Here is a 144,179-nt window from a genome sequence, read left to right on the forward strand (position 1 = left end):
TATTGATTATTTGCTGCATTTAGTATTAAGCATTTGCATAAAGTAATTAAGGGCAAAACCCATTAAAAAGATAAGGTCGGAAAGTCATTACCTGTCCTTAGCCCAAAAATCACCACCTTGCATACATATCCTAAGCCAAATTAAATTAAAATCAAATTAGACGTTGGCCTTAGGGTTTTCGAGCTCAATTAGGCTCTTGGAAAGAAGCGGCTGAAAGCCACTCCAGTGAGAATTTAGTAATTGGTGATGTCTAGGAAAGTTTTACAACAGTGAGAACTGTTACGGGTATTGTGGTATCGGTGTATCCCTTCTGGCACCACCACACACCCCGGGACTTTTCTGGTCACTGGTTACTGGATTGCTTAACTGGTAAGCTCAAGCTTAATCTGAAAGGGAGATTAGGAGCTGTCTAATCTAGAGAGAATTTCAGGAACTTTTTAACCTGATAAATCTCTAGGCAACTAGATTTAAGAAGCTACTAAACCTCACTTAGTTCTAAGACTAATAGGGTCAAATTGTTGTGTGGTGTTGGTTGTGGTCATCTGTGTCTAGCCCTTCTCTCCTCTTTTAGGATTTCGTTTAGGAGTCGAGTCTAATTAAGTTATTGATAATGTATGCATGGTAGAAGATCATTAAGGGATAAATTAACCCCATTTGATCCTGAGATTGACAGAACTTTTCATCATAACCTGCGAACTGTAAACCAACCGTCGATCTCTACAATGGGTGAACATATTAGAACCCTGAATGAATTGTTTGCACCCGCATCCGCTAGTCCCCCTACTTGCATAGTATTACCAATTAATAATGCAGCCCAATTCGAGATTCGGGCTGCAACAATAAACATGTTACCCAAATTTCATGGGTTCGAGAGTGAACAACCCTACATTCATCTAAACAAATTTTTGACAATCTGTCAAACGTTTAGAAATCAAAATTTAGATGAAGAGGGTATTAAATTAAGGTTATTTCCCATGACTTTAGAGGATCGTGCTGCTGCATGGCTGTATTCCCTAGCTTCAAATTCCATCACATCATGGGAACAACTATCTAGGAAGTTCATGGCTAAGTTCTATCCCATGGTGAAGACTGAAAAAATTAAGGATGCCATCAGAACTTTTAGAGGAAAATCTGAGGAGGAATTTTCTCAACTTTGGAAAAGATTCCATGATCTTTTGGTCAAGTGCCCGCACCATGGGCTTGACAAGGCTGATCTAGTACATTTCTTTTACAAAGGACTACCTCCAGCATATAGAAACATGATCGAGTCCATGCACAAGGGTAGGTTTATGAACCAAACCCCGGATCAAGCCTATGAATTTCTTGTTGACTTAGCCGAGAACGCCCAAAATTGGAGTAGCTATGGTGAGGAAATAAATAGAGATGAGTTCGGGTCTAGAAAACCAGGTAATTATGAAATGAAGGCAGACCCAGAACTCAAAAATGTCATGTCCAATCTGGTGACTGGAATGAACAACTTAAGCAAAAAGTTTGATGCTTTCATTGTTTCTACAAGCTCGAGTTCATACAAAGAGTTAAATCCCATCATGAAAGTGGATCACGAGCCACATAGTTTATGTATCTTGTGTAATAGTTCTGAGCATCTAGTGGAGTGCTGTCCTAGTTTACCCAACATTAAGGCTGAGCAGGCAAATGCTCTAAACTCATATAGTGCCTTCAAGAAGCCCACTCCCAATTCATTCAGCCCAGTTTACCACCCTGATAATAGGTTCCATCCAAATTTCTCATACAAGCAAAATGAACCTATTCAGCATCAAGGTGGTCCACCAGGTTTTCAGAAGAATTTTTCCAGGATAGGTCCATCACAAATAAACCAATCATTGGCTCCACCTATCCCTACTTATAGTGCCCCTATCCCTCAGCAAACTACATCATTGGAAGCCATGATGGCTAACATGATGAAGCAGCAACAAGACTTCATCCACCAACAACAACAGACCAACATGGCTCAAACCCAGACTAACCAATTCCATGCGCAAGCGATTGCAAAACTTGAGGTTAGTCTGAGCCAAATAGCCAACTCTCTAGGGGATAGGAAGAAAGGTGAATTGCCCAGTCAGCCAGTGCCTAACCCTAGTAGGCAACAGAATCAAGGGCCGAGAGGCCAGTTTCATATTGATTCTAATGGAAACCCTACCCATGAAGTCCAGGCAATTACCACTTTACGGTCTGGCAAGCAAGTGGACAACAAGGTCCAACTTTCTGTGCAAGAAAAAGAAGAAAAGCATGAAACTAACCCCACCCAGAAAAAGACACAAGAACAGGGAACACAAGGAATAGAGGAGAAACCAATAGAAACTTACACACCTAAGGCTCCCTTTCCTAGTAGACTACAAGACTCAAAGAAAAAATCTCAGTACGATGAAATCATGGAAGTCTTTAAAAATGTCCAAATAAATTTACCCTTCCTAGATGCCATCAGACAGATCCCCTCCTACACAAAATTCTTAAAAGACTTAACCACGGTGAAAAGAAAAACCAGTATTCCTAGGCAAGCTGTGATGGCTGCACAAGCCTCATCTCTTATTCAACAACAGATTGCCCCAAAATACAAGGACCCTGGTTGCCCCACTGTTGAAATTAAAATAGGAGAAACCATCATTCGGAGAGCCCTATTAGACTTAGGAGCAAGTGTGAACCTATTACCCTATTCTGTCTACACCGAACTAGGTTTGGGGGAATTAAAGTCCACAAATATTACCTTGTCATTAGCAGATAGGACTGTGAAGTATCCCAAAGGAATTGTGGAGGATGTGATTGTAAAAGTTAATGAATTCTACTACCCTGTGGATTTTGTAGTCCTTGAAACTGAACCAGTAAAAAATTCAGAAAGTCACATCCCGGTGATCCTAGGTAGACCATTTTTGGCCACTTCAAATGCTGTGATTAGTTGCCGAAATGGAATAATGACTCTAGCCTTTGGGAACATGACTGTCCAGCTCAATGTTTTTCATAGTAGTAGTCAGTCAACTGAGATGGACGATTTGGAAGAAATTCACATGATTGAGAATATAATTAGCAGTTCTTTTGAAGAGTTGAGTTATTCTGACCCATTAGAAAGATGTTTGGCTAATTTTGGTCAAGATTGTGAGTCAAGTCAAGAGGTTAATGCATTGTTAGATTCCATTCCTGTGATGGATACTAGCAGATGGGCCACCAAGTTTGAATCATTGCCTATTTCGGAATCTCAGCTAGTGTCATCCAATGTCAAACCTCCACAACTAGAACTCAAAGACCTTCCCGAAAACTTGAAGTATGCATTTCTTGGGGAAAACAAGACCTTACCTGTTATAATTGTTAAGTATCCTTCGGAAGAATCAGGAAGCTATCGGTTGGTCTATAGCTGATATTAAGGGGATTAGTCCTTCTGTGGTCCAACATAAAATCCATCTAGAAGAAGATGCAAAAATTTCTAGAGAACCACAAAGGCGACTTAATCCAATCATGAAGGACGTAGTTCGAGCCGAGGTCATCAAGCTTTTAGATGCAGGGATTATATATCCTATTTCTGATAGTCAGTGGGTAAGCCCAGTTCAAGTCGTACCTAAAAAGTCTGGCATCACTGTGGTAAAAAATGATCACAATGAGTTAGTCCCTACTCGAGTCCAAACGGGATGGCGAGTATGCATCGACTATAGGAAGCTTAATGCCATGACTAGGAAAGACCACTTTCCTCTACCCTTCATCGATCAAATGCTAGAACGGCTAGCTGGCCACTCCCATTACTGTTTCCTCGATGGTTATTCTGGATATAACCAAGTCCCTATCGCACGTGAGGATCAAGAAAAAACCACATTCACCTGTCCTTATGGCACTTTTGCTTATCGTCGCATGCCTTTTGGGCTATGCAATGCACCAGCTACATTCCAACGGTGTATGATGAGTATTTTCTCCGACATGGTAGAGAAATTTTTAGAAGTTTTCATGGATGATTTTTCTGTATTTGGAACCAATTTTGAGGAATGTCTACACCACTTGATACTTGTGGTAGAACGCTGCAAACAGAAAAACTTAGTTCTTAACTGGGAGAAGTGTCATTTCATGGTAGAATCAGGTATTGTTTTAGGACACATTGTGTCACAAAGGGGAATTGAGGTGGATAAGGCCAAAGTAGAATTAATTGCTAAATTGCCACCTCCCAAAACTGTTAGGGAAGTCAGATCCTTTTTAGGGCATGCGGATTTTTACCGCCGCTTTATCAAGGATTTCAGTAAATTGTCGAAACCCTTATGCGATTTGTTGGCGAAAGATGCTACTTTTAATTTTTCGCCAATTTGTATAACTGCTTTCGAAAGACTAAAGTCTGAACTAACTTCAGCACCCATCATAAGGAGTCCTGATTGGAGTCGTCCTTTTGAAATCATGTGTGATGCATCTGATTATGCCATAGGTGCTGTCTTAGGTCAGCGAGTAGAGAAGCTTCCCCATGTTATTCATTATGCAAGCAAAACTCTAAATGACGCCCAACTCAACTATTCCACCACTGAAAAAGAATTGTTGGCAGTTGTTTTTGCTCTAGATAAATTTCGCCTCTACCTGATAGGATATAAGGTTCTTATTTATTCTGATCATGCCGCCCTTAAGTACCTTCTCACAAAGAAGGATGCTAAGGCAAGGCTCATTCGTTGGATCCTATTGCTCCAGGAATTTGATCTCGAAATTCGAGACAAAAAGGGATCTGAAAATGTAGTAGCTGACCACTTGTCCAGACTAATTGTTGAGTCATCTGCAGAATCATTACCTGTGTCCGAGACCTTCCCTGATGAACAATTAATGATGATTTCCCATACCAATGTTCCATGGTATGCTGATGTAGTCAACTATCTAGTTACTGAACGAATGCCCCGTTCATGGACCAAACAAGAGAAATTCCGCTTCCTAGCTCGTGTAAAATGGTATTTTGGGATGAACCATACTTGTTCAAATACTGTCCTGATCAAATCATCAGACGATGCATCCCTGAACACGATCAAAGGAATGTCCTTTTCTTTTGTCATGACCATGCTTGTGGTGGTCATTTTAGTGGGAAGAAAACTGCTGCAAAAGTTTTGCAGTGCGGATTTTATTGGCCCACACTTTTTCGAGATGCGCATGACTATTGTAAATCTTGCGATCGATGTCAACGATTAGGAAAACTCTCGAGAAAGAATGAGATGCCCCTGAACCCTATCTTAATTATAGAAATTTTTGATGTTTGGGGTATTGATTTTATGGGTCCTTTTCCTATGTCGTTTGGGCATCAGTACATTCTTGTGGCAGTTGACTATGTATCAAAATGGATTGAGGCTATCGCGTGTAAGACCAATGATCACAAAGTGGTGATCAAGTTCCTTAAAGAATCTATCTTTGCTCGTTTTGGCACCCCTCGTGCTATCATTAGTGATGGGGGGAAACATTTTTGTAATAAAATCTTTAAAGCCCTTATGAGAAAGTACAACATTAATCACAAGGTCAGTACACCATATCATCCACAAACAAGTGGACAAGTCGAAATTTCCAATCGGGAGATCAAGACCATCCTTGAAAAAACTATTCATACATCTCGGAAGGATTGGTCTCTTAGGCTAACAGATGCACTGTGGGCATATCGGACGGCTTACAAAACACCAATTGGAATGTCTCCATATAGAACTGTCTATGGCAAGGCCTGCCATTTACCTGTTGAGTTAGAGCACAAGGCCTATTGGGCTATTAAACATTTAAATTTCGATCTTGACAAAGCAGGAGAACATAGGAAGCTTCAACTCGATGAGCTTGAAGAAATTAGAAACGATGCTTACGAGTGTGCCAAAAAGTACAAAGATCGCATGAAGATCATGCATGATAAAATGATCATTCGTAAGGAATTTCACCAAGGACAAAAAGTCCTTCTATATGATTCTCGATTACATCTATTCCCTGGAAAACTTAATTCTCGCTGGACTGGCCCATACACAGTAGAGAAAGTGCACCCGCATGGTGCAGTAGTAATATGCAATACCAAGGATGGTAGGTCCTTTCAAGTCAATGGACATCGTTTAAAACCATACCTTGAGTATCTGAGTCCAGAAGTTGAGGAGACACTTCTGACCGACCCTGTTTATCATGAATGAATTAGAATTGTCTGGCTGAAGACATAAAACTTAGCGCTCTTGGGAGGCAACCCAACATATAAATATCTTCTATAAAAAAAAATACTAACATGCAGGTTTGGGAGATTTTGTCCCAATTTTCAATTTACTCACCCATATCAGGTAACCTCTCCTCTGTCCTCTTACTGCTTTAAATTTTCTTTAACATTGAGGACAATGTTAGATTTAGGTTTGGGGGTATTTTTACGCATTTTATAAAAAAAAAAGTTTTTAGTTAAAATTTTTGAAAAAAATATATATATATACAACACACAAGGTATATAAAATCTAAGAGCCCAATGACTAGTTGGAAGTAGTGCAAAGTGAGTTCTTTTTATTAAGTTCTTTTTAGTGAGTTGTAAGCTAATTAGTGCTTTGAATTTCACAACACATCTGGCCTGTATTTTCTAAGGTATAGGTTCGACATTGTGTTGAGAATATGGTAGCAACCTCGAATCCTGATGAACCATCTTTTTCTGATCCAAAAAAAAAATGGTGGATTTAGTCAGGTACATCGAAAAGGGCTACCTATTGTCAAAGGTCAGCGGGCTTGTGATGAGGAACATGAGCATAGGTCCGTAGGGGAGTCTTGATGCCCGACACCTCATGCCAACTGGTGTGAGAATTGTCGACTAATTGCTCGCTACATGGAGGAATCATCACAGGAGTAAAAGTGCATAATATATACATTATCATTTCTCTTTAACGCAAAAAAAAAAACACAAAAAAAAAATGAAAAAAAAAATGTATACTGACCTTAAGAAAGACAATAGTGTGAAAGCCGTCATTGTAAAAATTCGAGTAAACTGGAATATTACAGATAAAGCCCATGAGGTATTAAAGTAAACATCCACAGCTCTCGAAATCCTGCAGAAAAGATGATTTTGAATCAGCAAATAGGTCTTGTCCGACCAATTCTTGGAAACTACTAATATTAGCGATATTTTGGAGATCCAAAATCTTAGCTTGTGCATGGTCCAAACTTCACTGAGCACTCAAGTATAAATAAGTCTTACAACTCCCTAACAGAAAACTTAATGACTTCAACTTAAATTGCATACTAACCTAGAATTTGGGCTACTTAGTAATTAAAACCTTGTGTGCTTTTGAAATTCTTATCAGTTATGTACTTGAAAATTAGACTTTCATTTCATAAAACAAATTTTATTTTGGGATTGAAGTTTGTGGGTAACTTCACTGCAAACCCTCACGAGACAACACTCGTCCACTAGGGTAACCTAGGGGTTTAACGGCTTGTTGCACGTGCTAAGTGCAATCGTAATGCTCTACGAAAATGAATATTTATCTTAGTATATTTATATAATAAATTACACTTTTGCACTTTTATTTTATCATTTTCACACTAAATTGCTAGAGACTAGCAATAAGCTAGTTGGGGGGTGTGATGAGAGCACAAAAGTGCGACCCACATGTCACCTAAATTAGTATTATTGCTAACCGATAATGATAAATTCACTGGATTAATATTATATTTGGGTTTGGCACATATTTTCATAAATTAGAAATAAAATGCACATTGAGTTCAAATTTGACTAAAGAAGGATCCCTTCCCAGATCTGACCCGGTTGAAGATCGAGTCGGGTCCGAGTCAGATTCGGGTCCGAATCGGGTCCATTTTATTTGTGCTTTTGGAAAAGAATTTTTGGGCAAATCTAATTTGGTCATATCATAACTATGGGGTCGGGTGACCCATGACTTGAAACTTGCAATTGACCTCCAGTCAGAACAGGTGACCCGTGATCCAAATCCCAGCAGCCCAAGAGTCCACTGGCGTCCATTTTTAGCATCCCATCTCCCGTCCGTATCCATCTTCCACGGCGCATCCAAGCCATGAATGCCCCTCATCCGTGCCAGCCACCTACCAGCAAGTCACTCCGTGCGATCCCAGGAGACTCCAGCGAATCCCATTTGCAATCCGTCCCAACCAGTGTTGCAACCTTCCATTCCAAGCCGAAGCGACATCCCAGCCATTCGTGGTCCCCGTTCCTTTTCCATTTGAGCTTTCCGAGCAAGATCCAGCATCAAATCCCCCCTCCCAGCAAAATAGATTCCTTGTATCCGTGCCTTCCTTCCTTGCCTACATGATCAGCCCGTCCGCATTCTTCTTCCTCCCGTAGCCGCATCCGAGCTCCAACAATCATCGACGCCTTCCTTCCGTGATCCCGAAATCCCAGCACCCGAAGAAGGAAGTCCCAGCCTCCACGGCGTCCTCCCATCGATCTCGGATCGCCTTCCAAATCCTCCAAGCCATCTCCGCGATTCCTCCCAGCTCCAGCCGGGATGCAAGCCGAGATCGCGTGCCAGCAGCCGTCCACGAAGCTTCCGCCCGTGATCAGCGATCCAGCCTGCTCCCAGCGCCCGAATTGCGTCCGTGATCGACTCCTCCCCGCGTCCTCACCGCGTCTGCCATTTCCCTTCCGCATCAGGCGTCCGTCCGCGGCTATAAAAGGAGAAGGAGGAAGAGAAGAGGGGTGTGCTCGGTTGGGGTGGGAACCAAAGGAGGTGGGAGCTCGGCTGGTTCAAAGAAGAAGAAATAGAGCAATGCTTTGTTCTTGGGAAGAAGAAAGAAAAAAAAAAAGGTGTTTTATGTTGAAAGTTCACCGTGGGAGAGAAAGGGAGAGGAAATAAGATTTCTTGTGTTGCCCAGTGGATACAACCCAAGAGGGGGGGTGAATTGGGTCTTTTAAAACTTTTAGGCTACTTCTAACACTTTTCAATTAATTATGCTAAGTTGTATAGATGCACAGTGGAATTTAAACTTAGCAACAGTTTGATTTATTGAGTGAGACTTGATTAAGTAAATTGAATATGCTTGCAACTAAAGGATGCGCGGATAAGAGTTAAGCAAGCAATTTATCTAAGTAAGTAAGTGAGCAAGTTAGACAATGACAAAAAGCATCACAAACACAACAAACATATAGTGGTTCAGTGCACCCCAGCACCTACATCCACTCCCCAAGACCTCTTGGGAATTTCACTATAATCGTCCAGATTACAGTCCGGTAGTTTTGCGAGTGCACTACCCAACTCGTTGTTTTACACCGGGCTAACAACGAACCCTACAATCCGGTAGTTTTTCGAGTGAACTACCCAACTCGTTGTTTTACCCCGGGCTAACAACGAACCCTACAATCCGGTAGTTTTTCGAGTGAACTACCCAACTCGTTGTTTTACCCCGGGCTAACAACGAACCCTACAATCCGCCAATTTTAACTTAGGCTTGGGACGCCTATCCCTTGTTCCAAGTCCCTTGACTGAAACAAGCTCAATATTCAAACGTTTTACAAAAGATTTGAAAGCTCTTAAGAAGCAAATATAACAATGAGAAACAATAAAATCGGAAGAACCCTTTTTGCCGTTGGAAGCGTGGATGATGGTGGTTCTTCTGATGTGGATCACGTTGGCTTGAATGCGAGCTTTGATTGCCAAGTGGGAGTGAGTAGATGAGCTCGAAATCAGATGGGAAAGCTTGAATGCACTTGATTTCTCCTCTTGAAAGCTCTAACTCCCTTGAACCTCTTTTTCTTTCTTCTCTCTTGAATGATCTTGTGTTGGGTTGGTGAGAAGTTGTTGAGAAGCACTTAAGAGGTCCCTTTTATAGCCCAAAAAGCAAATATAGCCGTTAGACACAAAGATATGACCGTTTGAAATTCAAATCTACCTGAAAAAGTTGTCAGTCGCGTCCCAGGCGCTCCGGGGACGTCTCCGCGCTTTACGGGGACGTCTCCGCTTGTTTGCGCTTTTTGCATGGGGATGACTCCGCTGCTTCGGGGATGACTCCGCGCTCCGGGGACGTCTCCGCGCTTTACGGGGACGTCTCCGCTTGTTTGCGCTTTTTGCATGGGGATGACTCCGCTTTTTCAGGGGACGTCTCCGCTGCCTTATCTCCGAAAAAATCATTCTCTGGAAAACCCTGAGAGAGCCGTCTCCGCTATCTAGGGGACGACTCCGCTGGTCTGCTTTTTACTTGCGGGGACGACTCCGCAGGTACCGGGGACGTCTCCAGACGTGCCAGTTCTTCCTGTTTGTGCCAGAGACGTCTCTGAGACAACCCGGAGACGTCTCGGCTGTCCCTGATCTGTTTTCTTCAACTCAAAAATTCTTCAATAAATTCATAAAAATTATGGAAACTTGCCTAGACATTTCTTAACAATATTCTTAATTAAACACATGAAATCCTCAATTAAATTATTAAGATAAATGAAATTATACTCTCGTGTTTTGTATTCATCAAAATCCATTAGGTGGTCAACAATCTCCCCCTTTTTGATGATGACAAAACACTGAGTATATGCAAAATTTAAGATTTAAACATATACACAGTATTTGAGTATGTGCAATATAAAATATATTGTGTTCTAGAACTAATGCATAGCTAAGTTGCATGAAGTAGAAAGCATATATATTTAAAACATACTTCATGATAATGCTTTAGATTTAATCAGCTTAACACATTTCAATTTCAGCTGATTTGTATTCAATTCAAAAACACAAAGCATTATGAGCATAGACTTAAATATTTCTCCCCCTTTTTGACAACATCAAAAAGATAGTGAAACATTAAGCACAAAGATAAGAATACTCAAATATTTCTTATTGTACTCTGATTTGCATGTCAAATTATTGCAAGGATATGAATCATATATCTCAAGGCAATAATATTAGAATCAGATTAATGAGCATAGATCAGAGCCAATTAAGATAATTTCAGAGCAGAACAAAGATAGTTTTCTAATCAAGTGTAGGTGGAATCTTCCTTAGGTTAATTCAAGAAGTACCACAAATGATATTCAAGAAAAAAAAATATGAGTGGAAATCTAACCTCTCATCAATAAGTATGAAAGCTTGTTCATTTAAGACCTTTTGCCCAATCTATTGAGTATTTTATCAACATGAGAGCAATTTAATTGATTTTCAGAGTAAAGGATCAAAACTTATATATTTGAAGGACATATCATCATGTTGGATCATTATTTCAAAGTTCTTTTTATGATAATAAGAGCATTGGGGCACAAATACCAAAATATGAATTCATGCAATTTTTGATACATCTTAGAGCTCTTTTAAAGACTTTCTTTTATTTCTTTAGAAAATAAGCACAATTTGTTAAAGAGAAATATGAATTGGCACAAAATTGAAGTTCTAAAGATCAACCCAATTAGGACTCATTAGTGAATTTCAAAATAGATTTTCTATGAGATACTCAAGAAAATTCAACATATTATTCTCCCCCTTTTTCATTAAGTTAGAGGCTCTTAAGATCAACTATTTGAATTGCAATTTGGTTCATGAGTGATGCATAAGATATACTAACCAAATAACAAGCCTCAAGGTGTATCATAAAGATTTTCAGATTTAAATTTCAGATGATACATATTGGAGAGTATTAGGATCACTTTTCTTTTAGTATTCTTTCCCTCTCCTTTAGTTATAGATTTATGCGATTAAGTTCCATAAGATCTCTCCTTCTGAAATTTTCTTTCTCCCCCTTAATTGATCATTCCATTTAAGAGTTTAGAATTTGAAGATAATGTTCAATAAAATTATCAATCTCAAAAATATATTTTCTATAATTATCAGCTTATTTTCATAAGACTCAAGGTTTGAGATAAGACAACCTCTATAGAACTCATCTCAAGGTATAAACTTATGATTAAAGCAAGTATTGCAATATAAGGAGGTTCATCAAAATCAATCCATAAAAATCAAGGTATGCATCAAATTAAAGTAACTTTAGGATAGGATACTGAATATCTAAAGCTCCCCCTCAAGAGATGCATTCTTCTTTAATCATTCTTTTCTATTGTTGAATTTCAGATTTTAATGATAAACGTGAATAAAACTGAAATTCTATGATATCGAGAATGTAGAGTAATCTAGCATTATTCAAAATTTGTAGCAATTACTCTTTCTAATCCTTCAAGAACAAGTTATGCTTTCTCTTAATCTTAGAGAAAATGTATAGAAATATTAATCAGAAAATGATTCATTTGAAGCTCAGTTTCTTTCAAAAGCATTTACATTTTCTTTCTTTTAAGAATCATTTGAGTGAGCTGAAATATTTCTAGCTTTAAGATCATTCACTCTATATATAAATTCTGATGGAAGTCTTTAAGAATGTAGGAGAGAAAAACATATAGATGATCATTGAGGTATATATATTTATAGAACTCCATTTCTTGATCATAGTTTTTCAGCAATGTATACATGAAACACAATAAATCTTTTTAATATCTAAATAAAATCATATATTTAGAAACATTTGTTCGCAATCAAGATCGTTGAAAAATACATCACTTAAACCAATTTTAGTACATTTTAAAGATAAGAAATGATATGTTTCGGATGCGTATCGGAGCAATCAACCAAGGCATCAAAATTAATTTTGTTTTTCTTATGTTAAAGTTTTCATTTAGAAGTCATATTGAGTTATTCTCCTAAATGACACGATCATTGAAGCATATGACTAAGGTTGCAAGAATGTAACGATATAAGCATTTTTAAGTTAAGTTTAAGCTTTTATACAAAATCAGATTCTGAATTTTCATAAGAATTTCCAAGAAGGATCTCAAAATTATAATTTGAGACATGTATCTTCTACATTGTAGCTCATCTTAAATTACCAAGATTGAAAACACATATTTCAATAACATTAGATCACTTTCAGAATCTTTGTATTTAATATTGAGTTTCGATACAAAATGGAGGATATTTTAACAAGTATTAGGATATTATATATCAAAGTTAGGCAAGTTGAGAGATAGATCAAGATCAATTCATTTTGCCTAAATAGAGATATCTTTCTCTTCTTCTTTTTACAGATTTATTCAACTTTCAGATTTTAAAGATGATTGTGACCGACAAATCTGAAATTTCTTTTCAATAATACCAAAAAAAAATTTATGCAGTATTTCAAACATTCAATCAAATTATCCAACCATGAAGCATTACAAAATATTGAGAACCCATAATTCAAAACATCATGCCACATGCATAATATATTATGTGTTAAGTCATGCATTAAAATATTAAGAAAAAGAATGTCAAGGATCAAAATCAATTCTTTTCAAATAAACTCCCCCTATTTAAATATAATTTTGCACTGATTTCATCCTTAAAGTGTGTTTTCAAGTGATTAAAAATTTGACTTGATTCTTCTTATATACTTTCATTTACTTTGTCTTTCATTTTTAACTTTCTTATGCTCTATACTCTATTTGCTCCCTATCCGGTGGAGTTGGGAAGGGGCACGAGGTACTACCACTAGCCTCCCTCTTGTGCCGTCCCTAATATGCCCTACACCGAATAGTTGGGTCAAATAGTGCCGGGTACTACCACTAGCCTCCCCATTGGCACCATCCCTATGATGAGCAATATAGAAAGGTTAAAATGTTTACTTCAAACTCTCCCTGTTTAAGTGTAATTAATTATGGATTTTATCCCTTCCAAAAGAATGCTCACAAATGTCCCAAATATATTATGCTTGTTTTGCTTTTCCTTAAGATTGAAGTATTTGTCTTTACTTAGATTTTACTTCTCTTGAACAATGTCCATTTTCTTTTCTTTATCTCTCTCTCTTTTTGTTATTCTCAAGTAATCTACATGAAAGAGCAGAATAAAGAAATAATGAAATATATCGTATAGAGGTATATCATGCAAACACTATTTTCATTATGCCCAAGAATTCGTAGCTTCTCACAAGTCATTCTAAATCAGAGTTTTAATCATATACTTGTGTATTTCATGGTTATGATACAGCCATAGAAATATTTTAGATTGAGCAAACCATGAAACAATTTCTAAAAGTATAAGTCAGTCAATACACATATAGACATGATATCAAAAATTAATAATTAAAGAATTTAATCATGCCATAATAGGATTTAAGTAATTGACTTTGCTCAATTAATTTGTGAGAAAGGTATCTAAAGTTACCTATTCATTATATGTTCTTCAAGCCAAACTAGATTTCTTATGTGTGAACTTTTGGCTGAAGAAGATCCTCTCTCTTGTTTGCATGTGAATGTTTAGTGTATCTTACATGAAGATATCCTTCAAGTTGAAATTTCTCATTTTTCTTTCTTGAAGGAAGGTCATTAGTTTCTTTAAGATACAAAGCATTCATCCAACATATATATATATTTTTTAATTAGATGACTCAATATGAGATATGACAATAGTTGCATGTTGAGTCACTTTACTCAAGAGATTGCCTAAATATAAGCAAGCACATATCACTTGAACTAAAGAGATAGATTCATTAACCAAGATAGTTCAAGGACAAGCATGTGAGGCAATAGACAGATTTATCAAGGTCAAATCAATTTAGTTTAGATTCTATTTGCTTAAGATAATTATCAATAAGATGTGTTAACTAAGTTTTAATCAACTTATCTTAAACGTTTGTTTCTATCAAAATTCAGATTATGACGTATTTGTTATCAATAAAATATGATTAATTAAAGTTAGATTGAAGTCTTGCACAAGGTCACATAATGAGCATACAATCTGGTCTACTAGCTGTATGATAAAATAATTATTCTATCATGCTTCAATACAGCTTTAAACAATAGATCTACTTTGCTCATCCTTTACAATTTCTACAAGATGGGGTCATAGATATACCTTCTTCACGCCAATCTTCTATAAGAGTTTTCTTGTGGACTAATGTTGGTCAATGAAGATCCCCTTTCCTGTTTGTCTTAATTTGGAGTTTGAGAGAAGATGTTAATTCATTCATCATATTTCAAACTCACCTTGCAATATAACTATTCATATAAATTTTCATTGGTAGAACAAAAATGATGCCATCAATGTGTGCTATGAGCAAGCAAGATATCATAGATTCTTCTTTTTGATGCATAGATTTATCACTATTACTTTCTATCAACAAGGTTACCTAAGCTTTTATATATCAAGCTTTTGATGCTTATTTTAAATCACATATTGCTTTATCATATATGTAATGTGTAATTTTTAAATATGGTGGTTATTTAACATAGATCTACTTTTTAATGAAATAACCACATAGGAGTGAATTCTACACATTCATTTGACAGAATATAAAGCTCATGAGTCAAGCAAATGATAGTGGTGATCTTTACTTTTAATCATACAAGAATCAAGATCTATTCCATCTTTTCTTGATTCAGTCTTTTAGTAGTTATCAATTTTTCTTCATTAAGTGCATTTCTGAGAAACTCAATTTTGTTATAATTATTAACAAGTTTTCAGATTGTTATATGTAAAAGATTAACCATATATAATTTGATCTTAGTATCTTAACAATAAATCATTAGTCTCATAGAGAATAAGACGACTTGATATTTTTGCAACTAAAATCTTTTCATTGAATATTCTATATGCATTGCTTGATGAATGATATCCAAGGATAGACATATCTCTATCAGATTTGGCATTATTTTTCATAAGAACATATCAAGCATAACATGTACGACTGAAAAATATGAAAGATATGCAATGGTTCATTTTCCATTTTTCAGAAGATCAAAAGGAGTTTTCATCAAAAATAGATCTAATAGAAATCATATGTATGACAAGCAGTGATGATAGCTTTTAAAAAATTATTTAAGTAGATGACTATCATACACAATTGTCTTTTTCATTTCTTCAAGAATTCTATTAATCCTATTTTACTTAAGGTGTCCTTGGTGCTGAAAATATTATTTTTCTGTGCACAACTTAACACAAAATTGGTTTTCAATCACTATGCCATGATTTCATAGTTTGCAAACCTTTATCATTTGATCGCTTTTTGTGAGTTTGTGCCAATACAGAAAATATTTTAATTTGAGTGCCAAGAACAAGGCTAATGTAAGCTTTTGAAAAATTAGTGTTGGAAACAACATCTCTAGATTTAGAAATTATTTTTGTTTGTTTCCTTATTTAGCATGCATAGTAAAACTTTGACCTTTAAGAGGATAATCTAAGTAAGCCTATGGCAAGGTCTTTTGAGATTAAGTACATACTAGCATGAGCTGCCAAATATGGTTTCTTTAATCTTGGTATTCATAGTGCATATATTCAAAAGCATACCAAGTACACATTATCATATCTATGATCAATAAACAATAATGCCATAGATAAAAACTCTCAATCAAGCATATAGAGAATTCATAGAGTTATTCTTAATAAGTTGATTAATCATTTAGCACCTTATCCACTAGTGAGTAAAATAAAATGATTTGATTATATTTCCAAAAGTATTTTCTATATCACAAAATTGATCACTACTAGCAAATCATATCAAATACTAAAGCACAAATAATGATGAGATGCAAGAATTACTGATTTCATTATTATTTTTTTGTTAATAACTTTTTAAGTTTCTTTATGTTCCATGGGTACCTTGGTACACCTATGTGTACATCCTCATTTTCTCATTTTGGGTACCCAAGCTTGCTTGAGTCCTTGAGAGTTAGGACATATGGTTCCTTTTGGAACCCATATCTGTTTAATAGTAATAACTTTACCATTTGATTTAATTATACTAGAACGATAGGTAAAGTTGTTATTCCCATCCTTTTCATTTTTGAAATAAGTTATCTTATTTAATGGTTTGCTTGGTAAATTGATAACCTTTTTCTCTAGAGATTTATAGCTAAGTGAAGGAGTCAAGCTAAATTTTGATTTATCAAAATCAGCATGTTGGCTTTCAAACATCATTTTTAATCTTTCTGAGCTTACGGTGAATTTGTTAATGCAAGATTTTAATTGATTAATTTCTTCGCTTAAGTTTTGATTTTCTTTAATTAAGCTATGATTTTTCTGAATCAATTCTTCTGAAAATGACCTTAAGCATTCATTTTCAGAATTTAGTTTCTTAAGATTTTTATTTTTTACAGCTAATTTTCTACATTCACCATACAAATCATGAAAAGCATTTAATAATTCATCATAAGAAAATTCTTCTTGAAAATTATTTGATGTAAGAGTAGATTCAGTTTTTACCTTGTCTTCTTGTGCCATAAAGCACAAGTCAGTTACCTCTTGTAGTTTCTTGGAGCTAATATCATCATTGTCGCTCCTAACTTTTATTTTCTGGCTTGACTCTTTCTTGGTCAAGGCTTTCTTCCTTTTTACCTCTTTCTTCCTTTCTTCTTGCTTCCTTTTCTTCTTTGTCTTTAGGAAGCTGATTTGCCTCGGAGTCGACTCGGACCTTATTGGAGTCGACTCGGTGAACTTGAGAGTCGACTCTGAGATACTTGGAGTCGACTCGACTGAGGGAGATTCAACACCCTTTTCTGCAGTCTCATTGTTAGTATATATTTGAAGCACATGTGAGCTAGTCTGAGATTTATCATAAATATTTTCTAAAGTATCCCAGATCTCCTTAGCAGATAAGCATGCAGAAATTTCATTAAACTTTGTTTCTTGAATAGCACAATATAACATGTTCATAGCATTAGCGTTCAATTGTGCTAAGTCCTTTTCATTAATAGTTTGTGAGAGTGTGTGAAGGTTATTTGTTATGATTTTCCATAAATAATAGTTTTGTGATTGAATAAAAATGCGCATGCGTATTTTCCAATGTGTATAGTTTATGCCATTAAATAGTGGAGGTGTATCAATTGATTGTCCTTCTCCTAGAAAACTATCTATTTGAGTTGTCATGATCTTTGGCTCTAGTCGGTTAAGACTACAAATAATATTTGAGCACCCGCTCTGATACCACTTGTTGCCCAGTGGATACAACCCAAGAGGGGGGGTGAATTGGGTCTTTTAAAACTTTTAGGCTACTTCTAACACTTTTCAATTAATTATGCTAAGTTGTATAGATGCACAGTGGAATTTAAACTTAGCAACAGTTTGATTTATTGAGTGAGACTTGATTAAGTAAATTGAATATGCTTGCAACTAAAGGATGCGCGGATAAGAGTTAAGCAAGCAATTTATCTAAGTAAGTAAGTGAGCAAGTTAGACAATGACAAAAAGCATCACAAACACAACAAACATATAGTGGTTCAGTGCACCCCAGCACCTACATCCACTCCCCAAGACCTCTTGGGAATTTCACTATAATCGTCCAGATTACAGTCCGGTAGTTTTGCGAGTGCACTACCCAACTCGTTGTTTTACACCGGGCTAACAACGAACCCTACAATCCGGTAGTTTTTCGAGTGAACTACCCAACTCGTTGTTTTACCCCGGGCTAACAACGAACCCTACAATCCGGTAGTTTTTCGAGTGAACTACCCAACTCGTTGTTTTACCCTGGGCTAACAACGAACCCTACAATCCGCCAATTTTAACTTAGGCTTGGGACGCCTATCCCTTGTTCCAAGTCCCTTGACTGAAACAAGCTCAATATTCAAACGTTTTACAAAAGATTTGAAAGCTCTTAAGAAGCAAATATAACAATGAGAAACAATAAAATCGGAAGAACCCTTTTTGCCGTTGGAAGCGTAGATGATGGTGGTTCTTCTGATGTGGATCACGTTGGCTTGAATGCGAGCTTTGATTGCCAAGTGGGAGTGAGTAGATGAGCTCGAAATCAGATGGGAAAGCTTGAATGCACTTGATTTCTCCTCTTGAAAGCTCTAACTCCCTTGAACCTCTTTTTCTTTCTTCTCTCTTGAATGATCTTGTGTTGGGTTGGTGAGAAGTTGTTGAGAAGCACTTAAGAGGTCCCTTTTATAGCCCAAAAAGCAAATATAGCCGTTAGACACAAAGATATGACCGTTTGAAATTCAAATCTACCTGAAAAAGTTGTCAGTCGCGTCCCAGGCGCTCCGGGGACGTCTCCGCGCTTTACGGGGACGTCTCCGCTTGTTTGCGCTTTTTGCATGGGGATGACTCCGCTGCTTCGGGGATGACTCCGCGCTCCGGGGACGTCTCCGCGCTTTACGGGGACGTCTCCGCTTGTTTGCGCTTTTTGCATGGGGATGACTCCGCTTTTTCAGGGGACGTCTCCGCTGCCTTATCTCCGAAAAAATCATTCTCTGGAAAACCCTGAGAGAGCCGTCTCCGCTATCTAGGGGACGACTCCGCTGGTCTGCTTTTTACTTGCGGGGACGACTCCGCAGGTACCGGGGACGTCTCCAGACGTGCCAGTTCTTCCTGTTTGTGCCAGAGACGTCTCTGAGACAACCCGGAGACGTCTCGGCTGTCCCTGATCTGTTTTCTTCAACTCAAAAATTCTTCAATAAATTCATAAAAATTATGGGAACTTGCCTAGACATTTCTTAACAATATTCTTAATTAAACACATGAAATCCTCAATTAAATTGTTAAGATAAATGAAATTATACTCTCGTGTTTTGTATTCATCAAAATCCATTAGGTGGTCAACATCTTGTTTTTATTTTATTTGCAAAATAGGAGAGTATTAGGCCTTCTAATCTCCACTTTGATTTGTAATCAGTTTTCTTTTTATGAAATCTATCAATTTTCTTTTATGCAATCTATGTTCTAAGTTTCAGTTTAATTCCTGCAATTTATTTTATTTGTACTGAAAATCTTATTTAAATATTTTTCTTTGCTGTTTGACCGCTACTCTGCATTACATTCTCAATTACAAAGTTTTCTTTCTTTCTTTTATTTATTCTTCAAGTAGAAAACATTCTCTAGTAGACCAGAGAATCATTCAAACATCCCCGACGTAATGTTTTCCTTTTATCATTCAAAAATCAATTTCAAATCCGAGTGAACGTTCTAATTTTTATGCAACTCCAACCGCCTCCCTGTGGATCGACCTCTTACAACCGCTATTCTTCGAGTAGGAAAGGTAAGAGTAAAATTAATTTAAACTTTGTTTGTCGATTCTAACAACGATCTGTTTAGCATATTTTTAGATAAACAGGAAAGGACGAACAGTACTCTAAAGAATCTAGCATAAACTTAATAGGGTACACAGATTCAGACTTTGCTGGTTGTAAACTTGATAGAAAAAGCACCAGCGGGTCATGTCAATTCTTAAGAGAAAATTTAATCTCTTGGTTTAACAAGAAACAAAACTCGGTTGCACTATCTACGGCGGAAGCCGAATATGTTGCTGCCGGAAATTGTTGTGCTCAAATCTTGTGGATTAAACAACAACTTGAAGATTATGGCATTAAACAAGATAAAATTCCCATAAACTATGATAATACAAGTGCCATTAATCTAATTAAAAATCCAATTCAGCATTCAAGAACTAAACACATTGAGATAAGATATCACTTCATAAGAGATCATGTACTGAATGGTGATGTGACACTTCAATTTGTTTGTACTGATGATCAACTTGCTGATATCTTCACAAAACCTTTGAGTGAAGATCGATTTTGCATACTAAGAAGAGGGTTAGGAGTGATTGATCCATTCTAGTGATACTCTCCTCTAGTTCATTGATTTTGAGGATTAGTTTATGTTGGACATAAGATTTCTTATCTATGATCATCAAATCAGTTCTTAAATCCTAGATAAGTCCATAACTCTCTCTTTTGGCATGAAAATAACAAGATTCTTGGTTGTGTGCCAGAGTTCGAGTCGACTCGGATACATTTTAGAGTCGGCTCATGGGGGAGTCGACTCGCGCATATTTGGGAGTCGACTCGAGTTCGAGTCGACTCGCGACATACCGGAGTCGACTCGAGGTCGGGAATCCGACTTTTAACCCTAAGCGGAATGTTTTTCTCTTCACTTCTATTTTCAGCCGCCACTGTTCAAAAGCCCTAGAGTCGTCTCCGACCCATTTTAGGTCATCTCCGTCGAGTTTTCTTCCATTTTTCTTGTCCTTCCCCCGTGTTTAGGTCAAAAATGCCTAGGAAAGTCGTTGTCCCAAGCCGAAAGAGACCCCTCGCCGCGAGCGGCGCCGGCGGCGGTCAAAGGCTCGGAACGAACCCGCGAGGCCACCACCTCCGGTTCCTTCCCCGCCTAGGCCAGTTCCCTCGCGTCCGTGCGCCGGGAGGGCAGTCTCCACCGGAAGGAAAGTCGACTTTGACTTCCTCTCCCGGGAAGGGTTCACCCTAGGGCATCGCCTCAGAGCTCAAGGGTTAGAGTTATTCTATTCATTAGACCTCCCTACTTACCCGGGGTTAGTTAGGGAATTCTATGGGACTGTAGCCCGAGGTAGTGGTAGTATCCAGGGAACCGTAGCGGATGTCCCTGTATTCATCTCGGAGGACTTCATTGCTCGAGTCCTCCATCTCTCGAGTGAGGAGATTGTTCCCACACACCCCTCCAATAGGACAGAGGCCCTTACGGCCATCTTAGGGAGTCCACCTCAGTCCCCCATAGAGGAGGTGTTCGCAAATCAGCTTTCGGCTGAAATGCGGCTTCTCCTAAGTGTCATCTCTAGGACTCTCTTCCCCAAAACGGGTAGGTTTGATTTTATTTCAGAGAGAGACCTAGCACTGATGTTCCACATACTCCAGGACACTCCTATCAACTTCCCTAAACTCATCTACAAATATATCTGTGAACCCCTAGATAAGCCTAGGTTGAGTCTCCCTTACGGTATGCTATTCACTCTCATCTTTAGGGAGTTAGAGGTTCCTATTCTTGAGGGGGAACCCTCTCGCTCACTGCGTCATACAGATCGCATGGGTGAGGGGACTCTTCATCGTATGGGCTTTCATAGAGTTGAGGGAGTCTGGGTACGGAGACCATCCACTACCACACCATCTGACCCTACCACTCACCACTCCCCTAGCCCTGACCATGACATAGCTCCTCCCACCTTTCCTTCCACCTCTGCTCCTACCTATATTGAGCCCTCCACCTCCACTGCCCCACCTTCTCAGCAGCAGCCCCTGGAGGTTCGGATATCTTCTGAGCAGCTCCGAGAGTTGAGGCAAGAGATAGTGAGGGAGCTGAGGGATGATCTCCTGAGAGAGCTACGAGGTTCCCAGACTGCTTCCTCCACAGATTTAGTTCCCTCCTTAGCAGCCGTGACAGAGATGGTTGCAAATCTGAAGGAGGAAATATTCAATGTACGAAGCCTAGTTCAAGCTCATTACTAGAACATGAGTGACGTCCAGGACGACACAAGGGAGATGCGAGACAGTATCAGACATGAGCTAGGCAACCAGAGTCAGGGTGCAGAGCGGCTAGCCAATGCGCTGATCTTCAAGCTTGACACCCTCCAGGAGAGTGTGAACAACATTTCCTCGACTCAGTCTAGAACCACCTCGGAGATTCTCGAACAACTAGGGAACATCAATGAGGGGTTAAGCATGGTCATCCAACACACTAGACTAAGTAAGGGAGCCACATCCTCCACTACAAAGAAGAATTAGTGTATTTGTATCTGTTTTTGTGATGTACAGTCTCTTGAGGATTTCTTTTGATATGTGATCACACTTGTACTCAAATTTGAATTTAATACAATAAGTAGAAATTTTCTTTTAAAATTGTGCATTCTTGAGTACTTGTACTTTTCTGTGCTTTTCTGCCTTTTTGCTATGATGACAAAAAGGGGGAGAAAATATATTGAGTTGAAATATAAAGGGAATCACTAAAAAGAAAATTCTTAAAGCAAAAAGTAATTTGTTCTAAGTGGATTCGATACCTCGAGACTCATTATCTCTCTGTTGGGGCTCCTAAAGGAGTAATCTCCAGCATCTATTCAAGGAATATTCGGAGATTAGTTGAATCATACTCAAGAACAAATTGTCAGATTTTTTCTCTAAAACAAAAAATTTAAGCTCAAAAGCTTCAAGACATTAAAAGAAAATTCAGAGAATCTAAACAAAATTGAATGCAGATGTTGAGGGGGAGAATCTGAAATCTTAAGAAAGCAAATTCATTAAACACATATAAGCCAAACAATTGATTGCATGACATGAAGGCTTATATAATTCCAAATGAAAGGGGGAGTTTTAACTTCAGGATTTACTGTTTCACACCTTTCAATTTTGGATAAATTAAATGACTAGACACTTGAATTCATTTCAAAACTTTATTATAAATCTCCTTTTGGTTGAGCAATTCACTTTACAAATACTCAAGTCATCATCAAAAAGGGGGAGATTGTGGAGTGATTGATTATAACCCTATTTGATTTTGATGAGCTCAAAGCATTTGAGTATATCTTATACAAATGAATTCAATCTAGTGTTTCAGCCAAATGTTTATGAATTTATGTTTAAGTGTCTCTAGCTTTGGTTCAATATATTTTGGCTAAGTATGGAACTCAGTTTGAACCAAAGTTTGAAGCTTGAGTCGACTCCGGAAGATTACGAGTCGACTCCAAGTGTTTCAGAAGCTCTGGCACATGCTCGAGTCGACTCTGGTACACTACGAGTCGACTCCGACTGAGAACTGATAGAAAGACAGAAAGTTGATTTTCAGACTCTGTCAGCGAGTCGACTCCAGAAGGGTTCGAGTCGACTCCCGACGTTTCCGAGTCGACTCCTAACGTTTCTGAGTCGACTCCAAAGGGTAACAGAAGAAAGACAGAACAATGTATTTCAGACCCTGCAACCGAGTCGACTCCAGAAGGTTACAAGTCGACTCCGAAGTTTGCCGAGTCGACTCCAACAAAGTGCGAGTCGACTCCGAGGCAGTTCAACTCAAAACACAGAGAAATAGTTTTCGGATCCGGAGAGCCGAGTCGACTCCAACAAAGTGCGAGTCGACTCCGAGGCAGTTCAACTCAAAATACAGAAAAACAATTTTTGGATCCTGAGAGCCGAGCCGACTCCAAGTGCTCCCGAGTCGACTCCCAAGTCAGCCGAGTCGACCCCAACAAAATTCGAGTCGACTCCGAGGCAGTTCAACTCCAAACACAGAGGATCAGTTTTCGAGCTCTGAGAGCCGAGTCGACTCCAAGATGATCCGAGTCGACTCGAGAAAGAAATGTAGAAAAACAGATCTCTGGAATCCTGAGAACGAGTCGTCTCCGGAGGGCCAAGTCATCTCCAGACATTGGCGAGTCGACTCCAGGGTTGACCGAGTCGACTCCAGAACGGGACAGCACTTTAATTCAAATCCTGAACAGTGGGCGAGTCGTCTCCAGTAAAGTATGAGTCGACTCCAGCAACAGCCGAGTCGACTCCGACCCCAACGGATACACTATCAGGAGTTGCAGATTGTGCAGAATGGCCACAAAATGGTGTCTAACGGCTAATTTTCAAAGTGGACTGCTTAAATAGCCAGAGTGAACAATAGTAGACATTAAGAGAGCTATTCCATTCAAACAAAAAGGGGTTTCCACCTACCAAAGGCTCTCAAGAGTAAATACAAGAGAAAGAAGGAAAAAGCGCATTGAACTCCATCCAACAAATGTTTCCTTCGCATTCAAGGCTCTCCTCTAACATCAGATCATCAGTGCATTCAAAGAGGAGACTCAGAGTTCGAGAAGCCCCTTCTTCCTCTTCCAAAATCTGTTTGATGGCTTCTAACTCTACATTATTTATATTGTTCATATTTGCTTTTTAAGAAGCTTTTTCTGTACTCTTTACAAATTGTTTTTTTGTTACTTGATTCAATCAGGGGATTGAATCAAGGTTGTTGAGGTTTGTTGGTGAGCCGAAGTTAAAACCAACGGTATAAGGGTTCGATTGTGATCCCGGAAAAACAATCGGGTGGTTCTAGTCGGTGAGCCTGTGAAAACCGACCGAGTTCATTGTGATCTCGTGAAAACAACAAGTTGGGTTGTGAACTTGTAAAACAACTGGCTGTAATCCTAGGGATTATAGTGAACTCCCAAGTGAAGCTTGGAGAGTGGACGTAGGAGCAAGGGTTAGCTCCGAACCACTATAAAACCTCTTGTGTTTGTAATTGGTTCATTGTCTCTTCCATCCTCTCCACTCACTACAACTAGTAATCTAATTAATCAGCCTGCAATAATATTAATTAGTTACTCATTAAGTTTTAATTTACAATTATTACTTAAAACCCAATTCACCCCCCCTCTTAGGTTGTCTTCTTGGGCAACACTTCTTTCTTACAAGCCTTTGTCTTTTTCTAGTATTGCTTCTAGAATGTCCTAAGCCAAGACAAGGAGGTCTTCTTTAGGACAAAAAGATTAGAAGTGATTTAGAAAGGTGAAAGAAAAATAAAAGAGGAGAGAAAGCAAGCCAATTTAAATCTTTTGGAAGAATTCAGCATTAAGGATCAAAAATCTTTGGGGCTAAAGTTTTGATCGAGTTTTCGTGTGGATCACCGTTGGAGGGCGGACACTTAGACGTGTAATGTCCGGGCCCAAAACCAACTGTGCCCAATACTTTTGAGGCCCAGTTAGGGGTGTTGGGCCAAAAAATTTTTAGTGGGCCATACTGGACCCATGGGTGGCAGCTGGGGAGGGCTGCCACCTCATGCTGAGGGTGAGTTGATAGGGCCCCAACTGGCCGGCAGAGGGAGGGCCCGCTCTTAGGGACCCTTGATCATGCAAAACAGGAGCCTGCCACCTCTCAGCCTTGCTGGCAGGCCAAGCCGGCTCGCCTGAAGACAAGGGGGCAGCTGGAGGCTCCTGGAGCAAGGGGGAGGAGTGGATGGGACCTCTCCATAGAGGTCTCATTTCCTAAGCACGGCCATCTAAACCCTCAGCTTGAACTCAAAATTTCTGTACCCTCTCACCCTCTAAGCCCCTCTGGAACACTATACCAGAGAAGCCGAACCCCTGGAGCTGGAGGTGGAGGAGCTCTGCAGCCCCAGGAGCGGAAGGAGGGTTCTCTTAAGGAGGTACTGCTCGGCGCAGCTAACCCAGAGCCAGGTAAGGTCCGGTCTCCTTAAATAAATAGATTAAACAAGACAGGAAGAAGGAGGAGTTCCTCCGTAGGGTGTTCTTTCCCCAGTTTCTCTATCGAAACAGAGAGAAAGAAAGCCACAGGGAGGAAAGGAAGGGGAGATGGCCAATGGATACCACCCCGGGCCAGACCCACGCTCTCGGGCAGGCCATGGACCGGCCTGAGTATAACTCAGGCCCGGCCCAGGCCCAGTAACTGAGCTGGGCAGAGCCCACTGAGCTCGGCCCAGGCCTAGTGCCACTGGGCCGAGCCCAACAGGACTCGTCCTGCGGGGCAGCCCGAGCCACGGTTGCCCTAGGTCATCCGGTGCGGCCACAGGGCTGCCAGCCCGGAGAAGAGGCCGAGGTGCCACCGTGAAAGAAAAGCCAGAGAAGGAAGAAAAGAAAGAGAGAAAAATAAAATAAAATAAAACGTAAAAGATCACCGGACCCTTGAGGCTTCATCCTCTTCGGCCATACCTCGTCGTGGATGGAGCGGGTGGAGACTCTTAGGTATAATCCGGATCTCGACCCATCTCCGAACCCCTTTCCCCTCTCCGGCATCACTTCGGAGAAGAGGAAGGGTCGGCCTTCCGCTGCTATTGCTCCGAGGTGGGAACCCCGACTCGGCCGAAGGGCTGGGAAAGTTCCACCCTGATTGCCAACAAGAGGAAGGGGAGAAGACGACTAGGGTTCCGGTGGAGAAGGAAAGAGAGAGAGGGCGGAGGGTGGCTTCGGCCGGAGGCGGAGAAGAGGGCCGAAGGACCGGCCGGAGCAACCGAGGTTTTCGATAGAAACAAAGGGGAGAAGAGAGAGAGAGAGAGAGTGACCGAAGGAGAGAGAGGAGAGCGGGAGATGAAGAGGCGGAAGCCTCTGGAAGGTCGGAGAAAAACTCCTTAATGGGTCCGGCCTAACGGGTCGGCTTCCGGTCCGAATCCGAAACCTGTTAGGCCCAAAAGAAAACGAAAAAGAAAAAAAAAAGAAAAAGAAAATGGGTTTAGCCAAATCTGACTAAACCCGAGCCCAATCGGATTAGGCTAAAGTCTGGACGAGCCCAAACTATAAATTGGGTTAAATCCGAACCAAATTAAATTAAATTGAAATAGGTCCGAACTCAATTAAGCTGAGTTAATCTCAGCAGACCTAGTTGATTATGAATCATGCCCAATTCAAGCCCAATTCAACGGACAGAAGGTCAAATTGACCTAGGGCTAATCCTGACTCTGGCACAAATGAGCCACATTGATCCTAAACCCAAAATTTAACTTGGGATTAAGCCTATTGACCAAATTAGAAGGCTCCAACGTGGGTAAATTGGACTTGGGCCAAATCCTTGAATGGGATCCAAACAAGTAAACTCATAATTTAACTGAGAAGTTATGTATTAAACAAACGGAGAATAATGTGATCCCTATGATGTTGTGCAAGGTGATTAAGGATCCGTCATCTGGACTAGTCAAACGTGGGAAAGCGAATTACTGTAAGTAACTTGTCTTAATTTTATTATAGATCATGAATACGCTTCATTACCAAAATTATAAGTGTAAGTAACCCGTCTTAACCTTATTGTAAATCATGTGTTATCTATAAGATTCGTGAAAAATGAAAGCATTCTGTTCTAATCCTATGAATTATGGATCATGCATACAAGTAGCATGTGTTAGTCATAGAAATTAGGGTTATGCATACATCATGCTTATACAGATTTTAAAATATTACGCATATAAGATGATTGGGATTTCGTTACCATAATTGCACTTAATATTAGTAATTATGGTGTAAGATGATGAATTGCCTCTAGCTAAGTGTACCACTTGCAAGAAGTACTATGTATGGACTCTTAGATGCTACGGGCTGAATGTAACTGAGCTCGCCCCGCCAGTGGCCGTAGAATAACTAAGTTCGCCCCGCCAGTGGCCGTATAATAACTGAGCTCGCCCTGCCAGTGGCCGATAATGACTCCGTCGTAACATCGGAGGTTGTAAACCACGGCATGCCGGTATACGATCTTACAGGGTATATTTACATAAAGATTTGCAATAACATACATAACATGATTATTGATTCAGTATGAATATTTTATCATGATGAATTGTTAGACAACATACATATCAGCTTCTCAAACCCTGTTTAAACATGTTCAACATATTAATTGATCTGTTAAGATTATGCAGGATTACTTACTAAGCCATGTAGCTCATACCATTTTATTGGTATTTTCTTTCAGATCCTCACCATTGATAGCTGCCAAAGACTTTTTCTTTTGTATCAGGGCTTCTTCCTTTTGGGGTAAAACAAATATACGTTTGTATACATAAAATATGTAGAAGCCTGTATTTTGTACCACTGAGCATGTGTACTAAAAATGCTTTAATATATGAAAGTTTGACTGGTTTGACTACCCTGTTACCCATGTATGAGGCTGCGTACTATTGTGGGTGGTAGTCGGCAATAGCACGGCCGTGTCACGGATCCGGATCCGGAGCATGACAGGATGCCTCGTGGAGATTCTACAAACTTGGATTTAGCGTTATAGGTATTTTTCTATTTCATTATTTATATTTATATTGTTTGATTGTTACCATTAAGGTGATCTAGGCTTATAAGGGTTTCATGTTAAGAAACTTTATTAAGAAATTTTTTTAAAATCCCTAGCTTCCGCTGCCCATTACACATGATCGGAACCCTACATCTCCTACATCTCCCACGATCCAAATTCCTACACTTTTCATTGAAAATCCACATTCGGATCGAATTCCTCGAGTTCAGCCCGTCCGCGAGTTCCAGAATTTTCAGAAAGAGTCGACCTTCCCGATCTTGAGTCGACTCCATGTCGCCTCAAGTCGACTCCTCCCCCTTCGAGTCGACTCCAAAGTCCATCCGAGTTGACCCCAGAGCTTCACAGGTCGAAACCGACTGAGACGACAGAGAGCTCCTTCCCCTGATACGCCCAGCGAGTTGACCCCACTTGGGAAAACAGAACAAGTCGTTCTCTAGCTTCTCTGAGAGAGTCGACCCCAGCCCATCTCGAATCGACCCCTCTTTACTTCGAGTCGACCCCTGCGCCACTAATCCAATTAGGTCAAACCCTAATTAAACCCAAAATTGAATTCAATTCAATTTGGCTCATCCTTAGTCCATTTACTCAATCAAATTGAGTTTATTAGTAATCTAATTACTAATTAATCCTCCAATAATTACTTTAATTATTTTATAGGATAATTTGCCAATCGAATTGACCAAATTATTCTTAAATGATTCTCAATCATCCATCAGCCATCTTGATCAAACAGGAAACTTTTATGCGTGTGACCTCATAGGTTCGAACCTAAGCCGGTAGTATAGGAACGATTTCCAGCACTAATCGATGTGACCATCTAGCAATGGTACCCAACGTCCGGATAGGCCGAATATATGCGAAGCAAATATTCTAAAATCTTGGACTATGGTTACTGTATAATTTATCCCTTTGACTCCTAATGCTAGGATAACCTCAGAGTTCTGTCAACTCTCTAATCAGTACATCCATTATGTGATCAACTTTAGAAATCCTGTGACTCATCACAAAGATTATCCTGGCGAAGGTTTTGCTAAATTGAACACAAAGCATTATCTCCTGTTTCCAGGAGAGGTCAATTTCATCTTGACTCATGCACTGATTTCGCAAGTACTTGACTTCACCTAGTAACCTTCCGTTCCAGAATTAGAAATTTTGCTAGTCCGATACCAAAGTACAGTGAGTTGCTTGCTAATCACTGTGGTGATCTCAGGTCTGAGGGATACTTATATCCATATCCACTCGGAACATCTCTTGACAGTAGAGCATTCCGGAATTGGTCACATTCAGTGAAATGTACTCCTACACTTCACCTGTGTGACATATCAGTGTCTCCACACTTCTTGGTTAAGAGGACAACCAACATATATGTCACACAACGACCTAATCTCAATAATACTGTCATCCTAGTAATAGCATATCATTTGATCGCGAACAGATTTAAAGACTTAAAGATAAATCCTCCTTTATCATAAAATAAGTCCTAAGGAGAGGGAGAGGAGAGGGAGAAGAGAGAGGCTCGGAGGTGAACCTAGGGGAAGGAAAGATGGGGGTTTTATCGCCTCATCGTAACGGCCCTCCGCTGCAAAAATCGCGGCGGTCGAGCGAGATCCGAGGCCGCGAATTGGCCGCGGATTGACTGGGGGGGCGCCGCGGGTATTTCGCGGCGGTCGAGCGAGATCCACGGCCGCGAATTGGCCGCGGATTGACTGATCCCGCGGCACCTTTGCCCCGTTTGTCCCCGGAGGAGCTGGAGAGGATCGCAATCGCGATCCTCTGTTCCGGTTCCTCCCAAATTGAATCGGGGCTGAAGTCGGCAGCCCCCCCCCCAAACAGAAACACTTAAGATAACACTTTCTACACAACACCTTACTATGAGATTCAGCACTGTTGATGTCTTTCTAAGTAACGCAAAACCTCTTCAAACATAGTTACATCTCAACTGCAGAAATCCTAGCAGCATTTGGATGTATCAAGAAAGGAGGCTAATGTTAATTTTGCATGGTGTTCTAAGAAAGAACTTATTATTTCTGTAGCACCAATCAAGCCATGTTTGAGAACCTCTTTTTAAAGTAAAAAAAACTCCAATATTGTAACTAATATTGTAAGAAACTAACGCAATAGGCAGCTTCATGCTATGACTAGACTTATAATATTACATAACCTCATTTTATTTTCTCCAAGGAGGAGCCCACATGCAGAGTTAAACTAACTGCGACTGATCTTTTGGAAAAGCCAGACCAGCAGGCACCTACTACAGGTCAATCAGATTTTACAGGAGAAATTTAGACATAGTAAGTTTGTTGGAATCCAGAACCTCTCAGATGATCTTGTAGGGTTCCCTGTGACATGTATTCATAGACAAGTGCCAGGTAATTTCCATCCCTGCAGTAGCCAATCAAAGAAACCAGGTTCCTGTGATGAACTCTCGTCAAGTGCTGGGCCTGCAACAGAATCCAGCACATTGTCAGATTTGAAGATGCCCTGTCAAGCTGCCCAATGATACCACATATAAGGGTTAAAAATAGAGTTTCAAGCCTTCAATCTAGTCGGTGACTGAAGATGAAAAAGGGAGACGCAGGAATGTCTGAAGAGACCACTTATCCCACACCCAAAAAATTTTGGCATTACAATAAATCAACTTTATTTGGGATTGTAGCACTTCTTACATGGGTTTTCTTGGTAAGCTTAAATTCATATCCATGGACACATTGCATCCAACATACCATTCCAAGTGTATCTCCTATTAACAATCAGATATCACATAGATGCAAATCAAACGTCTAGAGACCCCTTAAAGGGCTCTGCCTCCATGCATACTCTGATATGGTATACGAGCAAAATAATGCAGGATGCAACTTTTGAAGCACAAAGGGGAAGTTCTGATATGACAGAACTTCTTAGCAAGAATTTTGTATTGACAAGCACAATATAACAGAGTAACAGACCCTTTAAGAAAAAAGTACCATAAGGGAGAGTTGGCATTGAGGATCCCCTAGACGACAGGATAACCACTATGGTCGAGCATCTTACAACTGCAAATTTGGAGCTAAATAGGGTATCCTTGCATAGCATATTCAAGCATACAAAAACACCTTAACGTAATACCATAACACCATACTTCAATTCCAGTTTTAGTTGTACCTTGATGTTGTTATTTTAAATATCAAAGATCTGAGTGGATTTGAATAAATTACCTCAGCCAGAAACTCCTTTGTCCCTTGTGATGATGATTGAGAGCGCAACTTGACTGCAATTTGGGTACCATTATCTAAGTACCCATGGTAGACAGTTCCAAATCCTCCTCTGCCGATAACCCTTTGAAAGTTGTTAGTTATGTCCTCCAACTCTTGATACGTGAATTGCCTATTCGCAAGTTGCAATGGACCATCATCATGATCCTTTACCTGTGGCCTCACAGAGGTCTCTGAGACCAAGCCTTCCAAAGAAAACAGATTTACAGGTTATGGATTAAGGTATTAAGTACATAACCATCCTAGTACTTTCTCATTTTAACTAAGCTGAAATTGAGTAGGGCACGTTCACAAGCTAAGATATGCTGTAAGAAAATTTTACCTGGCTTCCTTATCATTTTGTACACAATGAATACCACCACTAACAGTATCACCATAGAAGCTATTGAGAGAGACACAATGAGAGGTGTGTTAAGCTTCTTCTCCAGCTCACATGAATTCCCATCGGAACAAGTACTTCGATCAATTCTAGCATTAGATAAATTTTATAGCTTATGAGCAGGAATCAAAGCTAGAGAAGTAAAATATGGGGCCTAAAATAAGAAGTGAGAGTCCAACAGAAATTTAATCAATGGAATTCATGCAATTCCTTTCCATATTACACGTGCAATAGAATATAAGAAAGCATCACATAAGTCAATACGCTGCTCATGAAATGTTTGCATCAAGAAGAATTGAATACACTTAGGGTGTGAGGATCACCAATGCCTATCACAACAGTCGCGACTTAGCTTTGGGTCCCAGGACCCAGCTCAGAAGTAGCTCAACTGTGACTTACCTTCATGGTGATGGGGTATAAAATAAGGAAAGAAAATCTCAAGTTACGAAGATGATTTTCATTGGAAGGCTTTATTGGTCAATAGTCGAGTTTACAGTTCGCCGAAGATTCAAAGAACTGTCTCAGATCTTAATGTGATTCAATTGATACAATTCATTGAAATAATGAAACTTTCCAACTCTACAGGTGGTTATAGCTTCCAATTTTTATCAGCAGCACTAACTTTTAACCAATTGGTTGACATGCGATTCATGATTTAGAAACTCGCTCAAGACACAGGACACCTTGTTATCTAATTCCTAAGTATGTGTCATACCAAGATTCTTACTTTGACTCAGGAACAGCTAACACAGGACTGGGAGGCCTTGTGCAAACTTAAGCACTTACAGAGAGTGTTTTTAAAACTGTCAGCCAGCCAGAAGATTGTTACAATTATCTTTTTTAAGATAATTGGATTTTTCAAGTGGAATCAAGGCTCACTAGAAAGGCAACAAAATATATAAAAGATTTAGCATAGCTGATTTAAAAAGGTTAGGTTTCAAGTTGACTGAATAATAGAACTGATTAGATATGACACTTCATGAAGATCTGAATTTTGTCGCAATGATGCTACTTTGAGATAGGATTAAATTAAACAATTCCTTCCATTGTTCGCTCTTTAAGGAGTAAATTGGCTCCTTTTTTTTTATTTCTTAAGTATGTTGGGAGCTCTATTAGGAACAAGAATGCAACACAGAAAAATTTATGTGTGGCAAGTCTTTGCTAGTTCCTAAATAATTGCCAACACCTCCGAACTCACCTCCCCCCTCCCCAACAAAAAAAAAAAACAAAAAACACAAGAAAAGAAAAGTTTTGAGGAGTTTTTGGCTTCTTTATTCCATGTCCATACTCAAGGAGAAAACTCAATTAAACTAGGCAGGCTTTACTTATGCTGCCAGATCTACCAAAGTTATCCTTTTCCTAATCTCTTCTCTGACTATTTCTATTTTTATTTGTTCACATAAGCCATATAAAAGCTTATAGGTAAGCCTCATATCCCTTTTCCATAAACTTAATGAAAACATTCTTCATTCATTACTATTCACACTTTGATAAGCAGCTATATTAACTCACTTGTCTTCAGAAGTTTCATAATTTGATGATTTCTCTGCAAAGTTTCATTAAAATCCCAACAAAATACTACTCTCAATCCCTAGTTTTCACTCTTCATCTCCACATATTTTCAATCAAAATAGACGCATCTAGAGTTCGAGCTTATTAAAATCTTGCATTTAACAACAATTCAAGTGGGCCTACTGCTGACAGCCCTTATGAATTCAATCGATAACTTACATGTTTTCTGACAACAGCTAATAACCTACGCTGGCCCATAGGAATTCCAATGCTACAAGAGTCATATTCATAATACATTAATCTAATAACAAATCTGTTTGAATTCCCTTTCCGTGCATCAAATCATAATTTATAAAACATTGTGGGAAGGACTTGATAGTTTTGGAGAGTAAAACAGACCTTAACATGAGGGAACCATTCTTTGATCTTCTAAGGAGACCAGGAGGAATTGGTCCAGTGAGTTGGTTACCTGTCAAATCTCTGCACAAAAGAAGCACGATGATGATGAGGCATCAAACTTTTTTATCATTAATCATCTAAATCACAAGGACATGAATACTTACAATAGTTTAAGGGATGATAGTGCTGCCAGAAGATCAGGTATTGTCCCTGTTAAGTTGTTGTACGACAAATCCCTAACATGACAAGTCATTAATGAAACATTAGTGTACTAAAAAATTCAAAAATGTTTATGCCATTGCAATGCTACTTCATGTAAGACAATATCTATTATTCTGACCATATCATAACACCAACTAAAGCAGCAGAACAAAGAGGGAAAAAACTTCCATATGTTATAGCAGGAAGAATTCACACTCAGATGCAAACAGATAAGTATAACTGGGAAGTTTTCTTTATTGCTAATTCACATATAGGACAGATACTGTGTACCCAATGTGGACAGTCCACTGCTCCTGTATGGTCCTAGAATTCTAGCCATGGGTGTTGATTTCATTCAAGGTATTCATTTGTTGGAGGAAAGTCCACCAGTAGTATTCAACGTGATTATATCACCTGCTATATTGTAAAAGGTTTTTTTATACCACAAATTGGAATATGGAGTAGCATTTGCAGCTGTAAAATTCATTAAGTTTTATGAACACCATTTTACAATATTAAATGAACAATATTATGAATACCAACCTCATTCAGTAAAGAACATCACATGCTTGGCCACCACACCCACCAAAGTCTGACATTGGGGAAAGCAGTTACAGTTTATGGTGTTTATTGTCATAACATTATTCATGCTACATGGTCAACATGATTGGGTTATCTCAGGTGCAAATCAAACATCATGTCAAAAGCATATGGAATTACAACGTGTCAGGTAGGCAAGGTCAGATAAACATCCTTTGGGCATTTTGAAGTAAAAGACAGGAGAACTAACCTTGGCTTTGCTTGCTACATACATGCTACTTGCTGAAACTTATGCTTAGTTTAGAAAAGGAATAGGGATTTCTCAAGACAATTCCATCTATTCTCAGAAAAGGATAAAACAGGATAAAGCTTAATACGTGCTTTCACAAAATGTGGTTATACCATGTAATGGTTATTACATTGTACATATAGACAAATCACCGGTATAGCAATTACTTTTTGGCTAAAAACACAAAAATGCTATTGCTTCGTCCCTCCTTAAGTGATAAATGGAGTCTTTTGGTCATTTCAAAAGTGAAATCGGGATAGGAAGGTCTGATAGCCATGGCCTAAGCTAATGGCCACCAAACTTAGAACTAGGTACTGTGTGAGATAACCAAAACAGCCAAGAATAGATAATTCCAATGCAAAAGATGGTTTGTTTAGTTAGAATAGGCCCTTGTCACCCATTATCCACCTTTTATCTCATTTTCAAACTGAGCATTTGTTGTGGCAGGTCACTTCCAGCAAAACAGTTTGTCTAAGACTCCATATTACTACCCTTATCTGGCATTGCATTTCCAAACAACCAGCTTAATGGTTGTGGTGTCAGACCTTTTCTTTTTTGAGTGCTGCTTCCCAGCACCATTCCATTCCCTGGTGAGAGCACCAATCACCCATGGCACAGTCAGGGATTGGTGCGATACATAAGGTCATGTAACAGAGACCCCGTGTGGTGAAGCATTTTCTTTCATTCTTCCTATTTTGGGAATGACAGATCACTTCCAATCATTTTAATCCCCAAGGTTTGAAGCTAGAGCTTCCTCCAAATGGAAAAGGCATACAGCCTATACATCTGATCGAATATCTTTTGCAGAAATGCATTGAAGGATATGGATTCTTATCTCAGACAGCAACCAGTGTTCTGCGCTGGCTGGTTAGATTCTGATTTGGAGATAAGTTAGGACATTTATCCAGGACAGGAAACTGATGGCTGCCTTTTTACGGCATGGAGACATTTTTGCTGCAATCAAGGCCCAAAAAAACAGCAGGAATGGCTGGCTGTTGTTAAAGATGAGACATCTGAGTTGCCCCCATGAAAACCAACCTCATTTGTTACAATGTTTTCTCATTCTTTTCTTGTCATATTTAAGTCTGTATTCATATGATATCCATAATAGTTCTCCTCTTCAGGGTAGAACAATTGACCATTAGAGCAAGAGAAAATAAATTCCCTTTGTTTAGTTCATCAGCCCTACCAAATTTTACTAGCAGTGTTATCTGAAGAGAGAATTACACTTGTGAAATCAATAACACTTACAAGTACTAAATCGCCTCGAGATTGGCAAGAGAAGTGGTTATTTCACCATTCAATCCGCTGGATGACAAGTTTCTGCAAACCAATAGTGTTTGAGTTAGTTTCCTTTGGTGTTTTCTGAAAAAATGGACTATCACATAAGAGACATGCAATTTGCTTTCTTTAGAAACTCACAGACTAGAAATCCTTGGAGGACCGGAGATACTATAGCTGCAGTTCAAGCCATCCCAAATAAGATCTCTTGGAGCACATGGATCACCCATCCAATTTCTCTTCACCCCATACTGCAGCTTGACTGCCATGATGGCATAAACTGACATTTCCAGGAGGTAGAATAAAGCAAGCATATCAGAATATGAGCTCTCTGTTGAAAAAACATTCAAAATAAAGTAACAAAAAAGAAAAATCTATGCAAGTCATGCCAAAAAATAAGGATCAGAATCAGACTAGTAGGATTTTCTGGGGAAAGAGCGCGCAGTTCGTACAGATGAACCCTTCAAAGCATGCAAACAGTGGATAGTCTTAAGAATTAGCAAACTGTTATAGCCATGCATAGAACTGCAGTCTGTAGGGTGAGATGATTGCAATATCTTTATTCAATATGGATCGAGAAAAGAAAAGAAACTGAGCAGTCCAAACAAGGCAATGAGGCCAATATCCCCAGTATCGATGTTCGTCTTGAATAAGAGGGTTAGAACATTGAGCCATTCACAGGTCAGATATCATAATCCTTGTATATATTCTTTATATACACAAGCAAAAGGAAAAGGGAGGGAAATACAGCATACCATCTTTTTTATCGGTAGCCACTTCCGAGAGGCGCGTGACAGAATAAACCTCCAGCCCATTAATGATTGGAGGAAGCGCAGAAGAATTCGTCGCGGCGAGAGAGAAGTTATAGTAATCCCGAACTTCAGGGTTGGTGTTGTATACGGTATCCGAGAGGAGGTAAGGGGGTTTGAACGCGCCATACCACAATTCCCCATTCAGTTTGATGTCGAACGTTCTGGAGACGTTGGCCGGGAGGGATTGGAGCTCGGCGAAGTGCATGAAGATGAAGTAGGGGAGATGGACATCGCCGCTCGGCAAGGTCAAGTAGAATTGTATCTCGGAGGAGTTCACCGGCACGGCGGCGGTCTGCGAGACGATCGAGGGCACTTGGACGAAGTCGTTGGAATGGCTTCTGACCTTGGACGCGGTGGATAGCTCGGCTCGGTAGGGCTCGTTGCTGCAGGGCTCCCAGAAGCGATCGAAGGGGTCGACGGGATACCTGGACAAATTAATACAGCGTGGGACAGTGAAAGCGGGCGGGACGTCCTGCTCAAACGGGCAACCGGCTGGATGGAACAATGCTATTCGGACTAACGTAAGCGGATGGGGATTGGCTATACCACTTAAAATAATTATTTTGTTTTTTGTTGTGCTGAAATTCCTTATTCCTAGATGGAAAAGTGCATGTTTGAAGGCGTTCTAATTCAAAAATAAAATAGAGTTTTTTTGGAATAAATATTCTTCTAAAAATTTAAATTTGTGTGAATATCTTCTTAAAATTTATATTTTTTTGTGCACCCTCATAAAATACTGTTTTTTCAAAAATACCCCTAATATAACGATTCTTCTAACCCATTAATAAAAACTATATTTATTTTAATTAAAAATAAAATAAAATTTTGAAATTACTTTTTTGTCCTCCACCGTGATCGCCTTATAAATATTTTTTTTACGCATCTACCCATTAAAGATATTTTAGTCATTTTAATTTGAAACCATTAATTTTTTAATGGCGTTAGATAGCATGGGTACATACACAAAAATAAGGATAAAAAAAAAATAAAATAGCAAAACAAATATTTTGCGAGGGTATGCATCTAAATATTAATTTTGGAAGGATATTCATGCAAAAAAAATTCAATAAAATAAAAGAGGAACTCATTTTAAGAATAATGTTATTCTATCCCATTTTAGCATAGTTATTACAAGAATAAGCAGCTTCTATCAAAAATAATTCTCTCATGTTTCCGAGCCCTATTTCTATTTCGTTTCAAATCAGATGTAGCTCAATTAAGATCGGGAAAGTGAGTGGGGAGATTCACAGAAATAGGCTGGATACCGTTCGTAATTAATGATTATTATCTACTTGGCGTGATCTTAAAACTTGTTTTGAATAGCTGAACCTTGCTCAAGGTTTAAACATCATAAAATAATGTTTCATTGAGAATGAGAATTTAAACAAACTCCAAAAAGATTAAAAGAGTAAGAACTACAATGCCCTGTTACATTGCTAGGGCTTCATCCAGCCCTAGACTAGACGTTTAGCCGCGCATGGTGGCCGGATGTCCTTCCATCTTCAAATGAAAGCCTTCACCTCCCATTCTTCCCAATATATCACAAACTATTCTCTCTCCTCCCCTCTCTCTTCTTTTTTTTATTTCTTTCTCTCGGCTTTCTCCTTCTTCTTCTTCACCGAAACAGGGGTTCCCCTGTTTTCTTTCGAACCGAGCTCTCCCCCGAATTATTTTTATTATATTCCTTATTTCCCCTTTTTTTTGTTTTAAATTTATAAATTTTATATGAAGGTAGGTAAGGAATTGGTTGAGAATTGACTTTGGGTTTGAGGTGGGTCATGATGGTTGACTTGTCCTTGAGCCCATTGTCATTTAAATTTAATTCTTGCTAAGCTGCTTCAGATCGAACTCGACTAGACAAGACTAAAAACAGGACCGTGACCTAATAAAAAGGGTTAATCAAACCTCTGCCCCATACAAAATAAATTATAACTTTCGATCGAATCAGGACCAAAACCCATTTAATTATAACCTTAGCTTGACTACAATTCTATCAGGTTACCAAACCGGGTCAACACAATCTCCTCCTTATATGTTTTCCTGTAATTTTCATGAAAGATTGCAAACAAGAGAGAGACAAGTTCAGAGTCTAATTTAAGAAAAGAATTATTTGCTTTTTACCATATTTTAAATTTATTTCAATGATCATTCAATTTTATGGTAAAATACGTATTTATCAGTTTAAGAACATTGATAAGTGCTATGGAAAGATAACTAAATTATAGATTATCAAGCACTTATCACACCCCCAAACTTATGTTTTGCTAGTCCTCGAGCAAAATAAAACTAGAAAAGAACAACTCTAACTCACTTTTGCAGGCATCGCGATTACATTTACCATATGTAACAAGGCTTTAAACCCCTAGGTTATCCTAGTGGACGAGTTGTAGTCTCGTGAGGATTTTCAGCGAAGATACCCACAAACTTCAGTAAATCATTTATTATTATTGTTATTCTTATTTTTTTTTTTTGATTGATTGATCTATGAAGTGAAAATCAAATTCCAAATGCATACTAGTAAAGAATTTCAAAAACTCTCTCTCTTTTTTTTATTAAAATCTAATTTAAGATACATAAATGATGAAAATTTCAAAGCACACACGGTTTTATTTACTAAATCAGCCCAAATCCTAGGTCAAGATGCAATTCAAGTTGAAGTCATTAAGTTTCCGTTAGGGAGTTGTAAGACTTATTTATACTGGAGTGCTCAGTGAAATCTGGACCGTACCCAAGCTAAGAGTTCGGATCTCCAAAATATTGCTAATACCAGTAGTTTCCAAGGATTGGTCGAAGAAACCTACTCACTGATTCAAAATCATCTTATCTGCAGGATTTCGAGAGTTGTGGATGTTTACTTTAGTACCTCACGGGCTTTATCTGTAATATTCCAGTTTACTCGAATTTTTACAACGACGGCTTTCACACTATTGTCTTTTCGGTCAATACAGCATTTTTTTTCTTTTTTTTTCTTTTTTTTTTAAGAAAGATATATAAATTGTACACTTTTACTCTTGTGGTGATTTCTCCGTGTAACGAGCAATCAGTCGACAACTCTCACACCAGTTGGCATAAGGTGTCGGGCATCAAGACTCCCCTACGGACTTATGCTCGGAGTCCTCATCACAAGCCCACTTGACCTTTGACAATAGGTAGCCCTTTTCGATGTTCCTGACTAAATCCATTTTTATTGATTTTTTTTTTTTTATTGGATTAGATAAGTATGATTCATCAGGGTCCAAGGTTGCTACTATACTATCAACATAATGTCGAGCCTAGACCTTAGAAGGGTCGGCCAGTGTGTAGTGAAATTCCAAAGTATTAATTAGCTTACAACTCCCTAAGAGAGACTTAATAAAAAGAACTTAAATTTGTATTACTTCCCACTAGTCATTGGGCTGTTAGATTTTATATACCTTGTGTGTTTATCATTCTCGCATAAATGTATATAAATTAGGTTTTTTTTTTCTTTTTTTTTTCTTTTTTTAACAAATTTTTTTTTATTATTATTTTATGAAAATAAACACATTTTTTTTAAAAAAATTATTTTTAATTTTTTTTTTAAAGATGATTTTTTTTATTATTTTTTTTTAACTTTTTTTTTTTGATGAAAATCAAGATGAATACCCCCAAACCTAAACCTAACATTGTCCTCAATGTTAAGAAATAATCTAAGAGAATTGGGTTGCCTCCCAACAAGCGCTAAGTTTATTGTCTTCAGCCAGACATGGTGCATCCTTAATTATTTTGATAAATAGGGTTCGTCAAATTAAGGGATTCGATCGATTGCCCATCGGTAACACAGTCCACATAAGGTTTTAACCTTTGACCATTGACTTTTAAAATATGTTCACCATTGAGGTGTTGGATCTCTACTGCACCATAAGAAAAAACCTTTTTCACTACGAATGGTCCATCCCACCTAGAGCGAAGTTTACCCGGGAAGAGTCGCAACTTTGAATTGAACAGCCAAACCTTTTGACCAGGTTCGAAGGACTTACGGTTAATATTTTTATCATGAAAAGCCTTAGTCCTTGCTTTATAAATTTTAGCATTTTCATAAGCCTCATTGCGCAATTCTTCAAGTTCACTTAGTTGGAGTTTTCGGTGAGGACCAGCTACTGTCATATCTAAGTTAAACTTTTTAATAGCCCAGAAAGCTCTGTGTTCAAGTTCTACCGGTAAGTGACAAGCTTTACCAAAAACTAATCGGTAGGGGGACATGCCAATAGGAGTTTTGTAGGCGGTACGGTAAGCCCAGAGTGCATCATTTATCCTTTGAGACCAATCTTTCCTATCGGGACGTACCGTTTTCTCTAAGATGTGTTTTAACTCTCTATTGGACACCTCGACTTGTCCACTCGTTTGGGGATGGTATGGGGTAGCAACTTTGTGAGTGATGTTATATTTGCGAACCAAAGCCTCGAAAGATCGGTTGCAAAAATGAGATCCCCCATCACTGATAATGGCTCGGGGTGTACCAAAACGACAAAAGATGTTTTCATGTAAAAATTTAATCACAACCTTGTGGTCATTAGTTTTAGTGGCGACAGCTTCTACCCATTTTGAAACATAATCAACCCCTACCAGAATATATTCGAAACCAAAGGATGGTGGGAAAGGGCCCATGAAGTCAATACCCCAGACATCAAAGATTTCTACAATTAAAATAGGATTGAAAGGCATCATATCTCTACGAGAGATGGTACCCATCCGTTGGCACCGTTCACAAGTTTGGCAAAAGTTATGGGCATCTTTGAAAAGTGTGGGCCAATAAAATCCACTTTGTAAAACTTTTGCTGCAGTTTTTCTACCCCCAAAATGTCCCCCACAAGCTTGTGAATGGCAGAATGAAAGAATACTTTGAAATTCGCATTCGGGGACACATCGACGGATTACTTGATCGGGACAATACTTGAATAGATCGGGATCATCCCAATAATAGAACTTTACTTGTGAAAAGAATCGGTTCTTGTCTTGAGTTGACCAATCATCAGGAATTCGTCCTATGGCAAGGTAATTTACTATGTTTGCAAACCATGGCGTTTTCATTCCTTGTACCCCAAATAATTGTTCATCTGGAAAAGCATCATGTAAGGGTGAGGTATTCTTAGAGGGCTCAAGAAGAATCCTAGATAAGTGGTCTGCTACGACATTTGCAGTTCCTTTCTTGTCACGAATTTCTAGGTCGAATTCTTGTAGTAAAAGAATCCATCGAATCAGACGGGGTTTGGTGTCCTTCTTTGCAAGAAGGTGTCGAAGGGCAGCATGATCAGTGAATACGGTAACTTTGGATCCTAATAGGTAAGATCGAAACTTGTCTAGTGCGAATACTACCGCTAGCAATTCTTTCTCAGTGGTGGTGTAGTTTAATTGTGCATCTGAGAGTGCTTTACTAGCATAGTAAATGACATGAGGTACTTTATCTAGCCGTTGCCCTAAGACTGCCCCAATAGCATAGTCGGATGCATCACACATTAGTTCAAATGGAAGGGTCCAATTAGGGGGCCGTATGATAGGTGCAGTGGTCAATTTCGAGCGAAGATTTTCAAATGCTTCCTCGCATGTTTTATCAAAGACAAAGGGAGTGTCCTTGGCAAGAAGATTGCACAAGGGTTTGGAAATCTTACTGAAATCCTGAATAAAGCGACGGTAGAAACCAGCATGGCCAGGGAATGATCGGATTTGTTTCACAGTTTTTGGTGGAGGAAGATTGGAAATAAGATCGACTTTGGCTTTATCTACTTCAATGCCCCTCTTGGACACGACGTGTCCTAAAACTATGCCTTCTTGAACCATAAAATGGCTCTTTTCCCAACTTAGTACTAGGTTGGTCTCCTTACATCTTTTCAAAACTAAGGTCAAATTGTCTAGACAATCATCAAAAGATAGGCCAAAAACTGAGAAATCATCAATGAACACTTCTAGAAAGTTTTCCACCATATCTGAAAAGATGGCCATCATGCATCGTTGAAAAGTTGCGGGTGCATTACATAGTCCAAAAGGCATCCTCCTATATGCAAATGTCCCAAATGGGCAAGTAAAGGTGGTCTTCTCTTGATCGTCCGGGTAGACAGGTACTTGGTTATATCCAGAATAACCATCTAAGAAGCAGTAGAAACCTTGACCAGCCAACCGTTCCAAAATTTGATCTATGAAAGGTAGAGGGAAATGGTCCTTCCTAGTCATTGAATTAAGTTTTCTGTAGTCAATGCACACGCGCCAACCCGTGGTTGTCCGTGTTTGTATCAATTCTCCTTCCGTATTTTCAACCACAGTGATACCTGATTTCTTGGGTACCACTTGTGTCGGACTCACCCACTTACTATCAGAAATTGGATAAATGATTCCGGCATCTAATAACTTCACCACTTCTTTCTTGACTACCTCCTTCATGTTAGGATTGAGTCTTCTTTGCATTTCTCGGGTGGGCTTTGCATCATCTTCGAGATGAATTCGATGCATGCAAACAGAGGGGTCAACCCCTTTCAAATCGGCTACAGACCATCCTATGGCATGTTTATTCTCTTCTAGCACCCTCAAAAGTTTACCCTCCTGTTCAGTAGATAAGTTGGCTGCGATAATTACAGGGAGGCTATCTTCTGGTCCTAGAAAGGCATACTTAAGATTTGTTGGAAGTGGCTTTAACTCAAGTTTAGGTGGTGAATCAATGGAAGGACAAAGTGGCGCGCTAGCAATGGGAGGAAGAGGTTCAGGTCGGCTCTTCCAAGGAAGGGAACTCACAGGAAATTGATGGTCAAGTAAGATGTTAACTTCTTCTATGGCCTTGTCTATATCAAAGTTGTCAATGTCAAAATGGGCCAGACATGCCTCTAAGGGGTCATCTGCTAAGATATAGGGAAGGGCTTCCTCTACAAGATCATCCATTTCGTCAATTAGGCAACACTCGTCTTCCCTCACATGTTGGTCAGCGGCATGAAACACATTCAATTTAATTTTCATGTTCCCAAATGATATATCCATTGCCCCAGTTCTACAGTTAATGCATGCATTGGCTGTCGCTAAAAAGGGACGACCAAGAATCACAGGGATTTGTTTTTTTAGGTTGGGCACATGTTCCATGTCAAGGACGATAAAATCTACTGGAAAATAGAATTTGTCTACCTTGACAAGAACATCTTCAATCATCCCCTGTGGTATCTTCACAGATCGATCGGCCAATTGTAAGGACACCGAGGTAGGTTTTAATTCACCTAACCCAAATTTCTCATAGACTGAATAGGGTAGAAGATTCACACTTGCCCCTAGATCTAAGAGCGCTCGGTCAATGGAGTTATCTCCTATGACACAGGAAATAGTGGGAGCGCCAGGATCTTTGAATTTTAGAGGGGTGTTGTATTGGAGAATGGAACTTACCTGTTCAGTAAGTAAGACCTTTTTAGGCACATGTGTCCTAGATTTTCGCTTTTGGGTGCAAAGGTCTTTGAGAAATTTGGCATAGGAGGGAACTTGTTTGATGGCATCAAGAAGTGGAAGGTTGATTTTAACTTGTTTGAACACCTCCATCATCTCTTCTAGTGAAGTTCCCTTCTTGCCAAAGGGAGTGGGTGCATTAAGTGCTTCAGGAAATGGAGCCTTTGGAGTATGGGTTGTGACAGATGGTGGACTAGCTGAAGAAGGTTTTGGGTTTTCATGTGAAACATTCCTCTCCTCTTCTTCATCTTCCTTATTGTTACTCTCCCCAACCTTATTATCTATTATACGACCACTCCTTAGGGTAGTCAAAGCATTGGCTTGCTCATGATTTAGTCGGGTTTCTTGAGCCACGTATTGTCCCCTTGGATTACTCATTGGTTGACTTGGAAGCTTACCTTCCTCTCGTTTATTTAATGCATTGGCTAGTTGACCCATTTGGGATTCTAGCTTAGCAATTGATTGTGTGTGAGAGTGCAATAGTTGTGTATTTGCCTCCAAACCTTGAAGGGCAGTCAACACCTTCTCCTCAAAGGCTGTATTTCTTTGGGTTGGAGGGGGAGGGTATTAAAATTGAGTTGAGGGACGGTAGAGATGAAAATTCTGAGGATTTTGAAAATTTTGAGAGTGGGGTTGGGCAGAGTTCGAAGCTTGCTGTCTCCAAGAGAAATTTGGATGATTCCGCCATCCCGGATTATATGTATTGGAAAATGGATCATTATCCGGTCTGGGCTGTGTTTGGGCAGCATTGATGTGTTCTTGCACGAGTTCGGAAAATTGGGGTGCTGAGGGGCACTCATGAATAGAATGTGATGGGCTAGAACAGATAGCACACACTTGTGCTTGGGAAGAGCTAACGACATGTCCTCCTATCATTAGTTGGTCAATCTTATGGGACAATGCATCTACCTTGCTAGACAGGTCCATAGAATGACTTATTTCACAAATGGCCCCTTTTCTTTGAAAATTCGGGGGTGCTTGACGAGAACATGAAGCATGGTGGAGGGAGTTTTCATTAAGATTTTCAAATAATTGCCATGCTTCATGCTCATTTCGAAGCATGAAAGTCCCCCCGCATGCAGCATCAATCATATGACGGTTTCGTTCAGTCAATCCATCATAGAAGCATTGCACTAGCTGCCACTTAGGTATTTGATGATGTGGGCATTTACGGATTAGGTCACGAAATCTCTCCCAAGTTTCATGAAATTCTTCTCCCTCGGTTTGGGAGAAGCTTGTAATGGCACGTCTAAACTGGTTCGTTCTTCCTATGGGAAAGTATTTTTTAAGAAATTCCTGTTGCATTTGACCCCAGGAATGAATCGAATTGGTCTCTAAAGAATTCAGCCATTGCTTAGCTCTATCTTTAAGGGAGAAGGGGAATAATCTAAGTTTTAAAGCATCATCAGTGAAATTTTGAATCTTGACAGTGGTGCAAATCTCAAGGAATTCATCTAGGTGTTTATATGGGTCTTCATTGGTGAGCCCATAAAAAGATGGAAGCATTTGGATCACACTAGACTTTATTTCATATTGTACCGCTGCTACTTCAGGTAATCGAATGCAAGATGGGGAAGTGTAAATGGTGGGAGTAAAGTACTCCCTCAGGAGTTTGGGTTGTTCTTCAGCCATCTTAAGAGGTGGGGATGATCCTAATATTTTGATCTTAGCTCGAATGTTCCTAAGGGTTCGTTCTATTTCAGGGTCAAAAGGTAATAGGTTTTGTACTCTAGAACGACTACCGTGCATACACTAGTACTCGATCAATCAAGCATGCAATAAAAGAAAAACACATCAGTCCTTGATTTGTCCTAAAATCACTAGACAGCTCCTAACTGGTTTGAAGAGGGCACCTAAGCCTCCAATCCGGTCTAATGAACCGAGTTGACCAGGTAAGCTCCCAGGTAAGTGGAGGGGTCACGATGCGTTCGCAAAGGTCCCACTTAAAACCCACTTGCCTCGAACAGATGAACTGTCTCCCTTATAGGGACAAAGCTTGCCTAGACATCAACTAAGCCACAGAGCGAAATTGGTGCAACCTTCGGTGATCTTCGTCCTATTGAGCTCGAATGTCCCTAGGGGCCAACGTCTAATTGATTTTAATTAAAGATGACACTATGTGAGATTGAGTTCACCTAAGTTGGGCAAGAGTCCGGTGATGAAATCCGGCTCTTATCTTGTTGGGGTGATTGCCCTTACTATGTGCAAATTGATTTGTGTATGTGTATCAAGCATGCATTCACAATTTTGCTATAATTAAAATCAAACAATCACCACAAAATTTCAAACCAATAATTAATAAGAAAAGTTTAGAGGTTACCAAAGGGAATTTCCCCAGCAATTTAATTTTTTTTTTTTTTTTGCAAACCTCTACAGCATTTCTTTTCCGGCAGTTCTCCTTTTGATCATCCCAGATTTTTTTTTCTCGATTCCTGATCAAATAATATATAAAAAAAATAAAAATAAAAATAAAAATTAGTAAGGGAGAAAAAGAAGATAAGAAAAGTAACAATAATAGAAAATTTTTTAAAGAATTTTTTTTTTTAATTTTTAAATAATTTTTTTTAATAAGGAAAATAACTATGTTAGCAATCCCCGGCAACGGCGCCAAAAATTGATCGGTTCTTTCAATTTTGAAAATAAACCACGCAATAGCACGTATCCCGTAGGATAGTGATTACGGGTGTCGGTCCACAGGGATTGGAGACAAGTTATTTTTCTTTTAAAAATAAATCAAAAAGAAGGATTTGCTAACTTGATTTAACTAAATTAATCTATGAGTACGAATTGAAATTTTATCAAAGTAAATAGATCTAGGGTTTGGAATCCACCACATAGCATTGCATCAAGGATTGTGTTCTTAGTTTTTATCTTTTGGAGAGGCATGCAATTTTGGCTACAAGCCTTTTAAAATAAAAACATAAAGAGTTTTAGGAAGATCCATCTTCGGTATAGCATGAAGTGTCTACCTAAGTATGCTAATCTAGGGTATAGCACATCTCATCTTCCTAGGCATGGATCATCTTAGACTACTTTAGCAAACATGAATAGTAAATGGCATGCTCAAGGTTTAAACATCATAAAATAATGTTTCATTGAGAATGAGAATTTAAACAAACTCCAAAAAGATTAAGAGAGTAAGAACTACAATGCCCTGTTACATTGCTAGGGCTTCATCCAGCCCTAGACTAGACGTTTAGCCGCGCATGGTGGCCGGATGTCCTTCCATCTTCAAATGAAAGCCTTCACCTCCCATTCTTCCCAATATATCACAAACTATTCTCTCTCCTCCCCTCTCTCTTCTTTTTTTTATTTCTTTCTCTCGGCTTTCTCCTTCTTCTTCTTCACCGAAACAGGGGTTCCCCTGTTTTCTTTCGAACCGAGCTCTCCCCCGAATTATTTTTATTATATTCCTTATTTCCCCTTTTTTTTGTTTTAAATTTATAAATTTTATATGAAGGTAGGTAAGGAATTGGTTGAGAATTGACTTTGGGTTTGAGGTGGGTCATGATGGTTGACTTGTCCTTGAGCCCATTGTCATTTAAATTTAATTCTTGCTAAGCTGCTTCAGATCGAACTCGACTAGACAAGACTAAAAACAGGACCGTGACCTAATAAAAAGGGTTAATCAAACCTCTGCCCCATACAAAATAAATTATAACTTTCGATCGAATCAGGACCAAAACCCATTTAATTATAACCTTAGCTTGACTACAATTCTATCAGGTTACCAAACCGGGTCAACACAATCTCCTCCTTATATGTTTTCCTGTAATTTTCATGAAAGATTGCAAACAAGAGAGAGACAAGTTCAGAATCTGATTTAAGAAAAGAATTATTTGCTTTTTACCATATTTTAAATTTATTTCAATGATCATTCAATTTTATGGTAAAATACGTATTTATCAGTTTAAGAACATTGATAAGTGCTATGGAAAGATAACTAAATTATAGATTATCAAGCACTTATCAAACCTCTCTGGCAACATAATTTCGTTCATTCATTGACCAACAAAATTAACATATGTTCTACTTGTGTCATCCCTAAACTAGCGTGGTAGTGAATGGGGAAAAAGATTGGTTCAACTGGGAAAAAATGCTAAATTGGCACTAACCCCTTCAAACAATCTGAAATAGCCAGGGTTTAATGCTAGTTTAGCATACTCATTTCCAAGTATCAATTCAAATTCTCAATTAGGATAAAAGAAGATAAGTAATTGTTGGGTATCGTTCCGAATACAAATAGTAAGGCCACACCCTTCGGGCTAATAAATATCCTTGGGAAAGATTGGCATTTGAGTCCACGTCTCTAATACAATTATCCAAAACCTTCACCAATATGGTATGATAGCATCAATATTGTAGTAAGACAAGTCCAAATGCTCATGAATAGGGAATGATCAAGTAGAAAATACTGTGAAATGGGAATTTTAAGTTGAGATGCTCCACATACCTCACTAGATCATCTGTTGTCGGTCCCATATTGAATCGGTTGAAAAGAACCAGGGAAAGAGAGGCATTCAGATGTGGATAAAGGTAATTCTTCAGCGGCCTCAGCTCCAGTGAGGATATAAAAGGAGTTCCGTTCCTTGTGTTTATCAAGCAGACCGATATGGAATCATCTGAGGAAACAAACATAGCCTCGGCCTTATAGGTCTTGGCTGCATCAGAAATGTTCATGGATCTCCAAAGATTGACACCAAGATGAAGATCAAATAGAATCGGTGCCTCAAATTGCGCACTAAGTTGGCCATCATAGTTCCCGTACAAGAATAATGCTCTTAGAAGATACTTCTGACCTACAACTATGGGCTTCAATGTGTAGCAATTTCGAGTTCCGTTCGGAAAGCTTCCAAGACTTAGTTGCTGTTTCTTTGTTGAAGCGGTTACATATTGCATTGAAATGTTGTGCTTTGTCCCACCACTAATAAATTGATCATCGGATGCGTACGTTATATTGGTAGTGTCATCGGTGTAGCTGGAACCATCAGCAATGCCGCAATCAAGGCTTATGAAACCTGCATCAAATACAGAAAGGTTCGGAATTTCTATGAGCTCAGCAAATATTGTTTTCTAAGAATGTAAAGGGATTTCCTTTTTCTTTCTTTTTTCCTTTTGGAGAGAGAGAGAGAGATTAGCTAGATGCTCAGCGAATGTATGTGAATTACTTTGGCTGGATTGAGAGTTGAGAAAGAGAGGGGGAATAAAAGCTTGAGGTAGAGGCGTAGAGCTCACCCATGGTACTGGTATTAGTCTGGCCATGAACTCGTACTGCCACTACTGAGATGCCCAAAAGAAGCAGGCACCATACTGCCATCATTGTTAAGATGGAGTATCCCATCGTTACAGCAACTCTTCTGCTGCCCCTGGTCCAGATGAGTGAGGAGCTGTTGCTGTTGTGCTATATTATTATGGTCAGAGAGATGACTTCTATAAATTTTTTTTTTGTTTGATGGTCAGGGAGGAATAAAAGTTGCCCGGAATTTTTATTAAAGAAAAACATATCATAACGGAGATTTGACTTCTATAAATATTTGAGCGAGGTTTGAAACCAGTTCTGTCTGGTAGTAGAATCTGGCCAGCCTTGCTTTTTAGGTTAAATAAGATGGTCAGATGGCCGTGGAAGGCGATCGTTCCATTTGCAACGGCAATGTCACATGGCCGAGTTTTGACTCCAACTTCCTCAAAAGTCACCAATTTGTTTCATCGTCGGCACTAAATTAAGATTTTTATATATATATATATATATAAGAGGGATGAATCACATAAATCTAATATAGTACATCCACATAAGTCAAAAAATAAAATATTCCAGAAGGAGGGTGGCACCGTTCCAGCATTTCAGCAGAGTGATCGGCAATAAAAGATGTAACTCAATCCATCGCTCTATTTACCTCGTGGTAGATATGACCCGCGCTGAAAGTAGTACAATCTCTCGCACACTGCTAAATGTTCTGGAGCAAAGGGGTGTCTATTTGCAGCCGCAGTCTGCCTACAGATCCATTCAATCACAGTAGTCGAATCGTCCTCTAAATGAATGAAATCTGCCCATAAGCATAACGTCGCATAGCCGACCCCTATTCAGACTGCCCTCAACTCAACTCCTATGATAATGGTATCATAGATCTGGCTCTCGGCAACATCAATAAGACATGAGTTAGGATCTCTAATCACGAAACTGGCTCCTCTTCTACCGCCGCCATCACTCACACTACTGTCAAAGTTTATCTACATTTATTTTTTTTTCTAAAATAAAACATCAAATTATCAAAAATCTCACCCCAGAGAATGGAAGATTTTTGTGCGACTACGTGACCTCCATGCTGGGTGCCCAACGGGCTTATGCATTGGGGCCCGCATGTCGAAGTGTTGGGTGACAAATATATTGCAGTCCCACTGAGAAATTCTTACAACCAAGACGTGTAGCAGTTGTTGGTAGGTCTACAGAAGATCTTATATTGTTAAGACTTCCTTCTCACTTAAAATTACTCACATGATGTATTCGATGTAGTTTCAAATTGTGCAGGACGAGCACTGCATACTTCTGAGGTGATGACTGGCATATTGGTCCAGTTTAACCAGCTGGTGCTCCAAGGTCACAAAATTCTAAGGACGATTAATTACTTGATTATTTACTGACTCTAACCTATTTCCTTAATACAGTAAATTTTTAGTTATCAAAATTATCTGGTATGCAGACAAATTTCCAGGATCACCATCTTGAGTATATGTGTATTTTGTTGTTGTTGTTGTTGTTATACAGTTGGTGGATCAAAGACAGCTATCTCATGCATGCAATGAGATCTTAGAAAATAAGAGTCTGACAAAAGCATGGATGAGCCAATAAGGTATCATATAGCTTCAAAAAATCATATGTTAGAAATCACACACAAAGTTATGATAAAAGAACAAGGTTCTAGCAAAAGCTTTGGAAGAATTTCTGCTTCCCATCCTTCATCATCCAATTAATATGCTGCAATTCACAGTAATAGACCACAAATCCTCTTTTTTTTAATTTTCTTTTTTGTATGTATGTATGAAAAAATTATATACAAAATTATGATCAAGGAACATGTTTCAAGCAATAGCTTTGGAAGAATATCTGTTTCCCAACATTCATCATGCAATTAATATGCTGCAAGTCACAGTAATAGACCACAAATCCTCTTTTTTTTTCTTTTTTTTATATGCAATACAATAAATCACATTTGAAGGAACACAAAACTCTAAATTCCAAACAAATGTAGAGGAACCAAAGGGGAAAAAATAATTTGGTCCTTAAAGTTGGATTATTATTGAGACGTGCTTCTTGGAGAAACATTCATAGAAAAGGTTACCAGATCCAAAGATCATGTAAACACTAAAACTCAAAGCCACATCAAGTCCAAATCTAAAACATCCTAACATTGGAAAAACAGAATATAGATGATCTGCAAGCAGCATTTTATGGAGAAAGGACCCCCTACAACTGATATTTTTCCAACATGGGCTATTTCAAAGGTACTGTTCAGGCTCGTGTCAACAGCTTCATCGTATAATGGTGCTGGTCCCAAGCAAGCTGAAGCGCCAAGCTTTCCTTAAGCTGAATGACTGCATCAGCCATGGTCGCCCTCTGAACAGAGCTCTGCTTTGTGCAGATAAGTGCTATCATTGTACTCTCCTTGCAGCTTTGCATCCACAACATCATCAATGTTCCCTTGGGCAACTTTTGGCCCCACCCTTTGAACTATGTGACCCTCTCCTGGTCCAGGCAATAACGGAGGCTGGCCTGTGATTAGCTCCAAGAGAACCACCCCAAAGCTATATACATCACTCTTCTCGCTGAGCTGGCAAGCCTGAGAATACCTGAGCAAATGCGAAACAGGAATCAGCTAAGCTCCCCATAAATTATTTGTTATTCCAGATAAGTCACCAACATACAACAAAGCTAACTTCCTAACAAAAATATGATAAAGCTAAAGGTAATGTAGACATAATAAGCATCACGTCACAGAGGAACAGCTTATAGTTTTACTTCACTATCGGCTATCAAGAGTTACTCAGATATGTAGTGACAGGGGGTCAACTGGAGCTATTTCAGATAACTCCAGTAGCTACAGCAACTGGCGACAGCAGTTTAGGGCAATTCTAGAGGTAATCTTCTATCGGTGGGTGTGGTGTTGTGTGTGTGTGTGTGTGATGTTTGAATTGAACTCCATTGGTGGTTGATGTTTCAAAATATCTTTCCTGGTTGTATGTCTCATTTTAGGATTTTTTTACATAAATACCCTCACAAATATCAAATTTTATATAAATACCCTCTCAAAATTGATATTTGCATTTATACCCTCATAAAACACTTATTTTACTATTCTACCCTTTTTTATCCTTGTTTTTGCATATGTACCCATACCATCTAATGCTGTTACAAAATAAATGATTTCAAATTAAAATGACTAAAATACCCTTATGGGCAGGTGTACAAAAAGAAACATGATTGTGATAGGGGACCAAAAAAGTAATTTTAATTTTTTTAATTAAAATATATGTAGTTTTTATTAACAATGTTAGAAGAACCGTTATATTAAGGGCATTTGTGCAAAAGTAGTGTTTTATGAGGGTATAGAAATAAATATAAATTTTAAAAGGATATTCACGTAAATTTAAATTTTTAGAAGAGTATTCATAATGATGAAACAAACATGATTCAGGTCAAGAGTCGACTCAATTATGTTGTCCCTTGCCTTCTTGGCCTATCCTTGGCTTTCAACAATATGTCACAAGACAATACGTCGCAAGCCACCTATTCTACAGAAAGAAAAAAAGTTTAGCAAACAGACATACTAAGGATCAAGGAATCCTGAGGTGCCGACTACTGCTGTAAGTATGTGGCTGTGAAGATCACTCTGGAACGCCTTAGATAGCCCAAAATGTGCTCTTAGCCTCCAAATATTGGTTCAACAGAATGTTGCTGGTCTTCACATCTCTATGTACTATTGTCGGCCTGCATCCCATGTGCAGATACTCCATCCTTACATAGTTATCATGCCAAGGGAAAAAAGGATGAAGAGGAACTCCATAATCCGAGGAATGGAAGAAAGAGCAAAAACGAATTTCATCATGTTAATGCCAAACCTTGTGCAGATTCAAGTGCAATTTGGAGCCGCTCTCTCCAACTCAAGACCCTAATATTGGCAGGTTTACCTATAATAGATCGTTGTAACAACCCATTAGTAACTTTCACTGGAATGATATTGCACTTATGCTCAAGGAAAGATTTTCCATCACTGCGTTGGGTGGTGATTTAAGAAGTAGAAATGATTTGGGATCACTACTATGTAGGATCACCATGGTTAAACGGTGCAACTAAATGTAACAATCACATCGTAGACAGCCCAAAGCTGCGCTAGGGTTAGTAGCCTGCCTCATGTGGCTCCCTCTCATCACCAAGCCAAGTGGCCATTCTTTCGCCAATGCCATGAGGCCATGTACCCAACTTGGCAGCGCAAGCTGTCAAGCTTAGCGCACCAAATATTGCTCCGCCCAGACACGGACTTTCGACCAAAACCGCCCGTGCAAGCATGAATGGCTTATTTTGAAAGCAACTCTACCAGCTGCGCAACCAAAAGTCTGTTGCATGATGCATCTCAAGTATAATCAAAGAAATATCCATATAGTTGCAAAACCCTTTTTTTTATGTAAGGGAGACTTGGCCTCCCAATTCTATTGAGACAAGATAATTTACTTTTACAGGATTGTAGAAGAAGAATTTAGCAGTGAAAGCAAGTACAAGCAATCAGAACTAACGAAATATACCAAGACTGCTATAGATTCATAGCGGAGTGAAGAAGGTATATGCGTATCTGCTATCCGCGTCCGAAGTTTTCTTCTAGCAGACTCATAATATCACCGCTACCTAGGCTATAAGTATAAGATGCTGATGGAAAGCCCCCAAATGCTGATAATGTTGCAGCAAGCCATCCATATTGCCTTTACAAATGAGTAGTTAGTAAAGACACGATCCACAGATTCAATTGGGTCAGCACATAAACACACAATCCTCTGTGTCCCTAGCTTCTTATTGAGGTTGTCACAAGTATTTTGTTTTCTGAGGCATACCCATAGGAAACACCTGATTTTTAGTGGTTCCTTCCACAACACTATCACTATTTCTACTCTTCCCTTGTAATTTGCTTGTAACTATTTAGATTCATAAATCAATTTTAGTCGACGTTTGCAATACCATTTTCGGTATCTGTATTGGATATGGATTTGTTCAGAATATTGATACTTGATATGCATCTCCTCCCCACCTAGTATCGGTTCGGTTTCGATATTGGTGGTACATCCGGCATAGGAGGTACATACTAGTACGATGAATCTTAATCTAAATCAATTCACATGTCTACAGAAAAACTCTTTTAGACAATTTCATAGAATTTTTTTTTATGAGCTCCACTAAAACATCAGCAAAAACCTAAAATCTTAGCTTCTAGTATTGATCATGCATCTCAAAACTCACAGTTGAAATTATACTTCTAACTAGTATATAACCCATGTGATATGCGGAGTACGTTTTTTCTTCTTTTGTTAGCTATTATTAAAATGTAATATAATAATATAACAAATTATAGTAAAAAGGAAGTTTCAATAGTTGAATTTCTATAGTATATGTAGCAATAAATTTAATGATAATTGAGGAGAAATATCTATATTATCACCGACGCCACTAATATTAGTATCCCTATAGAGAATGGAGAACTCTTTACAAGTTTAGCATCCGTGCAGAAACTTCTGTCTTTAATACAATAACTTTAATACCTAGCCCCACATAATAAATATCTATGTTTTTTATTTTTTTCAATTATCTTTGAAATATAATATAATAATTAACAATACAATAAATTATAATAATAGAAGGCTTTTATAACTAAATTTTTATAATTTCTTGTCATTAATACAGGTATTCACATATTGATCCAAGAGCTATGCATGAACTAAACTTCTATAAAGAAATAATTGTCATTAATATTGGTATCACTAATGCATGCTAGATGTGCACGCTATATTTTTTTTCTTTCTTATCCAACTAATTTTGCAATATATATAATTAATATAATGAATAGAAAGCTTCAATAATAAAATTTTTGTTGTACATTAAATATTGAACTTTAATGATTATTGAGGATATCAATTTTAGCATCTTTAATATCTATTATATATTAAATATTAATATTAATAATAGTCAAATATATTAATACCAATGTTATTAATTAGGAATGGAGAATTTAGTATCTATTCAATAGATATACAATAATAATAGATTTTGCGTAAATATAAATTTGTATTTAACGACGTGTCTCCGTTAGATGATTACATGCATCCTCACCCTACATTTTCTTCGTGCGTTGCTCCTGATTTGGTGGGATCGGCGAAACAGAGCCGCACGATCATTGATCAGGACAATTTAACGGCCGTTCGCCGGACCAAAAAGAAAACAATGCCCCCCATCTCCTGAAGCCGACCCTTTTCAATCATCCTTAACTGTAACTTTTGTTCTAGTCCTCCATTCCGGAGATCTCAGGGGAGCTTCACCTCAGATGCCCCGGATCTCATACCCCTAACCCTCGAAACCCTAGAATCTCTGCCGATCTGAAAAAGTTCAATACTCCACCGTACCCCACCAATTCCAGATCTGGGCGATATCGAGATCTTTTACTTTGATCGCTCCGGCAATGGATTTCATGAAGGTCTTGGATCAAACTGTCCGCGAAATGTAAGTCTTGCGTTTGGAAATCTATCCATTTCGCCCTCCGAAGATCTTTGTCTTGTTCTTTTTTTTTTTCTTTCTAATTTTTTTCTGTTATTTTTCAGAAAGAGAGAGGTTAATCTTAAAGTGCTGAAGGTGCCGGAGACCGAACAAAAGGTTAGGATTTTGCTTTTAGTGGCTTGATCTGTGGTAATGAGGACTCGGTTCGTTGAAATTTCTTTCAAATCTTGGTTTTATGGTTTTTATTGTTTTCTATCTGGGAAAAACAAGGAGCTTCCTCCGTTAGTTGATGGACTCGATTTTAGAATCTGATTTAATATGCATAATGGAAAGAAACTTTTTTTTTTGAGTGCGCGTGCGCGCATTCTTCAAGTAGTGATTTCATCCTATCTTACCAGCTTGTACTCGAGGCATCAATTCTCGTGCTCCCTCAAAAAGTTTGATTACATAAAAGAAAAAATATTTACTCCTGATCTTGGAGAATTGAGCTGAAAGAATTTTTTTTTTTTTTTTTTGATATTGCAATTCTATAGTTCCCTGAAAATGACTGCACAAAGAAAGAGAAAAATACAGTTGTTCTTTTCACTTTTACATGGTTAATTCTTAGATATGCAGCCAACTCTCTTCTCCTCAATCTTTAGTTTGGAAGTTGGTAGCATAGATCATGAATCGGATTGTTGCGGACCTTGAAATTTGAGAAGAAGTTGATATTCATACAAGTGACTGCTAATTTTTATATCTGTATGTGTTGGACTCTCTATTTTGTCCTCTATATTTCTTTCTTTATATTGATTTATCAGCATTACAAAATTTAGGTTCTTGATGCAACTAGTGATGAGCCTTGGGGTCCTCATGGATCTGCTCTTTTGGAGATCGCTCAGGCCACCAAAAAATTGTAATTCCTGCCTCTGTTTTATTTGAAATTGCCACTGAAAATATTGTTATTCCTACCTCTATTTTAGTTTATTTAGAGCTAATTTTCTAAAGTATCTGTTTTTCTAATTCATGTAAATGTTATCTGCACAGCACTGAATGCCAGATGATTATGAATGTACTTTGGACGAGATTGTCAGATACTGGTTCCAAATGGCGTCATGTGTACAAGGTGACACCTGAAGCTTTATATTTTAAATAGATAAACTGGTCTTAAGCTTCTTATGCTATTTATACATACTGTTTTAACATTCATATAGTTTTTGCTCCAAACTTTCTCCCTTTTAGGCATTGGCTGTTATTGAGTACTTGATCGCAAATGGATCAGAACGTGCAGTTGATGACATTCTCGAGCATACTTTTCAAATTTCAGTACTGCTTCTTCACCCTTGATAAGAATACTATTAAGATGACTTGTCCACTTAGATCTCTTTTTTTTTTGGCAATTACTTCTTGCTTATGTGTTTTGTATTCATAAAGGCACTTTCAGGATTTGAGTATGTTGAACCTAATGGAAAGGATGTCGGGATCAATGTGAGAAAGAAGGCGGAAACCATTTTAGCTCTTTTGAATAATAAAGAAAAAATACAAACAGTTAGAGAGAAAGCTGCTGCAACCCGTGATAAGTAAGCTCTGTTCACTCATTGTGAGATCTTTTTCTGCTCATATCTAAGCCATATTTTTCTGAATCAATAGTTGCTACTGTGTTTAGGTATTTTGGACTGTCTTCAACTGGAATAACATATAAATCAAGTGGGGCCTCATACAGCAGTGGTGGCTTTAGTGATCGCTATGGAAGCCTAAGTGGTTCAAGGGATGGTGACACTTTTAGAGATAATTACAGAGACAGCGAATCGCATAAAAGCATTGCAAATGAAAATGAAGCGAGCAAATCAAAGAAGCCGGTAGCACATCAAGCCCGGTAGACTCAATTAGCCTTCTATACTTGTTTTTTTTTCTTCTTCTGTTACATTATGCTTACTTGTTGATTTGACTATCTTACCATGTTTAATAAACTAATGCTCCTGTTATATAGTTCAATAGAGTTTTGATGTCATAATTGAACTAGGATTAATGGAACTGTCATGCATACAGTTTTGGTTGTATTTCAGGAATTTTTGTAGTTATATCTTGCTTCAGATGAAAATCAGATTAGACAAAAGAATAGGAAATCGAGAGAATGATGTAGTTTTCTGCTAATAGAGTTTAAGATCTTCTAGTGATATATAATACATGAAACTAAGGGATCAGAAGGCCTTGTTTGGACCGAGGTCAGCTTTTCCCAAGACCATGCCTGTTTCTGGGAATAACAAAAACAAAATGAAAAAGAAAAAAATCCCACGCTTGGACTGGGTCTCTTTGGGCGTAGATACTATGTAATTTTTGTGAAACTAGGGGTTCACAGGAGCCAACTTTGGACCGAGCTGAGCTTTTTGCAAGACCACACCTGCTTTTACATATAATTCTTCAGGCCTGGCCTGGGCCTCTTGGGCCTAGATGCTACTTAATTTTGTGAAACTAGGGGTTCACAGGAGCCAAGTGTAGAAAAAAAAAGCTGAGGTTTTCCCAAGACCATGCCTGCTTCCACAAATGACTTCTGAGGCCTGGCCTGTTCCTCTTTGGGAGGCTTAAATACTACTTAATTATATGAAACTGGGGGTTCATAGCATCCAAGTTTGGACCGAGCTGAGCTTTTCACAAGACTGTGCCTGCTACCAATGACTTCTGAGGCCTGGTCTAGGCCTCTTTGGGGGGATCGGATGCTACTTTCCATGCTTAGATAGCTTATAATGTGGAAAAACAGTCTTGACCTTCGCCAGCCTAATATATTTGGGATTATCTACATGAAAACATTGTTGGAGAATTATATTGGGAAGCTGTAATGTGGGTATTTAAGTTCAAGACAAGTGATAATTAAAATATTTATTCACAGTACTTCTACCTAAAAGATGCCACAAGAATTCATATTATTTTTCCAAGGGGTGCATGTACAACATTATGGAAAAAACGAATTGACGCTTGCATATATCAGAGGCTGTAAAAAATTGCCTTAGATGGACATTGGTTGTTTATATAGAATGAAATAATGTTGCCTTAATCCAATCATGTGTCATGAACTTTAAATATCTAAAAATCTTTTTGTTGATGATGCTTCACTTACAGCTAATGTTCAACTAAAATTTCTTTGTCGGTTCTGTAATAGGGATCAAGATTCTTTACAATCAAACTCAAAGCCATCAAGTAAGCCAGGCCTCACTCCACCTTCTAAAAGTCCGAGTGTTCAAGCAAATAGTAGTGAGGATGATTTTGATGACTTTGACCCACGTGGATCATCTAAAACTGGTGAGTATTTAAGTTATTGTTTACTAATTGTACATGGTGAAAGATTATATGTGAGTGTGCATGCACGTGCATATAAGTTACGCAAGTACTCTTACGGTGGCTTTGATTAGATTCTGATAAGTAAGATTCATACATTTTCCGAACAGTTTGTGCATCAATGCTTAAACAATGAATAAATTAATAAAAAACTCTGCGAAGTATAGAAAAAGAAAATTAAGCTTTCATCTGGAAAAGGAGAAAATGATATAATAATATTTGACACTCTTTTTCTGAATTTTTTTTCAAGGCTAAGTGATATGATCAGTTGTACATGAATATTTCGTAGAATTGAATCTATAATTGATATTTTGACATTGCTCAAACAACTAGCTGATATTGTTTCCACCTATTGGAGTTTCACTCTTTGATTTATTCATAAACATAATCATCAAGCTGTCTCCCAACTGTTTGGGTTTTGCTTTATGGATTCTCATTTACTAAGTATTCCCATATTGAAGCACCTCTGACGTTATTCCAAGTTTCTCCATATCCTTCCTTGCAACCTCCATCCATGTTGCATTAGGTCTTTTTCTTCTTTTCTTATCATGTTCAGCATAAACCAAAGAATAGCAACTTCAGATGAGCTAGAAAATTATTGCTACCCTCTCTTACGAGAATTAGATGCAGACATATGTCCAATTATCCAACTTAACAAGAAAAAGGAAAGGAAGAGCAAGATACATAGAAAAAAATAATTTTGAATAAGAATATATGTTTTGATCTTTCAAGTTACATTTTTCTCATTCAAACTTCTCAATAAGCTTTGGCATTTTTTAAAGAAAAGATATTTTCGGATTTTTTATTGGGTACCTACTTTCTTGACCAATCTCTAAAAAGAACAAAACCTACTTTAAACATTATTGTAGTGCGTCGAACTAATTGTTTGACAAGTCCATCTCTTAACCTATTTCTAAAAGCTGAAAGCAAAAAAATGATAACTCTCAAATGCCTGTCCCGTATCACCTCGGATATGTATCCGATAGGAATTCTAAAAGCTGCACAAGAGTGTCCAGGTAGCATAACACATGGTCTATTTCTTTTTTTTTTCTCATTCTTCATCTCCAGATGGTGAACCATATGGGTATTGCATCAAGCTCGGTTTGATGATGACTTAGGTGCACATTCTTTTTAGTCAGGAATTTGGAGACAAACCTGCCCATTTATGTATGTTCAATGTAGCTTCAGGTTGGATATAAGCTACAGATGGCAATTTAGGTGTTTGTGGTGAGCTTGCCTGAGGCTTAAGTGGTTCCATCTATTTCAAACAAACAATCAACTTGTTTAGAAATCATGTAAGTTTAGGGGCTAACTTGATTTGTTAGGTTAGGATATTTCTTAATCTTGTCAGGTTTTGGTCCAATATGGATTTACCAGGCAACACGTACAATAGTTGAGCATACTGTCATTCAATTTGCATAGTATTTCAAGATTAATTTTTGGGATGATAAATCATTTACTTAAAAAGATAGCTATAATTTTTATTATCATATGTTTTCCTGAGTTTAATCTCAAAACCATTTAACCTTCTTTTATTCTACTCGTTTTGTTGCACTTCTATTTTTCTGCTGAATTTATGCCGAAAGTTTACTATATGTTATAACTTATAAGTCTTCTTGCATCAATGTACATTCTTTTAGATATGGACATGTTTGTCAGTTTCCCAGTTCTCATGCTTAAAGCAATGTCATGTTATGCTATTTTTGTATACTTTTGATCTAGAAATGTTAAGTATGAGTTGCATGGTTCTAAGTCAATTCGGTTTATGTTTTGATATGTTCATGGGGGGTAGTAGCCATAAGGCAACATCACTGCTTAGTGTCAGTTAATAGGTAACTGATTTTATTCCTAATAAATTCTAATGTGCATGCAGGCTCAATTCTTAGACCTCAATGTTGCAACATTTTATCTGCTCATATTTTTCAAGTTTATAATGAGCTTCTTATTGATATCTCATCTATTTGATTTCACAGGATCAACTAATACAAGCTCTAGCCAGGTGGATCTATTTGGACAAAGCTTCATGGGCGACCTTATGGATGAACCAGTTTCTCTTCCAACAGAAACAACCACGCATAGCAATCCTGCAACAACTGCAGTTGATCTTTTTGCTGATGCAACTTTTCAATCAGCCTCGCCTCAAGCTGGAGTAACAGCAACTTCTCATTCTCAGGTTAGTCTAAATATTTTTCCCAATTATAAAGGTGGTTGAAGTCAAAGTATATATATGTCTATTAGAGAACTGTTCTGCATCCGTATAGATTTAAATTTTAGTAGTCTTGTGTGACTTGGACAGTTATCTTGTGCACAAAGGAGAAACTAAAATTGAAAATCAAAGCTTCTTGTTCTTTTGGTTGTTATCTTTTCCTTTATTGAACTTCCAATAAACACCAGTGCCTAGTTGCCTTTATTTTATATAGGCTCTGTGATAGGCAAAGGATGTTTTATTATCCTTTTCATCTTTTGCAACCTGCATTCTTTTTTGGATGAAAATTATTTATGTCAAGGTTTTTGCTTTTTCTTTGATGTTGTATTTTACTCACAATCTTACTGCAGGGCGGCGCTGATGTCTTTGCTAGTCAACAAGCCATTCCTGCTGCATTTCCTTCAAATAATATGGACTTTTTTGCAGCACCAGATCTGGGCTTACCTTCTGAAATGAAGTCTCCCATTTCTGAGCCTGCAAGCACCAAAATGTTTGATCCTTTTGCCGCAATTCCATTAAACAATTTTGAGAGTTCTGACCCATTTGGTGCCTTTACTTCTCATAGTGAACCAGCAATAACAAAACCTTCGCAACATTCTACAACCGGCAGCCTGAACAAGCTGGATGAGACCTTTGGTGCCTTTACCTCTCATACTGAAGCAGCAACTACAGAACCTTCACAGCATTCTACAAATAACAGACTCAACAACCTGGACCAGACCTCTCTGACAGCACCCAAGCCTGCCACCAAGAAGGATACTTTTCAGGTCAAATCTGGGATATGGGCTGATTCATTGAGCCGCGGACTGATTGATCTGAATATAACTGCCCGTGAGTTTCTCCTCTCGATTGTCGCTGTTAATTTTTTTTAATGATTTTGGTTTTTTCAGCAAATTCGTAAGTATGTAGCACCAAGTTTAACATTCTTTACCTGGAGGCTGCAGCCCTACAAGAACTTGCTTACTAGTGATGTCATGACTTGCTTCGCATTCCTTGTGACACCTTTGCCCATACTCTTCTCCTGTCTAATCCATGTGCCTTGAGTCCAACAACCATACATAGTGCTGTAGCAAATTAATGTCTCTGGAGAGAAATTTTTTTAAGCAAACCTATTTTTGAGAGAATCTAAGATCAGGTGACAGACAAATCGAACATCACTACTAGTTTTCTGCTGCTACTAAAATTCTTAATTCTAATGTGTGCATGCATGTGTAACAGCTCCCTGAATTAGCTTCGCATACCTGTGATTTGAGGATGACCGTATTAATCACTAATTTCTTGAGATGGTTGAATATCACTTACTTTTTTTTTCTAGTAATAATGTGTGCATGCATGTGTGCAGGCACGGATAGACAAAACTATTACTGTGTGAGTTGATTTTTATTTCATCCATCTAAATTGGCAACAAGAATTTTCTTTGCCATTTCTTTCTATTGGCAGCTACATCTGCTGTCCGCACAAACTTCTAGATTTTGACGATAGCTTGTATCTGAATATTTTCTCGGGACCGCTAATCTTCTTTTATAGCTTTCCGTAGTGTCAAGTTCTCTTTGATAGTGTTTCCTATTGTCTCCATTGCAATTTCTATTCTATTTCCTTCGTTCAGTTCCATCACTTCATCCTTTGAATGTGCAACTCTGAAGCTTTCTTACGCATCGTTATTTTCTTTCCCCAGATTCATTACATATCTGTCCTGGCACTCTCGGTAACTCCTATTTTATCCTTCCTAGTTGTGCCGCAGGTCCAACTCAATGTTCTCAATTTGCATCTCATCTCAATTTGGTTTCCAGCATTTTTGTGGACATTTTGTACATCACTATATGTGGCTGGATATATGTTTGATACCAATAGATGAGTGCCTTACAAAATCTGGGAGTTACACTGCCTTTTGGTATTGTGAGGTAGGAGACAGGCGATCTTCAAAAATATTCAGTATGCAAGATAATGTTTATTAAGCTTGGTATACAGATTATCAGATATTGGTTCGGTCTCAGATATACATGCCTCTGATGGGTTACATAGCTGTTGTTGATGCATCTGCAAATTTGTCATTTTTTCATTGAAAGAAAATTTCGACCATGCTTATCATATGGCATTTCCATACACGACGAGTTATCAGGATGAAACTAATAATGTTTAGGTCACCTTGTGACAACATTAAGCGGACTTTTTCTTTCACTATATTTTTTACCTTGTGCTTCGTTGCAATTTGCAGCCAAGAAGGTGAATCTAGCAGATATTGGGATTGTTGGGGGGCTTAGTGATGGGTCGGATGAGAAGGAAAAAGGACTTCCAACTTCAGCGTACATGGGGAGAGCCATGGGCGGTGGAACTGGTCTAGGAAGGTCTGGGTTTCCATCTTCAACTGCAATGGGGGGAGGTGGGAACCTCTCAACCCTTGGCCAACAGCAGCTTGGAAGCTTCAAGTGATATCACTTCTATTTTTTTTGATATTCTTTTCTCGAGCCAAAAGTTATTTCTGCAAGAATTTGCATTAATTTTATGTGCTGTACATTTCTTGTTATTTGTTTCGCTCTACAATGTTGTTCTTGTTATGTGTTCATGTATAAAGAAGACTTAATGTCAAATTCTACCGACTCTGCAACGACTGTTGCTTGTCAACTCTCCAGCTGCCCAACTGACGGTTTGCAGCTTAAGCATCTGCAGATTTGCAATTGGTGTTGGCTGTTGCTATGACTGAAAGCAAAAATGCGATCATCATTGGCTGGATTTACAATCCTTTTTTTCAGCTAGATTTAGAATCTATTTTTTTCCCCCTTTCTTGAGATATGTTAGTGGGGAAATCTCTTCTATTCTAAGGTTTCTAAACTGAAAAATGTCACGATTAAAAATCTTAAAATGATTCCCCTTTTTTTTATATTTGGAATTGTCTGCCCCTGTTTAAGTGCAATGAAGTGCAAATTTTATGTTTTGAGCTTTTGCTTCAATCTGATGGTGCTGTTCGTTACTAATTTTTCTTGTTGGTAAGCATGATAGAAACTTTCAAAAGTACCAATTATGGGTATGTCTAAAATACAAGGTGACAACAAGATACCGAAATGCTGAACAATGTGTAGAACATTTAAATTATAGTTCTCATCATCAAAAAAAAATAAAAATTAAACTATAGTATTAGCTATACATTTTAAGAAATAAGTCAGGCAATCATCTATAGAAAAGGGGGCACCAAGTAAAAGAACCAGTGAACTAGCTTTTATGTACCTTTGATCCTGATTTAAATTTTAAAACGCTTTATCCCGACTGAGAGCTAATAAATTCTTCTTGCTTCTTTTTTAACCAGGTCTTAACCATCTTTGGATCTTTGTACATGACACTGTGATCTATGGTTGTCTCATACCTTAAAGCTAGTTTAAGTTGCCCTTTCAAGTGACCACTCAGGTCGTGAAAGTCAATGAAATGCGACCTGATCTTTTCAGTTCTATTAGTTTCTTAAACAGAACAGTCCTCTCAAAAATTTACATGTTAAAGTTTCATACTAAGCAGCGTTGCAATAATGAAAGAGAGCACACGATCCTTGGCCCGCTGAAGCGGGATCTTTTGCGACGCGGAAGGCTTGCCATCAGGTCCAGTTTCCAAAATAAGCGAGAGCCTTTCCATTTTTGAGATGGATGGGCGACTTGCAAGCTATCGGCGCATGCACAGGTCTCATGTTTACAGCATTTATTTTATATAGTTTCGGCCTGCCCATTTTCATGCGCACAGAAAGTTGCTTGGGCCAATTCTGGCCTGGCTGCTCAACGCTCAACCGCTCTCATGTATGAGTAAAGCCAATTGTCTCATGCCCCATTGCAAGAGAACTTATCGTGTATGTACATGGAAGTGGCCCCCTGTAGCATGATTCTTAAGCTGGACAAAGACTTGGGGTTGCCAACTGGCTGATTGACAAGTCTTACGTTATACAAGACGCTTGGGGGCTGTTTGTTTCTTGTCCAAAAAAAATACAAAAAGGAATTTTAGGCTAGGAGGGCGACATGCCCCCGCAAACTGCATTGAGATGATGAAAAAGCGAAAAAAAATTTTCTAAAAAAAAACCTAAGAACCAGCTAAATACAACCCATGCTTTGCCACCATGGCTGCCCGATCTTGCTCATCATCCGATTTTGTGTAACGTGATATCCAACAGACCAAGAAAATGGTGTGGGGAACAAAAGCCAATATTTGTTACTGTCCAAGAAGTGGGAGGGCAACATGGCCAGCGAGAATTCATAGAGAGGATGGGAAACTGATTTAAAAATATAAAAATAAAATAAAAACCTGCTATATAAATGCTTCCCTACAAGTGCCAGATCATGCTCAACGTCGTCTGATTTTGGACAGCCCTAAAAATGCAACCCTAAGAGCTATCTATCTTTTGTCATCCAAAACACCAAGAAATGGTTTTGGGGAACAGAAGCCCAGAAACTCGAGCAGCTACCAGCACGAATTCGGCCGAGCGCTTCCTGAGCTTGGCAGCGACAGAAAAACTACTTCCTTGCAGGAAAATAAAATATATGAAACATCCGGAGTACCATTATTTTAAATAAAGGAAAATACAGTGCCTAAGCTCCTGGAAATGGCCATAAACCCGGGTTCCAAGCCCCACCCAAACCACCAAATACCAGGGACAATTTGCTTTATGGACTCAAATTTAACATCACACTGAAAGGATTCAGCTCACTTTAAAAAAAAAAAAAAGAAACAAAAGAAGATTCGGTTCACTTAGAAACATGATGATCGGAGCATCAGTTTATCATGTGATTGTGTACATTAATCAAATTAAGCATACATTGGGTTCATGATGGCTACCTGATACATGTTTGTGTTGTGTTGTTTGTAGCTACCCACCTTGCCATGCTGCAAGCAGAGCATAACATACGATTCACTATGAACAGGAGCATAGGACAAATCAACCGAGCCATCCAAGACATGCCTTTCAGCAATGATTTACCATCAAATGCTTATGGAATCAATTACTCCAACTAGCTGGTTCCATCATCTGCTAACAAATTTTCAGACTTAGAAACAACGTAAGAAAAAGCAAAACCACAGACGTGCGCAGTGGAACTTGATTTCATCAGATTGACAGCACGGTGCACGAGCAGCATTTAAAGAGCTATGAAGCCTTGTCCATGAGTTGAATTGGGGTCAAAATGTTTGTCTTGCTTGTTTCAACGATGCACCCATTCATTACCATCTCTTCCAGCATGAAGTGTGCCGTCTCAAGATGGAACATGATATCAAGCTCACACTGGGAACAGGGTAAAAATAAGAAAGGGGTATTTTTGATCTTCAACGAAACAAGAAAGGTGGTCTAATCTGAGGTATCAAGGATTTTTACAGACATACCACATTTCGAAAATGGCGGTCCATAGTTTCCACTACTAGATGGATGAATTCTAGGATTGCCAGCTCATTCTGCAAAAGAAGTGTTAAAAGATAGCAATGATTTCTATTGCATAAGAGTATGTGGTTAGACTGCTTAATAACAATAGAGCTATTGAAACAAGTAATAGGAAAACCTAATAGTAGTGTTAAGCAATCTGATCCTACAAAATGACTTCAAATGCAAATATGAGGCCCAAAATCTTCAAGCCATGAAAGTCAAGTTACAGATTGATGTTGTAGATGCTCGAATCTTGATGATGGCACCAACCTGTCACATACATGTTCAGAAGATCTACAAAGTTGTGAGATAATGGTTCATCTAAAGAAGGAATATGTTTTCGAGTGAAGAGCTGAGCAAGAAGATGATGTCCTAAAAAACATCATGGTTGCATTGAATTGCTAATCGAGGGATTGTTCCATCCGAAGTCCAAACCCTCTATTGATTTTGCCCTACCATGTCTTGGAAGACATTAAATATCAGTAAACATGAGTAGGCAGGAATTTTCTAATTCCATTCCATATTAAATTACACTGCAAACCTCCATGGTAACCCTATTTATTTAGCCTAAGCAGCAGCCGCTCATGAATTTCCTTCACTACCAAGTAGAGTTGGAGATGCATGATTAGAAGTTTCCTTATGAACTCTTTCACTCAAGGTTTTAAATCCAATAGTTCAAACAAGTATAAAGCAAGCCATAACACCAGCAACCTTCATCACTCCACCAATACTTTCTAACAGAGGTCTAAACCCCACATCCTTTGAGAAAGAAGAAGAACAAGGAACAAGAAGAGAAGTGGAAGAAAACTCTACAAATTAAATTTACTAATCAATCAAAAATCTCCCATAAACTAAATCCTTGGCTACCTAATAAGACAAGCCTCACAAAGTCGTACTAAAATAGGAAACCAGACCCTAAAAATAAAAGAAAAATGCATTAAGATTATTCAACCCTAAATTTGTACCAACTTGATCCATAATTTAGAGACCACTAGGATATGTTATTTTTGGTTTCTAGACAATTTTTGTAGTTTATACCAACTTAAACAATTTGGATCTTCAACTTGGATGATCAACATTGATTAAAATCGTTAAATATTTTGACAGAGTTAATATAAACTGTGCAGTCCAACTGTGACCAAAATTGCTTTTTGAGTGGCCTTTTTCTTGATACTATTAAAAAATTTAAATAACTCTATATCTTCAATGCTTCCTATCAGTGAAGATACATGACAAGCCCCAAAACAGTTATTAAAAAAAAAAAAAAAAATCAAAGAGAGATTTAAACAACCCAAAAAAAGTTTTGAGATTAAGGTAAACAGATGCAGATATCCAAAATAATGGCAAATCTAGAATTAATGTTTATTTCTCAAAATGTATTTCTTGTTATATAACTGATGAGAACTTAATCCAATCAATGCTGTGGATTTATAAGATCCACCCAAACTGTAAGCAGATCCAAATATTTACGCTGTCATGCCCTTATTCAATACATTCAACCACTCAGTTCTATGTAACATATGCAGTTTAAAGCTTTAAAATAAGTCAATGCTATCTCTATCCATTTCTGCAAATGATAACCAAAATATAGGTAGAACATATCCTCTTGCTATAAAAATTTACTTCCCTCTAGGAAAAATAAACTGGGTGACTGGGTCTTCATGTCCCCACTCATGCATTTGCATAAAAGCTTAGTCAGGACTTTTTCCTCTTATGAAATGTTAGCAGTATAACTTAAAATAAATTGGTCTCTCCATATGTTCTTTGCCTCATCTCAATTACCATAAAAATAACAATTTCCTACTCACCAAAAAAGAGGTTCCAATGCCAAAATTTATATTGATGGTTGAAATCAGAATCTTAAATTGCACGGTTAACTTAGAATACAATCTTTTGCCTCCAGAACAATTATATTTTTTATTATTCCACAGAAATTTATCGCAACAAAAGAAAGTAACATTAATAGTTTTGCTCACACAGCTTTATTTATGTCCGTAAAATATATAGGATCAATGCTTCAAATGGACAGCATAATTTACCAAAGACGAGAATGTATACACACACCAAGAGAACAGAAGGACATACTTCATCATTGTCAACCCCAACTAAGAAGAACAGTGATGCATATCGCCTGTACACAATTTTGTAGTTCCGATGCTCAACAAAGGAACACTGCAATTAGAAACAGAATTGGACATCAATAATTATAACAAGAAGAAAAGTATGATCAACTAACAATAACAATGAATGAAAATTGTAAGGTTAATACAAGGAGGGAGGGAGGGGGAGAGAGAGAGAGAGAGAGAGAGAGAGAGAAGATGTATCTCAGGGCTTCAGCATAGTCAAGGGGTGTGCAAGAATTAATAGCATTACAACCATTGCTGTAATGCATCACACAAGATTATTGAATCAGTGAAAGAAACTTATATTCTCAATCCATATCAAGCATAGCACCTTAGAGCACCTCAAAACTTTTCTACAAACTTCCTTTGACAACCCAATTTACACACGGAAAGGGTAATTTTTCTTAATTACCATCGGAGAAATAAAGCCAACATCAACCAACATAACATTTTAACTAACGCAAAGGCTCGAACAGCCACAAACCCTAAACTCCAAAACATCACACGAGAGAATCAGCCGTGCAATTTAAGAAAGTATGTCTTGGTATTGCCCAGATGCAATCAGTTTTCGTGACGGATCTAAACAGTTCGCTAATATAGACGAGAGAAATCATTAATAATCACTTTTTTTTTCCATAAAACCCCATCTACAGATGCCTTCCCATAAGGAAAAGACCATAAAACATCAAATCGGCGTCAGAATTCGACACCAATCCCACGCAGATTCCCGCCCACAGCCGGGATCGATTCAAAAAAGGAACCCTTTTTGGATTTTCCTAGGGCAGAATAGATCCGAGGTAACTCTAATAGATCTATAGCACTAGGTAGATGAATTGAACGTAAGAAGAAGAAGAAGAAGAGGAAAGATGAGAGGAGGAAGGGAGGGACCTGTTGCTCGGTGCGGGCGAGGCATTTGCGGACGATCTCACCCTCGAGGGCGCGGCGCTCTTCGAGGGTGAGGTACTCGTAGTATTGGGCCAACCGGGTTTGGCCTTGCTTGTTTACCAGCAGTATGAAGCGGATCGCCATCGCTCTCTCTCTCTCCCCCTTTCCCTCCCTCGACTCCTCGGCGGAGGCCCGGCTTTTTCTATCCCTCTCTTATTACCTTCGCGAGCCTGGTTCTGGTTGCAGACTCGAACCCACACCCGCGGGTGGAGAGTAACTAATCTCCGACGCGGCACGTGGCAGGCAAGCACCAGACCCTAGCGGTGCACGTAAGGACTTCTTATCTACAAAGGAAAGGTAGATTAATTTGATTAGGATTTGGAAACTTGTTTATATTAATCAGAATTTTTTTGCAGAGAACCAATTTAAATCACAAAATGCTGTAATTGCAAGAATTCGTAGATGCACATCAAGAGACTGCACAGTGAGGTCCCCATCCATACTTAATAATCCAGTTAATAAACAGTAATATGCATCCTAGGTTGTTTCTATTCACCCTCCGCATCGCTAATAACAACTTCATTAAATCAATTTGTATTCTCTGAATATTGAAGAAGGGATGACACACTTTAGCCTCAAGAGAAATCATGCGACATAATGCTGAGCACATACAAATGATAATATGTTTACTACAAACAAATAAATAATTATTTCTTATTTTGATTGTTAATTAAGTCATTAATTATTTCAAAGATTTTAATTGACAAGTTTTATATAATGAACGTAAAATAGTATAGGAATCGATATAGAATGTCTATTAAAAGAACTATTCATAGGTTCCTCATTAAATTATTAATTATTTAATTATTTAAATGGCATGTAATTTATAGAAACTGCGCAATCATACATAACGAAGAATTCTAGCAAAAAAAAAAATTTGAATTTTTATATTTACTTTTATATAAAGAATAGGGAGGATTCAAACATTTAAATTCCAGGCTTAACAAATAATACCTTATTGTAATCCAAAGTCAACAATTTAGCTCTAGTGCTAATTCACATCTTTTAAAACTCTAATGCTGCCTATAAGAGTTATGACTGAGCACATCAATGAGGGGTCCTCAATAATTAAGGTGGATATCATAGATAAGTATTAAACAAATAAAATTAAAAGAGAAAACTAAAGTATATTAAGATTGAAACCTTACTTCATGGGTTTGACTAGTTATGGCACTTGTCTTGTGATGGAATATCCATGGCAACGGTTTTTTTTTTTTTTTTCCCGTGTTCTGCCTTCCGCAATTTAAGATTCTCATCTTAGAATCCACGTGGACGCATCTTAGAATTCGACCGTTGGAGCGCTGTCGCCAGCCGGAACCTCAAATTCCCCCCCTTCTCCGCCCAAACTTCAGCAAGGCAAGAGCGCATCTCTCTCTCTCTCTCTCTCTCTCTCTCTCTCTCATGGGGATCTCCGCAGAAGCCGAGCAAGAAGAAAAGGTAAACAAGAAAGATATGATTTTCTTGAGAGTTCTTGAAGGTGACTAGGTTTGATCCTCGTCTCTTTCATGTTCTCCTATCTCCCTTTCTTGGACATCTAGGGTTCCTCGTCGTCAATAAAGATCCCTTTTTTCGCCTCACTGAAGACTTATCCCATCTGTGTATGAAGAATTTGGCGATTCTGGTTTCGGTCTTTCTGCGTTTCTTGAAATGATTGCAGCAAAGATTAAGGAATCTAGGGTTTTCCATGCTGAATTTTGGAGTTTTTGTTGCTTTCTCGATTTTATTGTTTTTAGGGTTTTCTTTAATTTCGGGTTGTTTTTCTTTTTTAAATGGGAATTTCACATGAAATGCTCAGGAATCTAGGCTTGTATTATGGGCCGTAGTTTAAACTTGGCTATCTCAACTTGCTGTGGATCTGATTACAGCTTCGCTTGTTCCCATTAAGAGTATTTGACGTTGTCTTTCACTGGAGGGGAAGAGGGTGTGAGCATTGGTGGTTATCTAGGTCACTTTGGCACAAATTTTAGACAAGATCTGCATCTTCTTCTTTTTTTTATTTCATTACGTATCAGAAAGAAAATTAGCTCTGTGGTATTTGATTTACTTCTATCTCTGCTGGAAATGCACATGGTGCCATCTTTATGTTGTTTCTGACTATATACCTTTCAGCTACCCATTTTGATATGATTTGAGGGTCAATTGTTCTCAATCTGTATGATTTTTCAAACTCTTCTTCACAGGTGTCGACCATGGAGAGGCGCTGGACTCTCAATGACTTTGACATTGGAAAGCCTCTTGGACGAGGGAAGTTCGGTCATGTTTATTTGGCCAGAGAAAAGAAGGTATTGATCATTTACTTAGAAACTATACCATTAGAGTCCTTGGCTCTCTTCCTTACCTTGATGTTTCTTTAAAAAAGATGATGTTTCGTTAAATATTATTTTATCTACTATTGTAATACCCAGAAAATCAATCCAAAGTCTAAATTACCATTACAATGGAAAGAACAATAAAAAAATCCATTGGCATAAATAGTCACTGGCATCTGATATATCATAGTCTATATTAATATTTCTTAGGTATATGATTTTTGCAAGACCTCTTACATGTTTTGAATGGAAACAGAGCAATCATATTGTGGCACTGAAGGTTCTGTTCAAGAGCCAGCTTAAACAATCTCAGGTTGAGCATCAGTTGCGTCGTGAAGTAGAAATACAAAGTCACCTACGGCACCCAAATATATTGCGTTTATATGGTTATTTCTATGATCAGGTACAGAAATTCCTGTGTTGTTGATGTCTGTATTGTAGTAGTTCAATCTTTCTCATCTTTCCAGTTGTATTGCAGACCCGTGTTTATTTGATATTAGAATATGCAGCAAAAGGTGAGCTCTACAAAGAATTGCAGAAATGCAAATATTTCAGTGAAAGACGAGCTGCAACTGTGAGTATATGTATGCTTTATATTATTTCTTTTCATGTGCCTTATATTACTCTTGTTTGATGCAATTTCCTGCCTGAATGTTATTCTACCTTTAATTCTCCCTATCTGCATGTTTGTTCTACTAATCCAGTACTTTCATATGGCGCTCTTGTGGATATTTATATGCATTGCAGCTGTAATGTAAAGTATGTGTGTTGCTATATAATACCATTTAACATCTATGACTTGGTACAAATTTGATCTTTTTCAACTTTTGTGATGTTTTAGTATGTTGCATCATTAGCACGGGCCTTGATCTACTTGCACGGGAAGCACGTTATTCACAGAGATATCAAACCGGAGAACCTTCTGATTGGTGTCCAGGTACCCACTGATTCTTTTTTCCTTGCTCAACATCTATATGAAAGATTCTTATGCAGTTGGTTCTTTGTATAGGGTGAGTTGAAAATTGCAGATTTTGGTTGGTCTGTTCACACATTTAGTCGCAGGCGGACCATGTGCGGGACATTGGATTACCTTCCACCTGAAATGGGTACGCCAACTGCCATTTACTCGGTTTCTCCTCGTATGAATTTTCTGATGAGCTTCCTACTTGGATCATCATTTGTTTCCATCTGTTCTTTTGTTACAGTGGAAAGTGTAGAACATGATGCTAGTGTGGACATTTGGAGCTTGGGTGTCTTATGCTATGAGTTCCTATATGGAGTTCCACCATTTGAGGCAAAGGAACATTCAGATACATACAGAAGGTAAGCAAGAAAAAGAAATCATGTTATTTGTATTGCCTTAGAAAGCGTTACATTTGACATCATTCCTTTTCTTTGATTGCAGTATGCCATTTTACAATGATTCGTATCTGCCTTTTTTTCTTAAAGTAGAGAAGAAAGAAACTTTACCATAATATTGCATGCCTTCATTTAGCTTAGCATGTGGCTTTTGGATTTAACCAATTGTGCTGAATGAAATGTCTGTTTATGCTTATTTTTCGTAGGTCACAGAAATTATACAACACAACAAGTAATAGACCTGTACGAAGATGGTAATTTATGGAGCCTAATACAAAATGAAAATTCAATAAAAGAAACATGTTTAGCCTTCAATTCCAACAAATAACCTCTACAAATTGCAACTAAATAAATCAGATGGAACATATTATCAATAAGTCCAGTTATATATCCTCATTTATTTTCTACAAATTGCCTCAACTTACTTATGGACTTGCCTAAAGATCCTGTCTTTGTACCTCTTAACAAATACCATGGGGTAGTTAGGCCGAAGAGCTATCCACCCTTCAAAGGATAAAATATGATGTATTCCAAGCCCAAGTAGAGTTTCTAGCAATCATTAAAATCTTTGAATCACTTTAGAGAAGGATTAATAAAAGTACTAGAGAGGATGCTCTCATTTTATCCTTCTTTTAAAGAAGCTCTCATCTTCTTTATGTAGAGTTGAGAGACCTTCACCAGTTCCTTCATCTGTTGGCAGGTTATATAGCTGGTAAGAACCTTAATGAGCCAGCTGCGAATTTCCATAAGAGGAACCTGGGATCTCTAACAAGTCTCTAAGTATTTGGATGTGTTAATATTTCATCAAAAATTTTTATTTATAGAAAATAACTTCATTTAAGAAATAATGCTTGAAACCCTTATTGTTCTTATTCTCTGTGCAACTTGTACCCACAATAGTATAGGACGGTATCATGGACATGTCCAAGAAGAATTAGTAACAATCTGCAACTTCTCTTTGGATGTTCCTGAAAGGAGTACAGGGATTACAGATACCTCCTTTTCCTCCTGAGAAGGTTCTCGTAGCTAAAAATAGTCCATCTGCCTCACATTATCTCTGGATATCCATATGTATTATACTGAAATTGTTATATAGCTCATCAAAAAATTTCATGGAAGCATTTTTTATTTGAAATTTCATGTGAGCACCCTTTTCTTTTGCCAAGTAATAATGCTTGAAACCCTTCTTGTTCTTATTCTCTTTCAATAAGTAATATTGCATTTCAATTGTATTGGTACCTTTTCAACATTTACATTGTTCCCTTGAAATTATGTAATTTAGTTCCTATGCACTCCCTACATGCTATGCTATTTGGATTCAGGATCATCAAGGTTGATCTGAAGTTTCCTCCAAAACCAATTGTTTCTTCTGCTGCGAAAGATCTTATTAGCCAGGTTGATACCATCTTTCCTGTTTCTTAGCATAATCATTGCCATGATTTAAGTCACTTCATGATCATGAATAGCTTTCTGTATGACATTCAGATGCTTGTCAAAGACTCCTCACGGCGTCTTCCACTTCACAAGTTGCTTGAGCATCCATGGATACTCCACAATGCAGATCCATCAGGCATCTATAGAGGGTAACATGTAGTTTAAAAGACAGGCAATTCCCCAGATGTTAGTGGAGTCACAGGAAACCCAACCTCCAATAAATTTGGAGGAAATTTGTGGATCAAATTCATTGATTGTATGTATTTTAGCTCTTTTGTTTCACCTGGTTTTTGGGTTGAACAACCTGACTGATAGGATCATTGTTGACATCTGATGAGAGCCGGTAAAGTCAGGAGTTGTAACAGTGAACTAACTTGTATTTTGTATGGTGGTTGATATCTCTGCTTGCATGTTTAGAAATTTTTTATGTACCACTTTTTTCCCTCTTTAATGAATTTTAAATACTTAACAAAAGCTGGATTTGGAAAACAACAGAAATATTGAAATCAAAGGTTAGGCATGCAAAACTTTAACATCGCACTGGAGGAAAAGGACATATTCAAAGGTTTTTATGTAGAATATGCTGTAACACCACCATTATTATCTCTGCTCAATCCTTGTCTCTGGCATCAACTCTTGCATTATTTTGTGTTTTTCCTCAACTTCACAGCGTCCCATTATTGCATCATTTCCATCTGCTGACCTAATTTCAGAATTCTCGCCACTTGATTTCTCATCACCATATCCTCTTACAAGACCAGCGTTAGGCGATAATATGCAATCACCTGCACTTGATGATTTTACATAAATTCAAGTCCCCAAACCAGTTATACTATTTTGTTCTTTTTCTTTTTCTTTTTGGTGAGGATTATACTATTTTTGTTAAACCGTCAGTTACCTGCTGTCAGTATGGTCAAATAGAATTTATTTTATCAATCTGAGCATGAGTCTAACAAAATTTGAGAATGTGATACACTTGTGGGATGGCATTTCGGTGAAGTTTTGGAGACAGCAGTGGTTGATGCTCCAAATTTTGCAGCAGAGAATTCTCATTGTCTCCCTTCTGTGGTTGACTTGGCCATCCAAACTGCTGCAGTTTGGAACTCCGCTTATGTCTGACAAATGAATTTGTAAATGCTGCTAAATTGCAATATAGAAGCAACCAGATTGCCAAAGCAGGCAAGTTGCTTACGGCCGAGGCTTAACTATTTTGAGCTGCGGGAATTTATTGTGCTTAAAAAAAAAAAGGATTATTCTAATGGAGCGTCAAGCTGTTGAAGAAAAAAAAAAAGAGAATCCGCCCTAAAGTCATCCAACACTATAATCAACTAAGGCAACTTTGGTTAAATATTAGTCAACATGTTGCTGCTACATCTTAGAGCATGTTTGGTGAAGAAGAGTTGGGTTCTGGGAATGGGAATGAATGACTTCTATCATGGCTATTTGGCTGGGGTAAGTCTTATTCTCATTCCGACTTCAGAGAGAATAGGAATTGCCCAAATCCTCCAAAATTCAATCCGAATTCTCACCTGATTCCGATTTCAGTCACGAACTAAACACATTAGAGAATATGCCCATGCCGATTTCTATTTCAATCCCTTCCGATTCCGAACCAAATACACCCTTTGATTCTTCTCCATCAAAAACAATTACCATATAACATGAATGTCTTGCACTATAGTGGATAATGCTGAGAACTTGAAGATCTGAATTCTTTGGGAGCCACCTGAACTCAGTTCCTTCCTATGTAGAATCATCACAGGGCTGATGCTTAAAGATTCCAGAGAAGATGAACCCTGCAATTGTGCTCGGAATATGAAGAGTAGGGCTTTCAGTTGTAGAGGCAAGAGACAGCCTCTGCAAACACATCTAACCATGTAGGTTACTTTCATTACAAAAATATAATGTAGTGGATGAAGAAACCCACACTACGTTTCTTTGCCAGGTCAAATCGAGCACAGAACTATCTGAATACGTCTTGCAACATAGGTAGGCGGCGTCTCAGACGTGAATGCATGGGAGTACCCGTTCATTGTTAAACTGGAAGAGTGAAAGCACCAACATTTCACCGATTGATAAAAATCTACAATTGTTTTAACTCTGGTCCCTTTCATAACCATTAACATCCTTCATATGTATAGAATTTTCAGCAGCTACACCTCTCTGGGCGTGCGATGAGTAGGAAATGACAGCAGATGGAAGGAACAATAAATGATAATAGACTGGTTAATTTGTGTAATGATTTGGTGGATCAAATAGAAGCTCTAAAAAAAAAAAAAAATCCATATTATGCCGAACAATTATGTCTGCACCAGCTGCTGTAAGCTGAAATTTCAGCCGCGCCAGAAAGAAACAATTCGTCTGACCACCACAGCAGCATGATTGGAAGAATTTAACTGCCCAAAGGTCACTGCAAAAACTCTCAATTAATTCAAAATTACATTCACATGAACCACAAATTTTATCATATGAGTGTACTGCTGCTTAAACGGGAATACAAACTAAAAGTTTCTATACACTGCAAAAACTCTCAATTAATTCAAACTTACATTTCACATCAACTACAAACTTATCATATAAGTGTACGGCTGCTTAACGGGAATACAAACTAAAAGTTCATCACTAAAAATCCTGACACTCCCTCAGCTACAACACCTCGCATTCCAGGTCTTATTTCACATGCTTTCAGATGTCTGGCCACCTAATGACAACCATCTTCCAAGCTCTTCTGCTCATCCAATAACTGAGTTGGCTGCGGCTCCGCCTTTTTAGCTTCTTCAATGTCTTTGGCACTCAAAAAGCTTGGTTGGTTGGTAGAGGACAGTAGCCTTGCCCACATTCTGTCAGTTATGACAACCCTGTTTCGTTTTTCCGTCACCCTCTGCAGATCATTGGAAAATTTCAAATCTTGAATGAGGCAACAACTGATAGTGCCAGATTAACAATAAATAAAGCCAGCAATTTAAAATTTTGGCATACTCCCACTATCCTTTTGATAATCTATTAGTTTACAAATAATTATATGCAAAACTGAGGAAAGGAAGAGATCCATTCTTAATTGAAAGGTTAAAAAAAGCATGTCAATTAGGGGAAAAATTATCAAATGTCTCCAAAGAGGCTACTAGAAATATGACAAAAGCTTTTCTTACTCCTTAGTTCAACTACTTGACCACCAAAGATAAAATAATATATCTGAAACAGATCAGGGTGGGACAGAATGCAATGGCCTCTTTTATAAGGAACCCATATGCCTATCGGGCCCCTATTGGGAAAGGAGGTTACTAGCCTCCACTCTATAAATACAGATTAATACATCTTCTGGTGTCAGATCTAGTATATAGTGTGTTGGAATATCCAAACTTCAACAGCTAAAAAGGAGTCAGATATTTGAAAGAAAGCACCCTGGTTTCGTTTAGTGAACCGAACCTTCACGGCATGACTGTCAGGTTAGTTTTGCATCTACCACTGACGACTGAAAAGAAAAGGATGATACTTACATGAAATGGTATGTATGTATGTCTGCCATTAACTAGACCCACTGTGAAACCTGTATATCCAGCCATTGCACCATGAATGGCACTGTGTGCCAAAAGCGTGCAGTAGACATTGTCAGATGCATTGCTCGGAATTGCACGAATCATGTATGTTGGATCTACAACATAAATTAGAATATGTTAGATTTAATAATTCATAAAGAACTAAATGGGGGAAGGATCCATGTCTGCCGACATACCTATATATTTAAGATTCATCACCATCTTTTGTATTCTTGCAAAGTGATCCTACATGATGCAAGGGGGGGACAATTAATATATGGCAAAATTAGGTAACTATCACGTGGAAAGCTTGTTTATTTATACAAGTCCAATTGATACATGATATACAACATAGATGACAATAACTTCTATGATTGATGTAATTAACTCCAACTCGATGACTACAACACAACTTGAGAAAATGGAAAAGATCAGTCAAATTATTTACACCTTCTGGTCATGATCATTGTCACCATGCGATAAGTCACTCCCCAAACCATAAAAAGGTAATGACTGCTTGCTTTGAATTAATAAACGCATACAAGCATATCCAGATTGAACTAGCAGAACAAGAGAAATCTGTTTTCACATTTGAGAATATTTTGGATCCTACCTTTATCTTCTGAGATAACCATAACCCAACATCAAGAAGCAGCTTGTTTCCAGAAGGATCTTCATTGTGCATGGACCGCAGACTTTCAGCAATAAGATCTTGTCCTGCTCCCTCGGCAACAACAATAACCATGTGCCCATTCTCTTTAAGCCGTTTCTCTATATATTCAAAAAGTCCACCTTTTCCTTCGAGATAGAATGGCGATTCTGGAATTAAGCAACAGTCCTAAGAGGAATGATAAAAGGAGGTTAGAAGAAACAGGATCTTTAGACTCCGAGAAAACAATTAAAAAGAATCAGCATTCTGAACAGTTATTCAAGATCCCAACATCCCAAACAAATGGATACTAATTTCAAAACCATGGATCTACCAAGCTAACCCAGAGAAAAAACATCTTATACTCACCACATCTCGGCTTGCAAGAGTAGCATACATTGCAATGAACCCTGCATAAAATCACGTTAGCCATGAGGTAGACTTCACATAATAAATGATGTGTAAAATATTTTGAAAAGGTTAAAACCTACAAAGGATATCAGTATATCATGAGTACAAGCAAAATAAAGTCATGATGTTATACTGAATAAAAACAAACTTTTAGGCCTACAGAAATAGGAGCCATGAGATTACAGGCAGTATCTTGATCAAAGACAACTGCATACAGACTTTTTTGCGCGTATAAACTATGATATGCACACCAACAAACAGGATAGCATGTTCATGCAGCAAATCTTTACTTACTACTTCAGCTTGTCACTCTCAGAAAGGAGTTGAATTGCTTATTCATAGATAATTCATCAAAACAGTTTTCATCATACTAAGTATGATCCATCATGTATTTCAACTGGATGCCATTATTCCTACCAATACCGAGAAACTTACCACTGTAGCGACCCATTAGCTTCACAAGGCCTATACCATTCTCCACACTTTCAGATTCTACATGTGCTGCATTAATGGCACGCTGAGCCTCTTCAACAGCGGAATCAAAACCAAAGGACTTGTCAATAACCTGATTCAACAAGAGGTGACAATAGAGTATTGAAATGTTATATTATGCAACAAGAGGTGACAATAGGGTATTGAAATGCTATTAAATTGTCCAGTCACATGAGCCAATCACAAAAGAAGATTGCAATGTATTGTATAAATGGGACCATGTATAGGATCAGGAAGTACCGCAATGTCATTATCTATTGTCTTAGGAATGCCAACAACAGCAACTTGGAGGCCACGTCTTCGAATTTCCTGCCAATCATAATTCAATAGGAATTTATAAAATAGTTAACAGTCAGTGCTTTTCAAGAGAATTCAGCCAATTGATAATACTATCAACATTGAACCTAATAGTTTCATTATGGTGCAATAAACATTTACTACTAGAAAACGGTTAGTGTTGTCTAAATAAGTGATCAAGTATAAGACAATTGTATCTTTTCCTTCATCATTAGAGAGAAAGTAACAAACTCTGGAAGAAAATGAGAGACGCGAGTGATCAAATGTAATAGCAGCAGGAAAAACAAGAAAGTACAAGAAAACTCAGTACCCTCGATCCTCGAATATCATGGATTGAGGTATAGAATTCATTTAAAACTCTTAAAGTCCTGAGGAGTTTAAGGCTCACTTGCTCTGAGAAGTAGCAATTTGCTATCATGCCTAATAATGATGATTTTTGCTTCTTAATTTATAATTACCTCAAAAATAACAGAAGCTCCTTTTTGGGTACCATCTCCTCCTATTATATAGACCTGGCGAAATCAATATCTCAAATTTAATAGTGAATCTAGTAGTAAGAAAACAAAATTTAAGTTATTTTGCAAAGTATTTCTGTTTACCTGATTAACCCCACGATCCTCAATATTGTCAACTATTTTGATAGTATCATGACCCCCTCGTGATGTGCCAAGGATGGTTCCTCCTCGCTTGTGGATATCATTGACAAACTTTGGGGTCAAAGGTATGGTATTGCGGGCATAGAAACCCCTGTATCCACCCTACAGATTCTACTAACCAATTAGTGTATGCAACAACAATACGAACACAAATGGACTAGGAATACAGGACATGGAAAACTGAAATTTGTAAATGTACAGCTATTAGGTGAGAGAGTTTGTTCTATCTTCTGGAAGCACCAAATGATATGAATTATTTGATGTTAGAAACATGAGAACAATTGTTCTTTTGATCAGACTTCAACAACCCATGCCATTTGTTTCACCATCCAATTAATTATAAAATGAGGAGTGCACTGCAGCATTAGATCATTATTCACATTGACATTCTGTAAGCCTTAATCTGAGACTCCAAAACTCAGAATGGAAACATGACCAAGGACATGAACCACAGCAACATATTGGGTAGTGTAATTATGCCAATTTGATAAAATTCATAGCTTAAGCAACAACAATAATGCCAACTCCCATAAGCAAAGGACATATTGAAGGCAATGATGCCTAGATGTGCTAACAAGAATTTATTGCTCATACAAAAATCATAGATCTAGATCAGGCAGATATGTAATCACTTCAGATATATTATGATATCAAAACGCAAAAGAAGTGAGAGATTTAATTAGTATAAGTAATTATCTATTTAAGTTTAACAATTCAGAGCTCATGAGAAACATTCCATTATGAGGTACTAGGCACTGACCTCCTTGGTGCAACAGTCGAACAGTTACATGCTGGCTACAAGTTCAAATGTTACTCAAGAAGTTATGGACATTGCATTTTCTCCAATAAAAAATATGATATTTACATAAATGCCCCTCACTTTAGTATGTTTACATATCCATACATCTAATTTTATACGGGTTAATGCATGGTTGCATACCCACCCTAGAGTTGTGAAATATGTACCAAAAAGGAATGCTTTCTAATAAACAATGATCTCCAATTGCAACAACTGACATGACCATCTTAACTGTCAAAGAAGTCTTTAGGCAAGAAGATGCTTCCAAGAAGCCAGCAAAAGGGGGAGCCAGAAAGGATGCCCAGTGAACTAGATGAGGAAAAGTGAAGAAACCTGAACACTTCAGTTAGGTCAGTTAGGATTGGACCAGAAGATAGATAGGTCATCAGTCATCTCACTGTTAACTCCTAACCCAGTGCTAATCAAGTTTATATAACAGTCAATTGCAAACCGACCAGTATACGGAGTCAAATAGTTTTTCAAGTTCTCACGCAAAGTGAATTTTTAGGGGTCCATAAAGATCAATATTTTTGAATACATTTCTTGGGGTATATATGCATAACTCCCCAAAAAAAGGTCATGCACACTTGCTACAAACAACAATTTGCATGTCTTCTATATAATATGTTTGGATGGAGAAAAATAATTATAATGAAACATGTGTTAGATTCAGGCAAACCAATTCAACTGATGTGCCTCATGGTAGTGAGTGGCACCTTCTCCTCTATGAGTGGAGACTTATTCAAGGCAGATCAGGAATCCTCCTCCAGAATGCCTAAAGTAGAAGCTCATTGATCCCCATACTTAGGTGTGGCACATCATATGATCATGTCACAATTTAGATAAGCATAGAGGCATCACTAAAATCAGCCACAATGAATATATCAAATTTATATACAAAAGCCAAAAGATTTGCACATCAAAACAGTCTGACTTAATTTGCCTTACTCAATCTTCAAAAAAGCTGCATGCTACATTGAAAAGATATTGAGGTTCTAGACCAAATATTAAAATTGTCATCTTTCTACGGCAACTTTCCAATGTGACATGCATATGTAAAGGTTAATGACCCCGATGATGGATTTGCTAACCAACAAATCTAGAAATACATCATAGATGAATCATCCTTACATATGGTGCTTCCTATCATGGAATATGTAATTTAAGACCTACCATGGAGATTACCATAGATGAAATAAATAGCACCTCTTAAAACCCAACCCAACAAACATATTCCTTATAATTCAGATGTGTGAACATCCCATCAAACTTGAAATAATTATAGTATGTAATTTAATGATAACTGATGAAATTATTTGAAGTGTAACTTTTTACATAATTGATTGTTATACTCTCACATTCATTTGTACATTTATTAGTCTTATTAATTAGACAATTTATGATAATACATCTAGGCAGTTGACTCAAGCCTACATGGTGCCTATGTGGGCAAGAAAATGACTAATCAGGTACCCAGAAATATAGACAAACACCTTAGAATTGTCTAGGCAGACCTAGGCATCTAAGTAATTTCAAGCACCAAGGCAGACTGCCTGTAGAATCAACCATGATAATATAGGTGATCATACTTGCTAGAAGTTCCCTGAGGAGCACCGATGAAAACTATAAGCAACTAGAAAACAAATGCAAATAGATTCAAAAAAAGAATATAAATTAAAAAAACAACAAAAAGGGGTTCAGACCAATATTATAAATTAGATAAAAGATAAAGACATTTGAGCCAAAACTCACTAGTTATATCCTCACCTCTATCCCAAGGATTCTGCTGACACCATACATGTGAGACAAACCACATACCAACTCCCTGATTACTGTGTTAAGTCCAGGGCAAAGGCCTCCACAAGTCACAATGCATGCAAGCACATCATCTGACTCAAAGTACACCTGAGTAAAATTCAAAAATTCCCATCAGTTAAAGTATTGCTTGGTATTTCACCATTAATTACTGCAGAAAAATGTGCGCTGAAACCTACCCTCTGGCGTGGCCCAGCACGTCGGAAATGGAGCCCTCTTGGGCTATTTTTCTGAACCACAATCTACAAGACAACAGATGACAAAAAAAAAATACATTAACTACAGAACCCCATCATGTTAATACAGGTTTGATATTATATTGTGTACATGCAAACAACAAACTTCCATAACACCTTGTCTATCATCACATCTTAAACAAGCAAACTAAGATTTCAGAACATTTACTATCATGTCAAATTAACTAATATGGGAGGCACAAAGGATTTACCTTTTGGGGAACAGTATCATCCACATTAACAAAATACTGCCTGGCAATAAAAGATATTTACCAGTTATTATTGACGAGTATGTGGAAGTAAATGTGACCAGCAGCCGACAACATTTTACAACAACAAGATTCTACAATAAAAGATAGGATAGATGACTATACCTGACAGCCGAATAAGATGGATTGTCTTGCAGCGGATTTGGAAAGTTCTGCCACAAAAATTAGTGAACAATTTGCAAAATTATTTTCAGGATACAGATCATAAAAGTCAACAAACAGTACTAAATGCCCAGCTTGAATTAAACTCCAGTGAGTAACTTCAAGAAAGAAATAAAAAAAAGGTGTTACATTTCATAAAAGGAAAAGGTTAGCCTCTTTCTAAGCCCACATGCATGCTTCTGACTAATTTGGCAAAACAGTTAATTGATATAAAAGGAAAAGGAATTGTCTTAATCAATTACTATTCAGAAGTTACTTTCTGATCATATTCAAGCTAGTCACTAGAGGAGCTAGAATTAGTTTATGAGATAGAAAGACATCAACTTCATAAACCCAATATGATACCCAAGTCCAACTAGAATGAATTTTCTTGGATGTTATTTTGCATCTTCTGATGTAATTAATCATGACAGGTGCATTTCATTACTATAGATGGACATTCTGGTTTATTACATGGAAGGGCAATTGCAACAGCTCTCCTTTTTCCTCTAAATCTAAAAGGATTAACGTGAGTAAATGCCCAAATTCATACCTTTCTCCTCTCCTATTTTCCACAATTTGTATTCAATGTGTTTAAACTGTATTTAGGTTGTCAAAAACCTTCACAGTACTTGCAAGCAACATACACCCCCTTGTCCTGGGTACCTGGCGGACAGATCATGTGACATGTTTATACACAGTGCCTTAGCATGGACCTCACTCAAAGATCCAATACATATTACTTGCATATCCTCTGATACCCATGATAGGTCACTTGAGATGCCAACATCCAGTTCCGGCCTTCTTTATGACTTTCATCGCTTGTAAGATTGTGAAGGTCATGTAGATTTAGCAATCTGTCTTTGGTTATTCGGTCGTAAAGTAACACCTCATATGACATAAAATTCAGCATCTTGCCTGTAAAATGACTACCTGCACCAAGCGGGAACTAACTCAGAAGCTGCCATATGGGAAGAGCTAACCTGATGGATTAGATTCTAAGGCGTCATATGGAAAAGAATTATCTATACCATTAGGTTAAAAAAAAAAAAAATCGAAGAGTTATCTTTGAGAACAATAGCTGCTCTGCACGGTATTCTATCACAATACTTGGTAGCAAAATTACAAGCTCTGTACACCTCTTCCGCCTGAGAACTTGTGGTCTTCATCATGACAGAATTAATCAATCAAACTAACTTATAACAAATCAAGATCGACTCCTAGAGGACCATTTCCCATTTTTATAACCAATTTACTGCCAAACCTAACAAATACCCCATCTTTTCTAGCTCAAAAAGCATATATCCATATGCCCGTCAAAAGTAAGTTGCCACAACAAAACCCTAACCTGACATCGACAAAAACAAAGAAACCAAAGAGACCTCGAGCAATCAACCAAGATACAAAACACCAACTTCAGATCTCAGCTCAGAAGCAAGATTATCAGACAGAAATCTAAAGGACACGACACTCACCGGCAGATCGGGGAGATAATCGGTAAAGTGGGGAACATCTTCCAGAATATAACCGCCCTCGCCTTCGACGATCTTGAGATTAGGTTTCCCCTCGAGCCCCATCCTACTGGGAGATCTGAGCTTGGGATAGTCTCGGAATGGCGGCGTGACCTTAATGCAGGTGAGAGAATTCTGGAAATCGAAGAGCCGCCTACTATTCGGCGAATCGAAATCCGAATCGACGAGCGCCTCGTGAGCGAGTGAGGCAAAAGAGGGAGACGATTCCATCAGATAAAGGCGGTGCCGAGTGGAAGATGCTAAGAGGCCTTCTTTGGGTACCAAGATAAGATGGCTTTGGGGGGTTTAAGAGCAGCGAAGACGGAATCGGGGGGATTATAAAAAGGACGAGAGGAGGAATTCCTACGTAGAAAAGAAACGGGTGGCGGACTGCGAATTCCTGTGCTCCGGTTTCGGACGTGCCGCAGTAAATGATTGGAAGGGGAAGGAGAAAACAGGAGTGAGAGGAGAGAGAGAGAGAGGGAGGGTGGTTTTGAAAGGACTGATGGAGATGGATTAAATGGACTTGGGTTTTAGGAGATTTACGATACCGGCACTCTTTCGTAACGTCTGGAAATGCCAGCAGGGCACACATTTTTATGATACGAATTATGAAATTTATTTTCTCAAAAAATGAATTTATGGTTATCTATGTATAAATCTGAGTTGGAAAATTAGCAGGCTTGGTGATTATGAAAAATGCTATGCCTGCCTATCATCAAGATAGAAGGTTGGTTTTTTTTTTTAAAAAAAATGTTGATGCAATGGTGAGGAAGATTGATGAATTATGCGAGACCAAATTAGCACGAAGGCATGCCATAATTCTCTCCTGAATATCGTCAACTAAATATACATTGAATCTTATCATAGGCGTATGTGTATTAAGAATTTAGAATAATAGATAATTAATATCTTACAAATTAGAGGACCATTTCATTTTGTTGTAGAATGAGGTTAATGTAGTGATGCTTGATAGTACCTAAGTATCTCTTATTGTGAAGATTTTCTACTATGCTATTATTTAATTTTTTTTATTAGATCTTTATGATGAGATTGTATTTTAGATCTTTGCCAAAATTTAAGAGAGAAAGAATATAGAAATTTTATCTAAATATGGACTGTTAATCAATGTAAAAGATTTTTTTTTTAATCATAAATAAAAAATGTTCAATTAAAATATGAAATATGACTGAATTAGCTTTAGTTACTTTCTAGAACAGTGGGATGAGAATTTGAAAGAAAGTATTTTATTATATGAATGATGATTTTATTGGATAGCACTGCAACTTTTCGTTATTGCTATTATTCTGATATTAATAGTAATTAATGGATGTTACGGCGAGACATTTTAATGGATTTTTTTTTCCTAATGCCGGGCAGGTCAAACTATCCAAGTCCGAACACATCCAATAAAATCAAAAAACAAAATATCACGGAATGCCGTAGGTAAATTCTCTCACGGGTCCACAAGTTGCCACCAAAGTGATTGGCCGCATAAGTGGCCACTCAGTCCGCAGCCCTATTGACCTTTCGGAAGACATGCTTCGACCGAAAGGCCGTCCAATTCCTGCTCATTGACCAAATATCCCGAAGTAGGAGGTAGTCCCCACTCCGACCACTCGGACCTCCTAGATCCAATCTATTACTGTGACTGAGTCACTCTCCAAAATGATGGAGCTAGCCTGCAAAACATGATAAGTATAGCGAATGCCCGCTCAAGCCGCACCCAGCTCAGCTTTAGAAACCATGGTATCCGACAACTGATAATTGCCAACTGCCACCATCATCGAGCGCGAGTTCCTAATCACGAAGCCTGCACCCCTTCTCTATCTTTTCATTTAGTACTGACTTATCAAAATTAATATTAAGAAAGCTTGAGAATGGAGGCTCCTGATATTAGTCGAAGGAGGAGGGCGGTGCGGGCCGACAATTTCTTTGGTGGGCGAGCGCGCGCGTAGTGCCTCTCCACTCTCCGTTAGGAACGCTCATAAAAGTTCTCAACTCTTCCGAGTTCCCATGGAGGGGCAGTGTCGTTATTAAGAAACCAAAAGGACCCCAAGGGCATCGAGACGGTAAAAGAGCAGGACACCTGGCCGCGCTGGGAAGCAGGGTTCGTGCTTTCTAGAACAAGGGGAGCACTCAGTTCAACATGATGGCCGCGCCCATAGTTAACCGGCTCGCGGGTTTTCTTTTGCCTTCTAGTTTAGAAGTAGCATAGATAGCGACAGGAATTGGGCGAGGGCCAGCCAAATTGGACTGGGTCCATGTTTTGTTTGAGCTGAAGCAGATGGCCGTTCGATTGGCTACCTTTGAGCTTGACAGATCTGACCCAACCTGAATGGGTGATAAGCCTGAATGAACAAGTTGGGGGCATGCTTGCCCAAAACAGTGGAAAGTTGACTTGAGGCACATTTGTTCCTGCTGCCAACGATATATAGCACCTTGTTTTCTGGATGTGTAAAAATATAGGTAAATATTCATATCTATGTGACAGCTTACTTTAAATATTATCAACAGAAAATATTATTTTGTGATTGGATGAGTTGAAATTGGATTGTTTTGCATCGCAATCACACCTATCCAGTTAAAACTCAGGTAATTCTCATATCTATCTTCTTCTTTTTTGCATAGATACTCTTCTAAATATAATATTTTAGGTGAATACCCTTCCAAAATTGATATTTGCATGTATACCCTTGTAAAATATTTATTTTGCTATTCTACCCTTTTTTTTTATTCTTATTTTTGCATATGTAAGCATGTCATCTAACGCCGTTAAAAAATTAACGATTTTAAATTAAAATGACTAAAATATCCTTAATGGTAAGCGTGCAAATAGAAATTTTTATAAGGATATGTAAGTAAATAGAAACTTTACCATAATTTTGGATAAAAATTTAGGCAAATCTAATTAGTCATATCATAATTGTGAGGTGCTGGGGGACCCATGACTTGAAAGACTTGCAATTGACCGCCAATCAGAATAGGCGACCCGTGACCTACTAATTGAGTCCGTCTACAAGCCAGTCCTTCTTCCAAAATCCAATTCCATTGTAGAAAACTGGCACATTACCCATATTTAGTTGAGTGTTCCCTCACTTTCTCCCTTCAAAAGTAAAAAAAAGGTATTCATGCAAAAAAACCCAAAAAACAGAAGAAAAAAAACCAGCTACCGAGACACCAGAGGTATCAACAGGGTAATAGATCGAGAGAGAATCCTGACGGGCCGAGGTTCCTTTGGATTCTGTGAACCAACAGTCCTCTCTCTCTCTCTCTCTCTCTCTCTCTCTCTCTCTCTCTCTCTCTCCTGGGCCCAAGAGATTCTGAAGCAAAGCACAACTATGTGGAGCTCCTGTCTTCTTTTTCTTCTTGAGATCCCGATATGCAGGGGGCGGGGGGCGGGGGGGGTGGGGAAGCCGGGCACCGGGGGGGTGCTGAGGGGAGGGGAGGGAAGAGTAAGGCACCGGAGGGGGTGCTGAATCCGGGCATGGGGGAGGGGACGGGAGGGGAGGGAAGAGTAAGGCGCCGGGGGGTGCTGAAGCTAGGCACCGGGGATGGGGGTGGGGAGGAAAGAGTAAGGATAATAACGTCATGATCATGAGGCTAAGGAGCAGAGGAGCCTCTAATGCCTCCCGAGATCATGCACCAAGTCCTGACCGCTCAGTCCAGAACCCACCACCAAGGCCTCCGGCAAATCAAGTTCCGCAGATCCAACCTGAGCAATTTAACATGCTTCTGCAGCAAGTCCAGGCACTAGCAACGGCATTCCAAGGCCTGCAACAAGTGGAGGCCCCTCCTGTGCTGCCTCCACGGGTTCACGTTCGATCAGCACTTCTTCCAGATGGGCATGTGTCTTAAGGTCGGGATCCCCATGGCTCTTCAAGGATCAATAATGGAGAACGGCGCCGTCACCATGGTTCTACCCGAGCTTCTCCCCGAAGAGAGCTGCTAAGGAGCCACCAAGATAGAAGGCCGCAGCCTTCGAAAGCTGGATCGACCCCGGGTCAGTCGGTACCGGAATGGACCACCATGGCGACTTTCCAAGGTGGAGAACTCAACAAGAAGGTCGAAGAACTCGAGCGGCAAATGGAGGCGCTTCGGGATCAAAGAATCAGGCACAAGGGCGACCCCAATTTCACTACCAAGTCGCCTTTCTTCCGCCTAATCGAGGACGAGCCGATCCCACCAAGATTTAAGATGCCCCAGATAGAACCCTACAATGGGACCACCAATCCCCTGGAGAGTTACAGAGCTATCATGGCACTGTAAAGATCCTCGGAGGTTCTGCTGCGCAAGGCTTTCCTCGCAACCCTCCGAGGAACGGCCCGATTTTGGTTCTCGAAGCTAAAGCCAAACACCGTTCTCTCCTTTGACTAGCTCTGCAGGCAGTTTGCGGCCAATTTTACCGCCAGCCGGCGCTAGCGACGAACATCGGATTCCCTTCTTGACATCAAACAGAAGGAAGGAGAATCCCTGAAAGACTACATCGACCGCTTCACTGCCACTACTTGGGAGGTCCGCGAGCTCAATCAATCTATCGCCATGTCGGCATTGAAGACGGAAGCTCGTTCTTACAAGTTTCTCTTCTCCATTGAGAAGAATTTTCCTGCTAACTTCACGGAGATGCTGGCCCGAGCTCGAAAGTACGCAAAGAGAGGCCATGGCTTCTCGACGAGACGCCGCTGAACGACCCTCAAAGGGGCAAAAGAGGCGTCATGAGGAATGCGGCCGCCCGAGGAGCCGATCACCTCGCCGCGAGAAGAACTTGCCTTGATTAAGGAGTCCGCCTCGCCCGAGGCCTCGGCCCCAACCGAGATCACCGCCCCGGCAAAGAACACCACCAGGAAGGTACGGAAACTATACTTCTCTCACTGCTACTCGGTCCAAGATTTTCATGGAGATAAAAGGCTGAGGCTATCTCCGAGCCCCACCACCAATGCGAGAGTCGGAAGCTCGGCAACGCTCTAGAAAGTACTGTCGCTTCCACCAAAATCACGGTCATGATACGGAGGAGTGCTTCCGACTCTAAGACGAGATTGAAGCGCTCATCCATCATGGGATACTCAATCAGTTCGTACAGAACCAACGTGACGAAGGAGCACCAGCAGAGAACACCGCGCCACCTGAAGGTCAAAACGATAATAGATCCATTGCCGGGACCATCAACACCATAGGAGGAGGCTCTGCCAAAGGGAGCTCGGCTGAAGAACCAGCTAGGAAAGAAGCCCCCCAAGAGCATCAATGCACGACAGAGGCCATCTCGTTCTCGGATGAAGACTTGAATGGGGTTGAGACTCCCCATGATGACACTATGGTCATCTCTATGGTTGTAAATAAATTTGATGTAAAATGCATTTTAGTTGATAATGGAAGCTCAGCAAATGTGTTATTTTATTATGCTTTCCAAAAATGGGAATAACGGAGGGCCAGCTCCGAAGAATGAATACTCCGCTGGTCGGATTCACTAGGGATTCAGTCCCGATCGAAGGCATAATTAACTTACCTGTCACAGCCGGGCTCGCCCCCATAGGAAGTACTGTGAGGACGGACTTCCTAGTGGTCCATGTGGCTTCGTTCTACAACGATATCCTCGGCCGACTAGGACTCAATACCCTCCGAGCTGTGGTCTCAACTTATCATCTGCTCGTGCGATTCCCCACCAAACAGAAAGTTGGTGAAGTTCAAGAGGACCAAGCAACAGCCAAATAGTGCTACATGGCGACTCTTAAAGCAAAGCAACCAATTGAAATTCCGAGTCAAGCAGGACAACCGGCTGAAGCATCAGCCCAAGTCTCGGCCCATGCACTGCCCATCGAGATCCTAAAGGTACGAGACGAGCCTAAGAAGCAACGGGCAGAGCCTGGCGAGCTTCTTCTTCAAATCCCCTTGAGAAAATGTCATCCGGAGCAGACCGTATAGATCGGCTCTGGCCTGAGCCCTCATGAGCAGGATCGCTTGATCAAGTTTCTCCAATCCAACATGGATGTATTCGCCTGGTCGCCTACCAATATGCCAGGGATAGATCCCGAGGTTATGGTTCATCGACTCCAGGTGAAGCCAACCTACAAGCCCGTGAGGCAGAAAAAATGGAGCTTCGCGTCGGAACGACAGCAAGCAGTGGCTGAGGAGGTCAATAAACTCCTCGAAGCCGGCTTCGTCCAAAAAGTCTTCTACCCAGACTAGCTCGCCAACGTGGTCCTCGTAAAAAAAGCTAATGAAAAATGGCGCATGTGCGTAGACTACACCGACTTAAATAAAGCTTGCGCGAAAGATAGCTTTTCCCTCCTTAGGATCGATTAGCTCGTCGATTCCATCTCAGGACACCAGCTGCTGACCTTCATGGATGCCTTCTCGGAATACAATCAAATCCGGATGGCGCCCGAGGATGAAGAGAATACGGCTTTCATCACTGACAAGTCTCTCTACTGTTACAAGATAATGTCATTCGGGTTGAAAAATGCCGGGGCTACCTATCAGAGGTTGGTCAGCAAAATTTTCAAGGACCAGATAGGTCAAAACATGGAGGTCTACGTAGACGACATATTGGTGAAAAGCCAGACGGTCGAGCACCACATAGCCGACCTCAATGAGGCATTCTCTACTGATCTAAGAAGGTACCAGATGAAGCTCAACCCCACAAAGTGTGTCTTCGAAGTTACCTCAGGCAAGTTCCTCGGTTTCGTGGTGATCCAACGCGGAATCGAAGCGAATCCTGAAAAGATCCGAGCACTACAGGAGATGACGCCACCGAGGACGGTCGAGAAAGTACAACAGCTCACCGGACGAGTTGCGGCCCTAGGAAGCTTTGTCTCAAGGTCAGCGGAACGATACCTCCCGTTCTTCAAGATCTTTAAGCAACCGAAGAACTTCGTATGGACCGAAGAGTGCCAACAAGCTTTTGAAGAGATCGGACGCCATCTTGCTCCCCTCCATTGCTCACAAAACCTCAGCAGGGTGAACTTCTTTATCTGTACCTGGATGTATTCCCGGTAGCAATGAGCTCGATCCTAGTTCGAGAGAAAGACAAATCTCAAAAACCCATATACTATACCAGTCAAATTTTGCAGGACGTAGAAATCCGGTACTCCAAGCTAGAGAAGATAATCTATGCATTGCTCATCTCAGCCCGAAAGCTCCGATCGTACTTTCAAGCTTATGCGGTGGCCATATTAACTGACCAACCCGTAAAGCAAGTTCTGCAACAGTCGGATCGCACGGAAAGGTTCGCAAGGTGGACGGTCGAGCTTGGAGAATTTGACTAGAAGTATCACTCAAGGTCGGCAATCAAGGCACAAGTGCTTGCTGACTTTGTAGTGGAGTGCACCTTGCCAGACGACCTCGAGGCCGAGCTCACATCCAAAATACCCTGGAACAACCATGGATTCTACATGTGGATGGCTCCTCAACCTCAGAGGGTAGCTGTGCATGCCTCATTCTCGCCAGCTCGGATGTGGTGGTCGCAGAACAAGCTCTACGCTTCGAGTTTCTGCCTCAAACAACAAAGCCAAATACGAGGCGCTCATTGCCGGACTAAAATTGGCAAAAGAGCTCGAGGTCAGAAGTCTAAAGGTCTTCAGTGATTTCCAACTGGTCGTGAGTCAGGTCTTGGGAGATTTTGAAGCAAGGAAGCCGTCAATGTAAAAATATCTCCAAAAATTGCGAGATATCACCTCCACATTAAGCATCTTTGACATCTAGCACATCCCCAGAGCAGAGAATGCGAGGGCTGACCAATTGTCAAAGCTGGCAACTTTCCAAATGAGCGAACTCCCAAAGACCACAATGCTCGAGTACCTTAAAACACCAAGCATCGAGGAGCCTGAACCAGTCCTCTGCATTTGTCGACTTCCTACAGAATGAGATTCTCCCCAATGATGAGCTCAAGGCCCACCGGATCAAATGCCGACTTACCGATACCTCTTGTATGAAGGCAAGCTCTATCGCAGGTCTTTCACATCTCCACCCCGCGGAGACAGACTATGCCATGCGATAAGTTCATGAGAGAATCTGTGGGAACCACCTTGGAGGCCGAGCCTTGGCCTATAGATTCTACGCCAAGGATATTATTGGCCTACACTTCAGAAAGATACCGCAGACTTCATCCAAAAATATGACAGATGCCAGCGGAATGCTAATATTCAGCGCCGACCTTCAGTTCCACTGACTTCAATCAGCGCCCCTTGGTCGTTTGCCTAATGGAGAATCGACATATTGGAACCATTCCCTCAGGCCACCGGACAAAGAAAAATTCTCATCGTCTCCATCGATTACTTCACCAAGTGAGTCGAAGCTGAACTAGTGGCCCAAATCACCGAGCCAAAGATGCGAGATTTCATCTGAAAATCGATAATCTGCAGGTTTGGGCTCCTCCGTGTCCTCATATCCGACAACGGCCATCAATTTGACAATGCTTGCTTCAGAAAATTCTGCTCCGAGCTCGGCATAGACCATTATTTCACCTCAGTCGCTCATCCCCAAACCAATGGAGAAATGGAGGTGACAAATCGGACTATCCTTCAATGACTTAAGGCCAGGCTTGATCGATCCAAAGGCTTATGGATCGAAGACCTCTACAATGTCCTCTGGGCCTACAAGACTACATTCCGAATCCCGACTAGAGAAACCTCCTTCAACCTAGCCCATGGAACGAAAGTGGTCATTCCCCTAGAAATCGGGCTTCCATCGCCAAGGGTAGAGAGCTATGACGCAGCCTCCAACTCATCACAGCTCAGAGGCAACTTAGATCTCCTTGAAGAAACAAGGAAAGCTGCTCGAATCCGCATAACAAGATATCAACAGAAAGCAGCGCGATATTATAACTCTAAAGTCAAGATCAAGATCTTCCAAGTGGGTGACCTCATCCTGAGGAAAACTGAAGCCTCTCGGCTTACGGAACAGGGGAAGCTCACCTCGAATTGGGAAGGACCATATCGAATCGCTCGGATCCGATGCCTTAGAGCATACAAGCTGGAGTCCCTCGATGAAACTCCTATTTTTCGAAGTTAGAACTCCGAGAACCTCAGAATGTATTACCAATAGTCCCAAAATACTTGAAGATCCAATCAATAGAATACTCCTCGATAATTTTTACTAACCATTCAAAACTTTCTCTAATGATGATCTGCTTGTGAACCTCAGGATGTCTCTAAAATGTCTCGAGTCCTTAGGAAAAATCTGACGACGCTCCGACCAAGCTCGGGATGACCCACTGTGTCGACTGCGAGCCAAGTCTTCCTCGACCTTGGGTACAACCTAATGATGCCTCGACCAAGCTCGGAATAACCCGCTGTATCGACTGCGAGCCAAGTCTTCCTCGACCTCGGGTACAACCTAATGATGCCCCGACCAAGCACGAGATGACCCGCTATGTTGACCACGAGCCAAGTCTCCCTCGACCTCGGGTACAACCTAATGATGCCCCCACCAAGATCGGGATGCTCCGACCAAGCTCGAGATGATCAGCTGTGTCAACCGCGAGCTCAGTCTCCCACGACCTCGGGTACAACCTAATAACATCCCGACCGAGCTCGGGACGCCCCGTTGCGTCGATCGCGAGCTCAGTCTTCCTAGAACTCGGGTCCTATTTAATGACGTCCCGACCGAGCTCGGGATGCCCCACTGTGTCGATCACAAGCCAAAGCTCCCTCAGCCTTAGGTACTACTGAATGGAAATTGGAGCTATAGTCCGAGACACCTAAGGCAGATGCTATGGATCGAAGGACACCCAAACCTATAAAAACTCAAGTTCCAACAACTAAATCCGAGCTCGAAGATTTGGTGAAATTCTTCAAACATCCGAGCCCGAAGACTTAGTGAAGTTCTTCAAAAAACACCAGAATCACATTCGAAAGCTAATGATACGCGAAGTTCTACTAAAACAGTCAAAGACAAAGGTTCATTGAAAGCACAAGCAGAAACAAGTCCAAAGACACAACAAAATTGAAGAAAGCATTTATTTTATTGATAAAAAGCCGTAAGGCTAAGTACAAAATATTGGCCCTGAGGCCGACCCACTTGGCCGCACAATGGTTTCAGTGGCCGACATTGTTTAAAAAAAGAAAAGAAGGAAAAGTTAAGTCCTAAGATGTCTCTGGGGTGGCGATGATCTCGACGCCAACCTCGGGTTCTTCTACAAGAACTGCCTCAGGATCCCCTACAAGAGCAACCCCAGGATCCTCTGCTAGAGCAGCCTCGAGAGCATTCACTATAGCAGCCTCGGGTGAAGTTTCACAGGCTACCTCGGGAGGCGCCTCGAACTCAGGCTCGACGGGCACAGGAGCAGGACTGTCTGGAACATCCTCGTCTTCAGTGTCCCCAAACCGAGGTTGAAGGTTGCTGAAATCGAGCTTGGGACAAATCCTCCGCACCTGGGCCTAAAAATCCTCGAAGCCGCGGATGAGGCCATCGACTGCCTCCTCCTCCAGCTCTTTTCGGTACTCGGCTGACTCGCGGAAGATCTGCACCGCATTCCGAGCATGCTCCAGCGCCTTCTTCTCTCGAGCTTCAAGTTGCTCGATTTTTAACCAGAGGACCCCCGCCTCGTACTTTTGGCCTGTGAGCTCAAAACGGGCGTCAGCCAAGCATGCTTCAGAGGCATGGAGCTCCGACCTGGTCAGAGCATGCGAGGCCTCTTCCTAATCAAGGCGCTCGGCCTTGGATCTAAGCTCGGCCTCGGTAGCCTCCATCCTCGTGGTGGCCTCCCCCCGCTTGGCCTCGGCTTCGGCGAGCTCCTGCTCCCTTTGACTCTTCCAAGCCAGATCCTGATAGTTAGCCGATGCAGAGGTTAATATATCGATCTCGTGGAGGTGCTGCAATGAAGGAAAGCGATGGTTAGCAGAAGTCAAAAACTTAAAAGAACATGAAAATGAAAGCATGAGAAAGGCTTACTCGGACGGCGGAGCAGTAGGCTTGCTCGACAAAATCGCCGATCTCGCCGGCTTCGAGCTCGGCTCGGTTGGCTGGAAGCAACGCACCACAGACGACCTTGCGAGCGACTTCGCTATTGCGGAGAGCCGAGTTGTCCTCGAAAACCAGCCACTCAGGGCAATAAAGCCTCCTCTCAGGGCGGTCATTAATCCCTAAAGAGCTTGGGAGATCGGGCCTTGCAGAGCATGGCGGCGGAGCGTGCAAAGAACTTGGGACCCCGAGACTGCTGCCCAGCTTGGGTCCCACGCACCGCAGATGGATGACCTTGCGGGCTTTTGAAGGGCCCAAGGTCGGGCGGGCACCGGCCGCTGATCCTTCTACAGCCTCGGCGGAAGCTGCGCGCTTAGCGGGGGGAGCCTCTTCTGATCTAGGCTCTCCAATCCTCTTCTTACTATTCTTCCGAATAAGCTGAGGAGTTTCTGCCTCAAGGTCTTCGACCTCGATAGAGGAAGAAGTCGAGGTCGGCCTAGGCCTCTTCCTAGATAAAGGACGACCTCCGCCACCCTCGGCAACTCTCTTGTTGTACATGGCGAGGAGGGCCTCATTGCTGGACACCATCTCAAGTGTCAGACCAACCCTAAAAAGAAAGGGAGGAAGAAAAACAGAAAAAATGAAATGAAGAACAACAGAATGAAGGGAGGAGCAGTGCAACCGCCCTTACCCCTAGGGTGTGCCGAGCTCAGGCCAATGTTTATCAAGGCCTCCTTGCTCAGGAGGTCACTCAGAAGAATATCTTCCTTGAGACCGCGAAGAGCTGCAAGGATCCTCTGCTCACTCACGGTTAGTTCAGTGGTCTTATTGTTGGCCTTAAGTATCGGCAGGCCCCACGACAGGTTGAACCCCCACGAACGCTCGGAGGAGAGAAAGAAGAATTTCTCCTTCCATCCACGGATGGAGGTAGGAGCACCTCGAAACAGCGGCCTAGCTTCCTGAAGGGCAAAGTACAACCATCCTTCATTCGCAGGGTTAGATTTCAACATGTAACACCCGCGGAAGACATTTACCGAGGTCGGTATCCCGTGAGCGAGGTAAAGAGACAGGAAGCCAATGATTATCCTCCATGAGTTCGGAGCGAGCTGTGCTGGGACGAGGCGATACCTCTTCAGGAACTTATTCATGAACTCGTGCAGGGGGCATCTCAGGCCGGCCCGAAGTGTCTCCACATACACTCCAACCCGACCTAGAGGGGGCCTCATAACTCAATCCCACGGCCCCACAAACTCAAAAGCGAACTCGCGTGGGAAGAAGAATTGGTTCGAATCGCATCCAATTCTTCTTTGGTCAGGTTTGACCCGACCCTGTTTGTACCATGGCTCACCTCTGGCCCGAGCTCCATCCCGTGAGAAGAAGAAGGCCCAGCAGAGGGAGAAGCGTCGCCCGACATTGTTTCGCTCACAGTACTAAAAAGAAGAAAAGAAGAAGAAGAATGGAGAAGCAAAAAAGAAAGAAAAGTAGGCCTTCGAGCGAACGTGAGAAGAAGACCTACCGTGGTCCTCGCTAAAAAAGCTGACGGTCAGAAATAAAGAACCAAGAGAAATCGCCAAAAAATACCCCAAAGCACCTCCAAGGAAGACCAAATAACAATCGTTGAGAGGAAAAAATGAAAGAAGAAGAAGACAAAGGCTACGGCGGCCAAATGAAGGTTCTTAGGGCCGGCTTGAACCTTATATAGACTCCTCCAATGGACCGGATCGATGAGAGCAGGCTGCGCCTCTTGCCCAGATCACGCCACGTGCCGACCTTAGAAACCGAACCAGCGTATCAACTTGGATCATCGCTTTGACAGCAGAATCGAAGCGGCCGTCTCTTAGAATACTGGAGTCTTATCATGAACCCGCAGCTCAAAGTCGTCTTGAAAAGCAAAAAGTTGTCGCCTCGTGCTCTCATTAAAAATGCCCCAAAAAGTGCCTTTTCCCCTCCTTTTCGAAACGACAAAATAATTTAAAGCCGCCTAATCTCATCAGAATAACGGAAATGGCTACTTCCTTTGCCCAAGCTCAGAGACGGCTCGAACTCGGAAGTTAGAGGGTAGTGTTGGAGGAAAAGTAGATCACCCGGAGCATATGGTCAAAGCACCGAAATCCGGTGGTGAGCGTGACGACGACAAGCATGCTCTCGGCAGTCACGACCTCAGTGCGCTCGGCCTCAGCGCGTCCGACCTCAGCAGTCATGACCTCGGTAGGCCTGCGCTCGGAAGGCATGACTTCGGCAGGCATGGTCTCGGCTGAGTCAAGCTCGATTGACCTCAAGGCCAAGAAAAACCCAATCAAAGGGAGAAACCGACCCCACTACGCCGAAAATCAAGTCCTCCGTATCTAGGATCAAATACCGCAATCTTTGCCGCAACAGCTGTCAACATTTGAATTCACACAATCTCAACCAATCGCCAGCTAGCCCAAAATCTTGGGCCGTTTACGGTAACTTATTGATTCGCATAATCACACCTGATTGCAGGTAACCGCTACACCTCCTCCTATAAGAAGAGGGGGGAAGCTCGAGGGGGGATCCTTCTCTCCTTAGGGGCCGAAAAACATCTCTCCATTATCTCCATTAAAATTTCTTCAAATCCCTCTCTAACTTAAGCATCAAAGGGCCTTCGCCGGACACCCCGACCCAAGGCTTTTTGCAGGGCTGAAGACAGTCGCATGCCACCGCATCACAGTCGGAGCTCCTCCTTCTCGGTCCACAGTCACCCTCGGGTCCAATTTCCAGCAACAACGTCCATCAAGAATCATGGTTGTATTGTAGATTTTGTTGATCTAGCAAGATACTTAATAAAATATTTAAATTATATAAAAAAATAATAATTGTAATAAAATAGAAGCAAAGAAATATCTGGCCTGTGAGGTGTGAGAGGCACGAGACGCACTGTCCTAAAGCTGTTGTTGTCTCCCCACATGTAGGTATTGGCGGCCAGCGATGGCTCCAAGATACAACCCAACAGCTCACAGCAGACTTAATCTACAGTGCGCGTCTGTAGTAGGCAGATTACCTAATCTATATCGGTTGCCCAAAATATAAAATAATATATGTAATTATATAAGAGAGAATGGTGGTAGGGAGAGACTATGAAAGCAAGAAAAAGACTTTGTGTGTTGTTTTTAGGTGCAAGAAATGGCTCATATATATTGGCCTTTTGTAATCCAACTATAACGGTTGAATACTTATGGCTTCATTAAGGCCATAATGAGAGATAATAAAAAGTTTTGAAACTTCCAAATGGAATTTGAAATACCTAGAGGTTACAACAATTCTTTTAAAATTTTGGGGGTTACAAATCTTTTTTATCAACACCTCTGTAAAACTTTTAAACTCATTCAAAATTCCAACAGATTTTACTAAGGTAGTCCAGAATAGATTTTATTTATAAACAAGATCAGCTACTTATGCTGAATGTGCATAATAATAATAAAAAAAGAATATGGTTTTTTCTTAAGCATTAGCCATGAGGTGATTCAAGGATGGATATTGTTGTGGCTGAAATCTGGCCTAAGGGTGACAACATCGGAAGAAGTCGAGGAGACACCGGCTGGGACGAGGAAAGAGGGCCACCTCTTACGCTCCGGGGCACCTGCACAAAGCCTTGGCCAGGGATTCCAGCAAAGGCCCTCCGATAGCTAAGTTAGCCAGACTTTTGGAGAAGTATCCGAGTGCCTTGGCTGGCCTCTTGTAGCTTAAAATAGCTTATAATGGCTTACTGAAGGCCTTTTCCTACCTTCTTTTTTATAGGATGAGGATCTCAGCCGTTACCTAAAATTTCGAGTCGATTCGTGATCAGCTGACCATTAATTGGAGGCGGCGTATAGCATGGAGATCCATCCCGTGGGTGGAGAATTCGGAAGATATTTTTTCAAATTTATTCTGAGGGTCTGCCACGTCATCTAAATGAAAACGGTCGAGGAAGTCCTTAGATGCATCATTGGATGGATAGAATTACGTCAGCTTCATTGAGTCAATAGATATGCCCAGCATCTATTTTGACTATAAATGGTACAGAGAAGCGAAGTGAGCGGTAGCAACCATTGACTACTCGGGCCGGGCTTTGCAGCCAGAAAATGGGACTGAAAATGGGACTGCATGACTCTGATATCCAATTTCTGTGAGAAGAAGGGGGGCACTGAACACTGGAGCGCGCAAGGAAAACATGAGCGCTGACCAAGAACAAAGAGTTTTTGAGTCTAGAAGAGAAATGAGTTTAGAAACATCCATCTATGCTGATGCCTTTTGGGAATAAGATGATTCGAGATTGGATCTACTGGCCCAACTACAATAGTCAATCCAAAACGAAATCATCAAAGAACCTGCACAAAAAAGCCTCCCCCTTGTTGTCTTGTTCATCCGTATAGGCGTGGGAACCGGACTTTCCCAAAAACAATTGAAGATATGAAGGAATGGGCCGAGTTGTTGGACGAAGATAAGAAAACAACCCCTTACCATAGTAGGGCTATGTTCACTAGAACTATATGGTTAAACTGGGCCGGATGGACGTAATAGACATGATTTCGTAACAGAAGGTCGCCGAATCCAACATTCAAATGATTTGGAACAATCTGGATGAGTTTGATTAGATGACGTTAGTCTGGATTGTTCGGAGCAAGCAGTAAGTCTCTCCTTCCAACAAGACTATCTTATTGAAATTTGAGTTTGGTACGAAGCAGCTATCAAGTTGGCAGGCTTTGTATCCATCCTTGGGAAGTGCTCCCTTCATTCCAATTTCTTCCATCTTATTCGCTGAAACAAGTATATATACTTCATGGAAGTATCTAACATATGGGAGATTAGGGTATGCCCGCATAAACTCATGTGCACACTCACTCCGAGACATTACCAAGGGGTATGCGAGGGACAGGTCATCAATGCCCTGCCCCCTGAGGCGCTATCATAATGACCGGCCTTTAACACTGCAATCCAAGAGGATCTGTCGAGGGAGCCTCTGGGTCTGCCACGTGGCACGATCTGGCCACTCAGCGGCCTAGGCATGGGATTCGTGGGATCTTCGACAGGATCAAGGTTGACAGGGCCGAGCTCGGCTTGGCCTTTGGCAGGTTGAGGTCGGCCTAGCCTCTCACTTGAGATCAGCTCGGCCTTTGGCGGGCTGAGGTCAGCCTGGCCTCTCACTTAACGTCGGCTCAGCCTTTAGCAGGCTGAGGTCGGCCTAGCCTCTCCCTTAAGGTCGGCTTGGCCTTTGGCGGAGCCGAGGTCTGCCTGGCTCTTGGCAGGGTGATGGAAGCCCTCAAACGATGAATGGTGGGTGATGTGTTGATGGTGTGTTGGGTGGCTAGGATTCACCAAAGTGTTGGATGAATGCCCACGGTAGGATGGCTGGTTGGGGCTTGATGGCGTAATGGATGGATAGGATTAATGGACCACCTTGGGGTAGCACCAAAAATCAAAGGATGGCGGTAGGATTTGGAGATAGGACTAGCTCAAGCTAGCACCTATTTCCATGGATCGGTTTAGAGCTAATGTCCATAATTTTTCATTCATTCAAAAGATCCTTTCAAATTACATGAGAGGCTTATTTATAGGATCCCGTAAGGATCTCAGCCATCTCTTCAAACGAAAGACAATTCAAACTCAAATTTCAAATTCAAAATAACTCTAAAGCCTAAAGATCCTCCTTCTTTCAAGGGATGACCAAGTTAACCTCCAAGCCCATGCACATGTCTTTAAATTCAAATAGCCCATTTGCATGCCTTTTAATTTAAATTCAAATAGCCGATTGCTCCCCCTAAGATTTAGGAAGCCACATGCCATGCTCCACGCCATGCTTCTCCTCATGTGCCATGCCACCTTGCTGGTCCATCAAGCCTTGCACGCCTTCTTTCAATTTAGACTCACACCCAATTGCAATTGGTCCATGCAAGCCCCTTTCCAAACCTTGTACACAACCAATCACCACTTGTTTTGCCTTCCTAGCTTCGGCTCGCTTTGCTTTCCTTGCTGCATTTCTTATGGCCTTCCACATGTCTTCATCATTCCTTCCCCCTTCATAACCGACCCTTGTCCTCAAGGTCCAACTCGAAAAATGGTTCTTTAAGAATTTGGATGTTCTCCTATATAGCATCATCAGCTGTAAGACCTCTCCATTGCACCAAGGCTTTGGTTTGAATTTGGCCTTCCTTTCTCACTTGTTTGTATTCCAATACCTTCCTTGGCTGAACATCAACCCTTCCTTCCTTGTCCACCATTGGCCAATCATTGACAACCTTGCCTGGATCTCCAACTCTTTTTCTAAGCTATGAGACATAAAAAATCGGATGGTTCAATTTCAGTCAAGGATAACTTCAAACATTCAGCTACTCTAGAGTTTATGAAGTTTAAAGAAGAGCCATTATCAATGAGAATGGTTACCTCAAGCTTGCCAATGTGTGCTTGAGTCCTTATGGTTCTAGGACCCGCGACCCCAGCCAAAACATGGATGGAAATGTGTGGCTCCCCATACTCAGCTTCATCAAGCTCCTCCTCCTCGCAAGCTTCACCGTGGCCCTTATCCTCTTAGGTTTCCTCCCCCTCAAGAACCAGCTCAATGAGGTAGACATGCTTCACCTTACATTTATGACCCAGTGTGAACCTCTCGTCACAATTAAAGCAAAGACCCTTCTCCCTTCTTTGTTACATTTCTCCCCAAGATAGCTTCTTGATCCTCTTGACAGGGGGCTTGCCTCCACCAAGTGGAACCCCATTTGGACCTCCCGGAGTAAAACCCTTGTTGAATCCCCTATCGGCCCCAAATGGTGCAGCCATAAGAGTGGTCTTCTTCACCTCAAACCGGCTGCTCTTCCTCAAGTCCTGGAGTTGATCATCCTTCATCCTTGCAATCTCCAAAACTTGCATTAGTGTCTTCGGCTTTCAGATTTTGACCTCAGCAGCCAACTCTCCCTTCAATCCGCCCACAAAGGACCCAATGAGGGCCTTTTTAGTCCAGCCTTGAACCCTTGTAGATAGATGTTCAAACTCCTTTTGGTAGTCCCTCAAGGAATCCAATTGCATGATCTTCAAAAGAGCTTCATGGTAGTCCACATAATCAGTGGATCCGAACCTTTTCAAGAGCTCCTTGACGAATCTCTTCCATCTCAACTCCTTCCTTTGGGCTTTGTAGGTCTTCCTCATCCATTGCCACCATTGGTTAGCTTGAAGTAGGCGGGATAGGATACCTTTGCTTGACCTTCCATGGGATGATGCTCGAAGTATTGCTCTGCTCCGCTTACCCATGTGCTAGGATCATCCCCATTGAACTTGGAAAAATCCATCTTAGGCATAGCTACCCCTCCCCTCGGTCTTCTCTCATATCCTCCTTTTCTCTTCCTTCGGTCCTCTTCATCTTCTTCACTCCCTTCGAATGACTCCTCCGCTTGGCTTGAAGAAGCTTCACTAGATGAACTTAAACTTTCTAACCTTTCATGGCGCTTACCCCTAGATCCCTTGGATCCTCTAGGGCTTTGGTCCTCCTTGGCTCTTCTTCCTCCTGTTTGTTCATAGACACCATGAGCTGATGGAGCACCTCTTCGACACGGCCTCTTCTCTCATTGGCAGCAGCATTTTGAGCCTCTAAGGTTGCTTCCAAGGCTTCAATCCACTCCCTATGAGTTGGTTGTCTTTCGGCCATGATCTTCTTCTTCTTCACGTCAATGGCTTCCTCTTCCTTGGGTTGGATGCACTCTCAATGAAAGCACCAATAATGGAAGCCCTCAAACAATGGATGGTGAGTGATATGTTGATGGTGTGTTGGGTGGCTAGGATTCACCAAAGTATTGGACGAATACCCACAGTAGGATGACTGGTTGGGGCTTGATGGCGTGATGGATGGATGGGATTAATGGACCACCTCGGGGCAGCACCAAAAATCAAAGGATGGCGGTGGAATTTGGAGATAGGACTAGCTCAAGCTAGCACCTATTCCCATGGATCAGTTTAGAGCTAATGCCCATAATTTTTCATCCATTCAAAAGATCCTTTCAAATTACACGAGAGGCTTATTTATAGGACCCCCATCCATCTCTTCAAACGAAAGACAATTCAAACTCAAATTTCGAATTCAAAACAACTCTAAAGCCTAAAGATCCTCTTTCTTTCAAGGGATGACCAAGTTAACCTCCAAGCCCATGCACATGTCTTTAAATTCAAATGGCTCATCCGCATGCCTTTTAATTTAAATTCAAATAGCTGATTGCTCCCTCTAAGATTTAGGAAGCCACATGCCATGCTCCTCCTCATGTGCCATGCCATCTTGTTGATTCATTAAGCCTTGCATGCCTTCTTTCAATTTAGGCTCACACCTAATTGCAATTGGTCCATGCAAGCCCCTGTCCAAACCTTGTACACGACCAATCACCACTTGATTTGCCTTCCTAGCTTCGGCTCGTTATGCTTTCCTTACTGTATTTCTTATGGTCTTCCTCATGTCTTCATCACGGGGCCAAGGACGACTTGGCTTCCATCTTGAGGTCGGCTAAGCTAGAATTGGATGACTTTATGCCGGAGTAAGACGATCCATTTTACCTCCTGTCAGATGTGAATGTTGAGATGCACACTCAACAAATAATAATAGTTATTCAACCCATTTGTTTATCTTTTTGCTGCCAAATTCATTTGAATACTCGAATTAAATCAATTTCTGAAAAAATAAAATGAATATTTATGAAAAGTCTGTAGATGATATAACCTTCAAATTTTGCATTTCCAAACTAGTTATTATATTTTAATCAAGGAATGATTCATTCAAATGAAAAGGAAGAACAGCTAATCCAAATTTTTATTCTCAAACCAAATGTAGACAATATAAGGATGGAAAGGGGAATCTTTTCTTAGAAAAAAAGATAAAAAAGAGCAGGAGCTTTTCAAATCTTTACTTCATTTTTATGGAAAGCTTTATAACTTCTTTAAATTTCAAGTGGATAATAACGGGACAGCAGTCTCATATGTGAAGGTGGGATGCAAATCAGACCGTTGTTTACTATATTTTGCGGATCGAGGGATGGGTCGTGTCGGATCTCCCTCAAAAATTTATACACGTCAGACGATGACTTTGCCCCTGTCGGGGTTCGGTCCCCTACCCACCTTATCGTGCACCGGCGGCCAATGTTCTCGAGGTTCCTGTTCTCCCCTACTGCTCCTTCCTGCTATCGGCGATCTAAACCCTAGCCTTCCAATCGAGAGGCTCCCAAGTTTTCTCAAGGGCTTATGGGTGCCGCGCATTCTTCGAGCTCCTCTACCTCGGACGGGAGTAGCGTTGGGAGTCCCGTGGTCTTGAACGTTTATGATCTCACCCCGATGAACAATTACATGGTTTGGTTTGGTATTGGAATCTTCCATTCGGGAATTGAAGGTAAGAGATACTGTTTTGAAGATAAATTGAACGAATTAGTGCGAAAGTTCGGCTCTTTATAGCAAATGTGTCGATATTTTTGCTTCCAATTATGGGTTTTGGCACTTTTTGGTGAATTCCGTGGAATTTCTGTTCATGAGAACATGAAAATTTGATATTCCTTTTTTTGTATTCCATGTTTCTTTTTAATTTTTCTCAGAAAAAAAAAAGTCTGATTAGTGTTTTGGTAGTTATATTGATAAAAAGGGTGATATGGATAAATTAGTTTTATGATTCACAGGCTGAGTTTTCCTCAAATTATTGTGCTAGAAGGATTATACTGATGTGGAGTTAGATCTGGATAAAGTTCGAGTGTCAAGGTTGGAAGATGGAGCTTTGGTCAGGATTAAACGTGCTGACTAACCAGTTGATTGCAAAAGCTTAAGCTGTCAGGCTTGACACTACTTGTAGTTGCCCCAATTCCAAAATTAGTTAGAATAGGTCGTTTGAAAGTGGACGCTTCTTGTGATTATGCATTGGCCCTTGTCATTCTTCTTGTGGGGATCCATGCTCTATAATGAGTTTGAACTGAACTCTGCTTTGTATACCAGAAGTTATTATTCTTCCTCCTCCATTCAGTGTCTCTCCATGTCTAGTGGAATTTTGGGAGATTGCTCCTTGGTTGTATAGATTACCATTGCCAATAAGCTGGACCTCTCTACCTGCCAACTGGACTCACAGGTTTGATTCCTCTTGTGTCTACACGTAGCTGCAATTTCGACGCCAATCTTTAGAGAGTTGAAATTAGGTTAGTAGCTGATCATGGGTTTTTTTTTTTGTGTGTGTGTTGAAAAAAAGAAGCGCAAAGTGGGAGAGAAGAGATAAAGTGGGTGGATGATCGATCCTTGCATTATATGGATGAATTAAATATCTAAAAGGGTCCTATGCAGAATTTTTCTTTATTTGTTCAAGATTGAAAAAGAATAACATATATTTGTGATTGACTAATTCTGAAAACTTTCAAACAACCCTGTGATCCTGGGACCAAAGGGAAAGATACTCTGGCTGCCCTTGCACCTAAGATCAGTTCATGATACACTAACATGAGCAAGAGATTCTTTGCATTGCTATGTATTGACAGATGCAACTTGATTCTGAATGTTGACAAGTAGCCTCTGTGTTATTGTTGAAAACAGGAAGTTCTGGATCCAGTTTCATCATACCTGCAAATGCAAGGCATCACTTTAGACCATATGATCAATATGAACTAACAAGACATGAACATATATATTCGATGGCTAGTACTTGGGATCCTCAGTGACCCAACTTCAGGGTTTATAGTGAAAACGTTAGTCTTGGCAGCCTGGCAGTTCCTTTGTTTAAAACAAAGAGCTGTGTAGTGCTTGCTTCAATTTTGATGTAAGGATTGTTGGTGGGCAGCTGCAAGTGCTGCACGATTGATGCATGCTCAGGCTGAACTTATTCTCGTGGATTTTGATTATAGTGGTTTCTCTTGTTATCGGTCATTACCATAAGAAAGACTCAGATCTTTTTCGTGCGTTTTTTGGCCATTGTGACCTAACATTTAACTATTTAAGTTCCTTGGGTGGAGCTTCCAGCAGTTTGTGAATAGTCTGCACTTCAACAGTTCACATTTTATAAAAGCATCTCTCCTTGAGCTCTGTGTCATATCATTGAAAAACAAGTTATTTTAGTTGATGGTGATAGTAGTGATTATGCATGTGGTTTCATGTTATTTATGAGAGTTATATATGTTTGTAATATCCATAAATGTGATTTTAACAGTACATGGTTTGGAGTATGGGTTTGGAGCCCATGATTACCCAACAAGTGGAGTGTTTGAGGTGGAACCAAGGAGCTGCCCAGGTTTTGTCTACAGATGCTCGATTCTACTGGGTCATGTAAACATGAGTCTCCCGGAATTTCGGGCATTCCTGGAAGATATTGCTGAAGATTACCATGGTGATACTTATCAAGTCATCTCCAAAAACTGCAATCACTTTACAGATGATATTTGCTTGAGATTGACGGGAAGACCAATTCCTGGATGGGTTAACCGGCTTGCACATCTTGGTAAGGACATGTTTACCCATAAATGTGTAAGTTTTCATCTCTATACTCCCAGACCCATTCATGTTCTCTGTATTTCCATTCTTAGCGGCTGCATTTCATCTTTTTGTGTTTTTTTGCATCCAACTATCAAGTCTCCAGCTATCAAGCAAGCATTATTCAGGGGAAGATAGATTAGATACAACTGGCTTTCGTGATTGAAAGTACATGGATATGTTCTGCAAATGCTGTCACAAAGCCCTCAATTTAGATTTTGTGTTGATTCACACATTTGGATGGATGTAGTTATGTGCGGTAAGCAAAATAATTTTGAATAATTGGAGTGATGTGCTATGAAAGGTGTCATGAATAATTATAATGAAGAAGATCGTGACGAAATTGACATTTCTATAGATATGAAAAGTATAATGAATAAGTACGTGGCATACCGTACCGTAGTGGTTCGGTATCGGTATATGGTATAGAGGGTATACTGACACTCGGTATGCCAAACTGGCTCCGCACCATACCGTACCGATATAATAATAGCGTGGCACTGGTATGAGGTTCAGTATCAAGACGGCGTACCTTGAATATAATAGTATCAATTGGTGTGGGTTTTGAATGCAACAACCTAATTTATTTTGCAGGTGTCATGTGCAGTTGTCTACTCCCTGAAAGCTTCCGACAACCAGCAGTTAAACAGCTACATGAGTACCGTAGTTTGTCGGGTGAGTTGAGGAACTCCACCCTCGAACACACACACACACACACACACACACACACACACACACATATTCATTTCGTAGGAATTTGATGAGTATATTTTCAACCAAAGGGAAAAGTTACGGAGACAAATTTGGGCTGATGTTTCTTTTTCTCCCATCTCAACTCCTTTCTTTGTTATACTCATAACCAGAAGACGGTCCTGGATCATTTTGGACGATCGCATCCCATGATCCAGCAGAAAGTGATGACATAGATCAAGAAAAGGAACTTCTCTCAACACCTTCTGCCGCAGAGCTGGCTTTTACAAAGGTTGTTCAAAGGTGATATACAACATTCACCAGCTCTCTGAAACCAGCAGCGGTCACCATATTCTTCAGTGTGAATGCGTGATACTTTTGTACCAATATTGACCAAGCTTTCTGAGGTCAAATATATACGGAAAGTGATGTTTATTTTATTCAATTGTAGCTTCCACTCATGTTTCTGTTTTTTTTTTTTTTTTTGTTCGCCCCCCTTGTGGGGGTGCATGTGTTTCCAGAGTCATTTTTAAACGTCATGCATTATGTTGATGGAGAGATGCAACTTTGTCCCTGTTCGCGTATACGGTATATCTACTGCTGAGCTTAGCGCCACCAGAAAACCTTCTAAAATTCCTTTTGATTTAGAATGCGGAGTTGAATTTTGCGTGTTATCATGGAACGTGAACAATAAATAAGATGTAATGCTGAATGATACAAGCGAATATCAATCGATGGATGACTGGATTGCTAACTGTTGCTTTTATGGTGTGCAGCTGACCAACTCGAATTCTACAGCCGATGGATTCATGTTTTGATTTAATCTATTTGGTATCACAACAATAATGGTAAAACATTTTCTTGCCTTGGATTCATGTTTTGACTAGCTTACAAATATATGGAGATGACTCCAATGGCAAATAGACTCCTCTCCACATGATATAACTGTTGCTTTCATTTACAAGTGGTGAGTGGTGATGCCCCTGGATTCCAGGCATCTCAGGTATATATGGTGAATCCAACTGGCCAGCCTTCAGGTTGGCCGGCAAACCGCAAGCCATGGTTTAGAGTGGTTTGAGAGCTGTGCGATGGGTGATCCAAATATACGATGATGGCATCCCCTTTCCCATCGCTGATTTTTATTTTCCTTTTTTTTTTAACACCCCCCCGACCCTCCCCCAAAAAATAAATAAATAAGCTTATGATTCAATTCCATGGGTGTTCTGGTTCTCTCAGCATTGCACCTTTAAGCATGACAAAGCAGGACAACGAAATCAGTTCATAGCTAGAAAAGAGATGATCCGCTTTACATCTCATGTCTGAGGATAAAAATAATATATCTTCACCTACTCATGTTTTACCTTGGGTGATTAGAAGTGCTGATCCAAATTCTCCTAATTTCAGATTGCATAGAGAGGCTAACAATACCATACTACTAATTTGAAACCAGTAAGATTGCTGAAGACCTCGACTCTTCATTCAATTCTGCCATGATTCGAGCGAATAAGCATCCGGCGGCAATAGGACCCATTGGAAATAATGCCTGAAAAAGAACAATACGTTATTCAGAGAGCATGGTAAAGCCATGAGTGGGGGCGGAGAGAGAGAGACCTACGAATATGGGCTGCCATGTGCAAGGTGCTCGGTGACCTACGTTAGGGCCAGTTTGGTGCACTGCAGGTACAGCTGTAGATATGCCTGCGTTTCTACGTGGCCGCAACTGGACCACGGTCTGTAGGGCTCTTGCAAGTCGGCCCGATTTGCCGCAGCTTAACATGCCACGAAATCAACTAAGGCTGTAAATGAGCAGAGTTGACCCATGATCTGACCCAGCCCAACCCATTTAGACCCAATCCGATTCATTTTAAAGGACCTTCCGGGTCAGATTCTAAGATTGGACCAATTTTATTTTTCGAGTTAGATCTAGATTTACTAAATTCTAACTCGACCCGATTTGACCCGATCCGACCCGATCTGTTTGATTTTTAGGGCAATTTTGGGTTTCCAACTCTACAATCCAACCCAACCCATCTCAAACCTGGTAAACCATTAGGGCCTGTAGGTTGCAAGGGTGGTTAAGAGTCTTTAAGTCTAACTCTCTAATCTCCTGACCCGTCCGACCATCTGCGACCATGACCATTCCCAAATCAACAAATCCCCATCAGTCATCGCTCTCTCCTAGACCGTGACTATTCCTCCTAAACCACCGGCCATCAATCATCAGCCGTCCGCGACCGTGACTCTTCCTCCCAAACCACAATCGCAGTCTCGTAGATTCGCCAATTCTCCTTGCCCATCGATCTTCCCTTTAGGTCGTGCAAAACTTTAGATTCTGCAACGAATCAGTCTCTTCAATGTCCGGCGACTTTGGTGCACTTTGTCCCAACTCTCTAGGTACCCCCTCCTCCGAAACTTTAGAACTGCAGCTTGCCCTAGATCTCCTCGATCCTCCCTTCTTTCTCTAAATATTACTCCGGCGACTTTGATTTTTTGCTTATGTTTTTTTGCTTGTTCTATTTTTGTTGTTTTCCATTGTTCTTTGATTCAGATTGGTGCAAGTTGTTTTCTTTGGTATTGTTTTTTTTTCAAAAATTAAATAAAAGAATGCATATCTCCCCCACCGACTGGTCATTGCTCCTGAAGTTTCAGCTTTTATATTTGTCATGTCCCACTCCAAAATCCTTGCATTGGATTCATTGAAGCTCAACTGTGTATCATTCTTCTGTTATTTCAACTGTAATTAACTGCTGTACCATCTTTCTGCATGTCTGAAACTTCAGTCTAGAACTTGGCGAATAGGTTGAGACAATTATTTTGCAAATTAAACAGTACGTTGGAGTTCATAGAAAATTACTTGGTGGATATAGGGACCGTAGACCATGTGGATCCACTTGAACGCATAATAACTAAAGTGCAATTCGTTATCCATAAGAGAAAAATAAAGGAGCTCTGCATCTTTGGAGACACCCGATAAAATTGGAACGATATAGACCCTGCTACATTGTTATCGGCAAAACAGCTATAACAACAGACTTTATTTGCCTAGTTCTGCATGGGCTGCACTTATTTGGATTGAATTAGTGACTGCTAAAATGGCTGTTGTTTGCCAATATAACAGGAAACAACTGTCAATAATAGTGTTTTTTGCCCATTACTGCTCAATGATTGTTTTTTTCTGCAGCTTGTATCAAGATTTGAGTGTAAAAACATTATTAAATTAAGTGGAATGGATCAAATATTGAATAACAATTGTTATTCAAGCTCACGTTATTAAAATATGACATAATAGTTTTTTTTAAAAGCTTTGTCTATACTATTTTGCTGGTCCTGAAACCTTGACCTCATTGTCTGATGTGTATGAGGACTGTGATTCAAGAAAATGGACGATTAGTAGAATTGGTGGCACAGCTTTGTGATGCCTTTCTTGTAAGGAGTATTTCTTAGTCTTGCCAATCTGAATGGGATTTGCTTCTTGGATTTAAAGAATGCGCAGATGTTGTACATAGGCTATATTGTTGAGACTCTAGAGAATACTACAATGGTTTGCCAAAGTTGTTTCACTGAATGGTTTTTATTGCAGATGCCATATATCCAGATCAGGGAAAGCAATTGAACATTCAATGCTGATTTCAGTGGCAAGTGGAATGTAAGATTTGATTTATAATCCTACTAAATTTGAATGTTTGACAAGATAATAGAGGAAACAATTTGTTTAGTATGGGTGATGACATCCATATCTTAACCAATTTTGCACCATATCTTAAATTAGTTTGTAATAGCATCAAGGATGCTTAGGTGCTTTCACTCGGTCCCAATCCGGACCCAACTTAGACCCGAATGACCCATTGTGTCAGAAATTTTAGCCTTGGATCCGATCTGACTTTCGATTGGATTGGATCTAAATCCAACATAAGAACCCGAACAAGAAACTAAATTAGATTCGGGTCACTCATAACCCAGTCCGATCCAACCCATTTGCGCCTTTAAAATCAACCACCCCCTGCCCTTAACGACTCCCTCAGACTTCACAACTCATCCATACACCCCTCCCCCTGCAACCCCTCCTATTCTGCCCTGCTTCATCTCAATCTCCTCCGCCCCCTGCCATGCCCCTCACTGGTGATGAACCTGTAATCCAGCGATCCTCTCCTCTACCTCTACCCCGACCATCACCCAGCCCTGCCTCCCATTGGCACCGGACCCATCCTCCCCCACCAATCCTCTCCTCCTCCGCCCTACTTGGCCTCTACCCCCTCTCACACCCAACCCACCCCTCGTCGGCACAGACTGTTCCTCTCCCACTACTTTCTCTCTCCCGTGCTCGTCTTTCCCCTCATCGGCACCTAATCCATCCTCTTCCAGCACTTTCCTCCTCCTCTCTCTCTCTCTCTTTCTGTTGCTCTGCCCTCGGGGCTAGTACCCTATAAGCGAACTGCTTGCAACTCATGCTGCGTTGCAGTCAGGATAGATGTGACTGAGGCTATCATACTGTGTTTTAGTTCAGCCACTATACCAAGTGAGTGGAAACGTACCTTCATAACTCTCATTCCGAAAAAGCAGGATGCCACGAAGCCGAGCCATTATCGCCCCATTAGCCTCTACACCACCCTCTACAAGTTCATAGCCAAAATCCTGGGGAGGAGAGTGAGAGGGGTACTGGATAAGTTGATTAGTCCTGAGCATGGGGCCTTCATTAGGGGCTGGTGTATTTCTGATAATATAATGATAGCCCAAGAGTTTGTGTGATCTCAGGCAGGCCTCACGTAGGCGGGGGTTGATGGGTATCAAATTGGATATGGAGAGGGCATATGATAGACTGGATTGGCACTTTGTGGCACATTCCTTGGAGACATTTGGGTTTCATCACCAGTGGATTAGATGGGTGCTGAGTTGCATCAAGGATCCCTCCTTTGCTATCTTGGTGAACAGCATGCCTACGAGATTCTTCGAGTCCTCAATGGGTCTGCGGCAGGGCTGCCGCTATCACCTTTGCTATTTATTCTTTGCTCGGATGCTCTATCCCGAGCTCTCCGATGTGCCGTTGAGACCCACGAGCTGAAGCCCTACACACCGAGGGCAGGTAGCTTCCAGGTTTCCCACTCATTGTTTACTGATGATTGTTTCTTGATGGCTCATGCGAGTAGGAGGTCGGCACAGACACTCCCGAGGATACTTGTTGAGTACTGCAGTGCATCCAGGCAGTGGGTCAATTTGGCCAAATCGGCTATTTCCTACAGCCTGAAGATCGATGCTCAGGTGAAGGCTGCCATCTCGGAGATTTTGGGGATTCATGAGCAGGATGGCACCATGCGGTATCTGGGGGTTTCCATCACCGGTCGGTGATTGCGCAGGGTAGATTGCTCCAGGGTGGAACTGAGCTTCCGACAGAGATTGGAGGGGTGGCAGGCGAGCACCCTGTCCATGATGGGCAAGATGACCTTGGTCAGGTCAGTATTAAGCTCTATACCCTTGTACATGCTTTTGAGTACCATGGTTCCGATTGCTTATCTAAGGCAATTGGAGCAACTGATTCGGAGATTTGTTTGGGGTGGGCTAGCACGCGGGGGGGGGGGGGGGGGGGGGGGGGGGGGTGTACTCACCTACTTGCTTGGAAGGTTCTCTACCAGCTGATGAGCAGCGGGGGACTAGGCATTCATTCCCTTATCACTCGGCGGGAGGCATTGGCATCGAGGCATGTGGTTAGATTCCTTTTGGAGCTGGATGGGCTTTGGAGCAGGCTGATGAGAGCAAAGTATGGGGAGCAGTGTGTCGGAGACTCATTCAGACCAGGACGTCAGTGCTTCTACATTTGGAGTGTAATGTATATTCGAGCTCCTCAGGTTCTTCCTTGCATCTCTTGGGTGGTGGGTGATGGTCGCAGTATTGATGTTGTCGATGATAGATGGTTGGCCGGATTGTCGCTATCTAGATGGCCCACCATGTTTGACCCGGGTGCGACGGCCGGGAGTAGAGTGAGCGACCTATTGGCTTCGGAAGAGCCCAGATGGGATGCTGATCGAATCCATCTCCTCTTCGGCGACGACCTAGCTGAAAGGTTGTTGGCCACACCTCTACCCCTCGAGGGACAGTAGACAGGAGGGTATGAAGCTTGACTGGGAGGGTGAGAGTTACAGTCAGTGATCTTCGGGAGATAGTGGACCCAGGATCTGCCCGACGGCTAGAGGGCCGCTGGATTTGGCGGCTATGTGTCCATCCACGTGTGGCTCTATTTCTGTGGAAGGTGGCATGTGGCATTCTACCGACCAGAGGGATCTTGGCTAGAAAGGGGGTCCTAGTACCAGTTAACTGTGAGGGATGCCCGAGGGAGGAGGAGACCATCGGTCACATTTTGTTTACGTACCCGTGGGTGCTTCAGGTTTGGGGTCTCATATCGACCCACCGGCAGACATTCACCTCTATTGAGACCTTTCTGAGTTAGTTGAGGGACTCAGTTCGGAGACTTGACACAGCAAATAGGAGAGTAGTATGGGCTTATGTAGCATATCGCATCTAGCTGGACAGGAATGCGAGGATCTTCGAGGGTAGAGGTTTTTATCCGAGATCAGTGGTTGATAGTGTCACGCCCCGAATTCGGATCATGACACGGCCGTGCTATTGCAAACCTTTGCCCGCAATAACACGCAGCCACTTAAAAACTTCAAATGTTTCATCAATAGAAGATTGATTACAAGCATCTAAAAATAGCAACATTTAATGTGTCATTTCCTTTTCCCCATAACCCTGAAGCATGTCACGCTCCTTGTTCCTAGCATCTCCTATTCATCTGTAAGAACATAAATAAATGGGTATGAGCTATAAAGCTCAGTAAGTAACCATGCATAATCTTATCTGATCAAGCATAATATTTTTCATGCTAGTGCATTAATTTAAGAAACTAACAGTTGTAACAAAGTAAGATTTCATATAACAAACCAGTCATAAAACTATGCATGTCCATTTATGCAACTTCATAAATATGGCTATGCATCATAAAATTTTTGTCATTATCCCATGCTTTGAAATCCGTACTCATCATTATTCATGCTTTGAAATCCGTACTCATCATTATTCATGCTTTGAAATTCATGCTCATCATTATTCATGCTTTGAAATCCGTACTTATCATTATTCATACTTTGAAATTCGTGCTCTCAGATGATAGTGCAGCTATGGTCACTATTATTACCCGTGACAGGGCCATAATCTTTACCAACTATTATTTTCCGTTGGCAGGGTCTAAGCCAAGCTATTATAACTCGTTGGCGAGGGCCGTATGCCGAGCTACTGTAACCCGCTGGCGAGGGCCATAATCTTTGCCAACTATTGTTTCCCGTTGGCAGGGTCTAAACCAAGCTACTATAACCCGCTGGCGAGGGCCGTATGTCAAGCTACTGTAACCCGCTGGCGAGGGCCATAATCTTTGCCAACTATTGTTCCCCGTTGGCAGGGTCTAAATCAAGCTACTATAACCCGCTGGCGAGGGCCGTATGCCGAGCTACTGTAACCCACTGGCGGGGGTCGTGCATAGCGATCTGAGAGTTCTTAAAAACATATCATGCTTTTCATAAATCTTTTCTCATCGGTACATTGGAAAGTGAGTAATGGCATCTTGCTGAATAAAATTCATGATCATGCTGAAAACTTTATTTTTCTTTCCATGCATCTTTCTACCTCATCATAATAATGTGTAAATAATATAATAATCATGATGGATGCTATTTATCCAAAATCATGCAATCATTTGCTAATACATGTTGGATCCTAATTTTGTGAAAATATAAATAATCATATACAATTTTATAATCAAATAGTCACAAGTATTTGATAAAACATAAGATTATATCCGGATTACTTATATTTTCCACAATTCATATACACAATTCCAATTCTATAAATAATACTTTTTCATCATATAAAACGTGATACATGATCTATAATAAGATTAAGACATGTTACTTACATAATTCGCCCACCAACCTTGGGTTTGAGTGCCAATTCTTCAATTACCTAGCAACATCATTAAATTACTTGTTAATTACGCATTCGACTTCATTTAATCACTATCTTTCTTAATTACCCAGCTTACAAACTCAATTTCATTCTTAGGTCTCTATCCTGGTTCAATTTCCAATTTAGGTCTGTTCAATTTTCTCCATTTGGGTTTGACCCAATGTCTGATTTTGGTCTAACAATTTTTCTGGTTCAGGTCAGACCCAAGTTTGGTTCAGGTCTGGGTCACTTTCTGGTTCGAGTTTGACCCTATTGCTCCTGGGTTCAGGTCAGGGCCCTTTTGCATTCAGGCCCAAAGTTTAATTGGGTGCTGGATCAGGCCCTTGGCCTGATTCACTCACTGGCCCATTCGTATTCAGGGCCAGAAACACAATTAGTTAATTCACAATTTTAAACCTTATCAGATCTAATTAATTAAAAAACAAAAGATCTTGCCCATATTCAATTTGACCCTTCTATTAAGGTTTGGGCTCCTTAGGTCCGGTCTAATCTCAAGCCCTCATAATTACAATTATTTTGAGGCCATCCCAAGGCCCATTAAGGCATTTTCCTTCATATTAACGGTTCCCTAATTTAGTAATTAGAACATTTAGGCCCTAAATTCAATAGCCCAATTTCCCATCTCGGTGGGATCATGACCCAGATGACCCACTCCTCCAAACTTCAAACCCGATTACTGGGCCCATGAAAACCCCTTTCCCTCTTTCATTTTCTTTTTCTTTTCTTTCTTCTTTTTCCTTTTTCTTTCTTCTCCTCCCGAACCTTCTCTTCCTTTCTTTCTTCTTCCCTCCCCGAGCTCCTCTTCCTCTTCTACTCTTCCCCCATGAAACCCGGAGGCAAGCTCGGACGGTGCTCGGAAGGCATTCGGGAGGAGGCCGGCTCGAGATCGGTGGCGTTGCAGCCAACCGATGGCACCGGCGGCGGCCGTGGTTCCACCTGCAGCAGCCACGGCCCAACCGAGGTTCTCCTCCTCTACTTCCGGCGGAAGAGATGGAGCCCGACCACCTGCCGTGGAGCGACAGAACCGGCCAAAGCAGGTGGCATACGCCGACACCTGCGGTCGGCCCGGCGGTGTCACGACGGCCGAAACAGGAAGATCCCCCTTCGGCTCGTCTGCTCCGACCATCTCCGGTCCAGTTCCAGCCGGCTCCACCCATGGAAACCGGACCTATACGAGCCAAGGATCCCTCCCATGAATCGAGAGGTAGGTTCATCTTTGAATTTTAGATCTAGGGTTTTAATGGGGAGAAAACTACCGTCGGGGGAAGGAGGAGGATCCCCGGCCAATGTCGGATCACAGCCGATCATTGGTTAGATCCTTCTCCTTCCTTCTCTTCATCTTCTCCCTACCCTTCTTCCTCTGTAAATCAACCCTAACTAATTTAAATCTAGGCCAACAGTAGGTAAACTGTTAATGAAAAGCAAGGGGATTAAGGGATTACCTAGCTCCGATGAGCTGTGAAGGATTCCGGCGAGCTCCTCTGTTTGCTCCGGCGGCACCACGAGGTGGCGAGCTGGAAATCCTTCCTCCTCCGGCACCACAGCTCCCGGTCCGACTCCTTGCACAGAGGAAGAAGAACGAGGAAAGTGAGAAGATGATCAATGGAGTCCCCCTCAGCGGACTCCAGGGCTTTTATAAGCCTTCGTCCGCCTCGAAGGGGTGGGGGATCGCGGCTGTTAGGCAGTTTTAACTGCCTTAACAGCTGCGGTTCTCCACCGCCTTAATCCCAAAATCACCAGATGGACCGCCGACTTCGGTCCATCTAGTCCGGGGTTTACAGATAGGGCTTTTGCACATGTAGCCGAACTGGTGAGTGCTGCTGCAGACATTTCACCTAGAGATGATAGGGACACCTGGGGTTCCTCTTTGGCTCTTCCAATGCCTAGGCATGCGATGATACCGATAGTATCCTGGGAGCCCCCACCTCATGGTCTTCTCAAGATGAATTTCGATGGCAGTGTATCGGAGGGCGGCAGCAGATGCGGCATAGCTTTGTGATCAGAGACCATGACTCCATACTGATTATGCCGGAGGTCAGCGCACATTTGACAGATCCATTCCTGTGGCGGAGCTGCACGAGGCGTGGGATGGTTTTGTATATACTAGACTACAACTGGGTGCTCGACAGATATTCCTAAAGTGACTCGTCCATAGTGGTCGGCTGGATCCGATGCCGACGAACTAGGCCGGACCTGCGCCCACTACTCCGAGACATTTGGAGCATAGGAGAGGAGTTAGAACTATTTCAAATTTCGTATGCATTTCGAAAGACGAATAATGTTGCGGACTGAATCGCCTCCTATGCAACCCATCATTCCGAGTTTGTATTTTGGAATACTTCCAATCGTATGCCGCAAGCATTCGATCGTGTTTTGTCTTATGATTACTCTGGGCTTTCTCACTATCATGGGGTAAGAAGCCGATTTACCAGAAGAAAAAAAAAAACTGCGTTGCAACTTGAGCTGCGATACAATCCTACAGAGCTACAAACAGTCCCTTAAGCCTTCCGCTGGGGTCATGCAACCAGCTAATCATCCACCAAGAAAAATAAGCATGAACAGTAGTTGCAGTCCTCAAAATATTTTGTATTATGAGCCAGCACTGTAAATGTTTTTATTTCCCAAGTGAAATATGCAATCTTTACCCAAAAAAGAAGTGAAACAAACAACAGAAGCCATGCTAGTGATCAACAATTGACCTTCGTAGAAAAATCCTTGATGATAGCCAAGAAATTCACTTTTAGCAGCATGGCTAAGTAATGGATAGAATCTGAAAAATTCTACGAATAAGAATACAACTGAACCTTGTCAGGAACCTGGTTTCCAAGCTCAGGTGAAGAAACTGAGTCACGGTTGCAACGAACCAAAAAATTATTGATCCACATGACATTTTTGAAGGGGACAATTAAAAACCATTTATTTTTCTTCTGCCAAGGCCATGATAAGGGAGCTCCATGTCTGCATATGCAAAATTGCAGAAAAGGCGCGCGAGTTTTCAGGTGCGGAGACATTTATTTCGAGTGGAACTTTCGGCTGACAGATTCATAACTGGGGACGTTGATAACTACAAGAAAGATAGTGGTTAATTATGAGAACCAGAAGGATTAAGGTTTCAACGAATCATTTGAATAGTTTTTATCAAAAGTTGCTGAGAACATACCATCTCCCCAAGATGCCATTGTCAGTGGTGAAGAAATGATCTTCTGAGAAATTGACGTTATATCTTGTAGCGTAACTTCATCAACAGCCTTCAGAAAAAGCTCAATTGGTTTCCTGGAAGGTTAAAGCAAATAAGACGATGCATTCATTAGTCAAAAAGGCTATGTTGATTGCAATTGTTTGAATGCTCGTCTCAGAGAAAAATCAGTAAATTTATGAAATGGTTGTATATGCTGATTGAATTTGAAGACCACCACATCTGCTTAGACAAGGTGCTAGACAACTGGAGAATTTCAGCAAGTCATTATGAGATAGCTATACTAACAAATGTTTAACATACTGCAGTTTTATTTTCTGTTAGAGTTTTAGTTCAAATTTTAGATGAGGTGTGCAAGAAGTCACTTAAAGTACTTGCTACAGACCGTCTAACAGATTCTCCAAGTAAAAAGGATGAATTCAGTAGAAACAGATGATTAAATTTAATTTAATCCTGACCTGGAAATAGGTTCAAGTAGGCAAATAGCTCCAAACCCAGCAAAAGTGCAGCCCAGTGCATATGGCTCTTGCGAATTATGAGGTCTAAGGAAAGTCAGATATATGCAGCCTTATGTGGCAATGCTATTTCCATGTTTCAAAATTATGGCCTCTAGGTCACAATTGAGCAACCTTAGCGTTGTGCTAAGTCTCACCCTCAGCTCCAAACCCACAGGGAGCCCAAGTAGGTCAGGTCATGGGAACTTTTCTTGGACTCCATATTTTAGAGAAGATCAAGGTTTGTACGTAGCACTGTACCAGATCAGAAATTAAATTTGTGAAGTCTCATTCAATTATTAAGAAGTAGGTCCTGGTTTACATCTTTATAAGATTCTGAGTAGGGTGGATACCCCTATACCCAATACAGATCTTGATTGATTATTAATGAATGAAACTCCACATTCTGGATAACATTCTAGTTTGGGCAGAGACCTTGAAGTCAACAAAAAACAAATTGTGCCGTGTCTGGGTTGTTTTATTATGGCCGCAAACTTCATCCACTTGAACCTAAAGTAAAATGGACACATTCCATCTTCATCTTTGGGCATCAAGTCATACAGAACCAAACATAGGAAAACACAACAAAGTCACAGCAGTGACATACATTCTCTGATGATTTATTATATGTTTTATGAAGAAAAATGAGAGAAAATATATTTAAATGATAACATTTGTAAAAATATATTCTGACATTGTGATTTTTCCCAATAGTTGTAGTCATATACATGTACAGGCCACACTCCAATAAAACTACCAAGAAAATTGCTCAAGTTATCTCAAAATTCTATATTTTCTTTGACTTTTCCTGAATTATACTGACACTATTTTTTCTCTTTTTTTAGTATTGAATCATAATTTTAAATGGTGAATGATTAAATCACACATTGAAACATACCACGTGGTACAGAATATTGAAATTGGACCAGACAGTAATAGAACATTATCAGAATTTAGATCTTTGCAGCATAATCATTTTTCCGTTGTATCCCTTGCCATGTCCCTTTGAGATAGGCTATTTAGTCCTTACAACAATTTATCTTACAATTAGTGGACATTTTCTTAAATCTTTAGCTCACTTTATCCACCCTTATCTAATGTTCTTATCTCCTAGAACTGCAAGTCATAAAGATGCACCATATGCAAAAATAAACGAAAGTAGTGTTAGGCAAAGTACTCTAAGAAGTTGTGCATTAAGTTATGGAAATGATCTAACCTCTCTCCATATGTCAAAATTTGACGTCCAATATCTTCCGAAGCTACCATCTGTGATTAAAGAAAGAGCATCTAAAAATAAGCATAACAATAAAAGTGAACTCTTTATAAGTCACAAAAAAGAGTACAAACAAACACATACTCTTGACTCCAGGTTCATCAGAATGGCAGACTTGGTTGACTGTTTGGCACGATCAAGTTGTACCTGGTCAACTATGAAAAAAATAAGAAAAGACATAAAAATGAGGTCATGTTTATTAGAAAATTTACTGCAAGATTAGGTGCAGACAGAAACCTTGTCCAGGAGTTGCAACTGCAAGAAGTTCTCTTGCTGCCAAATCAACAGCTTTGGAAACAAAATCTGAACCCTGATTTAGAGCAACCAATTCTTAGTAGGTTTTTCAGGTATTCCATGGCAGGAGTGCAGTACAACAATAAATATTGGTCCAGTAGGACAAGTAGACAAATGCACATCTACACATGAGCACAAGAAAAAAATTGTCTCATATAATAAGACCTTCCCAGTCTGGGTCAGATATGGTGTTCTTTTGTAGTTAGCATGTTATCCATAAGCGACAAAATTTTCTAACCTATAGGAATGTCCCAACCAAGGTCCGCCGTACCGGTACCGGTCGGCGTACCGGTGGCCGGCCGGACCGGTACGGTACCGGTCCGGTACGTACCGGCTGGTACCGGTCCCGTACCGGCCGGTACACGGTGGTTTCAAAAACCACAGCGCGCGGCGCTGTGGTTCTAAAAAAAAAAAAAAATCGTACCGGTGCGAACCGGCCGGTTCGCACCGGTACGGGTGCGTACCGGCCGGTACGGGCCGGTTCGGGCCCGTACCGGTTCGGGCCCGAACCGGCCGGTACGGGCCCGAACCGGCCGGTACGGGCCCGTACCGGCCGGTACGGGCCCGTACCGGCCGGTTCGGATAAAAAACCGGGAAAACCGGTTTTTTATCCGTTCCGGTACCGGTCCACGGCCGGACCGGTACGTACCGGCCCGTACCGGCCGGTACGGACCGGTACGGCATTCCATGGTCCCAACAATATTTACACTATAAAGTTGGTATCCACAAGAAGAAATGATATCAAAATATGCCATATGAATCAGTGTTCCGGTTGATTAATGCACTTGATTCAGTAGGTTTTCTGCGCACCGCATGTTTTGCCATCCTACTGCAATAGGATTATCTAAAATCAACCTACGCATATTTCTGTGATTTTGTGATCATGATCCGCACACTACTGCAAAATCGGAGGTTAAGTGAAGAGCTTCTGAGCTTGAAATGGACAACAGGAGTAAGAAACAGAGGAGCAGAGGGAGGAAAAAGTGGAGACAAAGGCATGGAACTGAACCGCAGGAACAATGTGGAAAATCTAAAGCCATAGCCTCAAAATATAGTTATCGACTCTCTCTACCTACAGGCCAAGCTATGCTCCTGTGGAGGTTACATGAAGAAGAAAGAAAAATTCCATATAAGTTCAGAGACTTGGATATACGTAACCTACTTCAAAGTAACCTATAATACCCAGAATCCTAACAAAGTTTGAAACAACACCTACAGCTATGAACTAGTATTTGGCACATGTAATGCACATAAGAGTAAGAATAGCTGTGTTTTTATCTGATTGGAGATAGATGTTCTGATGGGACTGAAGGAGATTGATGAGATTATTTCAAACAACTCCTACTTTCTCACTTGCAGTTAGGCTCTTCCACTTCCCATGCCTGAATTCACCATCTCGGTGCACTTCGCAATTATGTCAAGATAGATATTACATGCGATTCTTATCCACATGAGATTTTTCTTTCCCATTTTTATAACCATGTGAATTTCTGTAGATAAGAGTTATATTTAATTCAACCATGATGAAAACAAAAAGATATCACCAAACAATAAAGAGGGTAGAATTGTTAAAATAATATTCAGTTTTGTAATTTGCACTTGCCTATAATTTAAGCAGTGAATGTTGAAGTGGAATACTTTTATAAAAGACATCTAACGTTTTGGTGTTTGAAGCAACCAAATCCCCCCACGTGACATGAAACCAATCTGTATCAATTGCCGTAAAAGGTAACCTGGACAAGCTAAAAGAAGGAAAGAGAAAAGGCGGCACACTGCCTCTCTCTCTCTCTCTCTCTCTCTCTCTCTCTCTCTCTCTCTCTCTCTCTCTCTCTCCCTCTCCCTCTCCCTCCCTCCCTCCTCTCCTGCAGGGCAACATATGCTTACGAGGAACCCCTGTTGCTTACTTTTGATGTCTTATTCTATTGTGCTTGCTGACTTATTGTGTAGCTTGTTGAGAATCCTTTCTAATCCATTGTTATAATTTCATCTAATAGTTAGATCACATACTTTATTGTTTTTCTTTGCATTCTCTGCCCTCCTTATGAATACATACTTCAAATTTGAGAGATAAGATTGTGGCAAGTGCATGTTAACTTGAAATTGGTGCTCGTTAAAAATCCCCGATGGCAGCATTAAATCAGCTTTTCATTGTTAGCATACCATGGAACAATAGAAAGCCCTTAATACAGCAGTGCGGTAGATAAATTTTGGTTTACTGCCTACAGAAAACCCATGACACCGCTCAGAATCTCACTTGAGAATTGAGATCAATGCAATCTTCATGGAAGGCTCTAGACCCACTACAAAGAAACAATAACTTGAGAAGATGACTACAAAGAAAGCTTGATGACTAAATGAACCCCAAAGGCCAATACGGACCAAGAAATTCAGATTTTAAATAAGTATGACAAGAAGACCAACAAACTGATAACAAATTATTACTATATATCTATATGCATAGTAAAAGAGTGGCTTACTGTGGTTGCATGAATTCCAAAAATTCCTGTATTATTGTAAACACTGTTGAAAGCAGAGAACGACTGGATTTGTTGGAACTCGTTTAAGACACGAAGATCTGTAAAAAAATGCGCCAGTTTAAATGTTAAAAGATACATCAATTACAAAAATATATAGATAGCAGTGATATCCTTCATGCTTCAAGAGTACCCCAGTATAATACTACTCTAAAAAAAATGAAAAACAATGACAGAGAACAGAATTTGACAGCTAAGTCCACAGGCAAGCAAGAAAACATGGCTATGTATGGGTCAGAACTTACAAAGCCGAGAATACATTCCTTTCCCAGGACCTCCAGCAGAGAAAGAGCCGCCTCCACCCATGAGCATCTGCAACAACATGGAATCGACATGGCATTAGTCTACATGATATCTAACAACACAAAAATAAGTGTAAGGGCTAGCTTCTGGAACATACTAGCATCTGGACCATATTTGATGAAAAACTAAAAATGTAAAAGAACCAGCAAAATGGACAATTGCACCAATTCAGAATTTTATGGATCACTTCAAGGAGACCTGAAGTACTGTCAGCGTCATGGCTTCCTTCTCTTGATGCCAGCCACCAGGAACTTCAAAAGCAAGAGCAACATGTGTTTGCTGTCCGCAAAAATAAAAACAAGCACGGTAGAAAAGAGATAAGACTTATAATCCAAAAGAGAAAATACATAAATAAATTGTCAAGTGAAACAAGTTGGAAACTCTTAAAACATACTGCAGTAGCAGCTTGACATCGATAGTCTCCTCCAACATATACAGATTTTGGCTCTTCCGGCCGGGACACCTTTGGAAGGTCGGATAAGAGTGGTTCAGCAACTGATACCAACTCCTCGTGTTCCACACCTGATGCCGCAAGCACCATTCTTGGAGCTGTATAATTCTCCTAATATTCTCAAAACAAACAAAAACGTCAAAGCAGAGAAGCACCACTGTAGCCTATGCTATAGGATATGAGTTACTTGATCTTACCCTAACAAAGTCCTCTAAAATATTAGCATCCAATCTGTTTATTGCAGATTCAGTAGCCATCAGAGGATTTGCCAATGCACCAGAGTAGCCAGCAGAATGAATAGCTTCGAGGAGCAAACCCTGGGGATTGTTAGAAATTTCTCCTATCTCTGCTTTCACTTTCTGCAGCTGTAGTTAACAAGACAAGACTGGGTCAACACCTGTAATCAATCAAAATCAGAAAACACCTGTAATCAATCAAAATCAGAAAACAGAAGGCAAGATGGAATACCTGTTCATTGACCTCCCAGTCAAGGAACACACTATTCCTGACACAATCGGTAAGCACCTCGACCATCTCAGGCATGTATGTTTTTAGAGCATCAAAAGTATAACCCATCTGTTCACGAGAAGCTGATGCCGTAACATTGCCTCCAATTGCTTCTACTTCACGGACAATACGCAAATGGCTCCTGTTTGTTGTGCTTTTGAAGGCCATCCGCTCCAGGAGGTGTGTGACCCCAGATGAAACAGGTGTTTCATATACAGAACCACAATCAACATATAGTCCTATCGATGCAGCTGGATTCTGACAATTCAAGAAAAACAAGCTTATCACGTTTACAAGCAAGAGCCAGGTTAAACTACCACTGATTAAAATAAAACATGTGAAAAACATACTGGTGATGATTCAGATGCAATTTTGACACCATTTGGAAGAGTCGTGATCTTTGTTTTTCCAGGCTCGACATAATCAGGCAAAGGAGGAGGAAGTGTAACACCTGGAAGTGGGAAATCTAGAGGGGGGAGTTGATTGGACCGCTCCCCAGTAAGCCAGCTAAAAAACCCACCGGAAGACCTTTTCGCAACACTTGTACTTGCAGATCTAGTGCTAGCACCAATACTTCCAGTACCGCCAACATGGCGCTGAGAATTAAATGGAAGATATCAAGGATGTCTGTAAGATTCATCATATCAAGTACGAGAAGTGTCTAAAGTACTGCCACTTAACTGCTTCCACTATGGTCCTCAGATGCATGCTCTAATAATAATTAGTATAAATATATAATTCAAATAATTTCCATGAGAAAAAAACAATACATTTAAGCAGACCAAGGATTTATTTGCTGCGTATTTTCCAAAATCTTCCAAAATTCAACACAATTTAACTCAAGACAATGTCATATCCCACATTAACTAGATCATTTTATAAGTAGAGCAAAAATGAAGATGAGCAGGATACACCAATCTCAAGAGATCATCACATTGATAACTAACCACCGTCAACATAAATTGTTTAGAATATCTATATCACTCCCTAGATAGTAAAGCATCTCTGTGAGCAAGCTATGCCCCTGAAAAAAAGTTGCATATGGTAAAGCAATAAGGAGTATAGGCTCATTCAGGAAAAAGCTCTTCTAAAGCCATAAATGATTCAAGTGACATGAAAATAACCTTCCCAGTTATACGTATGTATGTACATACGTATATATGTATGTATGTATATGTATATGTGCATATGCAGAGCAGTCAGATAATAGATCGTGCAGATAAAGTTGGAGTTTTATACTGGGAATATTTATTACAGATGCATGTATCTGATGCATCTAACATATATGGCAGAGAAAGATAAATTTTAACCTGTTATTCCTATGAATCAAATGCATCACTACTTCTGAGCCATACATAAACTCGATATTTTTACTTTATTTTTACCAAACATAAGATGTTTGCCATGTCACTCAATGCTCAGAGTTATTAGACTTCCCTTCAAATTTAAAAACTCTGCCTCAAACTTTTTTTTTCATTTTTTATCAACAAAAAAACCAACATATATTCATGCAATGCTCCAAGGTGAATTGCCAGCAATTTCATATAATATCAATTTCAAATAATAACAGATATGGTGCTTATGACTAATAAACATCACCATCTCTCTAGATCTCATGTCTTTAGGGTCAACTATATTCAGCAATTAATTATTATTGAAGGTAACAACAACAAATATAGCTTTCTGAAAAGAAAATCTGCTACTTCAATCTAAGCCTTCAGGGTTTTACTTCCTTTTATCAAAACCTTTGTCCAATCAAACTATTAAGTGTAATGAGATTATCACCCTTAAAAAAAAAAGTGTTATGAGATTATCAGGTCTTAATTTTCAATAACTACAAATACATACATTAATGAATTAACTCCCACCATTACTTTGGATCAGCTTTTGTATTTTTTTTTCTTTTTAGGAATTCGTTCCTATTGAGAGAAAAAATGTCAATCAACAAAAGCTTTTTCACATAATCATGCCTTCCTACAAACAGAACATAAGTTTCATAGACATCCCTCCTCTTATGACCCTGCCCAGAAAAAATGACAAAATCCAAGCCCCTACCATTCATTCATCTCACACACGTCTCCCCTGGTTCCTACTCCACACCATCTCAATTAATTCAGGTCAATGTATCATCCACTTATGTGACTCCTAAGCTTTAGCTAATGCACCTTAACCTAAATTGGTTGGAACTTTCTAATGTGTGGTAAAAGGTACTAATATCTTTTTTCTACGAAAATTTGATAAATCATATTCCCTACAACATGCTCTTCACATCACACTCGGTAAAAATGAGGTACAACTCATCAAAAGATTATCTCACCCACCAACTTCCAGTCCTCATAAACTAATATAACTCTCTGCCGTCCTGCACGAGAACCACACTGGTGACATCTAAGGCATACCACTTTCAAACACAGCAGGTTTTGTGGAAGAAATTGATCATGCATGTGGCCAGGAGCTACTAAAAAAATAATTTCACTGAACTCATAGAAAATGCACCAATCGTACTGCAATCTTCTTTTAGCTATACTCTTTGCATTCTTCTCTGTATCACTTATCTATTTTTAGCTGTCATATTCTCAAAAACACTGCAGCAGAAACCAAAAAATAAATAAAACAAAAAAACTAACATTAAAAGATGGCCAGGTGAAATATTTTTCATAAGAAAAAACAAAACTCTGTTTCCAGATTAATCTTCTTCTTTTTTTCTCAGGGCAGCATATACTGAAATCACAAAAAAATAAAAATAAAAATCCATTATACAAACAAGATCAAACTATCAAAGCATCAATACCTCATTAAATCTAAACGAGATCTACATGTAGAAAAAAAGAAAAAAAAGAAAGAAAGAAAACAATCCCAAATCATCAAGACGAATCCGATGCTGTGGAGATCCAATAAAATCAAGATCACAACTTTCAAAATTTTAACAAAATAGAAGATCATAATAGAACAATGCCCTCGATAAACAGTAAGCGATACGAGAAATGAACAACTAAAGATGTTAGGGTTAGGTTTTCGCGAGGACCGACCTTGAGAGCCCTGAGGTGGGAGCCCAAAGCTCTGTACATGATCGGAGCAACCAAATCCTAGATCCGAGAAGATAAAAGGGAATTCGCTTAATCGCCTTATTCCCCCCACAAACGAGGACCAGAAAGAGAGAGAGAGAGAGAGTGAGACGAGGAATAGCCGCCGGGCAACGAAGAGGAATGTTTATACCGTCGCGAGGTCGACGGCTCGCAGCCCTGATATTGATAAGGTATTAAGAATATGTGATCAGAGCCGTCCGACATGCTTTGAAAGTCGAGTTATGTAAGAAAGAAAGAAATGTCACCTTACAGCACTGGAAGGTTTATAAGATTTACTTTAGAAAGATTGATCAATGGTGCATTCTCTTCCAATTGGTAATTACAAATTTACAAACCACGTGTAAATATGGACGGCTATGTTCAAAGAACAGATGGCCATGTACTAGCACAAAGACAATTGATTTTTCGAACCTTGCAGGGTGGATCAAGATCCAAAGTTTACGTATCAGATCAAGACCATGTAGGGATCAAGATCCAAAGATTACATATCAAATAACATAATCATATAGGTCATGCGAGATACATATACCAACTCGTTGGGCTACCATCTTAAATGTAACTAACCGTTCAATTTTAGACGTCCTCACCCTCTTGCACCAGGCTATGTTAACATTCCAATTATGAATAAGTTATTGAGTGTAAGTGTTTCAGTTCAGCAATTGGCTTCAATTAGACTTGAGACAGCCGTTCGTATTATACTCAGATTTCACGGCATCTATAGGATGTATTGCAAGAAGTGCAACCGGTGAAAAAGAGCATGTTGAACATTCTTGTTAATCCAGTAGCACTGCACTCGAGGAAGATTTGGTCACGGTAATCGAGTGAATTCAAGATCAAAAAAGCGCTGCAGAGAATAGGCCGCTGCTCTACAACATCCACGTACTTCTAAAAAAAAGTAGCTCCTACCTAACAACACATGTCTTCAAAAAAGCAAATGGTGCTACTAATTGAATTGCCTCTTTTATAGCTAACCACTACGATAGCTTTATATAAAGAAACCATAGTTCTCTGCCAGAGCCGTTTAGTGATTTACTGTTTTCTGAGTTTGCGAACTGCATTCACACCCGCTTCATGTGATCCCCGTTATACACAAAAAAAAAAAAAACACGGTAATCCTCAAACAGTATTTGGCAAGACTCAGCACTTGACAATCTAACTATGGTGCACCAAATGATGGCATACCATCTAGAAACAGGATAGAGTCGCTAATTTTACTGATTAGCAAGCAGAGATAACCCATTCAAAAAAAATACACCAAAACTCGTTGAAAAGGTCACTTGAGTGAGTGAGTTTATGATGGCATGCATCCAGTTCCTTAAAAAGGTTTGACAACAACTGCGAAAAACAGAACCCATAACTGATACATGGGATGCAGCTATAATTTACAAAAACAGACCCACCATCATGTCAGGCTCACTTTTGACTATAAGAGAAGACGAGACTCTAGCAGCCCCCGTCTCTCACATTAGGAATTGTGAAGCAAAGAAACCTTCTGCGCAATCTCAGCAATATCTTCCATTTCCTTATCAATCAACTGACTTAACTGCTCCTCTTGGGTTGCTGGATCTCCCTCCAGCTTGCCATCAATGCCATCTGATTCCCCGCCGGCCTGCGACCAGAACACGACAAAAGTCATGTCGTGGTCATAATCATTCGGCACCTCAATCAGACATTTTCCATTAGCCTCAGCATTCTTATCCAGGATATCACCCTTCACACGGTCGGAGATGCAGGCCCTAAAATTCTCCATGCACCTGTGGTTCTCGGTATCAAGGTTTAGATAGATGAGGACCTCCCAGCACCTACGGAACTGCTTCTTGTTGATCTTTAGCTTTTGCCGCACAAGTTCCATCACATTAGCTGGTGGAGCGAACCTCAACTTGGAAGTTCGCTTGGATAGGTTGCCTTCCTTCAGGTAAGAGACAACCGAACTGATGGATGGCTTTATGGGCTCAAAAGCAAGCAGGTGGAGGGTGTCATTGCAGGACCGGAGATACTGGAGGTAGTCAGAAGGCTCCTCGACTGTCACATCATATATGTTTTCAGAAAATGCAACAGAATTCACAGCCTCTAGAAGACGACGGCCATGGCCTTGACCCTGATAAGGGGGCAATACTAATATCTGGAAACAAAACGAAAACAGTTTGTAAGTAAAACTGCTAAAAAAATCAGATTTCACTGCTTTGATTATTTTTCGCTGAATCAGAAGAAAACTACCGAATGAATATAGCCCGTGACTGCAGTTAAATATATAAAACCATGAACTTGCAAGACCAAATTTGATTTGTTCCCTCACAAAATCAATTGTTACCAGCTGATACATTAAGAATCTATGCAAGCCCCATTCAGATGATCACTCAAAAACTGAAACAAGTTGAGCCTTCGAGATGGCATGCAAACATTAACTGAAAAAGTAAAATCATATGCCTGGAATTTTGAGGCAAAGAATTGCCTACAGTTCCTTGTCTGTAATATAAGCCCCCAACCTAAAGAAATGAAACGCACCCTTAACCTTCACAAGTTCAATCAATTACAGTGGAATAGAGAACGTTCCTCCTAAATAAGAAAAAGAAATGTTTATGCGAGTCTATTTCCGCTAGATATCAGTGCCATCAGAGAACATTCTGGCTTTCCTTTTGTACATAAGAAGGTCAATAAGCGTCGTCATCTGTAAGGGCATTGTTAAGTTAAAAGGAGTACAAGTTGGGTCTATGTGTTTACTTCATGGGCCACCTCATATGGACCTGCTGATTCAACAGCACAAAGCCTTAAAGTATCACTAGGGTTTTTCCAGAAGGCCAAAAATACTAACAATGAGAAGACTTGAGAGCCGACCTGGCTAATTCGTAAGCGAGTACTGTCAGGATAATGGTAGAAGCGATAAACAGTTGCAAAACCTAGTAAGTCGATAATGCTATCCCCTGAAGGATCCTGCATCTTTTTCACAACAAGAAAAATCTCCCATCTTGGATCAGTGACATCAATTGGCCTGCCACCTAAACCAGGGAAATTACCTTTCAATTAATCTTCACAAGATTTACTGAGCAAGTACAACAAAGATAATTTCAACAGATGATAGCAGAAGCTTAAAAAGTACCTTCAACAAGAAGCAGCACAAGAGGTACCAGACGACTATAAAGCAAACCAACAGGCAAGTTGTGCAGTTCCGTACAAATGACCTAGTGAAAATAAAGTATCATCATCCAGGTCAAACTCAGAGGCTTAAGAATTTATAATTAGATATTAACTAAAAATAAATTTCTCACATAATAAATTCAGATCAGCAATTTAAGTTAACTAACATCACAGCATAACATCTGCAAGTTTGTTTCTTAGAAAGATTTGTTGCGCAGAAGGTCCAAAATGAAGAATGTCCAGTATTCATGATGTAAGAGGAAGCACGCATGTTGATAAAATTTCTGAGAGTTGTGGTCCATGGCATATATAGGAGCACATATTATAGCACAACCATGTCAATTACAGAATATTATTGTTAATGAAAAAACTTCATACTACTTAAAAAATCAAAACATGATCACCAGAACAGCTGGACATTGATGATTTAATAAATTGGTGAACCTTTAATATTAGAAATATATATTGTTAATGCAAGTACAGATCTCAGTGCATTAACTATCATAATCAAGCTTATAGTTGCAACAAGAGAGCACCTCAATGGTAGGGCCCTCAGCATCCAAGTGTATGTCGGATGCTTGATCATCTTTCCTCAAGGAATCAGAATGTAGGACTTTTCCATCTGACACAATATTTCTGAGACACAAAAATCCAGCAGAAAACAAAGAAAAGAGCAGTGAATTAGGATGCCACAAAGTAAAAGGAAAGCTGTGGGTTGAAGCAGATCAACTGAGCCGTACCTGATATAGTGGCATTCTTTTGAAAATGTTTGAAGAAACTCTTCCTTCTCAATCAAAGATTCACCAAATATGCTCTACGAAAAAGGGATACAATTATCATGCTAGAAGAGAGAATCTGAAGATGAACCATCACTTCTCACAAGTGTGAATTACCTGAAGAGCAGGTTTCAGGTCTGTAATTCCTTTTCCTCCCTTAAAAGAATTGACAGGAGTTAGATTTAGAAATATGGGCCAGAAACAATAGGATAACTTGAAAGAAAATCTAACATCATAACCAGTTACCAGGTAAGCTGAAAGAACTATTTTCAAATTTTCTAATCATTCTGAACAAAAATATTTGATTTGTTTATCAGCTCCTTTCTGCTCATCAACTATCTTAGTCTAATCCATTTAATACTGAAGTGCCAAAGTTCAAGCCAACTAAACCAATGAAAGTAACGCCAGATCTACAACATCATAAAACTCGGATCACCCAAAACTATCACAAGGTGCTAAAAAAACACATAGATGCATACCAGGATAGTATTCATACAAATAGAATGTAACCTTTTACAATATGAATAATTGTGAGGTTTAAGTTTTGATATATGAGTGTCAAAAGATATCATACACTAATGTGCTGTTTGATGTTGCTTCATTTTTTTCCCGTTTTCAGAAGTACGAAAATAAAAATTATACTCCTGTTTTTCTAAATATTTAAAAATATAAACATATTTAGTATAGTCAATTATTTTTAAAAGAAGATAGCGGCGGCGGCGGCGGCGGCGGCGATAGTGGTGGGGGCGGCGGCGATAGTGGTGGCGGCGGCGGCGATAGCAGCGGTGCTGGCAAGGTGTGCCGGTAGTATGACAAAGGCGGTGACGGCACCGGCGGCGCTAGTGGCAAGGGGTAGCAGTTGTGTAGCATAGGCGACAGAGGCAACTTTATTGGTGAGGATGGCAGCACGGTATGGTGGAGATATTAGCAATGGCTACGATTGTGGAGGCAATGATGGTGGCGATGGCAGAGGCAGCAAAGGCAGCTATGGTGACAAAGGCAATGATAAAAGTGGTGGTGTCAGCAAAGATAGAAAAATCATGAGTTTCTTATTTTTCAAAATAATAAAAGTAACAAAGTCTTGTTTTCAACTTTTAAAATAATAAAGACGACTTTGAAAAATAGAAAATAGGAACAAATAACAACAAACATGTTTTTGTCTCGATTTTTGTGTTTTATTTTTAAAAGTAGATAACAAGAAATAAAAATGATGCCAAATAGGCCCTAAAATGTCTGAAAACAGTGCCAAATTAGAATAGCAAATAACAAGTATTCTGGAATTAGTGCCAAAGGGTACACAATGTACGATGCATCAATTAATATAGCACCTACAATATAGTCCAATCATCACATGTTCAGATAATCAGACTAAATAAGTAGATGGAAAAATCCTGACATGCATGCTGGCTAAGTTGTATGTCTATTCCACAAGCAGTAAAATTGAGTAGATGATACTTACATCTTGTGTGCTCTTGTATGTAATCTCAGCATATGCATGAAAAGATACAATACTCAACCATATGTTGATCTGCAGAAAACAGTGATGATGTAAAAAATCTATGTTCCAGGAAAAAAAACTTAAAGAAAAGGCAGAAACCTCTAGTTTTTTTTTCATTTACATTTCAACAATGCAGAGAAAATTTTACAGTAGCATGAATAGAAATGAGCTGATCACAATTTTTTCAGTTCATAGACTAGATCTAGCATTTAACTCTGTATAATCATAGAAGTCTGTTTACTAATAATCATATGATCTGACGAGATGATTTGATGTTTTGCAGGAAAAGGCTGACTGAGTCTTTTCCTTATACTTTCAAATTTCAGAGTTCAAACACAATAATCTATGTAGAGCAAGTCCCTTAACAATGAACCCACTAAATTGTGAGAAGAACAGTTATAATTGTCATGTAATGGTGTATTTTTTCAGATAACAGATATTCTGCAAAGGAGACGATAACATGCTACAGTACAAGCACCTGAGATGAAAAGATTAGAAGGAAAACCCAAACTACAACCACAAGCAAGAAGATAATGTCCAATTATTATGTGCCAGCTTTAGGAATCATCTCTTTTCCATTTTTATCAAGGTCTACATCCTCTGACACAGCCAGTTTTCCACAGCCCCTAATCAGAATTCCCATCCAGGTTAATGGCAGCAGGTTTTGCTCCTCTTTCCTCATCACTCTCCTTACAGGACCTTCTTCTCTTCATTTCGCGTGCCCAAACCAACTTGGAATTATCTCTATATAAATATCAATGCATGTATGTAGAAATCATCGAAGGTAAACATAAACAGTAAATAAGCATCTTGCCACAAAAAAAAGAAGCTATTACTTCACCAGGCAAGTATAAACCAAAAAACCCAATATAATGGTTATAGCAATTCAAGGACGGATAAAGACCACAAAATATTGGAGTGCAAGGGTTGCCAACAAACTTAACGAAACTGTTTAAAAGAAGTTACATAAGAAATAAAACATGGCTGAGTTTACTTATACAAGCTATGGATCAAAAGAATACTACCATATATCTAAAATGCATGCATAAACTTTATGCATTACCTTTAAGTCTTTATAGCCATATATCTTTCCATCTTCACCAAAAAAATGATTCAGGTCAACCAGATCGATACAATAGCTGCTTGTTTTACCCACTTCATCTTCCTTTTTTACTGTACTCAGGGAATCAAGCACAAAGTCATACTGGTGGTAATAAACTGAGAGTATAAATAGCATCCTTTAGATAGATCAAAAGTGTACAACCAAAAATGTAAATACTAGTGAGGAGTGCCTGTCTTTGGCAAAAGAACTTTGTAGAGATATAGAGTTACTTCATGGACATGTATGCTTGAGTCTCAATTTAGCTAAAAGGAGGTTAGCTTTAATTTCTATGAGAAAATAGAGAAACAAGTCATTCTTTTCATAGATTGCCTATGATAAACTGTATTCTTTTCTTCCAATTGTTCCATGGGTAAATTCAGCAGTTCTCAAAATTTTTGAAGTAGTCAACAAATTATTACCTTGGCCTTGGCCTTTGCTAGTTTAAGCATTGTCTAGAACCCATGAACAACCAAAGTCAAGTAGCTGTGTCCCCGCAAACTTAAAGCCATTGGCACTTAGAATGGCTGAGAATCAAAGTGTTATTATTTGCATCAAAAAATTCCTACACCCCTAGTTAAGAAGAGCAAGACATTCTAGTCTTGAAGAGCCAATGTTTGTAATGTCTGTCAACAAATCCAAATGTGTCACTGTAATACTACATATGATATAAATGTCACTGAATTGTCACTGACATATGATGTCTTAACTGAAATGTCACTGTAATACTATGGTATAAATAAGTGCAAAAGAAAAACAGTTGTATCTAATGATAAGAGCAAAAGGTCTCAATCCATCCTCATTCTGATTGTATGCGTGCAAGTGGCTTGGCGCACTCTAACCAAAGTTGCAAGGGACCTCATAATCCAGAGAATACATTGATAACATAATGTCAAGCATCAAAACAATTTGAGTTATATTAAGACATTATAAGCTCTTCAAAAAAACACTTGATGCCATTACCAAATAATAAGAATATAACTGTTTAAAAAGTAAAATTGGTTGTCAAAATATCAGGTAGCAACTCTCAATATGGAAAAAAGAAAAATGGGAAAACAAATGGAAATTGAATTGACAGCTTAATCAACAGGGCTACTACATGAAGGCATATCAGTATAATAAAAAAAACAATTGAGGTGAAGTTTACTCATGATAAACATCAGTAGCTAAGACCTACAAATAAATTTTACAAATTTAAAAAAAATGGTTTCAAGATATTTAGCAGGAAAAGGAAATAAGCTCATACCAAGAAAAACTTTGACGCACTCATTTGCCTCAACTCCAGTATCTACAATGAAACAAATAAAAGAGGAAACTACAGTAAAAATTAGCTCTTTAAACTATAAAAGATCACATTGAACCATAGAAAAGCTCAGGAAAAGTATAAGATGGTGAAGTAAATAGGGTCCAATAATGCAGTCATTGGTGCCCCCACAGAAGTTCAACAAAATTTGGTAGCATTACTTAGAACATTCATTGATAAATGCAACTTAATCAAATGCTGATTGTATGTAAAAGTGAAATGCAATCTTAAATTGTTGGGGGGGGGGAATAAAAATAGGAGTGGATTTTTATTTATTAATAAAAGAAAATCATAGATCATCATACAAGAACATAAAATGCAAAAACAAAGATCATAAATCATTGTAACAAGCAACTGTAATGGAAGGACCAGCTTTAACATCATTACTCCACTTTGCTAGAGATATATGATATTCCTGTGCCAAAAATCTGGGATATCCATTTTGCATATTAGGAAAGTCCAATCAATTAAGACATATCAAACATACAAAGACTAAATTGAAGATGGGGTAACAGCAAAATTGAATCAGAAGGCAAAAATTCATGTATGGATATAGATTTGCACATCATATCTTCACCAGATTATGGTACACAGTTGAATCTTTAGGAACCAGGCTTAAAGGCCAAGAAGAAGCTTCGACTGGGGGGAATATGCAACAAGACCTAATTTTACCTCTCCAGATAAAATCAGGATCCGAAAGAACAGATGCCAAAACTATATGACCTGAACCAAGGCTGCTCAGGAGTTGATGGAAAGGGGCATTTCAAAAAAGAAACCAAGCACAGTATTTCTAAGTTCCAATATATGAAAGTGATTTATGAGATGAAATCATATTTACCTGATCTCACAACAACATCAGCTGGCAGGCAGATGCAAGATTGATTTAATTAAAAGAATGCCTAAAGACTTGTTTAGTGAACTTCGCGTTGAAACTTTATTGTTTAAAAGATTTGAAAACAATAAAGTTTTGAGTTACTAAGGGCCTGTTTGGCACTGCTACTATATTTTTGCTTTTGTTTCCCTTCAAATTAGTGAATTCCCACATGGACATTGATGTAGAGCATAGAGTTCATTTTGCTCATTTCTGAAAGCAAAAAATCCTTGCCTCCAATACCTTGAAGATTTTCATAAAACAATTTGAAAAAGCAAACTGGTTTCATCATATGGGGGACTGTTCAACACATTTTTCTTCTTGGTTTTTTTGAAAACAAAAACAGAAAATGAAAGCAATACCCAAAAGGCCCTGAACAATCCAACTGTTCGAGGACTCAGAAAAGATTAGGCACTTCATCAAATTTCTCCATTTAAGATTAATATGTACCAAGGTATACAAAATTGAAAGGCGTATTGCATAATTCATTAATTATCATCGAGACAGTGCAGGCCATAATAGAAACCAGTGCAAGTAGCAATATTTTTCCTCCTTTCAGTCTTCCTAATTCTGGAAAAGATTTGATTTTCCCCCTTTTTGCTTTAAAAAAGGGTGTTTTGAGAATGAAAGCACCCAGCCCAGGCCATGCACCATCACGATAGCACTTCATATACTGAACATCGAGATCTATATCTAAAAGCTCCCTCTGGCCAACTTGCAGAGCATCCTCGGAGGAAAATAGACAAAACAATAGAACAAAATGATGGTTGATAGCAAAAATAAAAAAAAAATGACGATATAAGCTAAAGTTGGCAGCGTCGTTCAAGAACGATAATTTTCCACGGGTTTAATTCAAAGAAGGCAAAATAAATCCTGGCGGACAAAAAAAAAAGTTTTTTCCTGAGAAAACCATGCAAAAATAGCAGAAAGACTTGATTATAGAAAACCTGACAGCTCGAGGAAGATTCTAACCTCATTTTGAAACCATAAAGCGAGCAAAATTACAAGAAAACAGCACAAAAACCTAAGAGAACAATACGACGGAGAGATCGGAGAGAGGGGTGAGGTGATTGCCGCCGAATTCCATACCGATATTGGCGAAACCAACGCGTCTCCGCTTCTTGGTGTCCCCCGAGATCTCCCCACCCTTCTGCTTCAGCGCCATTTCCTCTCAAAAAGAACCCTAGCTTGGATTTAGGGCCTTGGTAGAAACCCTAGACGAGATAGGGGTCTAGGGTTTCGAAATACCCCGGGAGAGGACAGGCGGGAAATGGGAGCGCAGGTATATAAAAAGGGGGAAAGAAGGGCAGGAAAGGGTCGGCAGGGGGTTTTGAGTTACGAGCCACCTCAATCGTTCTCTAGGGAACTCGCCACGATTATCAATTAGATCCATCCAGGAGGCTCTAGGGACGACGGCAATGATCACTCACTGCTCCGTAACATCTAACCATGGCAAGAGACAAAGGATTGCCAGGCCAAGCATATCTTTCGAGAAACCAATAAGGTTGCAGATTGAATGGCTGCTTATGTGGCCAGTCACTCTAGAGATACTCTATGGGATGAAAATGGTGAAATACTCCGAGCACTTCAGAACATTTTGTTTTCTGACTTTATTGGATGCATTCATACTCGTCAGGTATGAATCCACCTGCTTTAAAAAAGAAAAAAAAAAAGACAGAAAGATCCACTCATTTCCAGCAAAATAACAAAAAAAAAAAGAGAATCCGCTTACCACTTGAGGGCCTTCTGGAGCCCGTCCTGATGGAGTGGTCTCATCCGTCTGATCTTGGTTAGTAGATTTGGCGGAGACTCACTTATGCTAGAAAGTGGTAGACCATGAGATACCATGTATATACATACATACAAGCATAATACATGCATACATATATATATATATATATACATACATACTCATATATATACATAAAATTATATATATATTTCTATATATATAGGCACATAATCTTTAATTTTTCGATATTTTTAGTGCAATTGATCATAGTAAATAGTATTAGTCTTTGATTTTAATGCACTATTATTAAGTTTACGTACGCTCTCCTAATGAGAGGAGGATGGTTTATATCCGCATAAATCATTATAGTCGCAAAGGGTATGTGAAATAGAGATTTGACTATAACTCCATCATGGATCCTCTAAGTATTTTTAGATTCATATTTTTTCACAGCAATTATGTATGTATGAGAAACAAGAGAAGTGTACAATACTTATCTACAAGTGCACTTATCCAATTGATAAGAATTATCAATACATGCGCTTGATCATACAAACTTCACACATTGTTGTTGCTTTCCTCCAATTTTTTATTGCCAAGATGTGACAGAAACTTGCGTCGTATTTTTTTTTGACTTGCTTGACAATCATAACATATTTGGCATCCAAATTAAGTAGGTTAAGATACCATGGTTGCTCCTAGGCTTTCCAACTCGCATGACTAGGCCTGTTAACGAGCCGAGCTGCTCGGGCTCGGCTCGGGCTCGGCCCGTTAAAAGCTCGGCTCGAGCTCGGCTCGTTAGTCAAACGAGCTCGAGCCCGAGCCTAAAATGAGGCTCGTTTAAATTCGAGCTCGAGCCCGAGCAGCTCACGAGCCCAAACGAGCTCGAGCCACAACAGTGAGACCAAGAAAATGGGCCTCATTTTAATGATATAAGAGCCTCATTTGTGGTATTTAATGTAGATTTTTGTTATGGGGCTCGAGCCCGAGCTCGAAACGAGCTTTACGAGCCCAAGCCCGAGCTTTTCTTTTACCAAACAAGCCCGAGCTCGAGCTCAATACAGAGCTCGGTACCGAGCCCGAGCCCGAGCCCGAGTTCTGTGAAACGAGCCAAGCCCGAGCCTCCCCAAGCTCGGGCTCGGCTCGGCTCGTTGACAGGCCTACGCATGACATGAAGATGGCCTTTATATAGCTAACGAGTCTTCTAGCATTGCTCCGATACATTCTATGGTGTAGGCTGGGATTGGGTCCAAGATATAATTTACATGCATAATAGTGTCATAAAATTATAGCATACCCACACATAAATATCAAGCTTGGTATATGACTAACTTGGAGCAGAAATCTTTCATTGCATAGCTCCTGCGGTGGATATGATAATAAAGATCATCTCAATTACAGTAAGGGCCGGCTCAAGCCCTAGGCGACCATAATAGAAAGAAATCTTTCATTTTATAGCTCCTGTGGTGGATATGACAACAAAGATCACCTCGACTGCAATCTACAGTAGACTTGACCACGGTCCGGTTCGAACCGGGGAACCGGACCGGAACCGAACCGGAAAGAACCGGACCGGAACCGGAACCGTGTCTCACGGTTCTTAACCGAATAAGGTTCCGGTTCGGTTAAGGTTCCAGGTTTGATGGAACCGGAACCGGAACCGAAATCGGAATCGGAACCGGCAGTTCGGTTTCGGTTCTAACCGGAAAAAAACGACTATTTTACCCCTCCTAACAACTAAAAAACGGCTAGTTTGAGGGGCATTTTGGGAAACAACTATTTTACCCCTCCTAACAACTAAAAAACGATTAGTTTGAGGGGCATTTTGGAAAACGAAAATTATCCCCAACACTATATATTCCCAAACGAAAATTATCCTCCATTTGAGGACAGTGAAGACTTATTTGACATTGGAACTAGCGGATCGTCTACAGCCGACAGCAATGATAGTGATTGATCATTGAGGTAAGGGGGTTAATTGCTCAACCATGAAGGTAAGTGAACTATGAAGGATTTGATTCCTCTAAACCCCAAGAGGATACGTAGACAACCTAATTTTAATTAAGTTCAAGCCTAATTTTTTCTTTTTTTATTTATAATAAAATAAATTAGTTCCAAATTATTTATTATTTTAATGTAATTTATTATTTTTTATAATGTTATCTAGTTGTATTATTAAATTTTACTTTGATAGTAAATAATAAAATGTGGTACAAATTATCATTTTGTATTAATTACACAATCTATTTGTATTTAAATTTTTTTTCCAAATTAATTACACAATCTATTTTTTTTAAAAAAAATTATAATTTATATTGAAAAATTGGAATCGGAACCGTTTAGAACCGGAATCGGAACTGTCTAGAATCGGAACCGGAACCGAACCGACTATTTTCGGTTCTGGTTAAGGTTCTAGATTTTTGTGGAACCGGAATCGGCGGTTCCGGAACCGTGGTCAGGTCTAGACTTATAGTGTACATTGACACAGATTGAAGTTATAACAGACATCTGTTGTACATTTGTACTTCAATCTTTTTTTTGTAAAAAAGATCATTTAATGTATGACGTGTATTAAATGCCTAAGGTGAACTCCAAAGCGATTATATAATTAAACATACATGGATCTAAAGACATGCTGCCAGTATCAATGTGCCATGACTGAGAGTTTCTTCGAATATTAATTAAGTTTCGTCGTACCGATCATACCGACATATCGATAGGTACCAATACCGGTACAGTACCGAACCGGATCGAACCGGTGCCGTATCGGGCCAATGGAGCAGCAAAGTCGAAAGCAAAAAAAAAAAAATGTGCAGACACGCGTGCATCCGCGTTAAATGCCACTCTATGGCATTAAATGGCTCGAGTGGGATGCCCTGCATGGGCGCGCGGCCCCGTGCGGAGAACCAGGCGCGGGCATAGTTCCCTGCGTGGGAAACCGCATGCGGGTTCGAACTAGGCACGCGGGAGTTCTTCCCCGCGCGGGGGTGGTTCCCAGCGCTGGAACCATGCGTGACCGTGGGGAACCACATCATCTTCCCTTGTTCTTCTGCATCATCGCCTCCCCTGCCCCAGCTCATCTCCTCCGAAGCGTCCATTCCGTCCGGAGCCTTCTTCGCTAGTGGTGGGGCCGCCTCCCCATATACCGAAGGAGGTGCCGTCACCGAGGGCCCCAGCGACAGGCCGCTCCTCACCATTCTCGGAGAGAGGAGGAGGGTTTTGGGCCCTCGTGCCGCTACGATCACCTCGCCACCTCCACCTTCCCTCCACCGAAGAGGAAGAAGATGTGCCCGGTACCGACCTGGTTCGCACCGGTACCGGGCTAGTACCGGTGCCAGTCGAACCGATTCGCACCGATATGAAAGTGGAACCACTTGGTTCCGACCCGTTTTTTAAGGCTATAGCAGATCCTGGTCCAGATATACAGTGGGCATTACTTGTGTTGGTTTATTAATAAAATATTTAATTTAAAATTTTGAGATTTTGTATTTATCAAAACATAGACCTAGTTAAATATAAAAACTTATGTTAGACTTCCAAATAACTTAATTTTCTGAATAGATAAGATTTAATTTTCTATCTTTATCCCTCTCATCTCTTAAAATTCTACAAATACATCTCTATTATTTCTCATGCGGTATCTTAAAACGAAGCATAGAAATATTTTCTCTTCTCACAAGACATCCCGAAGGGATGCTTTGCGAAGAAACTCTACGGAGACTTTCGTAGATGAAATGATGCATTCTCACAAAAAAATACATCTGATCCGATGGTGATCCCAAGAGACACTACTTTGATGAATCGATAGATTATGTGAAAGGATGCATTCAACGAGATGCTTAAACATCTAATCATACTTTCTTGCATATCTATAAATATTAAAGGGATCGTACTTTTCATCCATCAGGACATCTTCGTTCTATCTAGATACCTCCAAATTAGAGAAGAGAATTGAGAGTATTAAGCAAGTGAACTCAAATGCCTTCAAAAAGCATTTAAGAAAAGGATTGTATCCATATATAAGAGATTGAGAGAAATTGCTTCAATTAAATTTGCTGATTTTCAATGCATCTGAATTTGGCTAGATCGGGTTTGACCCCAATTCTCTTTTGTTAAATTGTACTTCAAAAAGAATATGAAGCGGTTTTGCACCTGGGCAGGACGAATTATACTCTAAAGGAAGCGTCTTTCATAGCGTGCCTCGTACTGGATAACATCAAAACTTAATTTATTTGTTTAATATGTGCGAAAAGCCATTAATTAAATATTAAACACAAAATAATAAAATTATATAAAAGAGCTTTATATGATTTTAGCAGATAGATTATTTTCCAACAATTTGGACGAACAAGCCAAGGTGGAAAAATATTACACCTACCACTCCATCTTCCTTGACATCTTCTAAGTTGCTCAAGGCCCTGGGATAGCGAGACAAATAAGGATGTACGTAAGCCTGC

The 144,179-nt window shown here is 39.9% G+C and overlaps 8 protein-coding genes, 1 long non-coding RNA gene and 2 pseudogenes across 11 annotated transcripts; 4 read left to right on the forward strand and 7 right to left on the reverse strand.

Moving 5' to 3' along the window:
• Positions 1–30,220: 30,220 nt before the first annotated feature.
• On the reverse strand, positions 30,221–49,820 carry LOC103714354 (annotated as a pseudogene).
• A 2,140-nt stretch (positions 49,821–51,960) lies between these two features.
• Positions 51,961–53,488, reverse strand: LOC120110400 (annotated as a pseudogene).
• A 2,473-nt stretch (positions 53,489–55,961) lies between these two features.
• Positions 55,962–64,480, forward strand: LOC103714331 (clathrin interactor EPSIN 1-like). The gene is made up of 11 exons (XM_008801534.4): positions 55,962–56,234; positions 56,333–56,384; positions 57,044–57,123; positions 57,255–57,333; positions 57,450–57,533; positions 57,642–57,787; positions 57,874–58,083; positions 59,365–59,504; positions 61,514–61,713; positions 62,097–62,577; positions 63,962–64,480. Exons 1-11 carry the CDS (start codon positions 56,194–56,196, stop codon positions 64,174–64,176), a joined length of 1,728 nt encoding a protein of 575 aa, XP_008799756.2. The 5' UTR covers positions 55,962–56,193; the 3' UTR covers positions 64,177–64,480.
• Positions 64,481–66,460: 1,980 nt separating this feature from the next.
• LOC103714332 (AP-4 complex subunit sigma) lies at positions 66,461–70,396 on the reverse strand. Of its 2 annotated transcripts, none has more exons than XM_008801538.3 (4): positions 70,141–70,396; positions 69,215–69,301; positions 67,093–67,161; positions 66,461–66,994 (listed from the first exon to the last, which is right to left on the reverse strand). In XM_008801538.3, exons 1-4 carry the CDS (start codon positions 70,279–70,281, stop codon positions 66,860–66,862), a joined length of 432 nt encoding a protein of 143 aa, XP_008799760.1. In that variant the 5' UTR covers positions 70,282–70,396; the 3' UTR covers positions 66,461–66,859. The 2 variants fall into 2 exon arrangements, with proteins under 2 accessions (XP_008799760.1, XP_026663171.1); XM_026807370.1 differs by having other exon boundaries at positions 69,194–69,301.
• Positions 70,397–71,410: 1,014 nt separating this feature from the next.
• LOC103714333 (serine/threonine-protein kinase Aurora-1) lies at positions 71,411–75,730 on the forward strand. The gene is made up of 9 exons (XM_008801539.4): positions 71,411–71,634; positions 72,378–72,479; positions 72,763–72,909; positions 72,985–73,080; positions 73,348–73,443; positions 73,516–73,612; positions 73,712–73,829; positions 75,188–75,260; positions 75,351–75,730. Exons 1-9 carry the CDS (start codon positions 71,599–71,601, stop codon positions 75,450–75,452), a joined length of 867 nt encoding a protein of 288 aa, XP_008799761.3. The 5' UTR covers positions 71,411–71,598; the 3' UTR covers positions 75,453–75,730.
• A 1,984-nt stretch (positions 75,731–77,714) lies between these two features.
• On the reverse strand, positions 77,715–86,571 carry LOC103714334 (ATP-dependent 6-phosphofructokinase 3-like). Its single transcript, XM_008801540.4, has 14 exons — positions 86,076–86,571; positions 84,565–84,611; positions 84,403–84,442; positions 84,134–84,196; positions 83,907–84,044; positions 81,284–81,442; positions 81,143–81,196; positions 80,628–80,696; positions 80,331–80,460; positions 79,854–79,894; positions 79,449–79,673; positions 79,033–79,081; positions 78,797–78,951; positions 77,715–78,180 (listed from the first exon to the last, which is right to left on the reverse strand). The coding sequence occupies exons 1-14, from the start codon at positions 86,340–86,342 to the stop codon at positions 78,001–78,003; spliced, it is 1,617 nt and encodes a 538-aa protein (XP_008799762.1). The 5' UTR covers positions 86,343–86,571; the 3' UTR covers positions 77,715–78,000.
• A 19,488-nt stretch (positions 86,572–106,059) lies between these two features.
• On the forward strand, positions 106,060–109,744 carry LOC103714335 (deSI-like protein At4g17486). Of its 2 annotated transcripts, none has more exons than XM_008801542.4 (4): positions 106,060–106,365; positions 108,151–108,464; positions 109,065–109,145; positions 109,334–109,744. In XM_008801542.4, exons 1-4 carry the CDS (start codon positions 106,221–106,223, stop codon positions 109,394–109,396), a joined length of 603 nt encoding a protein of 200 aa, XP_008799764.1. In that variant the 5' UTR covers positions 106,060–106,220; the 3' UTR covers positions 109,397–109,744. The 2 variants fall into 2 exon arrangements, with proteins under 2 accessions (XP_008799764.1, XP_008799763.1); XM_008801541.4 differs by having other exon boundaries at positions 106,063–106,365; positions 108,151–108,438.
• Positions 109,745–115,892: 6,148 nt separating this feature from the next.
• On the reverse strand, positions 115,893–117,241 carry LOC120110432. The gene is made up of 2 exons (XR_005511372.1): positions 117,121–117,241; positions 115,893–115,944 (listed from the first exon to the last, which is right to left on the reverse strand). It is a non-coding gene; the product is annotated as an uncharacterized LOC120110432 (long non-coding RNA).
• A 682-nt stretch (positions 117,242–117,923) lies between these two features.
• LOC120110431 lies at positions 117,924–119,544 on the forward strand. Its single transcript, XM_039125363.1, has 2 exons — positions 117,924–118,374; positions 119,130–119,544. The coding sequence occupies exons 1-2, from the start codon at positions 117,994–117,996 to the stop codon at positions 119,307–119,309; spliced, it is 561 nt and encodes a 186-aa protein (XP_038981291.1). The 5' UTR covers positions 117,924–117,993; the 3' UTR covers positions 119,310–119,544.
• A 191-nt stretch (positions 119,545–119,735) lies between these two features.
• LOC103714336 (mitochondrial-processing peptidase subunit alpha-like) lies at positions 119,736–129,432 on the reverse strand. The gene is made up of 13 exons (XM_008801543.4): positions 129,252–129,432; positions 126,573–126,818; positions 126,184–126,480; positions 125,913–126,080; positions 125,659–125,826; positions 125,463–125,543; positions 125,207–125,273; positions 124,905–125,002; positions 122,371–122,443; positions 122,218–122,288; positions 122,077–122,126; positions 120,331–120,443; positions 119,736–120,234 (listed from the first exon to the last, which is right to left on the reverse strand). Exons 1-13 carry the CDS (start codon positions 129,288–129,290, stop codon positions 120,182–120,184), a joined length of 1,524 nt encoding a protein of 507 aa, XP_008799765.1. The 5' UTR covers positions 129,291–129,432; the 3' UTR covers positions 119,736–120,181.
• Positions 129,433–130,547: 1,115 nt separating this feature from the next.
• LOC103714338 (probable histone acetyltransferase type B catalytic subunit) lies at positions 130,548–139,335 on the reverse strand. Its single transcript, XM_008801544.2, has 10 exons — positions 139,080–139,335; positions 137,063–137,104; positions 135,781–135,890; positions 134,679–134,747; positions 133,337–133,375; positions 133,184–133,257; positions 132,980–133,079; positions 132,406–132,487; positions 132,144–132,304; positions 130,548–131,430 (listed from the first exon to the last, which is right to left on the reverse strand). The coding sequence occupies exons 1-10, from the start codon at positions 139,153–139,155 to the stop codon at positions 130,774–130,776; spliced, it is 1,410 nt and encodes a 469-aa protein (XP_008799766.2). The 5' UTR covers positions 139,156–139,335; the 3' UTR covers positions 130,548–130,773.
• Between the last annotated feature and the right edge of the window lie 4,844 nt (positions 139,336–144,179).

This window comes from Phoenix dactylifera, chromosome 4 (genome assembly GCF_009389715.1).
Source record: "Phoenix dactylifera cultivar Barhee BC4 chromosome 4, palm_55x_up_171113_PBpolish2nd_filt_p, whole genome shotgun sequence".
Lineage (NCBI taxonomy): Eukaryota > Viridiplantae > Streptophyta > Magnoliopsida > Arecales > Arecaceae > Phoenix > Phoenix dactylifera.

Bases quoted from the DNA above. Each gene is read 5' to 3' on its own strand.
- LOC103714331 (XM_008801534.4), top strand. From the start codon at position 56,194: ATGGATTTCATGAAGGTCTTGGATCAAACTGTCCGCGAAAT. The intron at 58,084-59,364 runs GTAGACTCAATT...GTTCTGTAATAG, and splicing joins CCGGTAGCACATCAAGCCCG to GGATCAAGATTCTTTACAAT. The intron at 62,578-63,961 runs GTGAGTTTCTCC...TGCAATTTGCAG, and splicing joins TGATCTGAATATAACTGCCC to CCAAGAAGGTGAATCTAGCA.
- LOC103714332 (XM_026807370.1), bottom strand. From the start codon at position 70,281: ATGGCGATCCGCTTCATACTGCTGGTAAACAAGCAAGGCCAAACCCGG. The intron at 69,302-70,140 runs GTCCCTCCCTTC...TTCTAATTGCAG, and splicing joins TCGCCCGCACCGAGCAACAG to TGTTCCTTTGTTGAGCATCG. The intron at 66,995-67,092 runs GTATGTCTGTAA...CCCTGTTCCCAG, and splicing joins ACCGCCATTTTCGAAATGTG to TGTGAGCTTGATATCATGTT.
- LOC103714333 (XM_008801539.4), top strand. From the start codon at position 71,599: ATGGGGATCTCCGCAGAAGCCGAGCAAGAAGAAAAG. The intron at 71,635-72,377 runs GTAAACAAGAAA...TCTTCTTCACAG, and splicing joins AAGCCGAGCAAGAAGAAAAG to GTGTCGACCATGGAGAGGCG. The intron at 75,261-75,350 runs GTTGATACCATC...TATGACATTCAG, and splicing joins CGAAAGATCTTATTAGCCAG to ATGCTTGTCAAAGACTCCTC.
- LOC103714334 (XM_008801540.4), bottom strand. From the start codon at position 86,342: ATGGAATCGTCTCCCTCTTTTGCCTCACTCGCTCACGAGGCGCTCGTC. The intron at 80,697-81,142 runs GTAATTATAAAT...TATGATTGGCAG, and splicing joins GAGCTTCTGTTATTTTTGAG to GAAATTCGAAGACGTGGCCT. The intron at 79,082-79,448 runs GTAGGATCCAAA...TGCATCATGTAG, and splicing joins GGTTATCTCAGAAGATAAAG to GATCACTTTGCAAGAATACA.
- LOC103714335 (XM_008801541.4), top strand. From the start codon at position 106,221: ATGGGTGCCGCGCATTCTTCGAGCTCCTCTACCTCGGACGGGAGTAGC. The intron at 108,439-109,064 runs GTAAGGACATGT...TTTATTTTGCAG, and splicing joins TAACCGGCTTGCACATCTTG to GTGTCATGTGCAGTTGTCTA. The intron at 109,146-109,333 runs GTGAGTTGAGGA...ACTCATAACCAG, and splicing joins TGAGTACCGTAGTTTGTCGG to AAGACGGTCCTGGATCATTT.
- LOC120110431 (XM_039125363.1), top strand. From the start codon at position 117,994: ATGAAACCCGGAGGCAAGCTCGGACGGTGCTCGGAAGGCATTCGGGAG. The intron at 118,375-119,129 runs GTAGGTTCATCT...TTTCGATGGCAG, and splicing joins TCCCTCCCATGAATCGAGAG to TGTATCGGAGGGCGGCAGCA.
- LOC103714336 (XM_008801543.4), bottom strand. From the start codon at position 129,290: ATGTACAGAGCTTTGGGCTCCCACCTCAGGGCTCTCAAG. The intron at 125,544-125,658 runs GTATGTTTTAAG...TTTTGCGGACAG, and splicing joins GATGTCAAGCTGCTACTGCA to CAAACACATGTTGCTCTTGC. The intron at 122,289-122,370 runs GTTTCTGTCTGC...TTTTTTTCATAG, and splicing joins AGTTGCAACTCCTGGACAAG to TTGACCAGGTACAACTTGAT.
- LOC103714338 (XM_008801544.2), bottom strand. From the start codon at position 139,155: ATGGCGCTGAAGCAGAAGGGTGGGGAGATCTCGGGGGACACCAAGAAG. The intron at 134,748-135,780 runs GTAATGCATAAA...TGTTTTCTGCAG, and splicing joins ATGGCTATAAAGACTTAAAG to ATCAACATATGGTTGAGTAT. The intron at 132,488-132,979 runs GTGCTCTCTTGT...TATTTTCACTAG, and splicing joins CTGAGGGCCCTACCATTGAG to GTCATTTGTACGGAACTGCA.